The sequence below is a fragment of the Molothrus aeneus genome, chromosome 11 (assembly GCF_037042795.1).
Source record: "Molothrus aeneus isolate 106 chromosome 11, BPBGC_Maene_1.0, whole genome shotgun sequence".
In the NCBI taxonomy this organism is placed as follows: domain Eukaryota; kingdom Metazoa; phylum Chordata; class Aves; order Passeriformes; family Icteridae; genus Molothrus; species Molothrus aeneus.
In genome coordinates, this window is record NC_089656.1 from 12469792 (window position 1) to 12613396 (window position 143605).

The window sequence follows — 143605 nt, forward strand, 5'->3', positions numbered from 1 at the left end:
CCTCTCCTCCACATTTGCCGATGAAGTTTTTAATAGCCACAGCAAACTCAGACTTTTAACCAAATTTGTCTTGTGTCCACAATAAGCACATAAGAAGGTCTTCATGCTGCAGCCACTTCATTACAGGTGTTCCTGAAACTCTGTGCCACTTTTGAACCCACAGTGCTTACCTGGTGAGATCTTTTTGCTCACAGCTGACCTTGAGTGTCCTCTCACCTCACTGCAGAAACCTCATCATGCTGCAGCTCTGTTCCAAAGCCAGAGCAAATTAGAAGCTGTAAATGCAGCATTTATTATACACTGGCAGAAAGAAACACTGGGTCTGTCAAGGGCTGGGCAGTGGCTCCACACCCAGTATAACAGGTCCTTGTCCAGGCCTGGATGCCTGGGCTGACAATTAGAAAGTTTCTGACCACAAGACCAGGAAAGTTCAAAACTAGCTTCCAAATGACCACAATGGAATGCAAAATAAACCAAAAAAATTCCTCTCTGAAACCCCAATGCTTTTAAAACAGAGCTGAATGTATATTTACAGAGAGTCTGTGCTTGAGGCAAGCTGCAGGAAAGGATGATACAGAACAACCCAAAGGTCCCACTCAGTCCCAGCTTTGGTTTGAGGACAGGGGAAAGTACAGAATTTCTTCTGCTTCTGGGTTATGCTTATTTATAAGGGAAGCATAATTATCTGTTTGGGACTGTCAGTTTATTATTTTAAAAACCCCAACACTGCTATTTTTACTCATGTTTTAAACGTGGACAGAACTGGAGCTTACAAGCAGAAACTCTTGAAGTATGAATAGGTGCCTGTCAAGGCTCTGTGTGAGAAGACTGTACTGAAAGCACAGGGAGCAGGGGGAATGGAAGGAAATGGAATGGGAGGTGATACTGGATCTGCAGACATACTGCAAAGATAGGAGAACATCTAAAAATATTTTTAAAATGCAACAAATAAAGTTAAATACATTAAGAAAGATTAAATGGCCCTTAATTGCTTGGGAAACATTCCCCAGAACACACACTGCAGACTAGTTCTGTTGGTGACAAGCATGACTACACCTTGCCTTTATTTTTAGACATCCTTTTTTTTGTTAAATCTTATTTTAAATGTAATTATTTGATTAGCTGTTGCCCAGCCAACCCAGGGAATGCAAATACAGACTGTCTCATAAAGAGAGTCACAGCTCTCAGCTTCTAGGGAGGTAAACAATGGAGCAGTGTATCTCATTCCCAGCCAGAGGCAGGGACACAAGTGGAATATTCTCCCTGCAAGCAAAAGGATATGGGCAGCAGCATCCAAGAAAGCAGCAGGAAGCTGGCACTGGATGTAAGGCACTGCATCAATCTGAACAGATGATCTCCTGTGAGAAAATCCCAGTGTTCATTCAGGGCCTGCCTGGCTGGCACAGGGACACAACAGAAATGGCACCAACCTAAATGGGGACACATCTGCCATCGAGGGTGCCCTCAAAGAGAGTGGGATAAACAGCACCTGAAAGGGCCACCTCACATCCTCACCAAAACCTCCCACTGCCACTCTGGAACAAGGAACACACTGCCAGCCATTTCTGCACATGAACACACCCACCCCTGGTGGGGCACCAGGAGCCCAGCCTGGGCACTCACCTGCTTTGGGAAGCCCTGCTCAGGTGGCCTGAGGTGCTGGTGTCCCTCTTGGGACAGAAATGCTGCTTATGCCTGCACCCTGCTGCTACATTCCTGTCAGCTGTGAGCATGAAACAACCCCCTCAGCCTGGCAGCACCACACATGGATGAGACTGGTCTTGAAGTGCCTTGGGTCTGTAACAAGCACAAAAGAAAACACAAAAATTAAATGTTTTGACAGCACAGACCCATCAAACCTGTGGAGCACAGCACCCTGCTACAACAGACATAAAGACTGTTTTGTATTGAAATATGAATACATAGTTTTTCCTAGATATTTATCTTCCTTCTTCCCTTTTTGAAGACTTTTTTTCATGTATATTGCAGGGTATGTGTCAAGATAATGCAAGAAAAGATAAAAACTTAACATTTAACACAGAAGTTGACTTCATAGTTAATTTATTCTGCTGTGCAATACAGAAGGAACTGCTAGTTTTTGTTGAGCACCAGTCAGTATTAGCAAAAAATGAAGAGCCATGGCAAGGCAGGAATCTAAGCCCCTGAAATCTATAAAGAAATTTATTTAATGCATGAAGGAGAGAGATGCAGCTTCCCTAACAGTTTCATACAAAACAGAAACACATTCTAAGCCATCATAATGCAATATGGCAGCACAGTTTTCAGCACAGGGCCATCAGGTATTAACCCATTGCCTCCAGCAAACCCTCCCTCCTCTGGCATGCAGTCCTGGCCACTCAGCATTAGTGCATCCAGTACACATGAGAGAACTGCTGTAACTGCTGTACCACACCTTCCCACAGCTAAGGCCTCTTCAGGGCATTCAGATAAAGCTTTCAGTTTCTCCATCAATTCCAGAAGCATAAACTTTAGATGAAATGTACTTCTAGGAAGAAAGAGCTTTTGCTCAAGAGAGGTTCAACTCCCTCATCCTGAGAGACTTCCTGGCTTGCTTTCCATTGGCCTCTGAGCTCTGCTCTCAGGACCAGCCTGGCCAACAGGGACACAGGAGCTGCAGGAAGGAGAGGTGGGCACTGATTTCAAGCAAGGCCAAGGCTCAAGAAGAAGCAATGCCAATGGGGTCATTAAGGGCCCATCACCTAAACTCCACTGACAGAATGAAACTACTTCAGCTGGAGTCCAAAGATGATGGCTACTCAATAGAACCAGGCAATGAGAAGCACTATGGAAAACCCTTAAACAGCATCAACTGAGGAGGTCAGAGACACAAACACCAGTGCTGATTTAAAACAGCAGGATCATGAGCAGCCAATATTAAAGCCACTGCCTTGGCCCTCAGTACCATGTCCCAGCATGCCAGGACACACACGTGGCAGAACAGCCAGCAAAATTATATGGTCTGAATATTCTCTTCACACCAGTTCATTACCCCTGTGTGTTCTTGGTTCCCTCAGGCTGGCAGTCACACAGATACAAACTCAACACATGAACTCTGGTTTCTCAAGTCCCACAGTTGCTCACAGAACACAGCAAACCTCCTGGCAGCAGGAGCTGACCATCTTATTTTGGGCAGGACACAGCCCAGGGCCCTTGGATGCACAGGGAGGGGTAAGGAGAGTGTGTCCATCCCCCCCTGCAGCTCAGCCCCTCAGAGCCCAGCAGGAAGGGGCACCATGGCAGCTCGGGGACATCCCTGGCCCTGGTGCCACTCCTGCAGAGCGGCCAGTTCAGTCCCAGGCTGGATGCACTCCCAGCCTTTCCACCTCTGTGAGGGAGCCTCATCCTCTATCAGCAGCCCCTGGGCACAAGTGACTTCGTGCTGCCTGTCAGGCAGGCAGGAGATGAGACATGCAGGACATGTACAGTCCCTCCAGCATTCCTAGAAACACCCAGCAGCAGGGACAGGGCATTTTGGAGTGCTGCAGTGAAGGCTCTCCCTCCCACCTCATTCATCTCCACAGCTTGATTTATTTGCTGATTGTCAGGAATGTGAGTAATTGGTTTCTTAGATACCCTGACAGGAAGCCAGAAGGCACCTTAAGTGAGGACAGATCCAGCAGGATCCATCACCCTGCAGAAGCAGCAGCACACTCAGCAACCTGCAGCACCCACTCCTTCTCCCAAAGCACAAGTACATCACTTCCCCAAGGGAAGTGTGCAAGGCAAGAGGGAGCAGAGGAAATGGAAAATGACAGGAGTGAGAGGCACATCCACAGCAAAGGGGCTGCTGCAGCTCATCATGCAAAACCCTGAGGAAGAACCAGAGGGTACACAGCCAATCTTGTGTAACTTAAGGCCAAGACACCCTGGGACTGTGCCCACACCTCTGTGAAGAGCAGCCAGACCTGCAACTGCAGGGCCTTCCCTTGGCACACAGGAAGATCATCAGCTCTCATTCATTCATTCATTCATTCATTAGTGCCCTTGGCCACAAAAGAGGCATCTTCAGGGCTCTCAGATCCTAGACAGAATCCTGCTGGGGGGAAAAAAAGTGGGTCATCTTCATGACAGCTTTTGAAAGCAAAACCAATGCTCTGCAGCTTTGTAAATATATATATATATTTCTATTAAATATGTAACTTCTATACAATATAAATATATTTTACATGTGCATTAAAACCCAGGTGGCTTTAATTACTGAGCTATCCAAGGATTTACTGCCTCTGAGTCTTTATCTGCTGCATTTCAGTCAAACCTCATAAGGCTGCATCTGAAATCACACTGTGCTAAGAAAACAAATGATTAAAGCAGAGCTAGCGAGTCAGGGGATTAGTCTATTCTGCATGGCCTTGAGCAAGTCATTTTTAGCTCTGAGGCTCTAATCTTATAGTGAGCCTGGGGCAGATGAAACACTCACACACCCACACAAACCACACTTAGTTTTTTTTCTCATCCAAAACATAGAGATGACAACACATACCTCTCTGAGAAGCATCTTAATCACTAATCTGCATAAAATGCTTGGAAATGTGAAGTATTACAATGATTAAGTACCAAGCCAAATTAACATTTTGCAATGCTATCAGAGTCAATAAGGTAGAATGACAACACAAGCACCCATTGTATTCAGCTCACAATCATCACTGGAAAAATCCAACTCTAGGAAGCTCTAATAGTCTCTCCCCCCCCTAACAACGAGCTGTAACTACAAATAGAATACAAAAGATGAGTGACTAAATGAATTAGTCCTGAACTGCATCCTCTATCTTGTTAAATGCAGGAAGCCCACACAGAGCAGTTTCAAAGGGACTAATGAAGGAGAAAAGCAAGCTCCAGGATCTCAGTCCTTGAAGTGCCCAGCTTTCAGACAAAAGGTACCAGTTGTGCAAATAAAGGAGCAAATCTTGCACCTGCCATGATTTAGAAAACACCCTTTAAAATGCAAGACTTGTCCTTCATTAGGGCCATGACAACCTCACTGTCCAAGGAGCACTATTCACTCTGTATTCACCATGAAACACTTTGTTGCCTGCCTGCTTTAACAGCAGGTGCAGGTCTGGGTTAGATTTACTAGCAGTTGCCACTTTTTGCACTAGTTTTCCACTTCCATGCATGAATGTACAGTGTATCTCATAACACAAGTGTGATTTGCATCAGACAGCTGCATTGCAAGTCTCTGCATTTTCCTGATTTATAATGTGCTAGAAATTCAGAAGTGGGTTCTCAGCACCCTCTTGTGGAGCTGTGCTGTGGTAACCACCACACCTTAGTAAAATCTCATTGCAATTCAGAACTACAGAACACTTACTTCTGCAGTAAAGCCAAAATTGGGAAGTTAAATGTGAATGGCAACACTTGGTAGTTTATTGACTTTTAATACCTGACTAAAACCTGTGTCTTGCATTAAAAAAGCTGCCCAGCTATACACTAGCTCTATTGCAATATCTGAACTGTAATGCTGTTAGTTCAGTGCTGGCAGAAGATCCTGTTTCTATCAGAACGTGCATCTGTGCCTGCAGGCTTAGTCAGGATCAAAGCCATTGTCATTTAGAAAAAAAATTGCCTGTGCTGGCAGCACCAAATAAGTTCCTTCCAAGAGAAAATAGGATTCTTGCTCTGCTTATTAGGATGCCCATAGCCAGCAGCTCTTCCAACTCAGAACATCACTGCAATGCTTCTGTCAGGTCTGGGAACAAATGGAGGCTGACTGCTGCTCTGGGTAATGTGTTTGTTTGATGAAGTGCCTTTCCTCCCCCAAGTGTGTGCCTGCAGTAAAATGCCCTGTGGAACAGGACAGAGATAGAAACAGTCCCTTATTTTGTTCTTGCACACATATGTAAGAAATGGCCAGTGTCCCTCTGTAAGCAGCTGTTTTCCACACAGTTGACAGATCACATCAGGTTTTTAAGCCCAACCTGAAGAATTCACATACGTCAAGAAAGACTGTTACATGTAATAAATAGTCCTAATTACACACACTTGTGGTAGGGGCTTGCCTCAACTTAACAGCTCCCAGAAATTTTAACAACTTTAACTTTAAATCCTTAAAGCACCTGTCTAAATGCACAAGCCAAATCAGCAAGCGTTAGAAATGCTGGTAACACTCACAGTGAATTAGAACACACACAAGGTTTCTTGAGCATATCCATCAGATTTTGCTCTTCTAAGGAACCCACAGGTGCTAAAATATGCTCACCATTCGCTCCTTCCAGGTTTTTTTGGGGTTTTTTTTTGGATAGCAGCAAAGCAATTTCTGCTCCAGGTGCACCAAAATTTAAGATGTTCTTCCTTACATGCACACAGCTCAGCCCTGGGAACACAGTTCTGCAGGTGGTTGCTACTGCATCCAGCCTCTTCCCTTCCCTTTCACTGCACCCACCCTGAGCATCTTAAAAGTACAGTTTTGAGAAGTGAAATTCACACACATCAGCAGGAGCTGCAAGGTTTCTGTTCATTAGGAAAATGGATCTAAAATTTTGGGAATATTGCAGATGGCTTGTGGGTCTACAAATATGATCACAGCATCAGGGAAAAAAAAGGAAGAATTTTTACTCACAAGAATGATGTATCATGGTGACCAGGAAAGCAGAGTAGGGGAGGCTCCTGCTGCCTCGTGGCTTCTTTATGTTATTCCTTTCACTTTGCTAAAGCTGCTGCTCAGAGAAATAGGAGTAGCTTTGTAACTGTCATCCTTCTGGATGGCTGACATAATTTGGGACTGGCAGGACATTGATTTTCTATCAAAACTTTAATAGGTCACACATACAAAACAGCTATCAATTGATTCTTCATCTAAAGCAGAACTCACTTCACACAATGCCACTGCAGCCAATGTGATCTGGAGAGCAACTAAGAAAACCTCAGCAGTGGACATGTGCTTCTGCAGAGCAGCTCACAACTTAGCCAAACTGGCAGGTTTTATTTACACCTCTGATGGAATGAGTAATTTTTAATCATATATTGAATATTACATATCTCATAAAGATTTGCTTTTTGCCCATGACTCTTTTTATTTTCTGGTCAGACTACCATCAGTTTTGTCACTGGAAATTAGAAAGTACATATTCAAATTATATATACTTTCTAATTTCCAGTCACAGCTTTCCAGATTTGGGTCACTTTTTGGCACAGGACTCTTCAGAAATGCAGCATCTCAGATCATCAGCTGCAGCAGAACATCAGTGCACCACAGTTCAATTCCCTGGCCATTTCAGCTTAGAACCAGCCACAACTTAGACAAGTCTGAGAGCAGCTAAGCTGTTTCCTTCTCCCTGTTAAATGTACTAATGTACATATGTAGCTTGACTTGGGATTTCTTTTTGTGCAGTCTGGAGATTATTTCCCATTTTACAGTGACAAGAGCGCAGCCTAGAAATAGAAGTGTTTAACTCACTTTTCCCTAATGTCAGTGTAAGGCCTGGTGTCCTCATCCAATGATATGCCATGCAATAACCAGCTGCTATTGTCAAATCAACTGTTCTGTACCTCCTTAACACTATGTAAAACCCTGAAAGAGATGATGAAAAGCATGTGTGTATATATGTATATAAACCCTGACAAGAATACCTGCCCCTAAGAAACGGTTCCTCCTTACCTCACTAACTGTATTTTGAAAACAAATCCAAAAAGGTTAGAAGTATGCTTAAGAAAAGTTTGCTCTCTGAACACCACAAAAGAAATCTGCTGTACAAAAAGGAAATACTGTATATTTATTATAATTTAGGAATATGAGCAGGAGGAAAGAATTTTTATAATAGCTTAAAATCCATGGCAATCTCTCCTGTCTTTGTGTCAAACTTTATATCATATGTGACAGCAGTAGGGTCTGACAGAATTTCTGATTCAATAACAGAGCTGAAGAAATAAACAGCTTGCTTGCAGTGGGGATTCCATTCACAGTTTCCCTAAAGGAGAGAGTTAAAAGTGAAAGAAGTCAAAATCTACAATATTATTATTATTATTATTCAGTAACAATGCAGTAAGAGTTCTTGTTCCCAGCTGAGCACACAGTGATCAACAGTTATCATTTACACTGCCATCCACTCCACTACGGAACACATAACTTGAAACCCCATCTGCTACACCACACACTGAAGTCACAGACCTAAAAATGGATTTGGTCAAAGAATACTGAGAGAGTATACTAAAAATACTTACTCCTTCCTCTCCAAACTTTTGCTTTTGTTAAACTGAGGTTATTTGCAGAGAAAAAACCCTGCTTTGACCTAGCATCCCATTTAAGTTCTGAATTTGATTCCAAACTAGGGAGCATTTGAATGCAAATCAGACTCTCCCATTTTAAGGTACATCCCCTGCTCCCCATAAAAACATGAAGAGATATTTTTAGTAATTCTGATGACACAGTGTTCAACCAGTGTGAGAAGGGGTACTACACAACCCAAGCATGGCCAGCAGAGACCCTGTGCAATCCTACAGACTTTGATATACTGAATTAAAATGAAGATATACCTTTTCATTGGACAGTTGCATCAGTCCTGTACTAACAGAGATATCAGCAGTAAGATGATATTCCATCCACAGAACTGCTCCATGGCTCTTGCCTTTCCTGGGGAGAGATGCAGGATGGAAACTGTCACTCTCCACAATCCTGGCAGCTTAAACACTGCACTAGTGCTTAAGTGAGAGCTGCAAAAGCATGAACAACTTCCTTCCTTGAAAGAAAGCTGAACAGCTGACTGAGTTGGTAATTGGGGGCAGAAACTTTAAAGTATTTGCAGATATGAAATCCAAAAAAAGGCAAAGAAGAGAACATGTCATAACTACATCTGCTCAGCAGCACAGCCACTTAACCAGCACTGAGTAACATGGCATGAATTACACAGCATAAGCTGAGAACTTCCTTTAGAGACCCCAGCTTCTACTGACTCTGAATTCAGAGGAAATATTTACCACACACACGGTGTCACTTCAAATGCCTGCTCCACAAGAAGCAGAGGTCATGTCCCTGTGCTGCCTGAAAACAACTGCTGCAAAGGCACAGAGACCCCACAGATGGCTCTGCAGTCTATGAAAGCTTCAATTTTGTTTAATGAGAAACACAGCAGTGTTTGAGCTACGTAAGCTCTAGATAGTTAAAAAAGAAAGCTTTCTCATTTTAAAATTCTTTACAGAATTAAGTACAATCCACAGTTATAGTGGAAAGTATCTCAAAAGATGTGGCAAAATATAAAGACTGCCAGCATTACAGTTACAAGGATAACATATACATTAAAAGGATAATATATACATTAAAAGCTATTAACATATATACAACAATTATATGCTACTAGCATATAATTTTAAAGCTATTAAACATAATAAGTTATTAATTATTAAACACAATAATTTGACAAGCTATTTAGAAGCTTTTTGTGCAAGAACTCAGCAGTAGGCAACAACAGAAACACTAAAAAACATCCAGGTAATATTTTATTTTCTCTAAACTATAAATTAATCTATTTAAATTTTAAATCATGGTGAGAGCTATTAAAATGTTGTTTTTTAAAACAGAGGCATATTATCTAATGATATTATCTAATCTAATAATATCAAACATTATTGTATTATTGTTATAGCCTACTGTGAATACCCACAGGAAGCTTGTGTCAGAGCAACTTCCACAATCTTAGGTCACATTATTAAAAACTGCCAAGTACATTTGCACCAGGTTAAGTGTAATACACTTAAAGGAGCTCTAAACTCAGCTCCTCTAAAGAGCTTGACAGGGAGGAAAAGAAATGGATGATGACAAAAATATTTATTGCTGTGAGGAAACTGACCTTAAGAGCTTCACAGAGCCCTCTGTGCTGAGACAGTGCTGTGGCACAGTCTTTGTGAAGTCAAATGTCAAAACTTCCTGGGGCTCTGAGAGTGACTTGCAGGGATATTCCCACAGCGGGTGAGGTTCTGCTTCCTTGGATTCCCTAAAATTCAGAGAATCCTGAAAAAAGGAAGGAATAAAATTAACTGAAAACAGAACTGCAAGAGGGCAGGACTGCACTTAGTCACAATGGAGAAAATGTCCTACATGCATGAAACAAATGCTGTGACTGGGGCCCTCGGCCCTGAAACAGAAATAGGCACTTTCAAAATACAATGCACTGAAATTTTCTCTTCCCTCAATATGAATCCCACTCTACAACTGCCTATACTCCTCCAAATTAATCTAGAGCAAAGCTCTAGAAACTGATACAAATGAATCTCAAACAATGGTGTTCTGCCTAACACACAAGTTTTTCAACAGTTACTAAATGCTTGATTAAACCAAACTGAATTTTTATTTTGCTAAGACTTGTGGTGAAACTGATTTTCTTACTTTAATCATATCATCCATAGTCCGGACATCAAAACCTTCACAGATGCCACAGGGACTCCGGATTCTCCACAAGTCCTGGAAGAAACAAGAGCATTTTGTTTGGCTTTATCAAGGAAATGGGAAATCTTGCAATAATTTTAGCTGTAGCTTAAATTCAATAGCAAACTACATACTATGTATATATTGCTAAAACATTACAACTACTGCAAGAATCAGAAGATAATTCAAGGAAAAGGTTTTATTAAGTTGGTTAATTCTTTAATCACTATTTTCAACTCCTCTAAAGAACATTTCTTACCATTTCTGTGTGTGGTTTACTTTAGAGCAGCTATGGATTTGCCAAGATCTAACCCTCACAGCCCCTCCACTTTCACTATCCAGCACAGCTAAGTGCTCCCAGTAGTATCAAACATCTCACAGCCTACCAGAGAACCACATTCTCTATAGCCCCACAAAGTGGAGTGAGATCATCACTCACCTGGAACTGCACAATCATCATGTGCAAAGAAGCAGACTGAGGTAGGACAGTGACATTGCTGGCAAGGTGAGAGCTCACAGCTGTCCTGGCATACCAGAAATACAGGTTATGCCATGGCAACAAACTTGTCGTGAAAAACGGCTCTCCCACAAGGACAGAAATCTTGGCAAAGGAGGGAAGAGATAAAAAGCATTGTAATAAAGAAAAACAACTCACAACACAGGCTGTTTAGATCTTCCAGTAGCTGCCAGTGCAATATATTATGTGAAATCATCTAAATTGCTCCATAGGGATTTAATTATTGTACACTGCACGTACAGCACACTGGACATTGTTCTGTGGGTTTAGCTACCACATTTTAAATTCAATTTTCATGCAACAAAGTTTGTGAGAAAATATTGCAGTTTGAGTTTGGAAGCTTTGTAATGAGTCACAGAATTCTGAAGTTTTGAAGTATGTTATTACTTTCAAATAGATTGCAATCTTCTTGAGTGGCCTGTGGAAGAGTTACAGCCTTGTAGAACCAGTTAAACTGCCTTAACTACTGGGGCAATTATGCAGCAGGGAAAGTCAGACCCTTCAAAAACAAAGCAACAACCCTCCCACATTCTTTAGCCTTCTTTAATTTTAGTGGCACATGGTGTGAACCATTTACTCATTACATTTTAGATTAATTGGGATATAACAGAATTCATTGTGGGTACAATTCATTTTTATCTTCTGCTCCCTACCAACTCCTGTGTAATGGACAACTCTAACATACCTTTTTATCTTCCAAATGAGAAGGCTTCAGCAACTCTGGACGGGCTTCTATTATTTTAATTTTATCTTCAAGATTATTTGCTTTAAAAAACTAAAATCAAACAGTAACACACTGTCTTTATCAAAAGCCACAATTGAGTCCAAAATAACAATTTTACTGAAAAGAAGTTTGGAAAAAAAACCCAGCAGCTGAAAGAAATTTTAACAAAACTGCCTGCCATAACTCATGAGGATGATACAAGTCTATTCTTGAAGACTGCATGCACCCAGAGCCAGCATGTCTAGGGAACTAGAGCATGTGCCCTTATCTATCCAAAAAGGCAGATAACACAAAAGTTGCTCCACCTTCATTCATTTGTACTTTGAAGCATATGAGAAGGATAATCCAGCAAAGTAAGAATCACTTCACCTAAGAATAACTGCATATTTGGCTTTTCTTTGAGATCAGGTTCCAGCCCTCCCTCGCCCACCATTCTTGGTTTTGCATTTCTGAGCCACAGGCTGAGCCAGATCTCTTTCAAATACACAGTGCCAACTAAAGGAACCACAGCCCAGGGATGACTCCAGGAAGCTGCTTCCAGTCATTCCTCAGGCAGCAGCTGCCTCTCCTGAACAGCTTCCACTGCTCTGGCAGAGCCTTCCCCAAGGCACAGCAAACATTCCCACTTGTCCCAGCTGGAGACAGAAGTGCGGGATGCTGCTTGCCAGCTGAGACTGGTGCAAGCTTTGGGATGCTCTCACTAACCCTCAGAAACAAACAGCCTGGCTTTCATCACCAAGGCAATGGCAGCAGCAGAGCAGCAGCTCAAGCAGACAAGCCAAGAGGCATCAGCAAGGAGAGATCCAGCTTTAACAGAAAATGGAATACTCACTTTTTCCATGACAGAACAGGACACCCCAGAGTTTTCTAAGGTAAACACCTAATGAAAAAACACAGTTAGTCAAACTACCTTTATAGTTTTTAATTAAAAGTATTGTAACCGAAGAATGAAGCAACATTTTGATGCCCTAGTGAGCACAGTTCATAAGAACTATGCATCTATTCCAGAGCCCACTATAATGAACTTTTTATAACAACAAAACACCCCCCAAAACTACAGGTTAAATACTTCTGTTTTCACGGCTATACAGGAAAAAAAAAAAAAAAACTCAACAGAATGCCAATACTTATTTTCCACTTTTAAGCTACACACAGCATATTAACATTTGTCCTAAGCATGTATTTATTCATGAACAAATGAAGGCATATCACCACTGTGCCAAATTGTAAATGCTGCTTAGTATAACCTGACTGTATCAGCTGGAAAGTGCTCAGAAGCCTTTTGAAGTAAGAAAAAAATTAGTTTTTATCCAAAATTGATGAATTGTTAGGAAATATGCTACATTCCTCAGGATTATATTACATTACACATTCCCAGCTACTCAGTTCAGCTCTAACAAATTTTAGTTTAAAGAGCCCCCCATCAAGTAGGGCATTTATGTGTCTGAGACAGCCAGGCAGTTCTCAGTACTCTTACTGCTTCCTTACAGATCTTCCACTCCAGACTAGGTAATAAATGTAATTATGGAATTGCAAGCATAAAAGAAAAATACCCTCCCAGACATTTAGGTCCATAGAGTTTCTTCAAAGAAACAAGATGGCAAACAGGAAGCAGTGGGGAATAAGGAACTTTCCCTCAAAACTACAAATTGGTAAATGTCAAATCTGTTAATTATTATCTTCCTAAACTTCAGCTTGATCAGAGATGAATTTAACCTCCCCTTCAACACAATGTGAGCCTATTCCTCACTTGTCCCTGAAGAGGCACTGCAAATAGTTAAATAATGAGCTGGAAATGAACTCCATGAGAGAAAAATACCAAGCTAAAATGCAAAGATCTGAAAAACAGGACAAAGTAGTGTACCTGCTTTGCTCCAAGATAATGAGCCAGCACAGGCAGCAGACTGCCATCACTGATACAAAGGCAAACACTATCTGTTTTCAGAACCTACAGAAAACAAATAGTCATTGTTATTCTTATTGCAGAGGGAAAAGTTTTCCACACTTTATACACTTTCATATTGAATGACTGTAAAAAAATTCTCATGTAATGCCTTTGGCTTAGGTCTGAAAAAGTTTGCTCAAAAATGTAATGGATGTCTTTATTCAACTGCCAATACCATGTCTAACAAACACCCAGAGCTACTACAAATCCTATGCACAAATGGCTGCTTACCATTTATAAATTTAATACTGAAGTTTTCAAGACAAAACTATAACTTCCATCTTCTGATGGAAGAAAAATACACTTTGTGAGCAAACTGCAGGGGACAAACAAATTCCATAAATAATTCCATAAATAAACCAGTGTGTGCATCCCTCAGAGAAGGCAATAGAACCTGCAGGCTGCAAGCACTCACTTTCCTCAAGGACTTGATGTACTGGCGTGTTCGGCTCGGATCATTCAGCTCCCCAAAGCGGGGCCTGTTCCACAGCAGATGGGCACGACACCTACAGACAGGACTCTCCACACAGACATCTGCTTTGTGCTCCTCTTCCTCTGCTCTGCTCTCCCCTTCTCTGGAAAATATTTCAGTCTAGTATCAACCACAGCATCAGTAAGACATTTTTGTAAACAACACATTGATGCATTCTGGCTGATATACACAGTAATGAATTTGAACTCTGCTGTCACTTTTTTGAAGCTACTGGTTCTCCGGAGACATTTGTGTAACTCTGCATTTCCAAATGAAGAGGGGTCAAAAAGAATTTTCACCTTCTTTAAAAGACAAAACCAAGAATCATCCCCCACTTTACCACTAACTATGATTGTTAGGTACATTAGGCTTTGCCCTTTCAACAGTTACTTGTTTGGATTTTGGATTCCTAAGTAAAAAAGGCACAGCAGATTCAGACATTTTAAAGCTAGCACTGGTTTTAAAAATGTTTGCTGCAATTGCCATGACAACCAACATGACTAAACTCTTTTTAATCTGAGCAAAAAGCAGCAACCTCAAAAAGACAATGCTGACTAGGAAAATAGAAAATGGAATGGCAATTATTTCACTTCTTTACCTGTATGCCACTTCAGCTGTGCTGTATTTTAGGATTCCTAAGAATCAACCATGATTGTTTTATGCTTCTTTGTCAGAGAATGCAAGCAGGTATGAGGCAGGAGTTTGCAGTCCAACTGAGGTTTTAAGCATAATGTGTATTTTCCACCTGTGCCCATATTAGCCTTTAATATTTTTCTACTCTTTAGGCTCTAATCTTGCTCTTCTAGAAAAGGAGCTGCTCTAAGAGCAGCAAATACTGCTTTTTCCTTTTTCCCACAGATTGTTACCTGGCTTTCTGCAGGTTGTACCACACAGAGTACTCATCACGACAGGCAGTCAGGGACAACTTCTCACCCTGCAGAACTGGCTCCTCACGTGGAAGAAAATAAACACACTGCATCCAGTGATCTCTCCACTGAAAAAGTTGATATAGAAAACCTGAGAAACTCACTCATAAATAGCAAATGGAAAGTAAACAAATAGTAGGAAATCAATTAGGAAAAATAGGCACAACTTTGAAAACGCATGATTAATTTAAAGAACCTTGTTCAATTTAGCAAGGCTGAATAAAGACCAATATCACATATTGAATAATACTGATTTCTTGCAACAGAATAAACCCAAGACCATTGGCTTGCTCACTAGCCAAGCTTCTACTGCAACCAAATTAAAAAGAACCAAAAATTGCTTTTCATTTATTAATGCTGCTTACCCTCCACAGTTAACTTGTGTTAGAAACCTGTATTGAACTGCTGACAGCCTCATGCACCCAGAGTTATGTCATTTAGTGTCACTCTGATCACAGCACAATTATTTTGTGTTTCAAAAAGCTGGTTTTTGCACTGCAAATATCCTATGCTGATCAGTCACTCTAAGCTGATTGAACACCTCCAATTTGATAATTTCAAATTTTATTCTCAAACATGCTAAGTGTAGACAATAATTTTGTAACTTCCTTTTGACTAAGTTCATCCTATTGGTAAATTCACTCACAAAAAACCACAGGAATCTGACTTAATAGTATTTCTGTAATTATCTGTATCAATCCAGCACTTTCCTACACCAGCCTCTTTTTTTTAATGAGAGTATAAATATATTACCACAAACATAACACTTACTTGGAAATTTAATAGAAGAACTACAAGGAAGCAAAACACAGACTAATATTTAATCAGGGATAGAGACTATTTAGGAAAAAGATACAGAAATCTTTATTTCTTGAACATAAAAGAAATAATATGTGCAAGGACAGCTTCAGTCTTTAAGTTTTATGTAAAAGATGATCCTTAATGTTTAACATAAAGAAAACCTCAAATGGGCATATACCATAGCTAAAATTTCTACAATTTGCTTATTTAGTATCTTCCAATACATAAAATATTAGCAAAGTTCCTAAACAATTTAAGGCAGAGCTGCTAAACCCCCCAGTACTCCAAAGAGTTGCTCAGTCATCTGACAATGGTATCTGAAGGCTCAGTATTTTACCTGCAAAGCAGAAGTGGGTTTTACCCAGTAGGGAGCCATTGAGCAATTTATCATCCCAGAGGGGTCCATGTCAATGTCCCACCAGGAAAGTACAATTTGTGCCTTGCCAGATTTCACAGGCTCCAGCTGCACTCTATAGCAGGTAGAAGCACTCTGTACTGGTTTACTGAAATCCACACTGCAGGAAAGCATGAAAATTGTAAAAAGAAATATTAGAAAGGAAATTGTAAAATGAATTCTTCAGAAATTCTCATCAGTTTCTTAAGCTCAATACACAGCTTATATGAAAGGCATAACAGGATAACTTTGTTTTGAACAAAACAATGTCTCCCTTACCTGAACATTTTCACCACATCACTAAGGGTACTGAAGTCACTTGAAGGCATCTGGTTCAGCTGGATATCACAAACAGAAGCAAGACCTGGACAGTTCTCCATTTCTGAAGGTGGAACAAGTATTTTTTCACCATCCTCTGCTTCAACATGAACAGGAAAGAGTTTCTTCCAGGACCACATTCTTCTGGATTCCACTAACTGGACATAGACTGTTGCCCTGTGAGGCACTGCCTCACACCCTTCCTGAATGTTCAAAACAAAGGGTAAACACATTCAATAAGTTTCACTTATTAACGTAAGTAAGATTAAATCAACTGAAATGCAAACCCATTTAAAGAAAATTTGGACTGGGAGCTTTGAAATCTAAAACACAAGTTATTGTAGAGACTTTTGTAACATTAGAGCAATTTGTCTCTCTGTGAAACAGAATACACATATCTATCCTGTTCAGTGTGGTTCAGCAAGGCCAGATTACTTCATTAACCATGCAACATTATCTGTTTACTAGCCTCAGTTAAACTTGAATTTCCATTCTTGTTCTGAAATAAGAGATAAGCTTGAGCTTCTCAGGGCAGAAAACTACTAAGCTATCAAAAATACAAGACAGGTGCTAATTGCAATGAGGAAACAAGAAAAATAATGGCTCAAATATTTATGCAAGGATAACTTTGTATCCATGTTAAAGAGTGAAAAACATACAAGTTGTCCTAAAAATCCCACTAAGAACTAAGAGCCAACCATGAAGTCATAAAACAATGCTTTTACAGAAAAAAGACTAATTGCAATTAAGAGTTCTAAATAGAGATCACTACAAAGTTATGGAGCGCTGTTGTCTTTATGTGGTGTCTTTTAAACTCATGAATGGAAACCTGGAAACCTAAACAAAGTTCTGCCATCCACATTTTAATGAAGGGAAAATATTAGAAAATGTAAAAGAGAAAGCCCCAAAATTATACCCATAGATTGTAAGTCAAAAAAAGGATGTTATTTAAATACACTGTTTAAAATATTTTCACATGCAAAATGCATATGGAGTAGAAAGAACACAATAGAAAAGTATATCCAACCAAAAATGTATTAATGCCTGGGAGGTGAAGCTCATCAAATTTAGGAGAATTTTTTAAAATATCTTGGGACAAAGTTATTATTAAGGAGAGCTTCAAATCAGAACTGGATGCCTTTCTGAAAGACATTTGTTAACCAGCAAGTTATTGGTTTCAACACAAAGCAACTAGGTGTATTTTCAGAGCCTGTGATTTACAATATGAATTCAAATAGCTTTATTCTAGGAATGAATCTAATAAATTATTGACTGAATAAGAAACTAGCAGAGCTGATGGTGTATTTATCAAGGGATACAGAAGCCTAAGTTCTGTATAATCTTTATCCTACTTTAAAAAGAAGCAGAAGAATTTCTCTAGTGATAGATGTGACACACTCCCTCTATTTTCTTACCTGTACAAGATATTTGTGTGCATGCTCATAGGTTGGTAAAGCTCCTTCTCCAATCAGCTCTGTATCAAATAATTCTGTTACCAGGATGTTTGCCCGACACTGCATATCTTCATCTGAAAGACACAAATTAACATTGTAATGTTAAATCTTTTACCTGAATACACAAGTAATTAAAAAACTTACTCCTGTTAAAGAGTCTGCTGAAGACTGGAAATTATTTCCTACTTGAGATACAAATGGCTACTGAGATGTTACCAGAACACTTTCTTCTGTAGTAGATTTCCAGTGTTACTTTCTAGAATGTAAAGTCTCACTGAACCCTTAAGGTTGGAGAAGACCTTTAAGATCAAGTCTAACCACTAACCCAGCACCATCACCATGTTCACCACTAACCCATGTCCTCATGTTTTTCAACACTTCCAGGGATGTTGACTCTACCCTTTCCCTAGGAAGTCTTTTCAATGCTTTACAACCCTTCCTGTGAAAAGAAATTTTCCTAATCTCCAGTCTAAACCTTCCCTGGCACAACTTGAGGCTATTTCCTGTCATCCTGTCACCTGGGAGAAGAGGCAACCCTCACCTTTCTCACCCAATAACTCCTTTCAGGCAGTTGTAGAGATGAAGTCTCCCCTAAGCCTCCTCTTCCCCAAGTTGAACCCATACCAGCTCCCTCAGTGTACTCAACGCACTTGTTTTAACCAAAAAAATGTGTAAGAAATAAGAGTAAGACCTATTCCTTCATGGTTTTCAGGTACTTGCTAATTTTTTCAAGCCTAGCCTATTCTTCTCACCTGGGCCAACTGTGACTTCAGTAGAATGCTTGTTGATTACTTTGATCTTGTCAGAAAAACCATTTTTCTCCACTATCTTCACAGCAGCATTAGCCATGGGCTTAAACACCTGTGAAGAGCGAGAGTGTAACAAAATGGTACCCTTCAAGTCAGCTTTCAAAAATGGAAGGGCACTAACACAAAATGTAATACATTTAGTTCTCAAAAAAGATTAACATCGTCTTATCTTTTCCTATGTTTGAAGTTCACTATCATGAACCAAGGCAATGAGCCTCACTTGAAAAATTCAGAGCTTCACTGTTAGAGAGTTATCAGCTGCCTCCAAAAGCTACTCCAATTTAACTTTTGAAACACAAGAATACACATTAATATTGTAGCATTTACATTAAACAAATTCATTTCTTTGTAAAAATAAAGATACCTATACATGCATCAACAGAAGGCCCTAAAGACTTACATGTCCTCAAGACACTATGTCAATGAAACCAAAACAGCCAGCACTGAAATACTCACTGAAGGATGCCAAAAACCTGCTTATATTAACAGTGTAACTGTGAAGAGAATTTCTGTTTCATTCAGAACAAAAATAACAGAGATAGTACACAACCTGAAAATAAGAGCATCACAAAGAACATGTTGACTGTGTGCAATCCCTAACAAACACTCACCTCAATGGCATAGCAGAAATCTGCCCCAGCTGAAGCTGCCATCATGGACAGGAGTCCTGTGCCAGTCCCTATGTCCAGCACAATTGCTTCCTCACCTCTCTCCTTTACTCTGCTCACTGCAGCACGAATACCTTGGTAGTATTTCACATTCTGTGGAAAAGGAAAAAAAAATCAGCAACCTTTTATCCATTTCTGGTTTTAATTTTTGCACAGAAATCTTGCACTCTTTGACTGTGAGTTTATAATCAGAAAAAGTCCTACAGACACTCCTCATGGCAAGCAGTCACACCAAAGCCATCTTCAGCAATATCAAGTGTACCTGGCAGAATCAGCCCATTTAAAGTATATCAATATTTATCATAATGTTCATATTACCATTGGTCAATCAGCTATTCATAACATATGTATGATTTCCAAATGTCATATATTTTCCCAAGTAAATAATAATCAGACCCATGGGAGATACTACAGGTTTTCTGATTAATCTTCCCCTGCAGGACCACTCAAATAGTCATATTCTCCCTATGGCAGTACAAGAGCTGAAATATCTTGGTTTAGATTCCTCTCTTCATTTACTCAAAAAGGTTCATACATGAGAATTAAAAGTGTAAATCCTGGGTTTTAGTTACAGGCCATTAAATGGAGCTGTAAGCACACCAGCACCAACAACAGGAAGAAAATAAATGCTGTCAGTCACAAGATACAGATTGATATATATGGTTATATTTTCTTTATAACAACCTACTGTAAGACATTCCTTTCCAAATGATTTATCAAGCCTTTCCAAGGAATAGACAACCTTTGAACATTATACATTTGGAAGGTCTGCTGGACCCCCTTCTGAACAATTCTAGTCAACAACTTTGATATATATAATTCCAGTAGCTGTTTTTATCACTCAGACACAACCTGCTGCCTCTACAAAGTTTATTAAATGCCTTATCCCACTGACAAGTTTTATTTCAATATGAATTCAATATTCATTATGGAGGCACCAAAAAATCTTTCAAAATGTTATTGATGGAAAGCTGACTTAATGGCTAGAGGAAAATGAACATTTGAACTATTCACTTCAGGCAGACTTCATCATGCCTGTACATATGGTAGAAATACCACAGAAGAACAGACTTTACATATACTCCTAGAAAAACTAAGAAGCCCAGCTTCACTTTTACAACCTTTGAAATTTCATCTAACGAGCGCTCTGTCAAAAATGTCAAACACAGAGCAGCAAAATTGGCTACTGAACATAAAAATGTTCTGCAGTAAACAACAGAACAGTAAAGTTCAGATGTAAGAAGGCATCTTCTTACATCTGATTTAAGTGCAGGTCTGGTACCTTAGACAGTACAAAAATGTGATCATTTAATCTTTCAGAGAAACCCATATAATCACACAGTGAAGCTATTCAAGAGAAATGCAATGGCTCTTTTCCCACCATTCAAAAGGGTTTTGGTTCTGTACTTACTCTGTCCTTATCATGAAGCATATCTGCATAGCGTGACCTGCAATAAAAGATATTCCAGTTTAAATACTCCATTCTGCAAAGCAACTGGTCCCTGTGCCCCACAAATGTACAAACTGACACACTCTGAAGACCTGAGGTGTTTCTCTAATCTAAGGGATAATGTAATTTCAGTGATCTGGCCATCAGCATATAAATCAACTCATGAACCACTGGAACAAATCCTCTCCACAGCAATGGACCCAGGGCACAGACAGACCTAGGGACAAACAGCTGTGAAGTAGCACCTAGGACACACATAGAGTCATACAGAGCAATGAAAGACAGACTACTAATGACCTATTTCTTACTAAGACTTAAATTTCTTTGGTTCCCATTTCTTCATGGGTTGCACTACTCAAAAATACCCCAAAATAAATCTTCTCACCTTCTCTGGCTATTACACTAAGCTCTTAAAAAGCTACAACAAGAACAGACAACTGGCAGTTACATGTTGCACTGCCATTTAAAAGCAATTTGGTAAATGCATTTTACCAGCTCAGGATTTACAGATCCTGATACACTGTCAGTATCAGGATCAGCTCCACAGAAAAGAATTTTAGAAAGTTAGAAGGAAACTACTTGGAGAATGGTTTACAACATTTTACATTGACAGCTCTGCTCCATACACCACTGGGCACATTTACTGCCGTTTAGACGATTCTACAGCCTGTTCACCTCATGCCCTTGGAATTTCTACAAAGACAGACCCCCAAACTGCCCTTAAAAAAAGTTGGATTTGCTCATTTTTCGGTGTCCTTTAACAGAACAGGCTACTTTTCCAAGCATACCTTGCAATCTCCTGGTGGTAGTCATAGTCCTCACCCTCTTCCAGCCACTCCATCGAGCCAGTGGTTGGATTGGCTCTTCCACAAAAGGTTTTCATGATCAATCTCAAGCCGTATTGTATTATTTATGTATTGTGTGCAGCTTTGCTTTCGCTTCAATAGAATACACCAAATGCTGGCTATTAAAAAAAAAACAAAAATAAAACCAACCATACAACTTTTAGTAAACACAACAAATATCACTTTAGCTCTTGTACATTTCCCCCACTACATCTGTCTTGGCCAGAAGCACTGGTGACCGCTTTATGCTTTTTTCACAAGGACGTTTTAACCTAAAATCTGTCACCTAGCCCTACACTGAAAGGGAACCCTGAAGATGATCGAGGTGAAACCCCTGAGAACACCACGGAGGAAAGAAACCAACACAGCAGTAAATCCCCATGGAAGAGCATCCATGTGGATCAGGCCGGCGGCGGCCCCTCTCCCGGAGTCCCCACAGGGGGGAACCGGCACAGGCCCGGCCCTTCCCCGCCTCAGGAACGAGCTGCGATGGGGCAAGGCCGGAGCGTTCCCCGCCATTCCCAGCCCGGAACCAGCGCAGCGGGCCCGACAAGCCGCGGGCTCGTCCCTCCTCAGAGCCCCAGGCCGACAGCTCCCACATGCCGCGTGTGCCCACCTTGAGCCCGGTGGGTGTGCCCGCCCCGGATGCCGCGTGTGCCTGTCCCGGACACCGCGTGTGCCCGTTCCGGCCCCGCGTGTGCCCGCCCCGGCCCCGCGTGTCCCTGTCCCGCACACGGCGGTTGCTCCCCGCTGCCGCCGCTGAGCCCGAGCCGCGGGGCCGGCGCTGTGCAGCCGCTCCGCCCTCTCTCGCAGTCACCATGGCGGGCGCGGCCGTGCTGCGCGTGCGGCGGAAGCGCGGCGGCTCCGAGCCGGCCGAGGCGCTGCTCCTGGCCTGCAAGCGGCGCCGGGCCGAGCCCGTAGAGAACAACCTCTTCAAGCTCGTAGCGACCGTGTCCTCCAAGGTATCGGGGTCGGGCCGGGCCGGGCCGGGCCGGGCGGAGTGGGCCGGTGCTCCTGGACGGGTTTGGAAAGCAGCGGCCCTCTCTGGCTGCTCTTCGCCGTCTTGCGGGGCTCCGCCGTGGGTGCGCTGCTCTGCAGAGTAGCCCGGCCCCGGGCAGCGCCGTCCGGTGCCGCTAACCGAGGGCACGGCGGCTCCTCCCGCGCTGTGACAGCCGCGGGCACGGCAGCAGCACAGCTCCGGCCCACAGCACGCACTGACCCCCTGACACTGTGCGCAGCACTCCCTTCCTGCACTTCTCTACGCTCTTCCTCACTTGGAAACTACACAACAGTCAATAAGTGAAGCTTGAATTTCTGCTCTGAGAGATGCTGAAGCTTCGCCCTACAAAGATAACAGCCTCCATCCAGCCTTTTATATTGAGTAAGACTTGTCCCTCTTGGGAAATGGTCTTCTTAGCATAAAGGATATTATACCCTAAATTTAGGTCCATTGCAGTCTTCCAAAGGCATGTGTTTTTCTTTGGAGAGCTATTCTGTACCACAAAGTTGTGTAAAAATCAAATTGAAATAGTCTTAGGACTTCTATATCTTGTGCTTTTTTCCCCTCATAACAAGAGAATATTATAATTATGTTGCTTAAAGTCATAGTAGAAGTCACTTGAATGTTGTTAGGATTATTGGTATTGCACTTCTTCATCCCTTCCAGGAAGGAGTATGACTTGATATGTTGATGTTATCATCAGATTCCTCCTGCTCTTTGTTCCTTTTCCCCAGAATGAACCAGTTCAGAAATATGTTAAAGATGCCATCACGCGGGACAAGGCAGCTCAGAGCCTGCGGCCCCCTTTGGGAAGCACCCAGCAAATCCTTCAGGAGCTGCGCTGTGCCAAGCAGGCAGAAAGGAAGGAGAAGCGGTACCGGGTCATTTCCAGCCACCGGCCCCACTGTGCCCACACAGCTGCACCTGCCACAGACGGACAGGCCGTGCCTCACGGGGACAGGTCGGGGTCTGAAGCACTGCAGGATGCTTCACCAGAGGAGAGTGGTGCTGTGGATAAAAGTTCAGACTGCTGTGGAAAATTCCAGCTGTTTGATATTATACAGGAAGAGGAGACAGTGGGAGATTCCAGTGTAACCACTGCAAACTCACAGGTCAGCTATGAACTTGGGGTACTTGAAGTACACTTTGGGATGGCTGTTGAGTAGCACATGTGGGCAGACTGAAAGTATTCCACTATTTCATAGGAGCTTTAACTAGATTGCAAGCTGGAATGTTTCATGAGGATCCTGAGTGCACTAATGTTCAAACTGTGCGGAGCTGCTGCTTAAGGAAGGGCTTGTACCACCCTATTTTTCTTTGCCCTGGTCTCATGGATAAGTTTTCTTTTCATCTGAAAACTGTTGGCTGTAAATGAGACTTTGCATGAATTTATTGGAAATATTTTTCATTTTTTCTCAGCAGAAGACCAATCCAGATGCAATCCTCTGCAATACAGTAGAGATGATCCGTGAGCGTTTAAACATTTCTGAAGATGGTAAAGAACAACACGGTCACAAAGAAGATGAGTATGTTTATGACATCTACTATAAGGAAACATCAGCCCCTGACTGGATTGAAAATATCCTTTCTGTACAGCCCTATAGAGAAGAATATGAATGGGTAAGAGTGCGGAAAAAACAATCTTTCTCAATTAGAAAGACCACAAATAAAAGATGTTTAAAATTCTGCTCTTGGAAGTTGCCATGCCAAGAAAGGTCCTTTAGGGTAGACACTACATGTATGCTCAGTGACTTCTGTGTTAGGCCTTTTGTAACTGCCAGTCCCACGTTCCTGCAGGTTACTCTTATATGATCCCAGGACATCATATAACAAAATGGAAGCGATGCTGCTCATGTCATGTGAAGAATCTGTCTGGTTTCAAACTGACAATTCCATTTTGGCACAGGAAACTTGACTCATTTATGTCTTGCTTGCAATTAGGAGACAGCCAGTAAAATGGCATTGTAAATAGGACTGAATGAAAAGAAGAGCAAGGGGGAACACAACTTTTACACTATTTGAGGACTTGACTTTAATCTTCATGAGAGATATTTTTTCTTAATAAATTCTTCTTCAGTGACTGTGGAGTTAGGAAGTTTAATGTAGGGTTTAGTCTTGTGTTGTATAGTTCCTGTAGTCAACAGATTTGTATATTGAGAGCCTGAAATGATTTTCTGCCTTCCCTGATCTATTACACTACTGTTGAAGTGAGTAGGATTAAGCTAGACATTAACAGTGAAATGCTGGACTGGAACACATACATGTGGGACTTCACTGATTTTTCACCTCAAGCACATTTGAAGTGGTGTGGTGAATGCAGTGACAACTCCAAATTCTCCTGCAGTGTGCCCTGTTTCACTGCACAATTCCTTCTGCCTGCCATCAATAAGTATTTCCTGGCTCTTTCTGATCTGTATAGTATTGCACAGCTGGATGAAAATTTACTTAACATTCACTATAAACACAGACACTCATCATTGTGTTTTATGCTGACATGCAGGTAAATGATGATCCTGGTCCAGAGGAAGTGTATGATGATGAAGATGATGAAAATGATGAAAATAACTGGCGTAATGATTATCCTGAGGAAGATGAATTCTTGCCAGAGGAAGATGGAGAAAAAGGTACACCTGTCATAAATGCTGTTTGCTTTCCTGCATGTATACATCCCCTCTTTTTTACATGCTATCCCTAGAAAAGCAACTTAACTGTGCACTGCTGGGGTAGCATTTTGCTCTTAAAATGGTGAAATGCGTGTAGAGGAGGATTATCTTTCTTGGAACTAGAAGAGAAATTAATGTTTGTGAAAAGACAAAATTGAGAAGTCAAATTGAGGCTGCTGGAATTGCAAAGGTTTGCTTGCTTACATAAGGAATCTATGACTTGGGTCCACATGATTGTGAAACACTGCCTCTGCCTTCTGAAGTCCGTACCTGAGTCCTTCAAGCACAGTTCAAACCTCAGCTCATACAGAAGTTGTTCAGACTTTGTTAGTTTCTCAAGAAGCTTAAACTAGTCTAACTTAATTTTTAAGTAAAAAGAAGGGATAATCTAGAAGTGTTGATGCTTTCTCTGCAGATTCTGAAGAGAGCTTCAGTGATGAGGACCAGTGTTACAGAAGAAGAACATGGGACAAATATCGAGAGGAGGTTTTGAAGGAATTTGGATATGATCAGATTGAAGATTTGGGTTCTGACTAACAGCCTGGTTTTGGAGATAAAATGCACACTGAAGGTGAACATTTGCTGCTGTAGGAGAATGTACTATCTGAGCAGCCAGCTTCAGCTGGTGGACATTAAACAGATGGGTGTGATTTAGGTAAAAGTTAAGTTATGTTAGATTAGTGTATAGTTCAATTATATTGTATATATTATGTAATATTAATTGTATTATGTTATGAGTTTGGAGGGTTGTTAGAATGTTCTAGGAGAAGGGTCCAGGGTTTGGTGGAAAGGCGGTCTGGTGGGGCAAGGTGAGGTCGAAGAGGGTTTGGAAGGAAGATCTGACCGATCGTTTGAAACCCTGCAGAAACGATTGGTCCAGAATGAACAGTGGTAAAGACCAATGAGGAGCCTGGAAACGAACCAATCACCATGAGGATCCATAATGGACTCGAAGGGGGCTATAAATGGGGGAAGTTCATTTGGGTCGGGGTTCTTCTTTTTGGAAACTTGTGTTCTGGGGAGAGCCCGGTGCACTTGGGGGTAGCTTTTTTGGCTCACTGTGTGGGTGCTCAGGCTTATCCTAGGTATTCAGTTCCTTTTAGCTATGTTAATAAATGACACCTCTTTTTCCAGAGAAAGTTTAACCTCGTTCATATTCATAAATAGATGTGTTATAAATGATCAATCAAAAAGCCAAATTATCAAAACGCAAAAGATTTTCTTTTCTACGATCAAAAACAGTCCTCAAAAACCACAGCCAAACAGACAGCATCGAGCCCAGGGTCGGCGCTGGGTGAACCTGGATCTGACCTCTATCGCATCAGACCTCCCTCTGTTCACGAGTGCTGCTTCCAGCAAGGCTGTTTTATACAGTTTTTTATGCCTGAGCCAGAAGCACCCTGATCTCTTTTGTAATCCTGCATATGCGTAAGAGTTTCTTTCACTGTGCAGGCTGGACATCTACCCTCCACCTCCAAGAATCTCCTACAAAGAGAAGGACTTACTTAAACTCTCTGCATGCCCTGCTCTCCTTGAGGGATTTCTTGATAGCCATTTTAACTATTCTCATTACTTTTGACTTGTTTTTCAAATTTTGCAAGGACCTCAGCGGCATTGCTGGTACATCCACCCTCCCCCAGGCTCATGATTTTGAATATGTTGTTTCCAGAAGCCAACTCCAGGTCCATGGGCACAACTGCTATTTGCATACCCTGTACTTGTGTCACTGCAGAATTCCTTCTGCCTGCCATCAATAAGTATTTCCTGGAGTGTGTATCAATCTAATAAAACACAGTTTTAGACATGGAAGGAATACGACCCCAGCTACTGAACACATTACAAAAAATACCATTTTGTTCCACCAGGCTCCATCGAATAGTCTGTCCCATCAGGTTGACTGCAAGATATAATTCCATTTCTGGACTGGTACATGAGCCACCTTTTTCATCTCCACTGCCAAACCCCTTATGGTTTCCCCATAATCATCAGTCTCAATGCAGCATTCTGACTCGTTGAACTTTCCACACCATCCCCCTTGCTCGGCCAACAAATAGTCACACTATTCGATTTTGGTACACAAAAGCCCACACCTGAGTGTGCTGCCGGCTTAACAATCAAGGGTCTCCGAGGGGTGATTCGAAACAATTTCTACCACTGCCTGCAGCCTGGTAAGTCACTTCAGTAGATAAATTGGGGTCCTATATCCCCAGCTTCCGTCCTGAGCCCAAGTAGCCGGCCCATAATATTCAATTATTCTCGCTGCCAGCCATTCTTCCTCTCTCCAAGTCTGCCTGCCACTTAGGACAGGGACTATCTTCTCCAGACTCCTCTTTCCCCTGTTCAGGGTCTCATACAATGGGGCCCTTAACAGGTTACTTTTCGTTTGGGGGAGAGTGAAGAACATGGGTCAGACCATGCCCAAAGTGCATGATCCTTTCCATTTTGGAAGTAACTTGCTGTACTCCTTTTTCCTGCAAATCCAAAAAAATCCAGCTGGGGCTTTCCACCTTACATTTGTTTTTCCTGGTTCTGTCCAGTATTCTCTCAGTTCCCCCAATGATTGGTAAGGGTTAGCTTCGGAGCTCTTGACCCAACAGAGTTCAGTTTGACCATTCCACTCGCAATTTAATTCATTTTGACTCCAAAATGATTCATTTTGATTTCATTTTTGACTCCAGCATCCTGTAGGAGGCTCTGGTTGCCAGACTTTGCTCCCACTACTTCAATTTACCACTAGAGTGGATATAAACTGGGTATATCCCACCACTTTGGTATATTCCCTTCCCTCTCGGCTGATGCAAACAGTTCCAGTCACTCATTGTTCCAACACCCATCCCTCAGGTCTCTGTGCCAATTTTGAGACCCGTGGATTCAAAAGTTGTTCCCCTTCACAGTGGGGACCCAGCACAGGCCCAGCCCTTGCCCGCCTCAGGAACGAGCTGCGATGGGGCACAGCCAGAGCATTCCCCGCCATCCTGTCCTAGGGTGGGTGGCGTTATGATGCTTGTATCCCCATTAGTGTGTTCTGTTTATGCTGGATATTATGTTCTGTGCCTTCAAGACTGGCTCTGAAGAGTGAATGTTTTGTTTTGGTTTTGCTATCAGCCGCTCCCCCACAGCTGGGGGGACACAGAGACAGAGCAGTACATAGTGCTGCTTTTGCTTTTTGCTTGGCTTTTCGCTTTGCTCTTGCTCTTGTTTCTGCTTGCTTCTGCTTTGCTCTCGCTTTTTGCTTCTGCTCATTAGTTCGTAGCTAAGCAGTCCAAATTTTTTCCTGGACTGTTTCTCCTTTCCCTTTTTTTTGGACCTACACAAACCTGCTCCGGACTGGGACCTGGGAAACACCGAGAGTTTGCACCTTGTGGCTGCAGCAGCCACCCCAGCGCCGGAGGGACTGATAACAGAGCGACGACCATCCCCCAGAGAGATTTCCGAATTTGTCATCTTTTTCAGAGCAGTGAAAGAGTGGTGCCATCTGGTATTGTTCATTTTGTATGCTGGGGGTGCTGTGCCTGTTAAATAAACAGGTTCTTTCCACTTCTCTCCGAGGAATCCTTCCCGAACCCGTTGGGGGAAGGGGCCATGTGGGTTTGCTTTCTGGACAGGCCCCCTTTTGGAGGTTTTGTCCCAGATTTGCCCTAAACCAGGACACGTCCCCAGCCGGGAACCAGCGCAGCGGGCCGGACAAGCCGCGGGCTCGTCCCTCCTCAGAGCCCCAGGCCGACAGCTCCGCAAGCCGTGTGTACCTTCCCCAGGCGGCGCGTGTGCCCGCCTTGAGCCCCGTGGCTGTGCCCGCCCCGGCCCCGCGTGTCCCTGTCCCGCACACGGCGGTTGCTCCCCGCTGCCGCCGCTGAGCCCGAGCCGCGGGGCCGGCGCTGTGCGGCCGCTCCGCCCTCTCTCGCAGTCACCATGGCGGGCGCGGCCGTGCTGCGCGTGCGGCGGAAGCGCGGCGGCTCCGAGCCGGCCGAGGCGCTGCTCCTGGCCTGCAAGCGGCGCCGGGCCGAGCCCGTGCAGAACAACGCTTTCAAACTGGTGGCGACCGTGTCCTCCAAGATGCCGGGCCGGGCGGAGTGGGCCGGTGCTCCTGGATGGGTTTGGAAAGCAGCGGCCCTCTCTGGCTGCTCTTCGCGGTCTTGCGGGGCTCCGCCGTGGGTGCGCTGCTCTGCAGAGTAGCCCGGCCCCGGGCAGCGCCGTCCGGTGCCGCTAACCGAGGGCACGGCGGCTCCTCCCGCGCTGTGACAGCCGCGGGCACGGCAGCAGCACAGCTCCGGCCCACAGCACGCACTGACCCCCTGACACTGTGCGCAGCACTCCCTTCCTGCACTTCTCTACGCTCTTCCTCACTTGGAAACTACACAACAGTCAATAAGTGAAGCTTCAATTTCTGCCGTGAGAGATGCTGAAGCTCCGCCCTACAAGGATAACAGCCTCCATCCAGCCTTTTATATTGAGTAAGACTTGTCCCTCTTGGGAAATGGTCTTCTTAGCATAAAGTAAAGGATATTATGCCCTAAATTTAGGTCCGTTGCAGTCTTCCAAAGGCATGTGTTTTTCTTTGGAGAGCTATTCTGTACCACAAAGTTGTTGTTGGTTTTTTTTTTTTTTTACCAAGTTTTCTTTACTCATTTAAAAATCACAGAAGTTGGCAGAGCTGAACCCAGGTCACCATTTTAGTTTGCATTTGTAGATCTTTAAACAATTCCATTGAACCTGTTTGGACACATGAAGTATTTCAGCACTCTCCGACTTGAGTCTGTACAAACCAGCTGATAAGATTAGCTCTTAGCTGATCAATGTCACTCATGAACTGGAGGCTGCAGCAGTACTGAGGCCAATCAGTCTTGACTGGTAATAACAAAAAGGAGTGGAGACAAGGTATTTTTGTTTGCCTCAGAAAAAAGTTAACAAGGCAGGGCAAAAATCCAAATCATCCTCACTATTATTCAGGTCATTGATGCAACTGTGGTGCACCCTTTGAGGTGTGTATTGCTTTAGCCATAATCTTGTAATTTCAGGATTTAGTTCAACTTAACTGCACAAAACCATACATATGGCCAAACTCAGGTCAACTGAGACAGGCATTCTGAACTAAGGTAAAAATCTTAGGTTTGTTTTTGAAATACATACCTCACTTTGCCAGAAAAACAGGCTTCTTGTTGCCTTTTGCTGCACCAGAATTCAGTATCAAAACAGTCCTGATTCTAGGCTTACAGCTTTGGAATTACATAGACTATGAATCAGCATGTATATGCTGCAGTAGTACCCTTTACTTCTGTTTTTATTTCTAGTTTTTCTCACTGCTACTTAGCTGTCAAGATCTACTATCTGCCAGAGAAATTCTGCTACAGAGTGACAAAATGGTTTCTAGGTTTTAGGTGGTCACTTTCTAGTGGAACAGCACTGAAATTTATGAAGGGAATTTTCTCTCAGCTGAGGTATCTCAGCTAGTGTGTCTTCACTGAAGCAATTAACAAACAAACCCTCGCAGGCTTCAAACGGAACATTTTGATTTCGGAAGTTTCATAAAACCTGGAGGAGATTTACAAAGCTGCAGCAGTGCCTCTCTGAGTGGGCGCTCGGAGCCACCCTGGCTTGCTCTGGCACAGCGAGCTGCAGGGGACACTCCCCTGTTCCTCGGGAGGTTGGGAGAGCAGCTGAGGCTTTTACCTTTGGGATGAGACAACAGCATGACTTAGGCAGAAGGAGGAGACTGGACCCCAATCGGGGTCAAAGCCCAGGTTTATTGTAGAGCTCAAAGCTGACCCCAGATCCAGCAGCTGCAGCCAACTGAAAATGGCGACTTGGGGTGTGCAGGGTCTTATAAAGGGAGGGGAGTAAACCGGGGGGGGGGGTTTGCCTGCCTGTCAATGGGGATCCAGGAGGGCGTGGAGACCAGGGAAACAGGCAGGTAGGGGGACCAATAAAGGCCACCCGAGGGAGGGGCCCCGGTGCCTGAACCTATCACTCGACACCCTTGGTGGAAGTTTCTAGAGGGAGGGGATGGGCCGTCGAGTGATGGACAGGGCACCAGGGAGGGGTTAAGGGAAGGATTCAGCCACTTTTGGGGAAGACGGGGAGGAGGTAGGGAGATTGACATTAAAAAGGAGGGAGGAGGCAGCAGGGGCAGAACCATTATAACAGGGGGAAACTGGTATAAACCAAAGTACAACTTTACGCAACTAAAACATATGAGAACACAGTACAACACAAAGTACCAACGAGTTAAGAAGAAAAAAAATCAACCATTAATCAAATCTTCAGTGGCAAGGTGCTTAGTTGATTAAATCCTTGCCACACTCAGATACATTTCCATGTAGCATGGTTCAGTCTATAAATAATGGAGCAGAACTTAATTTATCATTAGGGGCAGAAAAACAAATGAAGTAGTTTGTTGTCACCAGTTTTCTTCTGAGAAAATAACTGAGACAGTACAACAAATCATTTCATGCAAGCATCCATCAGAATTAAGCTGGAAATTACTTAGTCTTTGGAGTCAAAGTGGGTTTTAGTCTGATGTAATAATGCATTACTTCACCACCTGTTTCTGCTGAAATCTAATTTGATCCATTAGCTCTTACCATTTTCATACCAATTCTGAAGAAGAAACAGTATTGACACACAGCTTGTGTGAGTAGGTAATGAGTAGGTAATCATTATCCAATGAAAACCTGCCCAGAAAACATGCCACAGTTTAGGAGGATGACACAAGGGCATGACCCACGTTGGAATCCATCTGCAAGTAAGAATATTTTCAGCATTTCTGAAAGACCACCAAAAACAGTTTTTCTGTGTCTTCCAGTTCCAGCTCTTCCCTTTCGTTTGTGTAATTGCTTTATCCTCCCTCCTGCTTCTTGTAATGGCTTTAAACTTTACTTGGATTTGATTTCTGGTTTCTTTTCTTCATTTGGGTCCATCTCTGTTAAAACACAGTAACAGAGCAGCTGCATGTTTCGTGTGACTGCACCTGCAGAGAAATTGGAGACAGATTAGAACAACAGCCACCTATCTCAACTCTAAGTACAAAACACATCTGACTCATGAAATCTGTCAGGAATGCTGTCTCACCTCTCTTTAGGGAAACAAACAATAAAAGCTAGTACAATAACTTTGTCCCACTCATTTTTTACAGAATCTTAAACTGTTCTGTTGGTATCCTAGGGTGTTCTCCTTCTTAGGCACCCTGGCAAATAACTGAAGTAAAATCTTTTTTCTCTATAATTAGGAGTGTAAAATTGGTGGAATAAAGAAAATAAAACTAATAGCATACAGGGAAAGTTACAAGATTACTGAGTATTTACATACATTCTACTACTGCAGCACCACATCCTGCTTTCAGGGTCAGGTTATGCTATAAGCCTTCCTTACCACATCCCTCATCATGGCTGTCTCACATAGTGACAATAACAAAAGAGCACCGATGGAGAAAAATTGAAATTTGTGTAATTTAACTGCTGTAATTCAACAGAAGGCAAAATTCTATTCTTTACTGACATAAAATCTATCCATTTTCAAATAACTGATTCAGTGAAGCTGGACGGTTTGTGCTACCAAGATTGTTCACACTTTTTACAATCATCAATCTTGGTTCAAATTAAAGACTTTTTCCTGATGTTTTGGCTAATGCTGAACAGTGTTTGCACAGTAACCAAGGCTTCCTTTCTTTCCTCTTACTCAGCTCTTCCTGCAGCTGGCAGGATGGGAGAGGGCAAGAAGTCTGGCAGGAAGATGTCCAGAACAGCTCACCCAAACTATGCCAAGGGTTATTTCATGCTCTCTGGTGTCATGTCCAGCAATAGAAAAGGGCTGAGCAAGAAGTGTTTCCCCATACAGCTGTTGCTTGGAGACTGGCTGCACACTGGGCTGCCTGTGAGATGTGTGACTGATTGCTCTTGCAGCAGCAGGGCTTTTTCCCCTCTTCACTCACTAAACTTTCTTTGACTTGACCAGCAGGTCTTCCCACCTTTGTTCTTTCTTCCTGTTCGGTCCCTCGTGCTGCTGGGGGTGCTGATGAGCCAGCCCTGGCTACTCAGCTGGGCCCGCCCACCACAACCCTTTCCATGAACAGATCAAGAGTCTACTTACTTTTCCTCTTTCCTAGCAATATCTCCAGCAAACAAAGAAACTTACCCACAATCTTGTTAATAAATTGAGGTCTCCTTGATGCAGGTAAATAGACTCCCAAGAAAAAGAATGGAATTCCAGATAAAGCAATGCCAATTCCAATCACTGAATTTATAAAGTCACTATAGAGTGGCACTACCACCAGAAATATTGTGCATATACAGAATATTATTGGAAAAGCCAGACTCAGCTGTAGACAGAAAAAAGAGAACACAATGTTAATGAAATATTTACTATCTATAGTTACAAACATTATGATACAGACTTTTCTCTCTGAAACCCCCTCTGTAGGATTCTCTGCTCTTCCTCTCATATATCTGGCTATTTAGGACCACAAGCAAATTGCAGAATTATTCTTAACAGAACTGTTGCTAAATATTACAAAAGTAATCAAGTATGGTAAATCTGCTGTGCTGAAAGAAAGTGCATAGTGGCATGAAGTGTTTTTAGACAAAACCAGTAAAACTTGGGAAACAAGAATTACTGACTTTTTTTGAGTAGAGTATCCAAGTATGAGGTTAGAGGATCGGATACCATCGGAGCTAAAGGTGATCCACAGAGTTATTTAACTTGAGCAATTCCAACCAGAGATTTCTGCTGCTAGATAAAAGGCTAACTGCTATGATAGGCTCTTGAGACATTCTCCAGAGGGCAGACAGAAGGGGTACTTATTGAACTAGCATATAATACTGGAGTATACTGACACAACAATCTCTTGTTTTTACCTAGCAGACAAGCTAGCTTTCATGGTACAACATCAAAGGGAAACCACACTTTATGTCCTGACCAATCTGTAACCTTTAGGTCATACTTAAGATGATTTTAGACAGTATGGTCCAGTACTTTTATATTATATGGAAGTCAGGGATTTTTAACAATTGTGTAATCAGTATTACCTTAAGAGGTCTTGGCCGATCTGGTTCTTTCCAACGTAGATATAACTGCCCAGCAATAGACAGACCAACAAAAAACCAGTAACTGAAGCTGAAGTAATTAATCAGCTTGAAGACATCTTCCACAGCCAGGTAAATAAGGGTCATAAAACACTGTCAGAAAAGAACAAGAGTTAGAATCTAAACCCAAAGGTTTGAAACTTACTGTTTATCCTGGTTTTTGCCTTTAAGTAACACCTTATACTCCTTAGTGTCTGGCACAATTTTGTGCCTCAAAAAATTACTCTCTCAGCAATCACCTTGATGATAGTATATTTTATCTCTTGTGAATTTTTTAAAGTTTTCCTTTCAATAATTCATATTCTTGTTCTGAAAAAGTTGTCTTAATTCATTGACTGTATCACAATAAATTACATTCTTATTCAGGAGACTGGGTTTCTCAGCTGCGTTTAGATGCAGTAAGGATCTGAGAGAAGCACTTTGGGCTCTAGGAATTATTCAGTCCTGAGCAGCAGAAATCTTTTATATACAATATGTCAATTATTAGTTGCAGTTTCAAATGGCTGAAAATGCAATCCATTGTAAACAGAACACATTTCTTATGGCATGGCTTCTGCTAAATTGATGTTCTGATTTCAGCATGAAATACAACACATACATGGACTAGTTCTTTTATACTTTTCTCATGTTATTTTTTATACATATATATTTTTGTACATTTTTCTAGCCCTGTGTTGAAGCTCCATTTTGAGGGAAGCTGTGCTGTGTGTCCCATCTAATTAGTTGAAAAGAAAAGCAATAACTTGCATTGAAGAGCAGAGCTGGCACAGGTGTGAACCTCTTTATGTGGATCATAGACAACAGATCAGGAAGGTGACCTTCCCGAGATCCTACAAAAAATAGCCTGAAAAAAAGCAGTAAAACACATGTTGAGACCACAGACAAGACAGAATATATTACAGAAAATCAAAGAACAACACCAGTGAAAATAAATGTTTACAACACTGAATTTCTGTCCTTTAAACTGGAACCTTCTTATAAAGATGTACTGGACAATAACCATTGAAAGGTAGGTAAGCTTTTAGAAACAAGCTGTTAACAACCATTTTTTAAAAATCATCCTACAGGTAAAATAGGCAATATCTACAGTAACTGAAACAAATTTCTATTGTTTCACAAAATTCTAAAAGCTAGCACTGAAATCATTCCAGCTTAGGGAAGAATAGTTTTCAATGCCAACCAGAAGAGATTGCCAGGTCCCTAAAATGATGTCACTCAACCACATGCTCAAAAAACAAACACACAATTTTATTACCAACTGCTCTATATTGACTGCTTCACCAAATGATCATATTTCTTCTCAGTAGAGACATTGCAAATTCATTCAATGGATAGGCAGAATATTAAAATGCCTGAATAAATCTATTTAAAACTTTTGCTAGTTACATCCACAATCAGTGCTCAAAGAAAAGGTTCAAGACAGTATCCTAAGCTTTCTGATTGCAGCTTCATAGCAGTAGCAAGCTTTTTAGGGTTTTTCCAAGTACAAAGTTTTAAAATACTGATATTAAAAGATCAGTAAGTTTTAGATAAATACATTTGAAAACAAAAACTTGCTAGAATTACTCTATCAATTAAAATGGAAGGTAATGCAAACAATCAGAAGGCCTGAGGACTCACCACACAAAATTCATTTTATTCATTTTCACCAGACAAAATTCATTTGATCTTATAATTATGCTCTGCATACACTCAGGAATGCTTTGGGGAAACAAGGCAGTGTTAAGGGTGTATGTACACACACACACACAGGTTTATTTAGATCCGTGGTTTCATTGTGGCTATTCATTATAGGTTGAGTTTTAGAAGTATTTTTGCCTCTTTCATAATAGATCAGCATAACAGTCACATGTAAAAAGATTTATGAACATTTGTCAAACTGAAAGAGGTATGCACTACCTTGATGATGCTAGAATTGAAGCATTAAGTCCTCCAAAGCAAGAAAAGGCTACAGCAATGGGAATCGTCCAGCTGAATATACCAAATATCCTGTCAGCAAATGTCTGATGAAAGGGAAAAGAAAAGGAAACATGAAAATATCTGCAAAAAAGAATATGTAAAAATATGATATCAGAGCTTTTGTAATACACTTGTATGGAAAAAATAGTAACACAGTAAGGACAGTTCATAATGCAGCACAAGGAATCACACAGCTCTCTTATTTATTTATGGATTCTAAATAAACACAAACTTCTTTAGCCAAGCATCTGAAGTCATATTTTCTGCTCACAAGGGAAAAGAAAATGTTTTGAGCATTTTCTTCCCAATCCTAATATATTTTATTATCTAACTGACCTACAGAACACAAGTGAACATTCTTTGGATTACTAAAAATATTACCTAACCAAACAGGGAAGTACCAAATTGCAGTGAATAACCACTGCCAACATCACAGCTACTGTTGATAGATTCTATTGTAGGAAACTACTTTAATTTCCTTTTTTTTTTCAGTTTCCTAAGTAGCACCTTTTTCTTTAGCTCCACTGGCAGGGCCTCTGGACTCTACTCTCACAATTTGTCAAATAACAGAGCAAGTGATCTTATCAATTGCTCAATACTTGATGTTGCTAGATAATACTGCAAGAAACTGTGGTGAGTGTCCATGGTAGAGCTCTGAAACCAAGAAGTCAGGAGCATCAAAGTTTAACAGCAAGTGGTAAGAGCCACTGATTGCCAGCAATCTTGGATCTAAACAAAAAATGAGTAATAATTTGCAATATACTGTCCTGGTCTATTCTGTTCAACTTCCTGGATGGAGAAAAAAGTCAGAGAGACTTAAAGTATCAGACAACACATTTGAAACATGAAGAAATTTAATTAATGCAGACTGACAGGTATTCCACCTCCCATCCTGGTGTGAGCATTGTACATATCTGGACAGTAGCATGAAGCGAGGCAGAAATGCCCTCAGGCTGTGTTCAGAGGACATGGCTGGAAGCCTTCCTATCCATCCCAAGCCTACCTACACAAAACTAAATCACTTCCATCATTTCTTTTACAGAAGCAAACTAATAGCAAAAGAATCATATCTACATTAGACAGCATGAAGTCACTATTTAAGGAAACAGTATTCACGTATAAGTATTCAAACAAAGATTTGAACATTTTACATCTTAGCAAGCAGCAGTCCCCTGAAGCAGAATGTAATTTGTTATGATCCAGTCAATGAATTAAGACAACTCCTCCGGAAACAAGAATGAGAACAAGAAGAAAACTCTAGTAAGCAATTGTTGTAATATTTTAAAGGAATATTTAAACCTGAACTGCTGATTTCTGAACCCAAACAATAAGGGAAATTACCAGACACAAAACTCCTGGAGGATTTTTTGTTTTAATATATTAAGTTAAGCTACAGAACAAGATGTTAGAGAATTAAGATGTTTAGTAAAACTGCCTAAAGGATAAGCATTTAGATAAGTAATATTAACAGCTAAAGCTAAAGAAGAGAGAAAAAAAAATCTATTAATGCAATCTTATGCTGAAGGATGCAAATTAGCTAATATAACATTTGGAGAAATTTTTTTCGTCCAAAGATGTTCTTTGCAATGATGTTGTTTTCTATTTCCTTTTGAAACATCTGGAAATGAGCCAGTGTGAATGATGGGTGCAGGACTAACTCAAAGGCTATTTCCATCCTGTAACGTGTATCCCATTGTTCTAGGAGATGCTAATACTGTTCCACACATCTTGGAAAACAACATTTAATTCATATAAACAGTAAAACCCACAAACTATATACAGACCAAAATGCTACAGATTCAATGTATTCTGGATGCAGGCTATGTTCTACATCAGCTGTTGATCCAGCTCAAAGCCTAAATAAGTGACTTCCCTAGAGCTGTACAAGTCAGACTCTTCAAAAAAAAGAGTAATGTAGTGACAACCTCTACCAAACACTGTCATTTCCAATCTACTTTCTAATGCTGTAGTTGGGATTCATCACAGAGCAAAAGGTAGAGAAACTTCAAGAGCTAAACTTTAAGTGAGGCAATACAAAAGACTATTTCAATTGAGAATCATCTAAAAAAAGTTCAGCTTGGTTTGCCAAGTAGATCTATCTGCCTGCAAAATGATCTTTCAGCAAAACAAAGTTGAAAGGTACCTGAAGTTTGCCTAATCTATCTATTGATATTAACCAGCTTTACATGAACATAAAGACCCACCTGCCTGTAGGCAGGTGTTTTCTGACAGGGTTTCACCTTTATTTATAACAAAAATCAGCCAAGTTCATTACTACTACTCAGACACTTGAGTACAAATTTATAAATCCTTCAATACCCTCCTTCTAACAGATGCCAAGAAATGTCTTCTTCCAAGCTCAGCTATAGTCTCTTGTGAACAAAGATAAACCCAAAGATCTCCACAGCATTTCTTGCTAAAAGAGTTACTGAAGTCTAAGTAAAAGCAGCCACGAGAAATATTCACTGCATGCATATCAGAGGATTATTTTGCATAAGAAGGCAGGGTAGAGGAAAGTACAACACAAAATCAAATTATCAAGCATGCACACTGAGTGCACTGCACCAAGAAGGGAAAGGGGGAGGGAAAAGTAGAAGAGTTAGTGGTTGCTTTCTGCTAAAACCACAACTGTACAATCATGGATCCTCCAGAAATAAGCCAGACCTGGGCTTTGAGCAGAGCTTCTCACCAATTCTACTTTAACTACCACTACTTCTGGGAGTTGTAAAGTGCATGTATAAAAACAAATGAGCTGGCAATGGAGGAAAGAATAGAGCATTCACAAAGGCATGTGGAGGATGACAGGGGAGCCTACCTGGAGGTAGCTATAAGCAGAAACATTTAGTCCACCATAACAGGAGAAAACCACCACTATGAGGAAGGATATCATCTCAGGATTCTTCTGAGAAAGTCTAAAGAGCAAGAAGGATTAAGAGATTAAATTGTCATCTCTGCTATAGTCTGACAAATCCTGTAGTCCAGACTTGAATTATAACTGCTTCTAACAGCTTGGAAACAGAGAATTCAGAGAAGTGCTGATGTAACCCTTGTAATTACAGATACAGTTCTTTTATGCCCTCCCATCCATTGAATATGTAAGGTATACATGGATACATGCACACTGTAGGACATGCAGCTGGAAGTGTCCCCTTTAGTTTTGATTTTTTTTTCAAATATCAGGGAATAATAATGAGGGAAGAGGCTTTCCAGCCATGCACTTCTCAGCTGAGCTGCCCTTATTTAATCATAACTAAAATGTTACATTACTCCCAGAAGAATGGACAAAAACTGAATTACAGCTTTGTTTCAAGGCATGAATGACTGAATAAACTACATTTTATTTTTGTCCTGGGTTAGCTTGATCTCATGATCATCAGCTGGTAAGTTGTGAATGGTTTGCAAGAACACTTTTTTGTCCTTTTAAAGGTCCAAACAACAGTTCTGTACAAACAGGTTGAACTAAAAGCAGCAGAAATTCCAGCATCAAGAGCTGCCACAGCAAAATACACAGGATATTGCCTCACACTCAGTAATTCAGGCACACAGATGAGTAGCAAGACCCACATACATATTACAAATCACAAGATGAGAACTGTTTCATCACACTTAGCTGCACATTAGAAGTGCACTTAGAGGCACACAAGAAATGTCGGATTACACTGAGAGCATATGGAGCCACAAGCACATGTGAGGCTGGCAAAGCAGCACACAGTATTGATTGGAGGGACAAATGGAGAAATGCAAAGAGAATGTAGCCTAACAGGAATAAGAAACTTATACCAAAAAAATACCCAAGGATTATCAGGTGTTTCTGTTAGGAAAGTTTAAAAGGCATCTACAGAGCCTCTTCATGTTAACTCATTTCAAGATCCTATTGCCCAGGAGCTTTTCCAGACCAAGTTCTATTAACATTCAGAGCAGTAAGGGGATATATATGTGTGTGTATATATATATATATATATATATATATATGAGCAATCTGACTGGTATTTTGGAAACACAATTAATTCTGCTTTGAAATTTCTCTTGAGGTGAAGTATAAATACATTCCCACATTACAGGAAGATCTGGCAATCAGAACTACAGTATGTTTTCTTAATTTTGAGCTTCTGAGGACTCTAAGGTGCTACTGCTTAACAAAAACAAACTCTTAATTAATGGCAATTAGGAAGCTGCACATGCAAAAAAAAAAAGCACCTCAGCAGAAGTTTTCTCCCACTGCCATAGATTACATTGTCAGGATACTGTATGACATGTCTCCCCACTGACCAAATTAGATTTATTGTCACATATATTAAAAGGAAGAGTGCCCATCAACCAAACCCAGAAAATTGTAAAGGTGCAAAAGAAAACAATTTAAATGTGTCTCTTGTAATTATCATTTCAATTACCATGCTGTTGATCAATTCTACTCAAACAGACATAATTCTCTCAAATAATTGGCAATACCTTTACTGGGAGAAAAAGGTACCAGTGCAGTAAGAAGTCCAGCATAAAATTCCCACTTCATTTTTAGGTCACTGAATACAATCTTATGGCCAGAGAACCAGCACTACTCTGCTGCATTAATACACTGCATTCCTACTTGCCTGTAAGTTATCTCTTCTGTACAGCCCACATTAAAATTTCCAATATCAGCTCCAACAGTAAAACAGTTCCATTTATATTTTCATGGAGGTGCTGAAGATATTTGATCTAAATCTTCTCAGGTGTTTATCCTCTTCTTAGAGGATCTAAGGATCTTAAATCATCTCTCATAGCTAGCTGTAGAACAAGGGTTCAGTGTTTCCCAAGTCTCTTACCTATCTCATACTGAAAATATAATATATCATTCTCAAGTTCAGCTCAGCTTTTCAGCTTGGACTCCAAAGCCAGAGAACTTCCATGCAGCTGCCATCAGGAGTGTTACATTGGCAGTGAATTACAGCTAGCTCCAAGAAAGAAGGCAAATAACTTACTGAACAACTCTCCCTCTAAAAGCAACTGCCTACCCTCAGTTTGAAGGTATGGAATGTGCTCTTCATCCAAAGAAACCTTACTGGGAAGTGCCTGTGCAAGCAAAGAAGAGGAACATGACACTGATGGCTAAGGACAAGCGGATTTTCCTTTTCAGAAAAGAAGCCAGTGAAGCCAATGAAGGAAGAGAAGTAATACCCAAAAGGTCTAAGAAGAACTTCAAAATTTCTGTCTGAATTCAGTTAGAAAAAAGAAGAGCTCCAGGTTGGCCTAGTTCTGCTGGGATGAGGAGGCTTAGGGGGGTACCCACTATTCCGGCTCATGCACCAAAAATGAGGTATAGGGTCCCGATATCTTTGTGGTTAGTTGAGAATAGTCAATATTTATTAAATACACCAAAGAAGAATAAAACAGCTAAAACTCACAGCCTCCCACGTTTCAGTTCATTGAGGGAGCATGGCAAAGCAAAGCAAGCCTGTTCTAGCATATGAGAGCACCAGGGTGAACTGATGGATTTACACTGCACTCACAGGATGATATTCAAAGATGCAACTGAAGTCATCCTCTTTATCTCCAGTTTGCTGACAAAGCTGTACAGCTCCAAGAAAGAGACAGCTGGCTATGCAGGACAACTGTTTGCTTCAACCAGTTTTAGCTCTTCCAAAGGAAGAGCTAAAAGAAGTAAGTTGCCAAACACCACCTACTATAGGAACTCAATCAAGGCCCACAGACATGACCAAACACGGGAAGCAGGTGTCAAACTGTGCACTGGCAGCCAGTATGCTTCCAGTCAGGAGACAAAACAGCCCAGAAAGTGCTTGTGGAGCCAGCTGCCTCTTTCACTGACAAAAGCACAATAGTAGTCTCAAAAAACATAAAAAAGGTTGTTCAGTAATAGTGAAAGATGAGGTAAAATGTCTGCTCTTCTTTATTTGTGTTTGTGCTACAGAGTAATTTTCATCTCCATCAAAGTTAATAGCAAAGGTTGTAATGGTTTCCATAAGGAGGTAAAACAGAAGTCAACTGTGAGACTCTGACAGGAATCACTGAAAAAGTGAGTGATTTGACACTATCAGCAACCATCTGAAGAGCATTTGCAGAACTTTTAAGCTCGCTGTTGCTGTATCACTTAAATTTCTTCAACAAAAATGCTTCAAAAAATCCATTTCTTAGCCCCAACACTGGGGCTATATCACATGAAGCCAATTGTGTTGTAAAAGGAGGGCATTTTATAATTTCTTTTCCCATATAGCCTCTTGGTAGGATTTTTTTTGCCCCGTCACCAAGAAAAACAGCACAGAATGTGATCTGGAAAGATCCTTTCATACTTCTTTTACTCAGAACTTTCAGTCCATTCAGAAACTGGAAATAGCTTCACTCCATTCTTTCCAGCTCAAAGCCTCTTCACTGAAAAGGAGAAAGCCACTTCACTTCTTCCCAAAATAGCAACAAGGAGGCTGAAATGTAACTGATGCTTGATTACACCAGAGACTTGAAACTGAAGCAATATTACTACCATGTTTCTTTAAAAATTCATCAATGTAATTAACCTACGCCAACTTGCACCAACTACATAAAGGGCAACAAGCAATCTGTAGCTTGTGTCACAGGTAGAATATCTGAGCAGATCTAAGGGCCTCAATTTCATCAGATTTCTTTCAATAGCTTAATTCTCACCTCCTTTCTTCATTCATCCACTGAATACAATGCTCTAAGCCTTCCTAAAGATTCCACTGAGGATAGAACTCTCTTCCACCACCCAGACAATCTGGTTTTTGCTCATACCCTTACAATGATTTTTTAAGCATCTCAAACACTCACTTGTAACACTTGGTCAACTTACCACTGCCACAGCATCACTAGAGAGAACAGCATGAGAATCCAGCACTGTATAGTAAGCTATATTGGTCATAATATAGATAATAGTCACAATTGGCATAGACACTGCAATAGCCAGGGGCAAGTTCCTGTAAGACAAAAAAAATGCCAAAACTCCAAAACTCACAACTGCAGAAAAAGAAAACTTACATTAGTAACAGATTAAAGTTATTTATTTGTATCATTTACAATACAGAGAAAATTAATGAAACCAACATAAAGATTTCAAAGAAGGTATCTCTGGAATCAGAGTTTGGTTTTTTTATAACTAGAAATTCTAATATAGAAGACTGGAAAAAAAATCAGATTTTTATAGTAACTGAGAACCTAAATTATGTGTAAAAAGGGATTCTCTGCACCTGCTCTTCAAACACTCTAGCTTCAAGGTTTCCACATCTGTAGTAACAGCCTTCAAACTTACATGCTTTAAATGACTTCCTAATGTCCATGTTAATTTACCACATTTAGAACCCAAAGAGGCAAAGCTCTGAGGTTCTGCCCTCCTCCTCCCTGGGGAATGGGGTTGTCCTTTCAGCACTTCCTTCTGGAAATGATGCAGGGAGATTTATTAAACCAAACCCCTGTTCTCATCTGCACTCATCACAGCAGAGAACAAGCTAACTGGGCTGCACAACAGAGATGCAGATCTAAAATTGCTGAACAGCTATGAGCCCCTGCATGTGGTGTATCCTACTAGCAAACACAGGTCTAGAAAGCTACACAAAAACAAGTCAAGAGTAACAGGAAACTGCTAACCTTTAGATGTGAGCAGGCTAGAGTTAACTGTGAGATAAACTCACAGGCCTGAGTGTGCAGCTCCAGGGAAACACATTTTTAATGTGTGGCTTTGGCTTTTCTCAGTCTTATTCTTCCCTCAAACCTCACAGAAATATTCAAATGTTTCAAAAAGGGAAGCAGAATTGAGAGTGTTACTCTCACATTTGCCCAGTTTGAAATCAAACACAGCAGGGTGATATTGATGTGCATTTGCCATGAACATTGTTTTCAGTAACAACAATAAAAAACCTCCAAAAAACAAAACCCCAAAGCATAAAAATTCTCAGTCTGACTGAAACTTTGCAAGTTTCCTCAAAAACTTCCTGAGGCCCAGAAGTCCAGCTGTTTCTGTCTGCTGCCATGGAAGCAGAAAAACAAACAGAGCTCACAATCCTCCATATAAATCAGTAAATTAGTAACTGGGAGTTCTGACTCTTCTATAAGGTTGCACACTCATAGTAAGAGACCCATGAATCCCAGCACAGAGAAGAAAAAGAAGCAGAAAACTGTGAATTTAATTCAGAAATATTACACAATGTAACAAAAATCTGAAATAGCATTTTAAGGACTTTGTATCATCCAAGATTAATGCCAAGGGACGATGTCAAATGTAATTTGTGCATTGCAACTTTTGGGTGGACAAGCATGAAGGCACTACCAATCAAGTGAACATGAAAAATATGTAATTCTTGTAGTAATTTTGTAGAAGTCTGAAATAGCTCATTATTCCCAATAACTGTCAATGCAGAAAGCTGAAATTTGAAGTTCACTTTACCAGCTACCATTCTACCAAGAATGAAGCTTGTATTAGGCACTGATGCCTATCTAGAGCAAATGATGATGAAGAAATTTTCATCAGCTAAATATCTTGTGAGAAAAACTGTTTTTCAAAACAATGCATCTAATAGAAGAGCTATCAAACTGATAACAGAGAACACTATCTAACTTAAAAAGAAAAGGCAGTGCAACAATACTCAAAAAAGAAGCTTTTCAGCAGAAAAAGCCATGATTTGAGGGACCAAATGACTGATGAAAATACACAATGTGTGTCTTCTGAATATGTGTATCAAATCTTTGCAAGAGGATTAAAGAAACAAACTGTCAATCTGGAATTCAATCTAACTAAAAATAGCTAGGTTTTCTTTAAAGTACTTATCCACTATTTTAATAGATAGCTTTCCTGGTTAGATAAATGCCCAGCATAAAACTCAACATCCAACATAGAAGGGAATAAACTGCAAAACTAAAAATCAGTCAGGAGAACTAAAAAAAAAATCACATTCTTCTTTATCGTTCAACTATAGCAATCTGGATGCAAAAATTATCAAAGGGAATCTATTCTAACATAAAGGTGTCTGCTTACAGACTCACAACTGGGCAAAATTAGCCAGTCATACTTTTAGAGTATAAATTAATGGAAAATATTAATATTCCTTAATATGAAATCAGAATGATTGCACAGGTAAACACAGAAAACATTTAGATACCACTGAAACAATAACACCTATTATAATAAATTGTAACAACATCTTGAACTGAAAGTTTATCTAGCACTGAATACAGCATCCTGCAATCATCTACATTTAATTGTTCTTGTGTTTTAATTTCTTTTTCACTTTTAATGGAGTTTAGTAAATATTTGCTCTTGGCCATCCCCAGCCTCACCAGTAGAGCAGTTCCACTCATTTCTGTATAAGCTCAGAATTTATTAGTGAATAACAGCCACAAGCCCACCAACCTGGGACTATCCCCATTTAGAAAGCTCAAATCATTTACCTTTCTGGGTTTTTGATTTCTTCTGTTACATAATTGAGCGTATCCCAACCAGAGTAAGAAAACAAGGCAGAATATAATGCAAGGGAGATTTCTCCAATATCAATAGATGATCCCTCAAAAGAGTTCTTAAAGTGCCCTGTGTGTCCTGTGTGGAAAAGATGCAATGAAAAACAGAATAACAAAATACAGTAAGTAATATTTTTCCATAGGGTTTCCACCTCACCTAATTCCTTCAAATCTGCTTATTAAGAACTTTTTTCCAATTCTACTCCAAGTTTTAGCCATGAGAATGGCATGGCATTTAAAACTACTATGAATTATTCTCTGTGTATGATACTGTTCTACAATTAAACACCTGGTTTGTCCACAGTAGTGCAAGAAGTTCAGGAACATAAAGTTCAGACTAAGATATAAACAATTGGCAATGGCAGTACTCAGGTTAAGTGTGGGGGTCTATAACATATATATATTTAGAAAATAACCCACTCAATTCTTCTATATCCTTTTAAATTTTCAAATATTTAGCCTATGCATAAAACGAAGATTACAAGTGACTTAGATAACTATGGCAAGAGAACCCCACACAAACACCTACAGGGATGTTTGAGGTTTTGCTACTAATAATAGAAAACTAAGAAAAATTAACAGAGAATAAAGTATTCCTGTTAAGATAAAATTTTCCTAAGCTAAAGTGTATGTGTGGTTTTTGGACCAGTATTTGTGAAAACTTGTGCCATCTTTTGACTGTAAGCAAGCCAAGACAAGTTGATCAACCATAGTTTAATATTAAGACTCTATATATATATATATAAACATACACAAAACCACCAGAAACAGAAAGGCAAGTTATTGTGCAACTCCAAAACGTGCCCTATACTATGCATCCTGAAGTGTTGAGACTCCATTAAAACTGTAATATTTGAAGCCTCTAAAATATCTTATTTTTCTTTCCTACTTTTTATCCCAATCAGACATTGCTACTCCCTTGGAACAGACACAGGTGGAGTAACTGCTGAGTTAGGAATAGAAAATGGAGACAATGTCAAAGAAATCAGATGTGAACAAGCTTGGTATCTACGAAACTAGGGATGGGCAGATGTGCTAAGGACTATGGTGCTCATATATGCATATTCTTGATTGGTTCACAGTAATTATCTTGCTCATGAACTTTCAATAATAACCAGTTAGAGCAAAGGACATAAATTGTTAGATTGCCAGGGAAAGACAGCCCTTTATGGCAGCTTTGAACACATGGTAATTTTCTTAAGCTAACACACCAACAAATTGTTCCCAAAGGAAGGGCTAAGAACAAAACTAAGTTCAGAATTTCTCTTAACTTTAAGGCACAATGCCCAACACACACACTTTCTAATTCTCAACAGCTATAACAGAACTCAGGCTTTGAACAAAAACAGAGCTGTAGCTTCACAAATCTACCGACATATTCTTAGCACATTTGTGCCTTAAGTTCAGACACTTTCAGGCCACCAATTCATTTTGTAAAAAAAAAATATTCAGTTGATCTCACTATAAAGTAGGGATGTTCCTTAGAGAAATTTGTAACTTTCACCACTCCCACTGGATTTTGCTGTCTCTGTGTATTGCTGTTTTCACTTCCTTTTTAATTCTGTATTGCAGGCTGTAAATAACACAACATTGCTGAGCAGTCAATTACCTTCTTTTACCAAGTTCAAAGTCAGCTGAGATAAGATGGGTATCTCATGACACCGTATCATGATAATGCCTAACATTGCTATTATGGGTCTCTTCAAGGTGGCTGTATTACACTGTTTTTACTGAGGCATTTCATAAAACATACAGGGGTAGTTCACAGTCCTTAGATCAGTCACTCAGCTTAATTGATAAGCACAAACCTTTGCTACAATTCTACAAGCTTACCCTGGCAGATTTGAACAAGTCCAGCGATGATGATGGCGATAAGAGCAGCGACTTTAGCATAAGTAAATATATCCTGCACACGTGTGCCCCACTTAACATAGGCACAATTTATAAATGTTAAAAGACCTAGGGAAGGAAGAAAAAGGAAAAATTAGAAGACTATTTGATCAATGCTCAGTTTAACTCACTTTTCAAAGCTTTTAATTGTCATCTAAATATGCACTGACTTGTTATACTATTACTTAGGTTAAACTAAGCCAAATACACTGGGTACTGAAAACACACTGGTTCCAACAGTTGGAAACAGTTTTAAACACTGTTTCAATAGACAGAAGGAAGTACCTTCCTGTTCTCTGCCCATTTTCCTAATGTTACCCCTCATCAGCTGTAGTCTGCAACTACCCTGAAACTAAAGAAACTGCTACATGAAATAATTAATTTCAATGTACCAATATTGTTGTAATAAATGAAAGATTATCTAGAAATTCCTTTGGGCAAACATTAAAAGAGTGTTTGAAAAGGTTTCTTTATGCTTCATTGTTAGGTTGAGTTCAACATCCATGGAGTAGCTGCAATGCTAAATATGCTTACAGGTGATTCAATACTCTTTTACAGTTCTACTGAACTATATTATGGAGAGAGAACATATTGATTTTACAAGGGCATGTACTGGGAGGACAAGGGGTAATGGCTTTAACCAGGAAGAAGGTAGATTACATTAGATTGGATTGGATTAGACTAGGTGTCGTCAGGAAATTGTTCCATGTGAGGGTCATGAAGCACTGGCACAGGTTGCCCAGAGAGGCTGGGGGTGCCCCATTCCTGCAAGTGTTCAAGGCCAGATTAGATGGGGCTTGGAGGAACCTGTGAGAGTGGGAGGTGTCCCTGCCCATGGCAGGGAGGTGGCACGAGATGATCTTCAAGGTCCTTTCCAACCTAAACCATTCTGTGGCTCTAAAGGGCGTGTGCCTTACAGCTAATACAACAGTAGTCTGCATTTTTACAAACTGGTAGGAAGTAATGAGTATTCTGAATGCCTTTAGTCCTCTATCCCAAAATAAATTAGTCAGACCTATTTCACAAGATTGCAATGAAACTTGAAATGAGACTTTCAGATCTCACAAATATTTTGTAGTTGCTGACTAAACTTACTCACATGATCAACTTCCCCAAGACAGTTCTCATGACTCCCAACATTTTGCTTATGCATTCATTACCTTTCTCTGGAGTGGAGAGCCAGACAACCTTTGCCTGAACTCCTACTAAATAGGATTCAGTATCTTCAGTATTCTTTATTTAACAAAATCCTAATTTGGTACATATTTTTCTTAGCTAAATGATTACTACATAATTGAAACTTCTGTATTGGAAACAGTGTTTCTCCCAAATCTCAGTTTTCTCTCTAGCTAGTGAAAAAATGTTTATATACTACGGTACTTTTTATCTCCATAGAATCTTCTTGTACTGTGTATTTTAAATATGCAGGAGTAAGGTAGCAGTAAATAAAAATTATATAAAAAGATGTGATATATTATTTCCTTTCCCATAATCCAAGAATACCATGATACCATTGAGATAAAAATGACCTTAGCACAGCTACCAAATTGAAAACAGTAACTTTTAGAAGCTACAAAAAGACAGGTAATGATCAGATAAGTACAGCACTAGTATGTTACACAGTCTGGACAAGCTGGATGAGCTTCAACTGAGTGTGGCAAGATGATGGGGAAAAACAACCCAGTCGTATCAAATTTCAAAAGTCAGGACTGCTGCAGCTCCCAAAGAGCCTTCAGGAAAAAAAAAGCAACTCTGCTCAGTCTCTGCTCTTCAGTATTAGGGACGGGAGTATTTGCTTGCTGGATTTATTTCTGCCATATTTTTTAAAGCAACTTTCATTTGGATTAATTATTGAGTTAGGGCTTGGTCTCTACTTCAGTTGAAATGATACTCTGATACCTTATAAGGGAAAAAAAAGAAAGGTTATCAATATTCTGAATAAGCAACACCTCTCTTTTGCTAAAAATACTGTTTTCTTCAATTTAATTATTGTTTAGCCACTTAAAGTTTCTGAGAACCATCAAGTTTAGTTCTGTAGCACCAGATGACACCCCACTGCCAAAATGATTGTCAAAGTGAAGCTGTATAACACAAAGACTGTTCTCACACTAGCTCCAGTATTGCTATTACTAAAATTTAAAAAACCCAACAAACAAAACTAAAAGTAAACCCCACAACAAACCCATCCAGTCTCACATACAATCTGTACCTAACCTAACTTCCACTCCCAGCAGCTTCATTATAAAGGGATTAATCATATCCAGAGCTAGCGATGTGACAAACACCCTCAGCAGTGCCAAGACAGGGAGAAGTCTAAGCTTTAACAGCTAAATGAAGCCGTAGAGCAGGGGTGAGTCTTAGCACTGACACTCAGAGCAGGGCAGAACAAGCATTTAAACCATAAAACAGACTGTTAAAGTAAATTGTTCCACCTGCCTGAGAGTGATCCTGCTGTCATGTGTCTCCACTAAAAAAAGAGGTGTTAAATCCTCTTGATTAGCAGCATATGTAGAGGACATCAAAGTGTTTGTCCATACCTACTATATAATAATTTTAATTTAATCACTTTGTCTTAATTTATTGCTTTTTAACCAACTCCTTTTTATAAGGGCTAACAGCCCTCAGAGTGAGGGGATACCTTAAATGGAAGAGGAGATTCTCCCACACTCCTTCATTTGTGCCAAGACACCTTGGGACAATACCTGCTTAAGGAATGTGAACATGACACGACAGGCCCTTCACTCATTTGGAAGAAGGAGGGAACAGAACTGATTAAACTGACAGATTTCCTGGAAAAAGTTTGTGATTATTTCCCCCCCCCACCTGGTTCTCAATTAATGCTTCCACAGCAGTAAAAAATAACAAAAATGGAAGGGGAAGCTGCAATCATCACAACCAATTACAAAGGTCAAATATCCAAAGTACAAATGCTCTGTCATTTCCCTTTCCTTATCCTTTATAGACAATTTGAACATTAGAACTCTTCCATAGGAAGCCTCAAACAGGAACCAGCTAGAAGCAGCACATATCCTTGCAGCATATTGTTGGCAGTAAGAGAGTCCAAGTTCTGGGTTAGCATTTTGATACAAAATCGTGTCAAAAGCCTCCAGAGCACACAGCAATGGATCAGTACATCACAAAGCATTGTCCTAGAGACTTGCTGAAATACACTTTTCACTGTTTACTGGAAATGTAAAATATGTACATAAACACTTTTAATAGGAAACACCTAAAATTAAATAAGACACACAATTCAAACATACAGTTTCATTATTTCGATACAGCAGAACAGTGTGGGCAGCTTTTCCTCTATATTGACTAACTATTTGAATACAAATATTTCAATTTTATGTACATACAAAATTTCCACTTTTCAAAACAGCTTTACCACACATACTGCTCTACTGATCATACAGTTAAACCCAAGTATAAAGAATAATCTTGAATGAACAATTTTTTTGAAACCAGAGTAGTAACTGAACCATGTAACCATTGAGAAATTATTGCAAACCAAAGTACATCAGAATTTATAGCATAAGAGCCATTCTACAATAGCTCTTAAGACCACACCAAGAGTACCCCAAGGTCTGATTTAAAATATCTCTCTCAAGGGAAAACAATTTTTACCCCCATTTTTGCCAGGTAAGTAAGCTTGGAAGAGTTCAACACCTTGTTCTGCTTCCAAATGAGAAAATGGTCCATCACTGACTGAACACCTGCAAGTTTCTCAGGCTGGAATTGTTCTTTTCCCCACTGTAACTCAAACAATTGCACATCCATTATGTACCAACTCTGAGTGTGGGTAAGATGTTTTAATAAAACACCTTTAACAAAACACGGATAAAAACTTACCATAGTAAATTTCAATAAATACTTACATTCACAAGCAGCTGCTATGAGACGACAAGCCACATATGGAGGGTCACAAGAAGGGAAGAAAGGCTGGACTATGTAGTTAGCAAAGGTGATGGCAATGATTGCCTGACTAGTTGGTTCAACAATCAGGAGTGAGGTCCACAAACGAATAAAAGCAATGAAGCTCCCAAAAGACTCCAAGATATATGCATAGCTGGCTCCTGACTTAGTAATAGTGGTTCCAAGCTCAGCATAGCAGAGAGCTCCAAAGACTGAAAATATCCCTCCAACTGCCCAAATTATTAAAGACAATCCATAAGATTTGCTGTAGATGAGAACTCCTTTGGGCGAGACAAAGATACCTGAACCAATCATGTTGCCTACTATGAGGCTTATCCCATTTATTAAAGATATTTCTTTCTTCAGTTGCATTGTATTTTGGTCTCCGTCCTGTTTTCGACTTCGATCTGTCCTTTTTGATTTATTGACGGGGCTGTATTCAGCCAGTGAAGTTTGTGATTTTGTATAATCTGTCCTTTCTGCCATTGTGGTAAGACTGTGAATTCTCCACGACTCCAAATCACAATCTAAAACAAAATATAGACAGCTGAAATAATCTTTTTTTTATCCCAGGACTTTCTTGCAAAATCTTCTTTCCACCTTTTTACCCTATGACTTACAAATATAAATTAAGATATTTCCTTTTGTTGCTTCATGTTTGGTTCTTTTTACACAAAGTCGAATTCATGCACAGTTAAACAGCAGAACCAACCCAGACAAACCAAGAGACAAATTCCTATATAACTTAGAATGAAAGAGGAACTGCTACCAAAACTGCTACAAACAAACAAAACTGCAGGAAGGACAGAATTAAAGGTCTCCTATCTTGAGAAGATCAGAAGAAAGACCAGGAAGAACAAGAGTGAGATGTTACAGAACAGGAAGCACCACAAGACCAAAATGGAAGTTGTAAGCACGAGCACAGATGTATTGCAATACCAAAACTACCAATCCAAGCACTGTGCTTACACAGGTAATTTATGAATGATCTAGCAACATGTTATCAATTGCTGAGGGCCACAGGCACAGCTACTCACTCCACTGTGCCCTTGCTGCAAGCCTTGACCTCTGACTGACACCAAGCTCTTCCCTCCCTCTGCAAACTCTTTATCCAGATCTCAGTGCCTCATCACTCACTTATCTAAAAGTACAGACTGTGCATAAAAACACACAATCCAAATTCCTCCATTAGCAGTTGCATTTAACAGTATCTAAGGACACAGAAATTAGCTTTTTTCCTCTGCTTCAGCACTGACTGACTGGAAAAGAGCCCCCTTCTTCTGAAGTCTCCAGAAAATGCTCCCATGCCTTCCAAAAGCAAGTTACTGCTAATAAAATCTCTCAACTCAAGAAGACATTGATAATTCTAAATAAGACCCATTTTACACAAGATCACTAGCTTATTAGTTGCATAAAAAAACAGGCCCTACATATCTACCAGAATTATTTTCATAACTATTCATTTGTCCTGTCCCTGATTAAACCTTTAGTGTATACTTCAGCTATTTATGATAGAATAGGAAAAAAATTAAAATCTGGGTCAATTAGAATAAATCTGGGTCAATTAGCAGCTAATCTAGTGTGGTGTGAATTTTATGCTTCTTTGGGGGTAACACTAATTTTACAAAAGGTTTTCTAAATGCAACAATAAACTTGTCAACTGTGACAACAAAAAAACCTGAATATGGGAATTTTTAAAGGTCAACATGCAGTCACCCAAACTACATGTGCATCTAGTAACATATGAACATACAAGCTCTTGCAGGCACACCTTTTTTGAGAGAATACTCCTTCTCTATCATAAAGCCAATACCTGTATACTAAAGCACAGAGAATCTGACCAGACATCCCTGAACTAGAATGAAGATGTGAAAATTACAAAGGTTCTTTTCAATCAATTAAAGAAGTAACTTCTATTGAAATGGAGTACAAATTTTTTATTGAGAAATATTACATCATTCATCTCCAACTCATCAATCTTTAGAGACTGTGTTCTTTTAAATAATGCAGATTGAGACCCTCAATCTGTTTAGTTGGATGCCTTCTGGTTTATTTTCCCCTCAATACTCCACATAAACACTTTAAAGATGTTTAATTACTAAATACAGATTTTATCATTAATATGAGTCAACATCAAATATCACAGATACATCAGAAGACATCAAATTTCACACTTATAATCAAACAAATTTTTTCAAACTTCTAGAACTGCCATTTCAGAACTTAAAAGCTTGAGTATTATAATGAGGCATCCCCAGCAAAATTAACTAGAAGAGAGGCATCCCCACAGTTTCTACGGATAAGTGTCAGCAAGACTGCAAAGGAAAAGCAAAGTAAATTGTTCACAGCAGTTGTTACCTGTTTCTCTTGTTATTTATTCTTCCATCTACCTTGTGCCAAATTCAACTGCAACCACTTGCAGCCTGACTTTGCGTTAGTGGTGTAGTAGAGCAAAGTTTTCAAAAATATATGTGCTCTATAAATTCACAAGATTATTTGTTTGCTTTACAAGAGGAAGTTATTATCTGTAAATGCATATAATCATTAAGCAATTATAGATATCATGCAGTCATCAGAAAGTTCTGCAAAACAGCAGAACAAGTAATCAAAGCAGATGTTTTCATGACTAATTTGGCTGTAAGAAGTGGATTTAAAAAAGCACTTGTGACCCATACAAATATAATTCAACTCCAAACTGAGTCTTTTAATTTCCATGAAAAGAACAGGACAGGACACTAGTTGCAAATGTTTTTTAGAAGGCAATTCACCCTGAACAAATGTCAGCAGAAGAAACAAGAATACTACAGCTATTATTATGACATCCAGCTGCCATTTGAAAACATGCCATGTTCATTTTCAGCCCTTATAGCCAAAGGGCAAAACTGCATAAATATGTTAAGATCTGATCATGAATGTAAAACACCGTTTTGGGGGTAACTACACAGCTTTAGGATTTCTTGCTCACTTATTGCAATCATCATTTCCGTTTCCTCCTAAACACCTTCCAAAGTACAAATTCATCAGCAGCATACACATTACTTGGAATACTCAGGCATTTTGATGATTTAAGTCAATTGAATAATTCAAATCCCATCAAACCTGGTGTGTTAATTTATAGCCAGTTTTGCACAAAGAGTAACCATGATTGATTTACCTCATGGTCTGGAGTTCAGAGGTGCATTTAATTACCTGCAACTGCAGATTCAGTCACCCTTCAAATGCATCCACCTCAACCAGCAGCACGTGACTGCAGCTCTATACAGTTTTGCTACCCATGACTTTGACTGTTTCTTGCCCTACTATTTCCATCTGGAAAGAACAATCACAGTATCTCAACCAAGACTCTTTTCTCCCAATTTTGTCTCTTTTGTTATTCCCAATTTCGGGAATCTGCTAACAACTAGGATTTGCCTGAAGGTGTGTACAACAGCTCAACAGAGATTTGATACTTCATTCTCCTCTCTAGTCTTGTTTGTTTACTATGCCTTTTAAAGCCTTCAGGGCAGAATTGCTTGTTTGCCTTACCACCACCTCGGACAAAATCAAAACTGTTGGCAGGTTTTTTCTCTCAAGTACTTCACTTAATTTTAAGTGGAATTAGAATCTGCAACTTTGACTACTTGGAAAAAACTTACCAAGAAAGAGGGAAAGCAGAGACTAGAGAAAACTGAAGCTATGTCAGAGAAAAAACACATGTATCAAAATCCATTATTCTGTCCCAAGATCATTATTTCAGTGGAAACAGAAAAGAGGCTTGGAGGAGGAGAGCCAGAGACAAATAGTATACATTTTCTAACATACAATCATCCTAATATACAGCAGCTAAAAATACTTTCAGAACAATCTCCAACAGGAGACCACAGGAGTGCTATGGCTAATGCAGGGCTCTGCCTCCACACAAGCTAACCCACACGGATTTCCTCATCGCTCACCCTTGTGCAACACAGTGTCTCCAACTCTTTTTTTTTTTTTTTTTTTGCTGATCACTGCAGCTGTGAGGAATCTTTTTGCTGATATATGTAGATTTTATTTTTTTTTTTTTACTGAAATGACTGCTGTTGGTATAGAAAGCTATGGTATGAAACCAGGGCAGAGTGACCTGAAACTAGGATGGCTTCACTGTTTCACCAAAAATGTATCTTCTGGTGAGGCCTATCACACTGCAGCCAGGTACCAGAGGAGCTGATGAAGGTTAACATGCAATTAGCAATGTACTAACACTGCATTACAGGGTGGGCCTCCTTTAAGGGGAGGGAAAGAGGAACCATCTGCCAAGATCCCCTTTCTCCCACCGAGCAGAATACCCATCAGTTGTTTTACCTGGGATGAACCTGCAAGTGATTTCATGACCAAGGTGAAGTACCAAACTGCTAAAAGCTTACTGTGTTTGCTGTGCTTTTATACAATACCTGCTCATTAGCAAAGACTTCTGGTGCTCTTGCTTCTGTCTTCCTCAGCTCTTGATTGCATAAAACAACTCCCATAGTAACACAGCTTTACATTGGCTGTTCACATATACCAGATGTAAGACTACTATTTCTGAACACAGTGACTGGCCCCATGAGCAATATTCAAGATTGCTCTCTATACAGGGAAACAGCATCAAAGCCTTCAGGGAGTTAAGCTCCAACAGAGCAAACGCTTATTCATTGCACTGTATATATTTAGGCACCTCACAGTCTGAACATTTACATGGGAAAGGCTTAGAGTTTGTCTAGGACATGCTTTTCTTTTTCTGCTGAGAGAAGAATCACTGCCCTGCCATATATACACTTAGCAGACAGGAAGCCCATGCAACAAAAACAATTCCCACTGTAAAGATTTGTTCAACCAAGTATTTTGTGCTTGCATATACAAACACACCATCTTTAGCACAATAAAAAAGAAATCCTACCAATAAACTTTTGATCAAATAGAATTGGTTGGAACATCCTTTAAAAAAAAAAAAAGACAAGGTATGTTTATCATGTAAAAAAGTATGAAAGAGAAGTTACTATGACAGTCTTTTCACTTGATAGTTTATCAGTATGGTAATTAGGTAATATTTTCGTATTTTTAATTATTTTCATATTTCCAAGGAAAAAAACACAGGTAAGCTCACAACAGGGACTTTGATCAGTCTTGATTTAGGCTGGGAGTGCACGAGGCTGGTGCAGTGAGAGGAAGATCTGGTGACATTTATACGATAAGCCACAGGTAAAGACAGAAGGAAGGAACAATCGTAGAGTTTGTTAAAGTAATTCACCTTATTTTTCATGCTGGGGCAGAAAAGTGGATACCTCTTCAAAGGAGGAAAAATAACGCCAAAAGGCACACGCTACACCCATGTGTACTCTTTAGGTGGCACCTGATCAGATTGTAGTTTATATCCTCCGTTTAAAAACACATAAAACAACCAAAATCACTACTAAACGTCAGCAAGAAAAGGTGTGCTAGCTCTCTGCACCCACCACCAAAGGCACTAAAGGAACACGTGGCTTGACAAAGCCACCCTCGAGTCGCCATAAGCGTGACCCCAGGGCTGTGGCCGCCGGCCCGAGGGCTCCCGCAGGAGCGGGGGCATTTCCCGAGGTGTCATCGCCACTCTCGGAGGCAGCTCCGCTCCCCACAAGCAGTGGTGACCCTCTTTCTCCTCATGGAATAAGCGAGGTTCACACAGCCCCGGGAAGGAAGTAGCTGCAGGCACCCGCCTCAGGCGGGGGCTGTCAGAGTCGGGGCGCCCTTTAAGGACAATAGAGAAACACACACGGCATTCATCTGGCTACCACCGCACACTTCGGCAGCCCGGACCGCCAAAGCCGCCACCCCAGATGCTCCGCAGGGCAGGCGCTGCCGCCGCAGCCCCTGCACTGAGGCCGCTCCCTGCCCGCTTTCCCTCAAGGTCAAGGGAGATGAAGGAAAGGGGAAAGCTAAAACCTCGCCCGGAGCGTGCCGGCCGGAACCGCGTTACCTCCGCTCCCGCGGAGCTGTCTCGGGATGCTCCCCGCCCGTTGCCACCGACACGCGATGGCGGCCCCTCAACCCCGCCCCCCCACGCCGGCATCGCCGCCGCGCCGCCCCGGCCCCGCCGCCTCCGTCACCGCCTTCGTCGCCTGCTCGCCCTTCCCCGGCCGAAATCCGCCCACCGGCCCCGCGGGGGTTGCGCGGCACCCTCCGGCACCCGCTGGTGCGCAGGGAAGTGTTTGCCGGGCCGGAGCTCCCCCCCGCCCCGCGGAGTTCGCGTCGGCCCCTCCGCTACCGGTGGGTGAGGGGAGCCGCGACCGCCTCCCCCGCCGCAGCCGGAGCGGGGGACCAGGCTCCCCCTTCCCCGCGGGGGCAGGATGGAGAGGAGCCCTAGCGCTGACGGTACGGCACTGCCAGCCGGGCCGGGGGCCCTGCCCTCGCACCGCGCTCCCTGAGGGCCCCGGGGCCGCACAAAGTTACATCCACATGAGTTACACCTCCTGGAAGACCCTCAGGCTCGAGACTGAGGGGCCTGAGAGGCTGGGAACCCTAAAATCTGGTGATATTTTGGGTTTCTACCCATAGGTCCTATGCACCAGTCATAGAGGATATGGAAATGAAAATAGAACGGTAGCATTGGTGTGTTCCAGCCTCCAAGAGAGGCATAGCTACTACACCCAAAATTTGGCTTTGTTAAAGTAGTAATGGACTGCCCAGAATCGTGATTCAAAGTGACCCGTGGTCCCTGATTATAATAGTAAGGAATTGGCCATTCAGCAGATTTATCTGGGATGTAATGAAAGCTTTCTTGTCTTCCGCTAGCAGATTAATAGTTTTACCCTAAGCCAGTGAACCCCAGGCCGCAGCCCCCTCCTAATGTTCTTTCATTGCCTTTTTACTGCTCCCTGCAAGGCAAAGGGATGGATGGTTCAGTGCCTGGAAGGACAACAGGGTTCAGGAGCCAGGGTAGTTTCACTCTAAATAATTTAATTACTGCTCCCTTCCCTGGGCCACGGTTATTATCTGTCATCTGACACAGATAAGTAAGACATGACGTTTTTCAAGAGGGTAAAAAATCTTAGGGGCAAATAAAAATTAAAAGGCTGTAAAAGAAAAGGGAAAGGTGAACCATGCACTCACTGTCATACCCATAAATGTGCTAGTAAATGCAATAGTGGAGCCCAATTTTATTGCCACAAGGCTTACATTTCTGATTTCCATTCTGCTTCTTCTCTCAAAGTTTGTGTGTTTTATCAAGGAGTTGTTTTCCTTCGTTGTCACAATCAAGCTACCAAGCAACTGCTGCACTCATCTAGATCTCCAGATATTCATTACAGTGTGTTTGGATAAAAATTAATTAAGAAAGTTGTTTATGGTTTTTTTTTTTTTGTTAAAAGTTTGCTTTTTAAGTGCACACAAAGAAGATAATTAGACTTTATTTCTAAACTATATATAGCACCATAGCAAAACAAACTCTCATTTGCAGGAGCCTGATCTTCTCAGCTCTTTAATTATGTCTGTCTCAACTCTTTGTTTGGCTTTTGTCAAATACAAGCTATTCTAAATCTATTACCTGCTGAGGCTACTGACAGTGTTGCAAAGCAACAAACAAAACCAGTCTGCTGCCTTCTGGGAGCTTAACAGCCCTGATAGACGACTTCTTTGTTTTTAAGCCACTTATACAGCACTGATAGAAGATAAAAACATAGATGACATCCCCAGAATATAATCAAATCCTTACAATATGAAACTGATTGTTGTTACAAAGATAACATGTACCAGAAAGCAGACATTAGATGGTAATAGTGCTTAGTGATTCTACAAACATGCTGGTGCCCTGTGTTCTGTAGTGCAGGATTTTCAGGTAGATGGGTGTTTGCAACAGTCTCACACGTTAATCAAAAGGTGGGTTGAGTGTGAATGTAAAAGTGCAGCTGATTTCAGTTGTTGGTAGGCTGCATTTTAAGCTCTCCCATGATTGAATCTACTGTAGACAGCATTGACTCCTCGAAAAAATGGACTCATAAAATGAAAATGCGAGCTAACTATAAAATTGCCTTTAGAAACAAGAAATATATGAGAACAGACAAGGCATAGGAAACAAATTATTAAGCATATGCTGGAAGTATAGAGAATGACATTTTACCTTAGAACTTTGAAAAATATTTATTAGAAAAAGTGCCCATTTGAGGGTTTCAAAATAGAAGTTCACTACCTGGATTATGAGAACTTAAAACACCAGAGATTGGTATGAGAGATCCAAGTTAGGACAGCACCATAAGGCTAGACAATGCTTCTGAAATGTTTGCATGTGAGCAGAAGCAAACCTCAGAATAATCATGCAGGTAGATATTTTTGTTCATTTTGGTAAGGTTCATATTTTATAAATTACTTTTTCCATTCTACTATGGAAGCAAAATGTAAGTCTGGACTCCTTTATTTCTTCTCTTGTTACAGATTACATAAATTGTGTGGCTCTTCCCTGATGCTCCATAAATGGCCACTGGTAAGTTATGTTTATACAGGAGTGTGTATTGTCTAAGTGCTAGACAAAAAACCCTTTTGTTTCCACTAGGGTTTTATCTGATACTAATTTAATGAAGTTAAGATCTTATCTCCTTCAGTTAATGAGAAAAAAGTCAGACTTAGTTTGGTTAAGTCCGTGAGTTTTGCCCTATCTGCTTTTTTGTGTCTGACTAATATTGCCACTAGATACATCTTAGAAAATGTAATTCAATTCAAAAAGCTTGAAGAATAAACCAATTAAATACCCCTGAACAAACCAAATTGAAATAGCATCAGATTATGGGAAACCAAATCCACGCGATATTCATTAAATGGGTTTAGAACATGAAACAAAACCAAGGTAAAAATTGCTATTAAATCTGAGTGAATTTGAAACCTTATACATCAGCTTTGTGCTTGTTCACATGGTCATTCTGGTGAGTTTAAGCATATCCTCACAGCATAAGTCCCCCAAGAATGTGTTGCTCATGCACTTAATTAATGGAAGAATGAGCATGCACTGAGCTCCTTAAGGGTCAGCACTGAAGGGGTGCTGTGTAAATATAAGCAGTACTCATTGCAGCTTGGAGCTTATGATGGAAATATTGCTTCCAGCCATGTGTTTGATGGTTTGAGCTGGTTCCCTTAGAAATTCTACCATACAGAGTGAGTCCTGGGACCACTTTGATGTTTGTTTTGAAATGTACATTCTGTTGACACGGGAGTTATTCACAGGCGTCATAAAATTATTCAGGACAGTAAATCTGGGAGTTTAGCCAGATCCCAGCAAATGACAATTTTTATAAGCACTTAAAAGCAGACATGATTTTTTGTTAGTTTTTCAACCTTAATGATTTCAAACAACAAAGAGTATCAACCATGTATTTCAGGAAACAGAATCAGTTCAAACACAAATGTAAGTGCACCTGTTTCTTTTCTTTGGCTAAAGCTGAGTGACTTTGTTTACAAAAACAAATTCACTGATTGTTTGCCCTTTGTTTTTACCTTCATCTTTCTATCACACAAATTTCTGCAGGAAGTGGTTTAAGCAGGTTTGAGAGCGACTATAAGCACCAAAGTGCTATGCAATTAAAGAAAAAGGTCTAAATTTAGCTTTCTATATTTACCTTCCCCTGCTCCTAGCTCCATGTCTCCTCCTACTCCAGCAGCCTTCAGCATTTGACTGGTGCTGGCACTTGCCCAGCCCCCTCTGTAAGGCAGTTCTGCTCACTAAGCTGGCAGAAAACAATACTTTTATGAAGGTTAGTTTTTTACTATCAAAATCACATGAGTACAAACATGGAGTAAGCTAGGAGCAGAGGAGGAGGTAGTAGAAAATATCCTTTTAAGGAACAGAAACGGTGGGATGTCTCTGTCTTTTCCAACTGCATTTATTTAATACTCTGAAGATTAACATTAGTCCTTCTTTTATGGAAAACTTAGCTTCTATATACTAAAGTTTTTAAAAACAGATTGTAAAATGAGCTTTGACATCCCATCTTTTAATTTTATTTGTCCTATCTGGTTCTGTTGCCTTTCAGGTGCCTTTTTCTTTTCACTGCCTTATCTACTCTCACCAAGTTTATTATTTGTTTACACATATCTTTGTTGCACATTATTGCAAGCTGGTTTTGTTCAGTGCTGTCCATGCTGCAATGCAGAAGTGGGAATAGATGTCTTCTAAAACATGGACAAGTTTTCAAATGTTAACTTTGCTAGGAGGGCAAAAAAACACCAGCAAAAATATGTCCATCTTCAGGTAAACTTCAAAGGTCTCTAGGACTTTTTTATCACTATTTTGATTAATGCCATAAACTTTGTATTTTAATTTTACATTTCTCTTGATCATGTAATCTTCTCTATTAAAAGGGGAATGAGCAGTACATAAAATTTTTCCCAGTCAATTTTGGGAGTTTATTTGGAAAAAATAGTCCCTTGAATATAATACTTGTTTTAAAACAGATGGTTTGTGTTTAATGTTTTAGACAATTAAATCATTCAGCTTTGAGACCCTATCCTTTGATTATCTATGTTGAATTACTTCAGGAGCATCTGGATATTTATTAATGAGAATGAATGAATCACAGTTCTTTGTTTTCCTGGAAAACGACATGGGAGTCAGAATCATTGTTTCACAAGTCTTATAGCACTGCAGGGATTTTTTAATATTATGCTCTTTGTCCATGTCTAATTTGAAGGCTATTAAAAGTAATTATGTATAAAAACAAACTAAGGAGGGTTTGTAGCTGTAAAAAATAGCATCTTAAGGATAAGTATTTTTTTCTTGTTTCAGGTCCCAAATTAGCATGTGGGTACTATGATTGAAGAATATGAAGCCCTTAGTTATGATGTTTGTAACTGAGTTCAACAGCATTTAAATAAATTTCTTCTGGATGAGACAGTTTAAAGACATCTGTTGGGTTGGGTTGTTCTTTTATCTTAAGTAACTCTGGCCTTCTAATGCAACTGCTCAGACTTTCTTCAAAACAGTAAAGTTCCTCTCTGTTATAGATTCCCCTGTATTATTGTCAGTCCTTTGTTGATATACTTGTGGTACCTGTCTCTCTCTCTCTCTCTGATTAAAAGCAGGAGTATTCTGAGATTCTGATTCTACTCAGCAGTAGTTGCATTGACACTCTGTTTGCAAGCAGCTGGTTACTAGAGGCTGAAGCCAATGTCATCATTTTGTTTGTATTATCATGCTGAGTCCAAACTTTGCCATTTAAATACAACCAGATGTTCCTTAGCAGAGCCATTTTGAATGCAGAATATTACAGTCCAACCCCATCAGTGCTGATCCCACTCTTCCATCGTTGCTTGTAGTGCACTCCTGTTACTTTTCTCTTAATTACTGAATTACCTTGAAACGTTTGTACAATACAAATAAATTTGGACCTTTAATAAAAGTTCTCTGCTATTTTATTTAGAGACCTTATAATAACACAATAGTTTACAGTGTAGGAACAGTTGTTGGATGAACAGAAGTAAGGACAGCCTTTATTCCCTAAACTTTCAGACTTCTGGGGGATTCTGTAGTTGTACTTGATCCAAAAGTAAAGTTTTCCAAAAAATAATCTCAAAGACCTCTCTGTATAGATTCTGCACAGTGTGTGCTAATCAAATATGCCAATGCATGTTGGTCTCATACATTTTGCCTCTAAGGGGAACGGTCTAGTGTGTGCATGTGGTAAGAGTGACAAATAAGTTCTAATTAGCAAGCTTTGTAAAAGAAAGAAAACCATGTTGTTTCACAAAATAAGATCAGAATACCTTTGAAGTTTTCACTCAAGTTCTTGCCCAAAGAACTCCATGTTCCATGAGCAAGATTTTCAGAATGTCTCACTATTTAAAAGTACACCTTAAGAACTGCGAGGTGTAATATCTTAATGCTAAAAGAACCTTTAGGAATAGGGATTTATTGCCAGTCCATTTGCCTTTGCAGTAAATAGGATAGCCCTATTAATGGGTTTATTAGTCTTTTGTCTGCCAGCATAGTTGTTCCAATTTCAAATCCATTCTTTGCTATTCTTAGAAGGCATCCAGCCCTAAAATTAAAATTCTGGTTGACTTTGCTAACTTTTCAGAAATGATTTCTCAGCAGGCTATTTGTGAGTGTTTTGCACTTTGCTCCTTTGTTCCACACTTGGCTCTTGATTACTTGGTGTGTACAGTGTCCCATGGAGCAAATAATAGTGGACTAATTAAGAACTACCAAGAGTTTCTCAAGTTATGCAAGATCCCCAGAACTATGAAAAGCCTTTTCAGATTCCCAGTCACATACTGTGAAGTGCCATAAATCAAACTTTTGAAAACACTGAAAGCTGTGCTTTGGACACTTACAGGTATACTTTAGTTCCAGAAGAAAGTGCTTTTGTTAAAGTTTACTGCTAGATTTTTTAGTACTTTTTTTTCTCAGCTGAAATCCCACAGGCTATGAACATTCTGAATACCAGAAACGTTGATTTAATGACACATGATCACTTATTGGTGACATTGGTGAAATTTTAGTCTTTATTTTTACATGAGTCTGGAAGACTAAGTGTGGTGAGAGCAAACACTTGTGCTTTACTCTTAGAGCTTAGGCAGGAGGATAAAGGAAATTAAACCTCGTGTGTCATATTACACTCTGGAGGTCAGGGAGTTATTTTTACCTCAGTGTCACTACTATGGGAAAATGTGGAACACCTCAGCTTAAGTGGAAACTATAGGAGATGGCCTGTAGGGTGCTCAGGCTAAACATAAACAACTCTGTATTTGTCCTTACTACAAAGGACAAATTTTATGGCTGAAGTGTTGTATCATTGGGGAAATTGTTATTTGTATTATTCTATGCTAGAATGACATGCATTGTAGATAACCATGAGGCTGTGTCATTAAAACAAAACCCAAATATTTAGATTAGGTGGTTGTACTGAAACAATTGGGAGGCTGCTAAATTGCATGCTGATGGAGTTAAATCCAATGTATAGCATACAGTAAAATTACAGCTGTGAAATCCTGATAATTGCCTTTTATTTTGTTCTTTAAAAAGGCCTTCCTTTGTCCAATAAAAACACCTGTGATTAAATAGCCAGCTGCAAAAACAAACAAGAATAAGCCTGTCTACATGCCCAAGCATATCTTGAAGTCTCAAATGCTGAGTGCACCTTTCCCTCTGCAGCTGTGTCTGTGCACAGTGACTGGGACAGTTCCTTGGCACTGGTACAAGCAGGAGAGGCCTGGCCACAGGCCAGGTGCTCCTTCTCTTGCTACTGAAGATGGACATAAAGAACACTGAACAAGAAATGACAGCTTTCACTGATGGGGTCTAATTTGGATGAAGAAGCTGACAGTTACCATAAGATTTAAACCAAATTAAATAGTCTCAGACCACCTAAGAATGCAGTGGACTTGGCAGTGTTAGGTTTATACTTAGACTCAGTGATCTTAAAGGTCTTTTCAATCTAAATGCTTCTCTGATTTTAAGAATTAATTAAATTGCTATATTGATGTGCTAGTAAATGGAAAACAGGAAAACATTCTTGCTAAACACATCAAAATGCAACAGCTGAGGAGTTAAAATGCTATTATGTATCTTACAGAAAATTAAATGTAACTTGACATAATATAAAGACATAATATAAAACAGCATCCAAATCTCTCCTCTCTTGTCCATGTCATGAATTCTCTATGTAAGGGAGAGTTTTCTGTAAACAAATAAATCTGCAGGTTTGAATACCAGTACATGATCGATGCAGTGGAGAGAAAAGGTTTTAGCCAGAGTTGCCAGACTGCATTTGAACCAGCCCTGCTGGAGTCAGAGCAGAAGGGAGGAGAGCAGAGCAATGCCTTGTTTTGCAGAAAGCCTCCCTGAGTTGAAATATTTCCTTGGCTGTAAATCTTTTAGTCTCATACAGTGTTTAATAAAACCTGTCCAAGACATGCAGTCTATCAGAAAAACAACTCAATTTCTCTGTGAGGTCATACCCCTTCAGCACAAGTAACACCCTATTTTTTTTTTCTGTTACTTTGTTTGCATTTTGATATTGTGTGTCATAAGGGGTTCTTTTTTAATTTCCTGTGGTTTCATGTGAAAAGAGGGAAGAAAATACATGAATGTGAAGTAGCTCTCTCAGCAAACATTTAATGGACTGGACAGAAATCTTGCTGGATAAAGATTGCATTTTAATAAAAATGGAAGCATTTTCATTGTATTTGAGAGAAGATGACCAACCATGACCTGCTGCAAAGCAAAAAATGTAGAAGAGCCTTCTTTTCTTTTAAGAATTCATAACAACACTGTAAAGGGTGGAAATAATCTCCAGGGCTCCTTAATTCAAGTTATCTCTATTCCATTGTCCCAACAGCTGACCTGATGACAGACCCACGCCTTCACAGGTGGGTGTTCGTGGAGTGAATAGTGATTGAGTATAAATAATCCATGTTATAAATATCCATGTTATTTAGCTCCAAGCAAAAACAAGTTAATCTTTCCCTTAAATCACTTCAGATGTTTATAGCTTGCATAAATAAACTGAACAGGCTGAGGGGAAAGGTTTAGTAAATCTCTGTTGTTTGCATTAATTTTGTCAACTAAAGAACTCTTGATCAGGTAAGAGAAAGTTCCATGAATATTGCTAATTTCTCTGGGTATGGGGAAGGAGCCTGTCTTCATGGTGGCCTTTAAATCCTTTTTAAGCCCCTGCTTGAAAGCCAGTCTACAAAGACAAAGCCCAAGAACAGACCAGGTACTCTATTTCCTCACTGCTTGTTCAGTGCCTTTGCTCCAGACTCTTTTGTGTGCCCTTCATCTCCTGTTTGCTAGACCAAACACACACAATTTTATCAGCTTGTCCCTAACAATAGGTGTTGAGATACTTTGGCATGTTACCACATTTTAAGGGCTAAGTTCTTATTCTAAATTACTGCCATTTAATTCATCCTGGTTGAAGGAGTCCAAAAGTTCTTTAACTGATGCATGTCTTCTCTGAAAGAAGAAAGGTCTTTCTTAAAGCCCAGGGAAAATGGCAGTTTGAGGCTACAGATTTCTATAATATTACTTGGCATGTATTCTTGGCAAAGAGAAATAAAGGCAGGAAATAAAATACTGATCACAAACCATATCAGCAGAAGAGCTGGAAATACTGTCTAAGCTTCTGATCTACCATTTTTGCTGGGGTTAAGCAAAATGCTTGCAATTAATTGTTCTTGCAGCTGTGCTGTGCTGAATTTAATGTTGCCCAATTAAGTCATTAAGTAAGTTCTTTCCAGACCTTGTCAGGTAGTTTACTTTATGGTGGATTTACCTTCAAAATCCAGAAAGTTTTTTTAACTCAGCTGACATACCATCTGTCAAGTCAACCATGTGCTCAGCTAAGGGAATGTAGTTCCAGGCAGGCAATGAAGGAATTGCTTCTCTAAAAAGGAACAAAATCAACTGTGCTAGGGCCTTTTGTGCAGCAGTAAAGTATTTTGCAAAGGGAGAGGGGGCAGGCCTGGCTGTGTGCAGGAAAAGAATGAAAGGGAATATAGTGCAAGGCAAGATTTCCTGAGGCATAAAAGACCCCAGCAATCCTTGAGACAATATGTATTACTGGAGGAAAGCATAGTTAATAGCTGTATAGCTCTGAAATCAATAAATAGCAATAAAGAAATCTAAATTTCCTATGCCTGTCTTAATGATGTTTGGGTCCTTCCCTAACATACCAGGCCCACAAGTATTTGTTTAAGTACTTAACCTTCCTTAAAAATCTTCACATGTGATGCTCAAGTGACTAAGCCTGGGCAAGCACAAGAATTTTACAAGGTTATGTAGGACTCAGACTTGAAACAATAAAATAAGAACCCTTGAGCTTTAGCATGTTTTCATTAGTGGTTTAGGTTTTGTGCATTTTAGAATACTTATGTGGTGTAAAATTCTTCTGTACATGTTAGCAGTCCATTAATGAATTTTTTTAAATTTTGTAGATTAGTATTTTATGAATATGCACTTGTTATCTTCCTCTGATGTTCTCTGGAACTGTTTTTAACAGGCACTGGTAGGAACATTTGAGTGGTATTTATAGCTTTGTTTGCCTTGCTCTCTACTGGAAGGACTAATCTCTTAAACATTTCATTCCAGTACCTCTGATTAATTTTCCACAAATCAACTTCAAACAAGTTCTAGTGCAGACATTCTTACACTGCAGAAACTATCTCATTTCAGATAAAAGTATGGTATAGTTAGGACAAAGGGCAAGGGACAGTCATCTTTTTGCAAATCAGCAAAAGATAGCTACCAAAAGATTGCAACCAGTTGCAATCAAGTATAAAATTTCATTTCAATACATCAGAAAAGTAAACATCTGCCTACTCTACACACCATTCCTTTAATAAATTTAAATAGCTTCACAAAATTTGTACAGCTTGTCATTTTTAATGACTATTAATTCTTTTCTGAGTAACTGCAACAGAATTTTACTAATCAGTTTATATGATCAGTCCTGAAGTGACTTGGTTTTATTATTCTCCTTGCTGTTTTCTAGAGATATCCAGGTTTCATATTTCCTTCCTGCAACTCCAGTTGCTCTTCACATTCAAGTCTTGTTTCTTCCCATAGATACTAAAGAACAGTTTGATTCTTCTATCTTTACTCCTGCTCAGTGCCATTTATTCTACATTGTTTTGTAGTATCAAGGTAACTGCAGAAAACCCAGAAATCTCAGCTAATGAACAAGCTTGGGCAGGAGCAAAATACCATAAGCTTTCAGCAGTTTGATATTTCATACCAGTGATCAACATGAGACATTTGGAACAGCTCACACTACAGGCCTTATGAGAGTATGCTTTCTTGGTGAGAAAAAATGCTGCTAGTTTCAGGTCACTGCATTTACTTTGGTAGCAAAAATTTTTGTATCAACAACAGTTTCATTTCAACAAATGTGTACCATCCCTTGAAAAATACCACACTGGAAAAGCAGACAGCTTGTGCTCCCACTGTTTTGATGCCAGTTCTTCTATTTAACAGTTAAGACTGGGCTTAGGTTTGGCATCAGATTTTATTCTCAAGTAGGCAGCTGGTTCTAGAAAAGAGCCAAAACTGTTTCTGTGTCAAAACCACAATGACAAAAATTCAGCATAGCCTGCCAGCCAGCATATCTTTCACAGGAGTGTAAAGTGTCCAGTAGAACAACTAAATGGAATGATTTTGAAAGCTGCTATCAAGTTTCAACAGTATTGCTAGTTTCTCTTTTAAAGGTCTGTAACTATTTCCTGCAGGTGAATGTTTATCTGTTTTACTGAGCATCTTATGCCTTCTAATGAGGCAAAACACAATGACAGCAGTTCCTTTCCTCACAAGCAAGACATCCTTTTTTAGCAGACTGTTGAAATTTCCCATTTAAAGTGTAGATTTTAAAGTGAAAAAAATTCAACTGTGAAAAAGATATTTAGCTCCTTTAATAAGCAAAACTATTGTCAATATATTCTGATAGAGATTGCTTTTAATTGTAACAGTATTTTAATTCAAGGCAGTCTCAAATTTCAATGAAGTAATGTATAAAAAAAAAAGTTTATGGTTCCAGCAGCATCATAGCTGGAAACTTTGATGTAACACATTTCTTATTTCTTAACTGTGCCCAGACAACACATCATTACTGCATTTGCAACCAGCCAAATGTCTGAATTCAATGGGAAATTTGAAACTGCAGAGAGAACAAAAGCAAATAGGGAAACAAATAACATGGTTTTGCTTTTGAAATGCCTGTAGATGGTATAACAAATTCTCATGTTAATCTGGTGCCATGAAGCTTGAAGAAACCTCACTGGGCCTTTAACAATATATCATTATTTTCATTATAAAGAAAGTAATCCTATTATTTCTCTTTCAAATTATGCTGGTTTTTGCTGGGATGGAGTTAATTTTCTCCATAGGAGCTAGTATGGGGCTGTATTTTGAATTTGTACTGAAAACAGTGTTGACAATTCAGGGAAGTTTTGTTATCACTGGGCAGAGCTCACACAGAGCCAAGGCCTCTCTGCCCCTCACCCCACCAGGGAGGAGGCTGGGGGTGCACAAGGAGCTGGGGGGGGACAAGCTGGGACAACTGACCACAGCTGGCCAGAGGGATGCTCCAGACCATGTGGCATCAAGCTCAGCTAGGGAAGGAGGATGGGGAGGATGTTTGGAGTGATGATATTTGTCTTCTTAAGGAACCATTTCATGGGATGGAGTCCTGCTTTCCTGGAGATGACTGGACACCTGCCTGCCCTTGGCAAGTGGTGAATTAATCCCACATTTTCCTTTGCTTGTGTGCAGATTTTGCTTTATCTGATAAATTGTCTGGCTCTCAATGAACACGTTTTCTCACTTTACTGTTGTGTAGCATAGTTGTCTGCTGGGACAAATGTTCTTTCCAGCATCCAATGTGAGGCTTGAAGGGCTCAAGGTAACAATGGATTTTACTGGAATGTGCTGGATCACATTTGTAGCTGCTGTTGCAGTTGATCTGTTGACAGACTCCTGTGCTTGCCATGGCACTTGTTTGCCTTCTGTACACGAGTCTGGTGCTTGTTAGTAGCTGGGCTGTTGTTTTCACTGCCTGTTGTACCATTTATCTGCCTGTGCCTGGGAACATTCTGATAACAGCAGTGTTTCTGTGCTGCTGCACTGCACAGACTGGAACTCCATGTGAACTCAAGTCAAAGGGTCCATGACCTGAGGATGAGTTCAAGCAGCAGCAGGACACTCCAAAGCGTCTGTGACCCTGGGGGCCAGAGCTACAAAACCTCCCAGTGCTCCCAGGCTGTCCCCATTAGAGCACAACCATGACAACAGTTCAGCAGAACAACCATTCAGAATGACCAGCTTTTGATTAAACCAGGCACCTCTTCTGCCTGGTTAATTTTACATTTGAGCTGCAGACATGATTAGAGAGATACAGGGATGTAAAGTGTTAACATTTCTCCATTTAATGAATACTCCAAGTCCCACATCTCTGAAGTACAGATGTAAGTACTGCTACATTTTCATATGACCATTTGTGAGGAAAATTAAGTAATTTATATGCATAATATAAAACTTCCAAGTCTTACTTAAGGCCCTACTGGAGAAATATTTCTTGATTCTCTGAAGCCTTTCTCTGTAACAGCTGGCTCAGATATGAGTGCAGTGAAAGGCAGTCAATTTTTTTCTCCTCATGCAGTATTCTGTTATTCATTATCTTTATTTGGAAGTATTTATAAATAATCATTCTTCCATACTGTGACCTCCGAAAAGTCATGTTTCATTTTCCTCGCTTCTAAAGAAAAAAATCAAGGAAATAAGGTGCCACCTCACTTGAACTCTGTTTGCTCTGGCACATATTGCACTTTTCCCATCTCTGAGATCCAAATCAGCATTTGTTATACCACTCTTGGTAATTTCTGTTGGCAGCAGTTGACTCGACCTTTTAATCCAGTTAGCTTTTTCCACTACAGTACTCAAATAATGAGCTGTAGGAAGAATTGCCTTTGGTCCATGGGTTGTGAGACACCAACGCGAATCTTTGCCACCACAAATTACTAGAGCTCAAATACATATATCAGACCATGAAAAAAAATCAGTCACAACAGCAGCCTGTTTACCTTGGCAGGACAGCCTGGGCATGAATGACTTGTCCCAGAGGACTGGATTTGTTCACTGAGAGCGCAGTGAGCGCAGCTTGTGCTGCCCTCTCCCCGAGGCAGAGGCAGGTGTCCAGCAGGGCCCGGGCGCGGGCGGTCACCGTGGGGCGGGCGCTGATGCTCTCGTAGTCGCTGCGGGACAGGGCCTGCTGCGAGCGCAGCACGTCCAGCACGTGGTTCAGGAGCCCTTCTGTCATGCAGCTCAGGATGCTCTGCCTCTGGCAGGCAAGGACTTGACAGCAGTTGCCTTTGCTGCAAGGACCTTGAGTGAAAAGGAAAACAAAATGAGATAAACCAAGAGCTTTTTTCATACAGAAATTGTTAGCAAGTGATAGCATCGATACCAGAAATACAAACTCAGCAGAGGAAGAAGAAGAGGAGGGAGTAGAAGAAGGAAGGAGGAGGAGTTAGTTTGTTTGCAGTCAATGTTTGCAACTAGTCAAAAAGTATTTTCATCTCATGTTTGAAGCTCACAAAGACCAGATTACAGCAAATAAGTGTTTCTAAACCTCTGGGTGCTCAGATTGTGTGAGGGGAGAATATTTTCAGGTCATGCCCTAGTCATCTGTATTTAACTTTATGCAAAGCACCTTGGCTGGACACAGATGAGAAAACTTTCTCCTATAAAGGTGGAAGTACAGGTAACAGGTACTTCAGAGTAGCAGGAGAGTTTGAAACATGTAATGCAAAACTAGGAAAAAGCCAAACTAATACCAAAAGCAATACTCTGGATAAAATGGTTGAGAGCTTTGGGTTCTGCCTCTTTTCATGGGGTGATTAGAATATCTAGTGCTGAAATTAGGGTTTTCAGAGTACTGTAAATACCATACACCAAGAGAAAATTAATAACCAAAAGTTGTGTTGCTTTGGAGAGCATGCTTCTGTCATTCTGATTTCTGAGTGTTGCTAGGAGAGTTCTGTGATGAACTTTTCCTGCATGGTCTAGTCTGTTGATTTATCCAGAAATTATGTTATCACTCAAGTAAATTGCCATGGAGAAGGACAGCCAGCTAGGCTGAGAATTGTTATAGGCCAGTTTGCAAAAAGTTAGCATAAAAACCTCACAAAGCTTCACCCACAGGCAAAGAGTCTTCACAAATTAAAAGCTGACCCTTTTCTGCCTCTGTTCTGCAGGAAGACCTGAGATGATGTGAGGGGATGAAGGGTCCCCTATCACCTGTTTCTGTAATCAATAGCTGCTTTTGCAGAGGTAGGCAATACACAGCTTATGATTGCAAAAGAATATTTCAGACCTAAACAACTAATGTATTTCACATTAATGTGTGCTGTGTTTTTTGTATTTTTATCATGGTCTTTTCAGAACCATTCTCAGCCTCACTGTTGTCCTAAAATAAAATAAGCCAATGTTCTCAGTGGCCAGTGCCTGAACTTCTGAGAACAGAGGAGCAGCTGTACACAGAGAGACATTTATATCAAGTTAGAATCAGGTATTACTCTGAATACCTGAAAATGTGCACAAAATTTAGAAATATCTAAATGTTTCTCCAATGTTTCCTCCAAGTTTTAAACAATTTAATCACTGAGACGGGGCCAAGGTGAGTACTGCCAGCTCAAAGTGACAATGGTGCCTTACTTGTCACTGCTTGTCCCTGGTGCATTGGTTGTGGTCTGTGCTGAAGAGCCAGTGCTGGGGAGTTATGCTGACTGCTCTCTTTGCCTGAAGTTGAACCAGATGAAGGATTTGTGCAAAAGGAGCTTGGTTTTCTTCTCTCAGAGCCTGGGTGATCTAGAAAAAGGTGAAGATGAGCAAGATTAGACCTTTGAATTGAACAACAAGAAAACATTACACATGTTTTACAGTCAGCCACTACAGGAGACAGGAACTGAAGACTAACTTGAGATTACTTTGGCTCTTGTTAATACATCATTATTCCTAGGAAAACTTTGGCATTTATTGCTACACACATCTGGCTTTTCTGTCTGTGGGAACTTGTTATTGAAGTTATGGAACATTTCATTCTGTCCATAAGTCTGTCCATGAAGTGCTTGGAAATGCAGATGTTGCTACAGGTGAATTCACTTCTGATGTCTCAGTTTTTGTACCTGAAGGCATGAGAAATACAGGCTCTCTCTTCTTGACACAAATTTAAACAGGAGAAATCCACATTGGAAAGGTAAATAAAGTTATCCATATTGGAACAGTGATTATCAGGAATTATTCATATGTTCCTGGCAACATTGCCTTTTTAAAAATATCTCCAGATAAGATAAAGGTTTTAAAGATATCTAAATTTCTTAGCAGATTACAAAAAAGCAGTTATTCCTGGTGGCACAAAGCAGCCTGATTCCCAGAAAGGACTTGTTCTCTCAAAAGCAACAGGCAATATTTGATGTGTGAGAGAAAGGCAGCTCTACATTTACAGCTCAGTATTCTAAAAAAATTAGTACTTTTTTTTTTTTTTTTTTTTTTTTTTTGATCTATACATCTAAGTGGAAAGCTTTGTGGTCTCTGGAGTTCCTGCAGTGAACTCATGCTTCAGATGATACCAGTAGAGAGCACAGCTTTACTCTGAGAAGCAACAATTTTACATGAACAATTACATTTCTATATGAAACAACTAGGAATATTTGTCTTTTTCTTGTAACAGCTGCAGCTGAATATAATTCAAGACAGTGACCTTTGGTTGCATTCTGTGGGGTAGTATTTGACACACCCATCTCAATATTATCTCTTCCTGCTGTATTTGCACTGCTATCAGGTAGAACAGTTGACAAGCTTGGCACTGCAAGAGGAATTTTCTTGCTGATTAAGCGGTTGCCTTTTTGTGGACAGATGATCTGAAAGACATCAAAATAGAGAAGAGTTATCTTCTTGGCAACTTTTGTTCCAAAACCTTTTCTAAACAGGAGAGGTTCAAAACAAACCCTCAGAGGAGGAGGCTGTTTTTGCAAGAGCAATGTCAGAGTGAGCTGCCTGGAACAAGGTAAAGCAGTGGGGTTTGTTGGATGGAGTCGCCCTGGCCAGGAACATTTTGCCCAAGTGTTTGCATTGCACAGTGTCAGGGCTGTTAGGAGGAATAAGCAGCTGATGAAATACTCTGGAGACTCCTGTGCCACGAACTCACCTGTGAATTGCAGGTGCCTCTTGGCAGGGTGAAGGTCTCAGAGCCTTTGCACGCGTTAAGCGCTCTCTCCTGGAAGAAGAAAGCCACAGTAACTGCAGCAAGTGCAGATGTGGTTTGTGCCATTCACAGCTGTCAGGAGCAACAGCTCATAGTAACATAACTTCTACTGGCAACATGTATTATACTGCTAGGTACACTCATTGAACAGCACAGAGTGAATGGGCATGGAATCTGACAAAATTCTATCCTGTCACTCTTTCCAGTGTTTCACATTTATTTAAAATCCAGTGTTGAATCATAAGCTTGTATTGAGACAGACTGGGCTGGCTAGAACATGTTTGTTTGTCTTTAAGTAGCCAAACAGCATGGCCATCCTGTGTTCAGTATGCCAAACTGTCTGCAGTAAGGATGTGTCAATACTTGTAACTTTTTTTCCAATTTGTACATCCACAGTAGATCTGTTAAACTATTTTTTTAGATTTTATACTTCAACAGTTGTGAATCAATTTCCCAGAAACTTCAGTATCATTTTTAGAGTAATTTTTGACTTATTAGTTCAGTTGTTTCAACAAGAAATGATGCCCGCTAATAAAATAAATCTTCACAATCTAAAAAATTAAAAAATAAAACCTTGCTCAAGGGAGATTGAAACATTAAACTATGGAATATTTGGCAGTAAAATTTTAAATAAACTTCAACGGTAGTAAAAATTACTTTGACTCTAACTATGCTACCTATTAAAACAGTGATCAAGGCTGTTCTATAAGCCCAGAATCTGATTGCAACAATCCTGCATGCATCAACATACACAACACACAGTAATGAAACCAACAACACAGCATGGGTTGTGTAACTCCAGCTAGAGTCAGAGTCCTTGTCCAAGAGCCAAAACACATGTCAGTGTTTTCCCCCAGTGCCTATGTTACCCAGCTAGGATGCAGCTCTGCTTGTGGCAGTCCCATTTGTGCCAGAGCTCCCATGGCAGTGTAAGCAGATATGGAGTTACCTCCATCCCTCGGTCCTTGGCTGTTCTCCATCCCCTCCTGTGGAATTGCAGAGCCCTGAGACCCTGGGATGAGCAGTGCCTTGGCCTGAAAGCCTGGCGTTGAGAAGCACTGAAGGGTGCAGAGCAGTGCTGTTACTGATATTGCTCCAGGTACCAATGCTGTTCAGGTTTTGAACTAAATGCTTTCTAACCAGTAATACAAAAATCTGTCCTTGGTTTTAGTCCTAATCTGCAGTACTTGAGCTGATGTTTGTTCTCACTCACATGGGTTTGCCAGTCTGACTCCAGGTGGTGACTAGAAAGAATTGTATTTTTCAAATAGCAAGAAGCAATTGACTAATATTCTAAAGAACCTCACAATATATATTCTACAATTTCTGAATGAACCTGAAGTGCCAAAGGGCACTCTCCAGCTCTCTGGCATGACCAGTAAAACAAGACAAAACCTTAAGTGGTTTTGGGTCAGAAAGATTGGAATTGAATGAATCAAGTAATGTTGTAGGAGAACAAGAAATTCTGCACTGACCTTTGCATCCATCAAATTGTAGATTGCTGCAGAAATTACCTCCTTATTTATACTAGCCAAAACTCCATTTAGAAGGTGTACACATTCTGCAGGGGTAATAAATCATTTTAAATACCACATTGTGTATGAAAGCATGTATACATTTAGGCATCATCATATTGCAACTAACTTAATTATTATATTGAGAAAATTGATTAAATAGAGGAAATTAGTTTCCTCTAATACAACTACCACCTCATATTTTACTTTACAGTAAACAAAATTTAGGAGACAAATAAGTCAACTTCTGGTAGGAAGCTTCAGTTAGAGGAAACATAAAGATGATCTAAAGACCACTTTCACTTCAGCTGTTCAGAGTGCTAAAGCAATGTTCCTATAAAGACTGTCTCCTGCACAGAAGGAAATCCTGAATGTTACCTGCAGGATGTGGTCTATAATCTGGTTCTTGATGCCAGCACAGAGCAATGAGGTGCAGCAGTCTGTTCCTCTCAGGCAAATTGCTTGGTATGAACTTTTCTGAAACGCCAGGTCGCAAACTGCTGCAGATTCCTCTCAAAACATCAAGCAGGGTTCCTTGACCTGCAATTGAAAAGAAAATGTAACTGCCAAAAAATATTAAAGACCTCTTAAAATGACATCCAATGTAAGTCATATTGTATATTTTAAAACAAAGACTGCTTTTTTAAAAGGAAAAATATATTAATGCTCTTGTAAGTAGATATGCTAGCCTTTAGCATCAGCTATAGCTGCTTATTGCAACAGGACTTCATCTTTCAGGATGAAGAACTCTGTCCAATACTGAGTCACAAATGGTTATGTAAACTTGTACTGTAAACTACATGTACAGATTCCTCAGGAATACATGCTATTATTTTAAGCAGAGTTTTATGTAAAGCCTTACACTTGCATTACAAGAATAGAACAAAATAACTGTTAAAAAAAGAAATCTACTTTGAGCAGCCTCAAGATGGCAGCCATAAGCTGTATGGGTATTTAGATGTTATTCCATGCAGTATTTTTTAAAGGTCCTCAGTAAAATGCAGGAGTCCTTCAATCAGTTTTGCCATGCAGAACGAAGCCCATAGCAAAGTAGCCCTTACTGATCTCCACTTCCATGAAACAGGGATTGATCCTAGACACTGTGCTTTGCCAAACTAAGTTCTCTAAAACTGCTCACACTTTCATCTAAGAAAGTAAGATTCCCTGCTTCCTTGAGATAATTCATCATGAACTGACATTTCTGCATTGGTATTTGAAACTCACAGCAACTGTAAAAATGAGTACTATGCTCATTCAATTAGCAACTTGTCACTGATTTTAAAATTCCAGCTGACAAATATGAAGTGATATTCCTTCTCACTGATGGTCCATGGAAAACCCAACTCAGTGGCAGTGCTTCAGAAAGCACAGGTTGATGATACTAGTGGGGGAGGAAGCTCTGCCTTTTCCCCTCAGAAAGAGCAGCTTCTTTGGAAACATATAGGATTTAGTGAGGAATTGTAATATTTACATCCTCTAATGTGGAGCTTTGTGCTGTAACAGTAAGAGAAGGCAAAGGGACATCTGAAAAGATGGTGTTTTTGTCAAAATTTCACTACAATAAGGGAATTTGTGGACAGCACAAAGTCTGACGTGAAAAATAAATACCTTCAAAGGGTTTCTGTCTGCTGAGGCTCTCCCAGCACAGGATTCCAAAACTGAAAAAAACCAACAAAACAGTGAAAGACCATTCATTAGTTTGCAATCTGTATCTACATTCTCAGTTTCAAAAGCAAGTTTATTGCTTTAAGAGAAAGGAGTTTTTCAAGACAAAGTCTATCCAAGTCTTTTCTAATTCAATGAGACCTTTTTCAGTTCTCAATTGAGTTGCTCTTATAAAATCATCAAGTTAAGGGGTTTTTTCTTAAATATAGGTTCAATTAGAATTACATTTCAGGTTACTGCCTTATCTCCATTTGATCTTGTAAATTTTGGAAGCTTCTGTTCTCCCTTCTCTATCATGATTGGTTTGTTTTCAAGTAATTTCAATATCAACTGGACTTTTCAGCAGGTACCAACAAGCACATCAGTTAATGTACAAAAACTTGGTTCTGATGCACTATGTTTCTATTTTCTTCAGCAAATTTTGATGGGGCTCCAAATACCTTTTTCCATTTCAAACATCCTAGGAGTAATTGCATTGGGGTCATAGATCTATGCATATAACCCACAACTCAGACGCTATAAAATACAGTGGTTTAACAAAAAGATCAAAGATCAGAGGCAGAAAAGAGGAGGCTGCTGGATGAGAAAAAACAGTCTACAGGTAAGTCAGAAGCAAAGCAATCAAAAGGGGAAGAGGCAGTTCTAGGATAAACATATCTATTTATTTATATATCTTGCTGTAGTGATTGCAGTAGTTAAAAGAGCCTCCTCTTTTGCCTTACTTTCACATAAAAATCTGTAAAGTATTCACGTAATGTGGACATATATGTAAATTAAATGTACTTTGTATTTCATGTATGACAGATTTCTGCTTTCTCTATTGCATCACTGTTTAGATGCACACAAATCTCATGCATCTGAGTCACATCTCAGCATATTATTATATAATGTATTATATAATACATGTATACATTAAATTATATATATGAATGCAATTTTGGAAAATTAATTATGCTACCTGAAAGTAAACCTCCACTCTTCCTGTGCAGAACTTGTGTTTGTGAACATGAGGTTAGTCACATCATTTATAGGACTCCTCAAGTGTATGCATTATTTGACTTATCTTAGAGCCTGCCTCTATGACAATAAAGCAGGAGTTTAAATTTATAGGTTTCACAAAAGCTCAGAAATCAGAAGAGTGGTCTCCTTAAAAGTTATTTAAAATATTAATCTACAGCTCAGTGTGCTGGTCATGATGATGTGTGTCCATCCAGACCATCCAGACCAGTGGCACCTGGAGGTTCTCTCATTTATTGAGGCAGCCACAATGGATGTAACATACCCAAAAGTGGCAGTGAGTAATCTTTCTCCTTGGTAAAAATCACTTTGTTTAAAAGTGCAGGTTCTTCAGTGGCTCAGTAACTTATCCCAGGAGAGATTCCACAGAATCTTAAATGGGACACTATTGAGGTAAAGGTCTTATTTTTACCTGGGCCTGATCTAGGCATAAACAATTCTTTCTGAAACTAAAGCCAGCAACAGATCACACTTATAAACTATATGAAGCAGTTATGAGGCTTCTAAATATATCTGAAAGTTTTGGCAGCTTTGCACTTTTAAAACATTTAGGTCCATTATATAAATATTTATATGACTGACTTTGGGAACAGTTGTTAACCTTGATATCTGATTTACCAAATATGGGAATTTAAAATCTAATTCACTGCTGTAATTGGCCTCATGCCATACTATCCTACTGCATATGTCTGGCATTTTTACTGTCATGTCTTTGAAGAGTTTTGGCAGCATTGTAGAGTGCAGCATGGACTAGGTATGACATGCCCTTAGAGACTCCATTCACCTGTAAATATCACCTTCCTGGGAAGGGAGGCCTCCTTCAAGTATTTCAGGAGGAAGATACACTAAATCCTGGCAGTTTCTCTGCTGGCAATTCTGCAGGTCTGACCTCAGCTGCTGTTTCCTCCAGTTGGTTAGGCCATAATCTGATATCTACGGAAATGCAAGCAAAAGTAATTTTAGTAACAATAAAACAAGTCTTGATATCAAGTGTTGACTATTAACATCAAGATATGCAATAATAGGACAATCACTGGATTTTATGTTAATGGACTAAAAGTAGAAGCTCCTACCTTGGCTCTGTACTGCACATCCAAAAGCACATTGGAAGGTTTCAGGCTGCAGTGGCAGAGGGCAGGTTCGAGGCTGTGAAGATGCTGCAGCCCTTCAGCCACATCTGACAGGATCCTTATGAGTAAGGGAGAGGGGACATCTGGGTACAGTTGATGCTAAGTAACACAAAATACAGGTTTTGGTACTGTGAAGTTGTTGCTATTCCCATTGTCTTTTGACAACAAACAGAACCACAATACAGAAGCATAACACAGAAACTGAAGAACAGATTGTGACTACTGTCCGTAATTCACATGCTGATTGTTCTTTGATCTTGTAATTAATTTTATCACCTCAAAGATGATATCTTTTATCTACCTCATGGACGAGGGAGTGGAGGGATCCATTGTTCATCCATTCAGTCACTATCCCCACAAGTCCATGGCACTGGTAAATCCCAAGGAAAGGCAGGAGACGTTCAGACTCATAGTGTCTGACACTTGCTATGTCCTGAAGTAGCAACTTCCACTCCCTGTAAAAAAAATCAAGTCAGAGGCAGGTTAGAGTGAAGGGAACTTCAGCAGGAGATGAGAGTGTAGGATGTGGGAATGAGAGAGAACCCTATGGTTGAGCAGGAGCTAGTATTATTTTACCAATAAACCCAATATCATATAATCTTCCAAACAACTGTAAGAACATGAAGCAGTCATAGTGTAGTGTATTTTTTCTAATATAGAATGAAGAACCTCTGAATGCTTTAATGTGAACATAAGAGCCCAGCTTGAAGCAGGATTGAAGTGTGAAGTCAGGAGAAAGCTGGAGAATATGAAATGCTAGGAATAAAACAAAGATTTACCTTTATTGTTCCAAATAACTTGTATTCTTTTGCTATTAGTGACATCCCCTTTTGCAAGGAGATGATGTGTTTCCATAATGTGTTTCCATCATGTGTTTCCATGCACATCTCACTGCTTTGTAACCCTGGCCATTCTTCCCTCCTCCCATTTCCCCTGCTCTCATCTGTGCATGCTGGTTTAGATTAAATTCAACTGAGGTCTCTTCAGGGACCTCTAGAAAAATAGCACCTTATCATCCTGGTATTACTGATCCAGGGTTGTAGACATTGTTCCAGTAGATTAATTATTGACTTCAGGATTAAGCTCTACTTCACAAAAAATTGTAAAAAACAATAGAGCTTGTTTCTCAGTAAAATTGCCTCCAAGTTGCCTCTTGGCTGGTGGGGATTTCTAGGGATGGAGATGTGCTCAGGGATCAGGTGATGCTGGATATGCCAGGATTTGTTCTGGTGCCAGCCCTGCAGGTCTGTGCTGCCCACCTGTGTGGTGGGTTGGGCAGATAAGAGCCATACCTGTCTGTGGTGTCCTGGCTGGTCAGCAGCTTCACAGAGATGGGAGAGTTCCAGGAAATATGAAAGGCTTTGAGTGCAAAGCCTGAGCCTGTCCTGGTCAAGGTAAAGCTTTCCAAATCCTCCTGGGCTACCACAGGTAATGGATTGGCCATTTCTTGATGGCTGGCTTGGGGGGAAAACGTGGCAGAAAAGAAAAAAGTTTTAAGAGGTTTTTTTTGTCACAATTACCAAAGCACAGTAAAGTTGCACCACCCCTTACTTCCCAAATAACAAATCCAACAGCCTTCCTTTCACCACTCTGTGTCAGACTTTCCTTACAAAGAGAGGAAAAAATGCATTAATTGCAAAGGAGTGTCTGGACCATAATTTGCCATCTGAAGCTGCAAGGTGCTAATTATTTGCTCATCATTATTTCTATCTGATGCTTTTAAAATAGCAGACCAGTATTTATAATATGAAATGTGATTTTAGCTTGATACTGAATTATGTAGACAACAAACTAGCATCTTACAGTTGCATATCAGGCAAATAATTTTTCCACTTCTCATAAAAAAGGCAATTATTCAATAACTGATGTCAGCATGTTCTGCATAATTTTTGCATATCATCTTTAATACATCATATGTAAATGCAAAAGCAAAGAAAAAGGAACATTTCCTGCTGTTGTGAGCTGTCAGAATTCTGCTAAATGGAGTTGTGTCTTTGTAGCTGCCAGTAATTTGGGCAGTGCAGTGTCTATGCAGGACCTCTCCAGGGCCAGCTGCACTTCTCAGACCCTTGGCATGGCAACACACAGAGATTAGAGACACCTTCTGCAAAGCCTCACTGTGTTACTGCATGAGCAACCCTTCTAATTACATCTGTGAAGCTCCATTAGACTGGAGATAGCCAAAAAGTGAGGGGTAAAGGAGGAAACCAGGCAATCTAAGACAACAGATGGCATAAACCAGCTGGCACTGGTAAGGATTACTGCAGACCAGTGGTCAGTGAGTCAGAACTCCTCAGGCTGGAATACTCCCTTTGGGGTCCAGTAGACCAGGGCTAGAAAAGGAAACAATGAGGGAACTGAATTGACTGTGGAGGATTGTTGAATGAGAATTGTGTCCTTTGAGGTGTGCTCTACAAAAAGAGCTCCTGGGATGTGGAAGGCCTCAAAGCCCAGATAACTTTTTCTCCACAAGTAAAATAAAAACAAAAACCTGAAGATAAATTTGCCTGTGATTCTGCTTCTAGTTAATGAACATTTTATTGTTGGTTTATCTCAGTCTTGTCCTGCAGGAACATTCACAATATAAGCTCAGTTTTGCCTCTAACCACAATCAAAATGCAAAAAGCAGCAGCTGATTTACCAGTTGAGCTTTAACCACATTTGATTCTGGTAGGGAAGCACAGTTGAACTTTTTGCTTTTTTGTTAGATTATTGTAGTTTGAAAGCAATAACTTAGGTGCCTTAGGTGCTTCTCTGAACTTTCCTTAAAGAAGAGATAAGGCTGACAGTTTCATACAATTTGAAAAGTTCCCTCTGAAGGAAGATAATTTTCTAAATGAGCGATTTATTCCTTAAAGTGGCAAACAGACCACACAAATCTACCAATCCTGAATGTAAAGGAGTTTATAAAAATGCTGGCAGAAGCAAAATTATGTCTCATTTTTATTCTATACAGCAATAAATAATAATTTAAATAGCCAAAATAATTTACTCAACTCCAACCATAGTGCAAGGAATACCAAATAATGGTTTTACCACCTAAACCATTCCTGAAAGTATTTATTTTTATTTAAAATTGAATCAAGTAACAATATAAGCATTTTTAAGCTCTTGCTAACTGGCTACTTAGATAAAAATTAAAACTAATCATCAGCTCCTATTTTGGATTTGCAAAATCTAATAAAACTGGCAATTTTTTAAAGTTGAAACAAAAACCACTTCAATCTTTATTGCTACAAACCATGTCATGACATGCTAAGCACCATTCTCCCTGTGTCTGAGTTTCTACATCTTTGTATTGCAAGGTACCAAGACATTCTTTCAATAATTCTGCTCTTTTGAATGCTTTTTCTCCCATATCTATTAAAAATCTCATTATCAACCCCCAAAATCAATATTCCAGAGGTCACCTATGCAAGGAAACAGTTTGCATTATTTTTTAGTAAGACACTGACAGTCTCAGATAACTTTGCCATCCTTGCCCAGCTGTGCAGGCAGAGGCATGAAGAAGACTGCTATAAAGCCATTTTATTTCAAGTTTCTAATTATAAGGTAATTTTAAAAAATTAATTCATAGCAAAGACATTTCCTTACTATGGAGAAAATACATTAATATACAGATGTCTCAGGGAAAAAAAAACTGGAAATAAAAATCAACTTACCTCTGGAAATACAAACATAAAACTACAGAATGATGGAGTGAAACTGCGGTGACACCAAGTGTAAGCCGGCTTTGAGCTGCATTCAAAAGCAGCTCGGGATTTCCTGCCGGTGAGTCAGCTGGGCTGTTGATCTCTGCTTTATTGGCTGCCTGCAAACACTTCACATTTCCTGGTCAGATACACAAACTGTAACTCCTTAGTGACTGCAGATAAGAGCGATTACAGAAACAGAGGTTGGACAGCTGCTTCTTCCACATCAAGGAAGAAGGAAAGGAGGGAAAGGTATATAAAAATGTAAAATACCATATTGAATACAGCCCAGATACAGAATTATGTGGAACTATGCTCAGACTGTGCAGCTGATACTGATCTCTGCAGTGGGTCAAGCTGACAGCACAGGGTTAAAAACCCTGTAAACTTTTTAAGCCAAGTTGATCTTCAAACAGGAGATAGATGCTGGGTTTCTGGTAGGAGGCTGGGCAGGCACAGGGTGATGTTGTGTTACACAGAAGTCAGGTTCAGTGGGCTGACAAACAGCCCTCCCAAAGAGGATGTAGGGGTTAGGGTGAAAGTCAAGCTGGTCATGAGCCAGGAGTGTGCTCTTATTACAAAAGGAGAAAATTACATGCTGGGCTGCATTAGAAATGCAGTCAGGAAAGTGAGATTAAGTCATGGTCCCTCAGTGCCCAGAAATGGTGAGGCTGCTGCTGAAATACTGGAATCAGCTTTAGGGCCCTCAATTTAAAGAAAATGTTGACAAACTGGGGAGGACACAATGCACAGCTCCCAGGATGGGGCCCTGGAGCACATTCCTCACCACAGAGGCTCAGAGCCTTGCTGAGGAGGTGTCACTTAGAGTCCTACAGCTTTTCAAAGCCAGCTATTTATGAGGACAAATTCTTGCCCATAGTGGCAGATAAGCACCAGTGGCATAGGCAGGTGTTTTAACTTCAGAGGTTCAAGCCAGATGCTAGAAAAAAATTCACCAGGTGAGTAATGCAGTTCTTTATGGGCCACTCAGGTTTCAGAGCCTCCATCCTTCAAAGGTCCTGTAGGCTTAGCTAAACAAAACCATGGCTGAGCTGACCCAGCACTGCCAGCACTCCTACCTTTAGCAGGAGGCTGGGCTAGGAAATTACAAAAGTTACCAAAGTTCTGTGTACTTTTAATTGTGTGAAAACCTTAGAGGGCCTAATTGTATTCCTGCTAGGTCCCTAGTATACACATTCCTACTGAAGGTTGATGGTTCTGCTGGATGCAAGGTGGAAACTTGGAGAGAGAGCAGTTGTTTCAGCTGATCACATTTCATGCAAATTTCTCTATTTATAGAGTCTGACTTAAAACCAGTGTCAGTCAATGAGATTCTGTCCACAGACTTCTGTTGGTTTTGGATCAAATCCCAACCTCCCTCTCCCCCAGGGAGGGAAGGAGCAGTTAGCTCATCCTCCTGTGATCACAGGAAAGTCCCTTATGGCATTAAATCATGTGGCCAGGGCTGTGTGGCTGAGAGGAAGCACACCAAGAGGGGGAAGTTCAGAGTGTCCTTCTGCTGTGGAAGGACAGTGGAACTCTGCCCAGCACACCCCTCCTGAAGGGAAATTTAGCATGAGGGAGCAGAAGCAGCAGAGGTGAGAAAAGTGGCCTGTAACAATCTTAGAGAAGGCTGGAAGCATGTTAGGCTGTGTTGCTGGCACCACAGCATCCTCCTCCCCTTGGCCTTGATTTATCAACATCACATTAATTTTTGTCCATATTCGATACTTCTGTGGAAATTGCATTAAAAATGTTTTCCTCTTTATAAGGTGTTGGCCTACCTGGCTCAGACTGTGCTGCAGGAGAATCACAAACTCTTCAAACTCCATGCAGCTAATTAAAACAAGTTCTTCAGAGGAGCTTTGTAGATAAATTTGAAAGACTTAATTTTACAGAAATTCTTTGACACCTAAAGTAGTTTTAGGTACTTCTGTATTTTTAGAATATCATGTGATGGGGAAACAGAGTACTGGAACAATCCCACATTTGTCTACTCCTTTTGATTATTGTTTTCAGCTTAAAAAAACTCTTAGAATAAAACCAGAAAGCTTAATTTTAATCCATATGTGAAGAAAGCAGAAATTTACAGGCCAATTTGCAGTGCAGGTCTGAGCTAATTAAACATCATTATTAACTCAATGTGTTAATTAAAAAAAAAAAATCAGTATTTTACCTAAATATAATTTATCCAGAGAAATTTAAAGCTTGTTCAATAAGATGAACACTTGTAAACAATAGGCAAGGAAATCCTCCATAGGCTCCCACAAGGCAGAAATGTCTTGTGCAGAAATCAGACAGTTAGGAAAACCAAAGTTTAGTTTGACTGTAAATTGTTGCCTTTGTTTAGATTTTGGTTTTCCTTGTAATAATGTAAAATACTTGGAATAAGACCTTGCAGCAGAGGATAATGGGTAAGACAGACATTGAATCATTCTCATCTCCCATGCCCAGCACTCATTCACTGCCATACAGGCAGCTCAGTACACAGAGGCTGGAGAGGGGGGACACTCCTGCCAAAAGCAGCAGCTCTGGGTGCCCAGGGGCTGTGTGCTGTTCCCAAGGACAGGGGGAGACTGAGTTCCACTGGAAATGCCACTGAGTGCACTTCCAGCCACAGGGAAGGGGAAACAACAATGAGCAGAAAGGTAATCTGCAGAGCAGCACTGGCAATGATCAGTATGGGAGTGCCTGCAGGATTCCTTCTAGTGAGTGAATCCAGCCACCACAGAGGGCTTGGCAGAGAGCATCTGACTATGACTGCAGGAGGAATTCCAGGTTACTTCTTACGTGTTACATGTACATTCCTGCTAAATGACAGCACAAGTCTTTCAGCAGAGTCGTTGATCTAAAAAAAACCAAGACCATTTTTATTCTGTTCAGAAGAAAAACAAAACTGACCCTCAGATTGTCAAAGAATGAGCAGTTAAAAAAACATCATATTTATCCAAATAAGGTCTTTTAAAGCCTAACCATAACAATGCAAGAAGAACTAGAATTTTTGCTTTTTTAATGCAAACTTATTTTTGTGACTCACTCACAAGCTAAGACAGTTCATAGGGAACGTAAATGTGTGCTTAACAGCACCTTAGCATCCTGAAACCAGGAATAATAATATACCTAAAGAGTAACAGCTTAAGACACAAGTGGTTTATAAGTCTTCCCCTCATAAAAGTCACAAAAAGTGGACCCAGTTACAATCAAATTTAGAACAAAATGAGGGTTTTACAAGCAGCAGCATTAAAGGGCCATGGCATAAGACAAAGCACAAATAGAGTGAGTGTGTACAGTGAAAGAATGACACAGGACCAGAAGACTGAGGCACTGAGATGACCCAAATACCAAAGCCTCTGATGCATATTCAGTAAACACTACACTTGGATATTTCAGAAGAGTTCCCAGCATCATTTGTCAATCTGGCTATTCCAGTTGAGCATCTGGGCAGGACAATTTGTGGCAAAGAGGCAGGTTCTAAGGTGCTATTTTCTTTGGCATCTTATCTATTTCAGGAGGACTTACAAGAAGACAATGTTAAAATGCTGTAGGTTTTAGATGTGCAGGATTCAAATGCTATGTAGTTCAGTTTTGTAAAAGCTGGGCTGTTGTGCATGAGTGCAGCCAATGATTTAATCATCTTGCTCTGGAAGACAGAACTCCAAACAGGCACAATACTCACTCACTGTAATGGGATACTTTAAGATACAAAAAATATGGTGTCCCTTTTCCATTTCATGGATTTGCAGTTGAACTGAGCCTTACTTTTCTCTTTTGTTTGTTTGTTTTAATTTGTTTTGTTTTGTTAAAAAAATTGTTTCTCCAAATGCCCATACCATGGTATTTTGGGAAATATTCACAACATTCATTATGCCATTAATGAGATGACTAAACAAAAGTTAGCACAGCTTCTGGCCTTGGGCAAATTCCATAAAGTGAGTAGTGCCAAGCACCTCTGCTAGTTAAATTCTACCAAAGACATTTATTGATTCATTACCCAATTATTTATACAGTGAAATCCTAAACAGGGATGATGCAGTAATTCATGTAATTTGGAACAAGATGAAGAGCTCCCAGGCTGCAGAGAGCTTAGGGGACCATACTTGTTACAGGTGCCCTGGTCCTCATCCCAAGCAGTTGTGATCTGTTTTGGAACACAGTGTCCTAAACAGTGTTAAGACAGGGTGGAGGAATGCTAAACCTCCAGGTCTGTCAATTATGCACCTTATCTGCAGATAAGTAGTTCTAGTAAGCTAACGATGAAATGTCAGAGGCCTGCATTGTGTGACCTTGCTGTGAATGTGTGGCAGAGGTGAGGCTTTAATAAGCACCTTTCAAAGCCTTCACACACACCAAGCAAAACCCAAGCTCTTCTAGGCAAAGACTTGGTGAACACTCCCTTATGCTTGCTCCCCTAAGGATACCTGTCCCAGGGTGAGGAATACTGCAGCCATATTCACCAATCCCCAGAAGAAGTCTTTCCTCTAGGACAACACAACAGGAATATATTTTCTAGTGCCATGCCTATCTCCTGGATTTTTCCAGTAGAAAGTGGGCAACATTTTAATTGGCTTGATTCTGAGTGTTGTCTTTTCTCTACCTGGCAATTCTGGAGTGTGAAAATATACATCTGGGCACAAATTGTCAGCAACAATTTTTTTAAAAGTCTGACCTTAACCAAATGATTTTTTTTAGTTGCAGGGCTGATTTGGGTTCACTTGGAGATTTTTTTGTTAGTTTGGGTTTTTTTTAAAAGTTGCAACAACATGTAAATTAAAAGCATCTGAAACATACAGACTGCTACTGATTTCCTGTAATCAAGCCTGCTTGGAGGCCACTCGAATGGAGTGCCATGGAAGAAAGACTTCTGAATGGCTGCAGTAAACATCAGTGGGCTTTCAGTCATCTAGGAAAACACTCTGCTCATGGTGAAATAAATTCTTTGAATTTGGTCATTGGCATACTGAACTGGAATTAAGTCCAACCAGAGAAGAGAACTTCCTTCTCTTCTGCGGAAAGCAGCCAACTAAAACAGAGGATAGAAAAAGTGGAAAATTTACCTTGATTTCTCAACAGTTCTACCACCACCAGTTGTATAACCCTTTGCATACCAAAAGAGCCTTTGTCAACCTTAAAAATTTTACCTGGGCTAGAATCCAGCATGAGTGATGTGAAGAGACAGCAACTAAAAAAGTGAAAGGAGGAATTTTTACGCAAAAAACAATCTGCTTATGGAACTTCAATACAGTTCAAAATTATTAAAAGTATTTTTAACAGATCTTGCAGTACTCAAGAGGCTAAGATTCAGCTTTCATTTGGAGGTTGCCAAATCAAAACCATCTGAAGCTTTATTCATTACAGACCCAAAACTTTGGAAGACAACGAAAACAACACAAGACATTGTTTATTACACAAAGTTTCATCAACTGCATATTAGTTTAAATGGCTGAGTTTTTGAATGTTTGTAACTTTGCAAACAAGCTCCTCAGAGGAGGGTGGACATTGCAGTTCTTTGACTCCTGCTTGGTGCTTACTTCCAGTAAATTTTTTCATAGTGATCTTTTTCATAGATCACTATCACTTCTCCTGTGAAAGTGTTGAGAGAACAGGGACACACAGCAAGAGAGACACACAGGCAGTGTCCACACAGGCTAGAGAGAGCCCCAGTGCTGTGTTGCCCTGTGCTGCCTGTGTGCCAGCTTTTTTTGGAAGTCAGCATTTCATCTACAGCAAAGACACTGGAGCAAAAATATAGTAATAGTCCTGTAGTTTAAGAAAAGGGTTGCAGTCATGCAGCATTATCTTTTGGGATTGATATTTTGACTCTTTTAACTTGTCAATGATCAATCCATTTTAATACAGGCAAACAAACTTCACTGAAAAGTAAACAGTTCTAATAATATAGCTGGAAGTGCTTTTTTTTGACTTTGGCGTTTTAAAGCTGAAAATAGCAGTGTGGCATGAGTCAGAATAGCCTCTTCTGGGTGGACTTTGTTCTGTTGTGTTCTTTCAGGAAGTGGCAACAAAGAGAAATGACCTGTTGCAAATTTCCCGATTGTACTGCGAGAGACAAAAAAACCCCGAGGCTTATCCTGTCCTCAAGTAACATTTATTCTCAGTTTCAGTGTCACAGGAAAGCAAAGGAATCAAAATAGACAGCTCCATGGCAGGCATTGAAGATGAAACATTTTTGATTTGTGCAAAAGCTGATAACCCCTAACACTGGCAAGCTTGGAGAAAAGCCCGTGGTTTTCCCAGCTTACACAAATGTGGGCTCAGGTCCTTGATTGTGAAAAACAGCTGGCATTAAGTGAATTTGCACATCTCCAGGATGTGTTTTCCTCTTAAAGCAAAATATAGCAGCAGAGATTTGGCAGTGTGCACACCAAACTCAGAGGCTCTCTGGGTCAATAGTCAGGGTGTGCTGCCCCTCAGAAGCAGCTCAGGAGGATGATGAAGGCACAAACAGAAGTCACATGAAGGTCAGAAGGGAATGTCCCAGAAGGTGTGGGAATAACTCCAGGCACCAGGACATGCTGGCAACAAGCAGATGGAAAGCAGCTCCGCAGGAGAGAACTCTGGGGTGGTAAGCAGCTGAATGTGAGCAGCAAGGAGCCTTTGTGGCAGATGATGACAACCATCCTGGGCTGTGTTAAGAAACACTGCCAGTAAGTCAAGAGAGATCTTGCTCAGCACTGGTCAGACCACATCTGGGGTGGCATCCCCTGCTCTGGGCTTCCCTGTGCAGGACAGACATGGAGGAAGTCTAGCAAAGGGTCAGGAAATTGATCAGATAATCGGATTATCTGACATGGAGGAAAGGCTGAGAGAATAAAGATTGCTTAGCTTCATGATAAAGATCAAAGGGATCTTTCTGATGTACATAAACACCTGATGGGAGGAAGCAAAGATGTTGCTCAGTGAATGCACAAAAACCAGAAGAAATTAAATTGGAAGTACAGGAAACTGTTTAAACATAGGAAAACACCATAAAGGTGATTGAACAGTTAAACAGGCTGTGCAGAGAGGTGGAAGTCTTTAGAGGTGTTTAAAACTCAGCTGGACGTGGTCCTGTAAGCACAGATTGATTGAATTCTTTGGGTTTTTTTAAAAACAACTTCTGCAAAATAAATGCGAAGTGTTGCTCTAAGAAATGATGTGACATCAAAGACTTTCTTGTGCAATCTCCAAGATTGCTTTTAGCATTGCACAATTAGGAAAAACCTCCACTGGACCTGTTAACCCCATTTGACTTGAGTTCTTACATATGGCTCCATCATATAACCAAAATAAGCTTATCTAACAGCTTTAAAAATATTTTTATCTGCCCCATGGCATTATGAGGAAATTGGGGTCAGAGGCTCATGGGTTTCATGACTACTTTTTCTTGCTTGCCTGTAGAAAACAATTGCTTAATTTTCCTGTCCTATATCTCTAATAGGGTCAAAAATTCCTTGTGCTATACCTGGTCTTACTTAGCAATGGAACTGGTGACTTGGCTGTGCTACTGTAACTGTAAAAACTCCGTTCCTGACACTTTCAAAGAGAATCAGTTGATTCTCTCTGCAGTGTAGTAAAAAAGAATAAAGCTATCAGAAGTGGTGACAATAAGAATTGACAGAAATATGAAGTCCTGACTCACCAAGAGAGCAGCTGAGGGTTTGAGCTCAAATGCAGTTCCTGAGCCAGTGGTCAGAGCCCATGGGTGAGGGTCCCAGATGAGGCTGATGAGGACTGGGGGATTCTTGGTGCTCTCAGGCCCTGACAGAAGATAAATCCCAGTAGTCACAGCTTATCTTCCCTTAAAGGTAGGCTCTTTGAAAGTGCTGTGTTTGTATTAAAAGGTTCAATGTGGATTTACTAGGCTGTAATGAATTTTTAATCTGTAATTGTTTAGTAGGCTTTGGTGGGATCTGTTTCTGAATGTCTAACACTGATCTTGAAAAGAATAATTTAAATAGCATTGTAAGCCATAATGCTGCTTTCTTGCAGTTCTCATTAGATGTTGGCCAAAGCTACAGAATTGAATACTGTTTTCTCTTCTGAAAAAGTCTCTGATTTTAGTGCTCTGGCTTCTCCCTTCTCTTTTTGGTGATAAGCCTAAGAATGCATATTTTGACACACTAGTGAATAAGTTTTGTTCCTTTTAGCACAGGGAGTGTTTCACTGGCATTGGAAGTTTTGTGTCTGTAATTTCCTTCTAGAGAAAACACTTATGATTTATTTAGAGGAACTTCATCAGCTGGTAGGAAGCCACGAGGAAAGTATCAGAGAAAACAAGTTTCTCTAAATAGTTTCTAATAGGCTTTGTATGATTATAATGAAATAAAAATAAATAATTAAAGGTGAATAAAGATGCTAAAAAATAAACTAATCTTGTCATGTGAATATACTCTATTGACATTTAAACACATTATATCCATTTGCTGCTCTGTTTTGTCTTCAAGAAAATACTTTGAAAAATCAGTGTACATGCTGGATCTCAAAGACAACAGTGCTTTAGTTTCATGAGGCCACGTGTCAGTTTGAGAATTTAAAAACTGCTTATTTTTCAAGCCACTGAGTTCACAATGCTCTATTCCCCAAGAATAAAAAGTGTTGAATGAAATTTATTTTACCTCCTTGCAACTTGATATAATTTAGTTTTGTCCAGCTGCCACATTACTACTACTTCTCTCTCATTCTTTGAGTACTGGGAAAAATGTGGTTGTGTTTCTTTTCTGCTATTTCATAAGTGGGTCTTTTGGGTGCATTTTTGTAGCCTAACTGGCAAACATCCCCTTTCGCTGTGAGCATGTGGGAGCTAATTTCAGTTTCACTTTAGAGGAAAAGTTCTCCCTTTCAGTGCAGGAGAGCATAACTGCTCTTCCTTTTTACCACTTCCACTTACCAGTTGCATCTCAGCGTTGCCCATGTAAGGAGGAAAACAAGGACTACAGCAGTTTAAAAAAAAACAGGTTGGGAAATTGTTGGTTTGTGTTAGGCCCTGGAGCAGTTCACATGTTGAGAACATGAGAACAGTGAGAACAGTGAGAACAGTGTCTCCCTTTCTGGGCTGTATTGAGTAGCTGCTGTTTTCTCTTGCTTTACACAAATTTGCTTTCTCTTCCCTGTTTTTACCTCATAGCTTGGGAAGATTATAAGCTGTACCTGAAGCAAGGCTGATCTGCATTTACAGTGCTGAGCACAGAGAGGTTCTGGTAGAGATCAGAGAGTCCCTGTGGCAGTGCTGGTTGAAAATGACGTGACAGAGATACACCAAGGGGAAGGCACTGCCAGTAATGGTAAAAACAGACTTGTAGGGGACTGGGGGTGGCATGGTAAACAAGAAAATGGTATGTTCTAACATTATCTAAGGAGATATTTAAGCAGGGAGGCACATGTGAACTGGATTTGGAGCTCACAGTAGAGTTGATCAGTAAGGAAGGAGGCAGAAATTGTCACTTCTGAGGTCAGAAGAGATAATTTTTGTAAGGCTGTAGGAGGCAGAAGGGTTCCAGGGTTCCAGCAGGCATCAGGGAGGGTTTTGGGTGTGGGCAAAGGGCTGCACAACTGCAGGAGCCTTAGGGGACAGCAAACTGCAGGATGAGTGTGGGCATGAAGGATTCTGAAGAGAACGTGTCCCTCCCTTGTCTGAGTGCTAGAACAGCTCCCAGGGCTCTCCCCAGCTTTGTCAGACACAGCCTCTGCCTGTGGCACACACATTCCCAGGGTAAGGATGGAAATGATCAATTATCCCCCTGTGCCCCAGAGGTGCTGGTTGTGCTGAGCACTGTGCTGTGCCTCAGACTGAAAGGATGGATTCATTCAGGCTGCCTAAAACCCTCTCCATGTGCTGGAGGTTGGACAGCACTGCTGGGGCAGGCAGTTCAACCTCCCTGGCTGTGATGGGCACTGAGGATGGAAATGCTGCACTGCTTTGTGTGATCCAGAGTGTAAAACCAAAAAAGAAAAAAAATATTGGGAGGAAAAGAGCAGGCCTGTCTGATTTTAGTCATGGCAATGGCTGATTCTTAGGTGGTGGTAGTAAACTTATTTGTAATTCAGAAATCTAAAGCCTATGTATAAATCAATTATTGTATATTGATGGTAAAAGCAGGAATCTGATTGCCTGTACAATCTGAGGATGAAAAACCACATTAATCCTGAAGTAACCATAGAGACTAATAAATGTTAGCTGTAAGTAACATTTCATTTGGCTATGAATCATTTGCAACCAAAAGTTCTCAAAAGCTGCTGAAGAGATCCTGAATCTCCAGATACTTCATTTTGCCAAATCTTATAGTGATAATGCATTTGTTGTCTAAGAAAGATTTTGTATATTTTTTTTGTTGTTTCCAAAAGTCAAGCAGCTATTTACTGAGTTCCTAGATGAAAGATACAAGCTGAAAAGCCACCACTTTACCTATTACTCCTGGAAGAGGGATGGTATCACAATTGCTGCTATGAGCACCAGGCTGGCACTAGCGTGGAGGAGACCATGGACCCAGCAAGCTTAGCAGGCACATTTGGAACTCATTTAGAGGACAGCACTCAGGAATGCTGTGTGAATATACTTACTGGTACAGAGTATATGCTTGGTATTCTTAAAATAATATATTCATCCCAGATTTCTGAGTTATTTTTACACTTAGCCCCAAGGAATATTACAAACACAGTGCCAGTATGGCAGAAGTACAAAGCATTCTAAACATATAAATCCAGATTATTATTTGGCTCAACCATGAAATATGTTGTAAGCATTAAATATTTTGTAAAACTTCCAGAATTTTGTGAAACCACAAAAGTCTTGGTGCCAGGATTTACAGAAGGTGAATCCTGACTGACAGGATTAAAGGGAAAATGTGACTACAAAGGAGTTTGGTTGATGCAAGTCTTGAAAAAAATCACAGGAAAGTGAGTAAAGGATTCTGTGAGAAGCAATCAGGATATAAATTCACGGAGTAGCTGCATAGATAAACATTGTTAAAGTTTCACTATACCATAACATTTCCAATAAAAGGTTTTACAAAAGTAAAGAGGCCCTTTACAAACATTAGGCAGACATGAAGGGGAGGATGAGCTAGTTTGCAGGACAAGCTAAGAAAGCAGGTGCTGGGGAGAGCTGCCATTTATTGCATTTGTCACTAGTAGGGCTTCACAGTGGTTTGTAGAAGCCTTAATATCCCTGTTCTCTAATCTGAAAGTGAATGTGAAAGCTGATAAAATTTTATGACTGATACAAAAAAAAGTGGTGAAATATTAAAAAGCAATACAGAAGAGAACTAGATTGTTTGCTTGATGGGCTCATTCTGGCAAAAGGCATTTGTCCTAAATGTAGGGCTGAAGCTACTCCATCCATCATGCAGAAAAAAAAAAAAAAAAAAAAAAAAGTGAGCTTGCCTGGACAATAAGACTTATCCTGGAAGTCAGCACCTCCAAAACTGAAATGAAGGCAAGGGAGATAGAAACAGGGTGCTGGTGTTTGTGTAGAGAGTAACAGCAAGGTGGAAGTTCCATACACAGCTCCAGCACATCTCTGAAAAGAGTGCCAAAAAAAACCTGAATAAAGCAAAGAATGTTTTGCCAGAAATGTTCAGGTTCAGCAAAAACACTTCACAACAAGACACTGGAGAATGTTACCTTTCATTTATCAAAAAGAGAACAAGAAATAGCTTGTTTAGGGGGATTAAACTCTTCCATGAGAAAGGGAAATGGGACTTTCACAGAAAAAGTAAGAATACAATGATGAATAAATGTCTGAGACAGAACCACATTGTGAAATAGGGACACACCATTTTAACACTGTGATTGATTATAGCAATCTGCTTTGTTTTGTTGCTTGTGGCTGGGGGGTTTGAGTGCAATTTGGCTCTTGCTGCAGCCTGGTCTCACCCCCCAGGGTCAGAGTGAGACCACCCAGCTCTGCTCTGAGCCAGCTCTGGGCTTTTGAACAGGGGGCAGCAATGCTGGGCCAGACTCAAATTCCTCATCATGAAACACCCAGTGCCTTGGAGGACTGAGTGGAAAGAGAAGATTTAGTCATGGGAGAGAAGGAGAAGGAACATTTCCTTGTTTCCTCTGCTGACTTAGCAGAATTTGTGGTTGCTCAGGACTTTGTGAAGATGCTTTAGGACATTTGTATTCTTACATGATCAAGTAGAGGCACAACCTGAAAACAAGCCTCCTGTTTTTCCAGTTTGTGTTGCTTTTCCTTGCCACATGGATGGCGTGGAGCATAATGTACAGGCATTCTGCTTTTTACAGGTGGTTGATATTCTTCTGATCTGGTACAGGAAAGTGTCATCCAGTGGTTAAAGAATGGGGTTTGAAATCATTATGTCCCCTGAAACCGATGCCTCTGCCATAGACTTTGGGTGTGACTGTGGGCACAGCACCCAGTGGTTTGTGCCTCAGGTTCTTTCCCAGTAAAATTAACAGAAATGTTTTTATGAGGGTAGTTCAGGGTTCATTTAATGCTGATACTATCCTTGATAACCAGTGAAAACATTCAAAATAAGTTGTGTTATCTTTATGCCAGTAACTTCAAAAACAATCTTCTGGGGTTTGAAGCCCTCCTATTTGTTAGGAAAAAGAGGGATGTTCTTAACTTGAGGTAAATATACTTGGTTTTGAAACAAGTTATATATTCACTTATCTGAAAGAGTACTAACAGCAGGTTTAATTTAGCCATGAACTAGCATCAGCTGTGCAGCAGGGGTCACTGCTGCATTACTTGAATAAATTCTACCATGTGCCTGATAGTCCTGATCAGAAGGATTTCTAGTTTGCAAGAAATATTTGGATTTAAATTAAATTAATATCTCCCTGAAATTTTTATTTCTTTGAAACAGAGAATAAGCACCAGGTGAGCTATTTATACCCAACTTGTACTGCCAGGATTCTGCAGCTATTTGAAAAACCCTGGCTAGTTCACAGATGTATAAGGAAATCTCACAGACATTTATAATGCAGACAGATATTTTCACATCATGTCTTTTACTGTTAACACACAGAAAATTGACATGCTGAGCCAGGTTAGTATTAAAGTCAATTTCTAGGCTTCATTACACAGGTCTGTACATTCTGGCTCCAATCTGGGAGGTTATAATTGTGTCCCCAGTCTCCTGAGGAGGGTGGTAGAATTCAGGAGGTGCATGGTGAGATCAGGAGTTGAGCTCTCCAGAGAGGCATGACCAAATCTGCACTCTGCCTTTCTGCATCCCATGCTCAGTTCTCCAAGCAAGAATTTCTTCCTGTGGCTGATTCTGCTTAACTACTGGTCAATAGAGTCACATATTTGCGCCTTATTTTCCCACAGGAACTTCTGGCCTTAGCCCTTCAATACAAGTCACAAACTTTCTCTTCTCTTTGAGTTAACAGTTTACAGCTCTGCTTGGTGCTGTGAGTCCTCTGAAAAGCCAGTCCAAGTTATTTATCAAATGAGCCACCAGCACAAACAGAGAAAAGTATAAACATAAAACTCTAATAAATGTGGATCTGCCCATGCCACTGGTAGTTCTGCAATGGATGCAGAGGATAGACCTCCAGTCATTATGGATCTTGCTGGATTCAGTTCTAGCTGCACATTGTTAAAGCAGGATTGAATATGGATTCCATCATCAGTTTATACATGGAGCTTGTATAACTCTTTCCTGGAACTTCACCAGATTTTAGAAAGTAGATTTTTGCAAGCTAGGATCACACATAAGTGTTGGCATGAGATAAAAATTCCTACAGTTAATAAATAAAACCAAAATGTCCCAGGAAACCATAACATAAGCACTGTTCCAGAGTGATTCTGGCACTTGTCCCTGGCCTTGAAAGTCCTTTATACTGTTCCATTATAGTCTGTTCTGTTCCTAATTATTTAAGAAATTAAGCACCTTGGATAAATTCCCACCTGATGCTGTGAGGGCTGTGGAGACCTTTACATAACTGTCCTTCAGCTGTGAAAGACAGCAAACCATTGGCAGCACAGGCTGGAGAGCAGAGTAAGAGCTTGAATCAAGAATGGGAATAAGTGCAAGAATGTGTTGGTGATTCCAGCAAGTTGCACTGGAGCTGTGCTGCAATCACAGTTCCAGTTAGCCAGGAATGTCTGGAGCAGATGAAGTGTTCAGCTGTCTGCAGCACTGACACTGCAGAGCAGCAGAGATGAGCTTTTCTAGAAGCATCCAATGGACTTGTGTGCTTTCCAAAACCTTACCCAGAAAGTTCTGTGTGTAGGAAATGAGCTATAAAAGATAATTAGTGATATAAAAACAAACAAACAAACAAAAACATTGCTTTAATATTTTAGTTAGCTCTTAAGTAAAGCAAAAAATGTGGGATATTTCCTGAGTCAATAGTTGTTCTTGCCAAAGGCTACTATCAGCACTCAGTCAAGAGTGGTACTTCTTCCTCATGATCCCTGACCATGCTGGAATAGTTTTATAACCTCCTGCTCCTTGCCTGTGGTGTTTTCCTGCTTGTTCACCTTCCTTCTGATCATTCCCCTTGGTGTAGTTCTTCCAAATCCTTTCTCCAGTTTTCTGTATGTGGGAGGCCCAAATGCTTTTCTGCTCTATTTTTTGCTATGATTCATATACAAAATTATCCACCATCACCTGTTGAGGACTAAGAAACTTACCTATTAATTTCTGCCTTCTAGCCAGAAGAGAGCCTTAGCTAAAAGTTATGCTTGTGAATAATTTAACCATGTGTGAAATTCAGCATGGCTGAGCAGCATGGTTGAGGTTGGAAAGGCCCTCTGGAGACAACCTGGTCCAACCCCCTGCTTAAAGCAGGCTCAGCTAGAGCAGGGTACACAGGGCCATGGCAGTTAGCCTTTAAATATATGCAAGAATAATCTACAAAACACATTCCAGTGTTCAGCCACCTTTACCATAAAAGCAGGGCTCAACTTTCTCCCACTTTCTGTGAGTCATTTTATTCAGGTCCTTGTGGAGGTTATTGTCCTGCATGTCAAAGAGCTCACTTTGGGTCTAGATTGGTCTCTAGGTTCTCACTCATTCTTGCTGCAGGACAAAGAGAATAGCTAATCTTCACCAAGACTCATTCACCAGGTGAATTCTCTGAGACATTTTCATCCTTTTCCCTGATAAAAGTAGGCTGGGCAATCCAGAAGGGTTTATGGAAATGTGTTTCTTTTAAAGTCTTCCCAGCCTGCTACATTGGCTTAGTCTCACTCTTTTCTGTCAGTTCCCAACCTGTGTCTACTTCACTAAAAGTGCAAATTGCAGAATAAAGAGCCAAACCAAGAAGCTGTGACTTTACAGCATTGTCCTGTCTGGTCTCCACAGAGCTCTGCAACAGCCTTTAGTGATTTTACACTCATTATTGTGCCTCAGCCCCTTCCTCTCTGGAATGAGCAATCCTAATTCTTTCAGTCATTGCCAGTGTCACACCATTCTCAGTTTCCCTTCTCCATGGACTATACTTTATTTTCTGTATATTTATTATGTAGAAACAGCATGTGGCTTGGTTCTGGAAAAGTGGGAATAAATCACTGATTTGTCTCATGTTTTCTGGGTAGACTGGACAGGATCTGAAGGCACCTTTAAGAAACCAAGTGAAAGTATAGAATGGAAGTTCTTAGGGTTAAGTCTGGGAGACCATTTCATTATTCTTTGTTCTGCACTAAGCACACCAACTATTCCAGATTATCACTGATGATATCTAGAGCAGAACTGACCTTTTCATTCCTACTGGAAGTTTGTGGTGTTTTACTTTGAAACCAGCATATACTGAAGTCTTTGTGGTATCCTGTGCATATCATACTGGATGGAAAAAGCTTGCACTAGCATGTGAGTGAGATCATTTGTGTATTTAAATGCCAAATTCATGTCATGAGCTAGAAGCACTAATAACAAAGTACATCCATGGGCAGATTTATTTAAGTTTCTCTGGGGAGGTTTAATGTTGGTTTGCCTGTTGTCTACAAAGTGCTACATACTTTAAATGACTAAAAGGACTTTTTAAACCCAAGCAGTGACTCTATGGCATCTAGAATACACATCCCTAATCTGTTTCTGGACCAAAGTCCCAAGCAGGGAGGAGGAGAGAGCAGGGCAGGAGCAGTGGGGACTGGGCTGTGCACAGCTCAGGCAAGGGCTGACAGCCAGGGTTGGAGCTCCAATGCAGTTCCTGGGCCAGGGGACAGGCAGCCCCTGGATGGACTCCCCAGATGATGTTGATGAGGGAAATTAGGACCTGTTGGTGCTCTCAGGGTCCTGACCCATTCCAGCAGGTAGATAAAAATTGCACAAATAGGTTTTGTTTTTGTAAATGGAAGTCATGTGTTTAGCAGTGGTCTGAAGGAATGTGGGCGCAGCATCAGCTGAGAGAGCAGAACCAAATCTGCTCCATGGTGCCAGAAAAGTTTTGTAAAAGGGGGATTTGTAGTTTGGAATGTTCCAAGGATATCCTTCCACTGACAGGAAGGATACATGGTTTTGGAATGCTTTGGAACAAGAAAAAGAAGTTATTTTTCTGTGTGGTGGTTTTGGGTCTTGCAGGGTTTCTTTCCTTCCCTCCAGTTACCTAATACTATCTTGGGTAGGCAAACTTAAATTACCTTTTTCACTATCTAAATTTCTGCAGGAAGGTTTTTTCATCTACATTTCCCTTTTTGCTATATATCTACAATATTATAAGTATATCTTCAGCTTAACTCCACAATGCTTTTCCTTGGACGCTGGTCTTTGAAAACAAAAAGGATATTGACTGTTATTTAGCACAGCATACTGATCTGGGTGTCTTTGATCTTCCACTGCAGTAACTACTTAATGGATAGCAAATAAGATTTCTAACTAAAAAATCCTTGCAATGAGTAGGACGTAGAAGCATAAGGATCCAATTTGAGCTGAGACAGGAATGTCAGTTATTTAAATGTTTGTGTGTTGTGTTTTATATGTTTGTTCCTCAATCTAACAAATTTTATTTCTCAAAATATCTGTGCATACTCTTGTCTCATTTAGAATGAGTATGAACCTTCTAAAGCATAAAACAATTCATGATTTCACTACTGGAGGGTGCAAACACATCTCCTTGTACTACTGTGCTCAAGTTAGTAGACTAGAAGTTAAAGGAGCTGGTTATCAATTTCCCCAAAACAAAAGGCAGAGATCATTTCAAAACTACTCTGTGAAGAAAGGAAATGATTGGAGGTGCCAGTGAAGGAGTCTTAGGAATTCACAGAGCCAGAAGAGGTTTAGAGAGTCAGACAAGGTGCTGGGGAACAGCTCATGCTCACATGAGGCCTGAGGCATTTTCTGTCTCTTGAGAATAACTGAGATCTTCTTAGTGTTTGGTGCCTTTGTCAGGTGCTCTCTGCTCTGCCCTGAGGACATGTCCCTGGGAAACCCTGGGAATTGAACTCTCTGTGTTTTACTGCGGGAGCTCCACAGCCAAATTCAGCCTCCTCTTGCCCACAGAATGAGACCATGTCCTGCTGTTTTCTGCTTTTCTGTTGTGTGCTTTAGGAGAGTGATGTGCTGAGGAAATGAATGCTAACCTGCACCTCAGGGACCTGTCCTACCTGTCCCAGAATCCACACTTTAGAACTTCAGTGTCAAGTTTATGTTTAAAGTTTTTTAAACCCCAAATTACAGTTATTACATTGTTCAGAGCACTGGCAGGACAGCAGAAAGCACTGACTGGAGATCTTATTTCACACAGAAGAAAATTGACTTTATGTTTGACTTACGTGGGATAAGCTGATCTTTATGCATATTGTTATAACCACATTTTTCTGTAGGATCTAGAACTGCTCTGGAGACAGTTAAAAATCCATTTGAGCTGAAAGAAATATTAAAAATCCTGAGTTGCTCCTGAATCCACCTCCAGCATGCTCTAGTCTCTGCCACAATTATTCCTTCAACAACTTCTGCTGCTCCTGAAAACCATGTTGTCTGTGCTGCTTTCAAGCAATCAATACTCAATTTCACTCTGGTAAACTTCAAATTTTGTATTTATCTCATTTAGAGTTCTGAGGCATGATTCAGACTGAAGTGAATAAAGTGACTGAGAGCTCAAGTCAGATGCCAGTCTTTCCAAATGCACATATGTGTGCATTTATAAAAGCAAAAGCTTAGGCAGTACATTACTAACCATGAAGATGGAAATCATCTGTTTATCCATATACCACACAGCAAAATGAGGACAAGTTAGCCACATTCTCCTGAATGTGGTTATTTTTGGTATGGAAAAATGAGTTTCAGAGTATTAGGGTGATCTTACTGAAGTAATTTATTTCTTTGCCTTCCTGGACAGACTGAGAGGGCTCTTGATGGGGCTTACTCTTATATCTGTGAGGACCTGAGGGCAGGTTTCATGGCCTGGGCAGCCTCACCTGGGATCTCCCCAGCCCCAGGAACCCATTTCAGCTCAGCCCTTGGCCCCTGGGCCCTGCCTGCGCTCTGGATGTGCTATTTCTGTACCTGTCCCTGGTGCTTGCTGCTCCTGACCTGGGCAGTGATTTTTTTACTCTGACCTTGTCCCTGTGGTCCCGTTTATCAGTCACTGACCTGCCCCTGACCTTGGTTATCCTCCCTAGAGCCAAGCTGCATATTGAATTCGGGGCTTGCCCTCGGGCTGGCCCCGTTACCATGAGCCTTTCTCATGATCTGGGCTCTCAGATGGCCCTGCCTGTCCTCCCCTGACCTGCTCAGAGCTGCCTTCAGGCAAAGTTTCAAGACCATTCTTACAACTCACTGCTGATTTTCATGAACAGCCTTGATATTTTACTGTTCCCACTCAGGTAGGAGTCAATGAGGTATTAATCATGAGGTATAAAGCAAAGTAAAAGCCCAGCTTGGGCTGTGGTGACTGATACTGTCATTGCAGCCACAGAACAAAGTTAGTTGCTGTTCACTGTCAGAGAAGATGCAAACAAGGTTTTCTTTCCAAAAAGGTGCTTGCTCCTGATTCTAATTGACTGTCACAAGAAACAGTGTGTTGATATGACTGAAGGCAGAGAGTGGGTTGGGTGCAAAACCACTGACAGGAAAGGTGAATAAAAAGAATGTCTTAGCTTTTTCTGTTGCTGATGGTTTGCGTTATTAAATCGTGTTCTGAGAACCCTTTTCTTAATTTCAGCATGGCTTTGGAGGTCACAGTGGAACACAGTTTATAGAAATGATTTCTGGGTTGAGATTTGAAGGTTGTTCACAGTGGGTATGGACATGTACAATGAGATTAAATTCACTGCAGGAGCACAAGGAAGTTGTTGCTTCCTCTCAGTGCCAAGGCTTCTTCATTTTAACTGCAATGATGACTTGATTTTTAAATATAAACATTAATTGAAAGCAAATTATTTTAATGGCATTTTTTATAGCATTACTGTACATGATCAAATATAGGTCAAATAAATATAGGTCAAATAAATATAGGTCAAATAGTTCTTGAAACTCCCCTGGAATTGTACAGTAGTGACATTATCTGTGACAGAGTAATTGGATCTGAATCTTCTGCTGAGTGATCTTCCCTATAAATAAGTTTTCATTCCAGATCTCAGGAGCTGAAATCAAGCCTTGGATAGCAGTGCTAGGGTTGCAGTAACATCAGCTGCCAGTTGCACTGTTACCATAGGTGAGACAAACTCTCCAGTTAATCTTTAAAGCAATGTTAGGCAGCTGTTGTGAACAAAGTTCTGATTTTCTAATTTCAGTACCATTCTGCCAAAAACCTGGAAGTGTGAAGTGTTAGCAACTTCAAACTCTTGCCTGCGTTTTTGAGAATGCCATATGACAGCACTCAAGTTTGCTTTTGGACTATTTTTAGCAACAATTATTCAGTGATTCTCAAAGCACTGATTACACTGGAATCCATAACATCTGCCAATGTGTAATATCTCAAACCAGCTGAGGATTTTCCCAGTCAGGTGACTTGAAATCACATCTTTATGCACTTAGTAATGACAAAAAGCAAAGGATTTCTGGTAGTTGAGAAGTGAAACATGAGATAATTCAAAGATGCTGTAGTGTAAAACATGCTGATCTTTCTAGTATTGCCTTAGTGTCTGATGTAAACTAGTCAGTTATCTTTGGAGTGATGTGTGTATATTTATATTTGGGAATTGTAACAGCATAACTACTGTGCATAAACAGCTGTGATGTCACCTAGAAATGAACACTCCTGATATTGGGCTGGAATGCTACAAAGTGTTTGTCCTGTAGCACAGAAAAGGAGATGAGGGAAAAAAATCCTGGAACATTACTGTTGTCTCTGTATATTTTTTAAATCATAAATTTAATTGCTTTTCTTGCTTGCACTTATGCTGCATGGACTGGAGGTGAGTTTATCATTTATGCTGTAGTTATGGAGCCAGGTCCTGCATTGGTGCTTTCTTGGGAACATTGTGGGCACAGGATTTGTTCTGTCTGCTGTAGCTGATGCTATATTATTTATATTATTTCAAATGCAAACTCTCCTACATAGTACCTGTGATCCAGACAGTACCCCATAGCAATCTAGAGCTCTCTGGTCACACCATGTATTGTTTTGGGGGGGGGTTAGCTCTTTTGGCTGCTATGGAATGGTTTCTGATTAAGCTGGGCTCAGTAAACTATCTTCACAATATTTATGTATCTGTCATGCAAACAACACTGGAATGAGAGCCAGCATCTTGTTGAATTTGCTAATTCCTCAGGCTGTTCTGACAAAATCTGAATTGGACCATGACACTGTATCTGAGTTTCTCTTGTAACTGGGCTTAAAATGCCTTCTCTGGTTCTTTTGGTTGCCAATGTCTCCCAGGAGCTCAGACTGACCTTCCACAAGATGACCTCCCACCTCAAGAATCCTCATGGATTCTTTTCACTACTTAAAACCAGATGCATTATACAGCTCAATTTATAATGTGCTGCTTCTGATATTTCAGTGTCTTAAACATGGAATCAGGATGGACATCTGCATCCCCAGGTACCAACCCTCTGCATGCAGCCACTCTGTGTAATCTCCTCCTGCTCAGCTTTTCTGCTTGTGATGCTGTTTTTCTTGGAAGTTGCATCTAGATAAGGTTGGTGAGTCCTGTTGAGAAGCTGTATGAGATGAAAGCTTCAGGAGGGATGGCTGCAGGCCACTCAACACACATCAGTCCTCTGAGTGTGCCAGCTGGAGTTCACAAGGACCTCGCTGGGTTAGAGGAATGGCAATGAAATACCTCTGGAAGAGAGGCAGTATTTTTGTGGAGGGTAATGTATCTTATTGATGCAATACTAATGTAACTGTATATAACTTTAAAAGCCCTCAAGAAACCATGAATATATAATTCTGGAATGTGCTCAGTTTCTTTTGTGATGGTAATATATACCAAGTGCTGAGATTTTCAGACTACCCAACCAGAGGCATGAGTAATTTTTGAAAAAGGCCTCTAATTATGTGGTAAAAAAATCAGATGCTCTTCATTATATGTCTGTAGGAAGGATCTGTTTAAACTGTTTGTGTTAGCTCTTGAAGATGTAAAAGGAGTTGTGATCTTGTTTTTCTCAGTGCTGTACAAACACGCTTTGAAAAATATTCCCTGGCCATGCAATAGAACTGCAATCAGAGGACAGGGAATTCAAGTGATTTCTAAAATGTCATTCAATACCCATCTGTAAATAACCATTTGGTGGTTTTTATCTATCAGGTAATGCTTTTGTCAACTAACAATGTAAACTCTTCCTTTCACAGAGATTCAATAGCCTTCTGTTCTTTCTCTGCACCTTTCCACTGGTTGTGACATCAGGAAGTAACTCTTTATGCTGGAGTGATTTTTTCAGGACATAGGACCTCTAAATCTTTCTTCCCATTGCTTCTAAAATCACATTCAGAGTTTAAATTAACACATTTAATATCTAGGTATAGCTGAAAAGTGCTCAGGAAGACAGGACAGACAGAAGCAAAGCTCCTTCTGCAGCTGTGAGGTGGCTGTGGCAGTGTTTGAGTGCTGGACAGTGAGCAGAAAATATCCAGGGAGCTGTAAGGAGCTGTGGAACTGAGCTAACCCCTGACAAGGACAAAAGCCTTTTATCCCTCTCATTGCTTAGTGCTGATCTTGCTGAGGATGCACAGGTCAGTAAGAGAGGAGGTGCCCAAGTTTCTGCTCCAACACTGTTCACTCTCTTGGAAGGCTGGATGCCTTTGCAGAGCAACAGACCCATTCCTTTTATGAATTCTCGGATAGGAGTTTTTCATCTTTGATTATGTAGTGAAACTGAACTTGGAAATGAGGGAAATGTGATTGCAAAACTGTGGATACTGTTGTCTTTATTGAGTTCAGCACTGCTTGCAGCTGAGCTGCAAGCTCAGCAGATCTGAGTTGCCTTATACAAGTTGGTTTATTTTGCACACCTTTTTTTTTTCTTAGCTAATAAAACACCCTGAATGGGGCAGTTAGAATAAGGGTAAAGGTAAATGGAGCTTGCTGGCAGACATTTAATGAGTCAGGGAGGAGGAGGCCAGACAGAACACACCTGATCAGTATGGTCTTACCAGCATGGGTGAGGGCAGCATCCCATTTTGTCAGCATGAATAGAACCCTGGAGATGGAAGGTTAAAAATGTACCTGCCAGTCTCAAACTGCCCTTCTTTTGTAAGGGGCTAAAAATGTGCAGATGCTAGGGTGGAGAAATTAGAGTCCATCTGTGCTGCTCTCAGCAGCAGTTAGGGAATTGAAAGAGCAGCTGAAGATGTTTCCAAAGCAAGAAAGGGATCTCTGAATGTCTGTTTGCACATAAATGGACACAGCATGTGGTGGACTGAAGCAGACTGTTCAGATCAACTCTAAATTATTTGTGCAGGCTGCTGCTGTGAGCCAGAGGAAGAAAAGACTTGCAGCTATAACTTGAAGAAGCTGCTACCATAAATACAGCTGCAAGCACCTTGAGGTTTCTATAATCTATTTGGTTTTGTTTATTAACTCAATGTTTTGCAGAAACATTTAATACTCTTGCATCATGTAGGGCTGTGTGTTTACTGTGTGAGTAATTGTGCACCTTGTTTTAGTTCTCTTGGTTTCTGAGAAGAGTCTGAAGAGGTTATTTCAGGACAGGATAAGAGTACATCCATAAGAAATTGAGGGGGACTGGCAGTCCACAGAGGTGTTAGGTTGTACTTTTTTAACTGTTATTGTGATTGTGTTTTACCTCTGTACATGGGCTTATAAAGTTTCTGGACATTCCTTTGATAAATTTAGGATGGAGAGAAGCTAGTCTAGCTTAAAGCTCTAGAAAAGACCTATGCCCATTTTTAGTATTAATTTGGTTTTTTCCATGCCTAGAAACTCAAGTATGTCATTTAGGAAAACTGTAAAGTCTTACTATAAAAGCAGCAATCTGATCCTAGTTTGATTAATCTTCTCTTTACTGGGTTTCTTCCTAAAACTGTGAGATTACTGCCTTGGTGCATGGAAAAGCATTGTAGCTTTTCCTATATTACAAAACCATCATGACACATAAATTGTACAGCAAGGCTAATCCAAATGCCCTTGAAGCTGGTTGGAACGTTTACCTTTGCTTCAACAGGCCTTTCTGTTTAGGGTGTTTTGATTTGGCTCAGACCCCTTCAAAAGCAAAAACCACAAGATGTTCCAAAGGTAAGGTATTGGTGCTGTTGACAGACACCTTACCCACCACAGCCTCCCTCTTGTTAGTGTTTCAGATGGGGAGATTGGAGTGAGTAATTAACATGTATGAGCTGTATTTACAAGCTAAAAAAATTTATTGTTTTTTGCCTTAAAGACTGACTGCCTTGCTCAACAGTGAATGAAACCAGTAAGAAAATGATCCTAGTTTTTGTGACAAATGTAAGGAACTAACTGGGTAAGGTTGTGTGCAATTCTGGCAGCTACCTTATGGTATCTCAGCTAACAAATTCCCTTTCATCCATCACTGATACTCAGCCAGAATGAACTCCTTTGTGATACCTGACACTAGATTGTTATAATGATACTCTGTAAAGCTGAAATTCAGGCTTGTTTTCATGTATTGCTCAGACACTTCTTGTGTGTTTTGGAGTTCTTTCAAAACAGCCTCATGTTTGTAAGGTTACATAAACCAGCAAGGTTTTGTACAAGTTAGAGGGAGGTGATTTCCTCAGTAGACAGGAAGGCATCTCTGGAGATGTGAGGTGGTGTCACTCAAGTGCAAGACACCCTGATCTGTATTTCCCAGTTTTAGAGTGACTCTCTGGAGAGCAGTGTCCACAGGATGTGCCTTGTGGCACCTCTGTCTGCTGGTGGAAGCTGGTTGCTGCTGAAACCAGCAGGTTTCCTCCAAGGAGTTATTGCACCTAATGAGCTGGAGAGATGGGTTTGTACCCCTCAGGCTCTTTTCTCCCTCTGCCAGCTGTACCCAGTGAAACTGCCTTCCTGTGCAGGCACATTCTCATGATGCACCAAGCACTCCTTCAGCACGTTGCTGAAATATCCGCTCTGCACCAGTGAATGTGCCAGCATTATTCCCAAAGAGGTATTGGGCAACTGATTTCCAAAGACTTTGGCAGAATCTATAGAAAGCTGGAGCTGATATCAGGCTGTGAATGAAGTTTTGCCTGACTCAGTTGTTTCATTTCCCAGCAGAGTCCCAAATGCAAGCTCTCTGCTTCGTGCTGTGTTACTTTGACGAGCTCATACCTGTACCATGGCACAAAGCCGTCTCTTGCAAGTTTTGCAAAAGAATGTTGCCCCTTGGATGAAGAAATAAAGAACAAGAAAAAAAATAATAATTTGGCAAGTTTCAGTGAGGAATTTTTGTAAGGAAAAACCCTTGGAGGCAGCATAGTTGCCATATATGAGTCATCTGAAACACATAACATGAATTGGGTAGTAAAGTAGTCATCCCCATCTCAGAAAATTAAGTTAATTATTATTTCTAGATGATTAGAAAGAGTAGGGGAGAATGGATAGATGTTTAACAAGTTGACCTTCCAAAGTTCATGGGAGTAATTTCTCAGTACAGGCTGAAGATAAGATCAGAAGCTGTGAGACAAGCATGTCTCCAGAATAAATACAGCACATAAAGAGTTTTAACACAGTCCAACAAATAAGCTGAAACAGACTACTTGTTTTAGCCATTCCCATATATCCTAGGAAATAAATGCTTGTATATTGGAAAATATGCAAATTTTCTGCAGAAACTGCGATTCTGTAGGAAATTGCAACACCTTGGAGAGATGTGAAACAGAAACAATGATAAAGATGCAGAATATCTGATCACAGGCTGTGCCTATGGAGGCTCAGGGGTTGGTGGTGGTTTTGGCAAGAACTGAGTGCTCTGAGGTGCACTCTAGCCCAATGGTGCTGGAGGGTTTAGCCACTGCAGCAGAAGAGATGCCCATGTGCAGAACATGCCTGAACAGAGCTTGGGTGTGTTCCAGGCTGCTCCATGGCTGAGGGGACTGACAGATGTCTCAGCCCAAAACAAACCCACTGAGAGCTTGCAAATGTGAATTCATTCCTGGGGAATCATGTGCTACAACTAAAAATGAATCTGTATTGTAAATAACTACTATAAATCACTTAGTCTTTTGACTTAGAAAGATTAGCACTTTCTAATGAGGGGCTCAGTACTTGTGAGCAGGCACAGAAAGGTGTGACACAGGTTGGTCACCTGTAGCACAGCAGGGAATCTGGATAATTTTTGTCCTAGAGAAGCCCTGTGGCTGAAGCACAGGCCGGGGGATATGTGTTCATTTCTTGACTTTCTTCATTATGGCAACTAATAAGCTGACATTTAATTTCTGTATCTTTAAATGATTAAAAGTATCTGTTTGATAACCAGTCACACCTAGATGTGAGTCAGATGGGACAGACAAACACCCTGTTAAGATTAGAGCTGCTCCTTATATTATATAACTTTCTTATTATTTTGTAAGAGGATTTCTGCTATTACATGTTCATTTGTGTGCCACTTAGTTATTTGATTGGATCTTTTTCTTTTTTGCTACACTTCTGTGTGCTTGAGGTGAATGGTGCAAGCTGAGTGCCGTCTCAGGATGCAGCTCAGTAATGACACTCCACCTTTTATTGTGTTCCAAGACTAACAGCAGTTTGGTGACAGCTGGGTAAGTTTGTTTACACTTTCCCAAATGTCAGAACAAGGAGAAAGCCATCAAGGCTTTATACTGAATGCACGTCATTTGCAAAATATGAAAGCACTGCAAAGCTGAGTGGGACTCAAAGTCCTCTAGCAAGGCTTTATGGGAAACTAAAAAAATAAAAGGCATTTTCTAAAATTGTGTTCTACTGTAATAATTTGTATTAATAACACACTCAAAGGTGTAAAATTTCAGAAAAGATGGAGGTATGTATGTCAAGCTTGCATAATTCTGTAAATAAGTACAACTTAAATTACTTTCTAAAGTTACTTTTTTCTCCTTCTGTCTTGAGATCATTGACTAGTATAATAGTTGACCTCATGGTTGATATTTTTATCCACAGGCTGAACTGAAGAGTTGAATGAAGCATCATGTGTACCCAGGTACACCATGGCAGAGCATCAGGAGGGGTTAGCACTGCAGTGTGGGTGGCAGATAGAGAAGCTTTGCTGTCTCAGGCCCAAGAGTCTTGTCTATGTTTCCCAGGCACAACAAGCATAGAGAGTCTTCTAGAAGTCCAGGGCATTACCTTTGTGCTGCTTTATATCCATTGTCCCCATTCCAGGTGAGGGAAAGGTTCATTACACTCCTGCTGGTGCCTGTACTTTGTCTCTTTCAGAGCAACAGCCACTCCTGAGGCAACCCTAGGAGAGACTTTGCATAAGCACCCCACAAATGCTTTATTCAGGTGAGAGGATTAGAGCAGATCAAGATCAGGCCAGGGGATGGAGTGCAATGAGAGCTCTTTGAGCTTCTCTACTGTGTTTACCCAAGGGCTCCTCCCTCCTGAGGGACCAGGTGAGAACATGCTTTTTCCCACACACATGCCTTTAGTTATTTTGTTGAGGTTTCTTTGTGAACCAGGAGTATCCAGAAAGTCTCCAAGGTTTGCCACTTTGCTTTTTATCAGGCATGTGGCTGACTGCATTGGTTTGAAGAAAAATCTGTGCAATGCTCCTGTACTGTCCTATTACTTCACACTTTTGCACAATTCCTTTGTGTTTTCTCATGCTCTGGCACAGGTCCAGGCAAGGAACCTCAGCCAGAGTAGGGACAAGCCTGAACTTGAATCTAAGGTCAAGAGAAATAGTTCTGGGGAACTGTCATTGCTAACTGGTGGTGAAGTGAATTAAGTGCTAGGAAAGGATGGAGGCCAAACCAGACAGCTGATGGATAAACCTATGGTTCATCTGTGCTTAGATTGCTGGATTACATGCTGCTGTTCTCATCTCAGCATATGAGATGAGCATCTGGAGAAGAAAAGACAGGTTGATACAGGGTATGGAACAATTTCTGTATTTGGGATAAGTCAGAAGACTGAGAGAAACATAATAGAAACGTGTAAATAGGATGCTGTGGAGAGAGATCAGTTGTGTAATCTCCCTTTAGCACAAGTACTAGAGGCCACATGTGAAATTACTGGGAACCAGATGAAAACAGATGGAAGGAAGTAGCAAGAGAACAAACCTCATCAGACTTGGGCCAGCTGGCTCAGCTGCACATAGCTGCAGGCAGGGGAAGAGAAAAGACAAGCATCACACACTTGTCCTGTTCCATCCTGTGGGTGACTGCTCCTGGCCACTGCTGAGGGTGGCACAGGAGGCTGGAGGGACCTTTTGGGTCCTTCTGGCCTGCCCTGTGCCTGTCCCAAGGGACAGTGCAGCTCCACTGGGCTCTGGTCGCCCAGAGCAACTGAGGCAGTGTTCAGGCATGGTGAGCTGCAGCAGCAGAGACAAGGGCAGAAGTTCCTGTGCCACAGCTCTGATATCTGCAGCTATTCTGCAGCTCTGATCTGCAGTTATATCTGCAGTTATTTATTGCTGGCAGCCCTGAACGTTCCTTCAGGGTGGCAGGACTATAAAAAAGGGCTGTGGAAAATGCCCTGGCCAGAGCCCCCAGGGGCAGATACCAAAGATAGCCCAGGCTTTGGTCACCTTGGTGCCACATCATTCTGCCCTGGCCAGCACATTTCAGGCTGGGCTGATAAGTAGAGCCACTCAGGTACTTCTCTGCCTTGAGGTAAATGGTCACTTCATGTTACAATCTCCAAGCTCTTTGGCAGAGGTTTTGCCTGATGATTCAAACTTAGCATTTTCACAATCAAAACAAATATTGACCAGGTAAGGATAAACACCTCCTCCTTTTCATCTGTGCTTGGACAACTCCTCTGTGGAAAAAATAAAAAATGCAGCTGGCCTGACAGGTGCCAAAAATGTGACTGGATTAAAAAGAAGTTATTTCTCATGATAAAATTATTATTGACAAGGGTGTAAGATTAATCTAAAGTCTCTCAACTCTACTCTAGAATGAGCTGCTTGAAAGACAAAAAATAAAGCACACTAAAATAAAACAACAGAAAATGCCACCACAAAAACACCCAAACCAACCAACCAACCAAAAACCCAGCAGAATGGTAACAACAGAACATGAAGTAAACTAATTCAAGCAAAAATACACCTGCAACAGAAATGATAAGTTTTTTGTAGAGTAGCTGATGATGAGAAACAAGGAAGATCTCTCTAGTGAAATTTCTTCAAAAAACAGAAGTACAACTCATGCAAGATCTTGGAGAAATTGGATTTTAATCTGGTACTAGCTGAGTATGTCTATTGACAGATGATTCAGCACTGCACACTTGTTTCACTGACCTATGTTCAGCTTTTTTTGTTCATGTGCAAAAAAAGGAGTGTCTATCAGTTAAATGTGGAATTACATAAATTGCAATGTATTTCTAAACCAAATGCTTTGGGGAATTAGTTACTGAATAGCTTTATTCTTCTGCAGAAATCCTGCCTCTTTCTTACCTGTAAATCCACTGTGCAAAATCTTTTCAGACCTCAGAGTAAATATTTTTTGTGTTCCTAAGACACAGAAATTACTCCAGAATATATGCATGCATTTCAAAATAGGACATTCTGTTTTACAGGAAGCAACAGCTCATTTCGTGTTCCAGCCACCTTAAACTGGTCTAGAAACAGCTGTCAATTACAGGTGAGAAACCCTGACCTCTGACATGATTTTGTTACACTTCAATGCATTACTGTTATATTGTGACTAAGTGATAAGGTTGTCTTAGTAGAAGATACTGGCTCATCCAGGTTTATGCAGAATAGTCCCAGGAGACTTTAAATTTCACTCCTGCCAGTCAGTGTTGGAGCTACTGTGAAGGGAAATTGGGGTCTAAGGAAATATCACTCCAATTGACCTTTCAGTGTGCATGAAAGGACTCTTAAGGAGGAAGGACTTGCGTGCAAAAACCACTTTGAACTTAGACCCAAAGTTATGGCAGAAGGGAAATGTTGCAAGTCAGGAATATCAGATTGGCTAACCTGGATCCGAGCAGCTGTTATCTCTGACAGAATCAGGTGCTTAAGAGGAAGATGAAAATAAACCCTGAGGGTAGGAAGCTGCAGGATAACTCTAGTCCAGTCCTTTTCCAAATCTTCACAGCTAAAAACCATTGGGCTGTGCTGCAGAAAATCTTATTTTTCTTTGACAAAATTGAACATGCTGGCTGGGTACCTCTGGGTGCCCTTAGCTTTATGTGTTTCAAAGCCTTTAAGGAATGCTACAAAATCCTTTATCTTGATTAAATGATTCTAGGTAAAGGAGAAAAAACTAAAGTTGGGTTAAAGAGCTGCAGAATGGCTTAAGCTGTGGCAGAGAAATGAATACAAGAAACTCCAAAGGCTTGCTGCAACCCTGTTTATGAAAGTTTGTGTTGTTGAGTTAAACAAGCTCATAGCATCACATGCTCCTTTTCCACCTTTGAATTACTCACTTATATTTGGAAACTACTGTTTTGCCCTAAGGGAAAGTATGTACAGAGAAGATGCTCAGTGCTCACAGTTCAGGCTGTACCTACTACTTCCAGTTTTCTTCTCTGTTAGTTATTCCACTCAAGAAGCTATGAACATTAACTTTTGAAGGATATTTTGTGCTTTGGGACATATGCACACCCCATAGTATTCTACAGCAGTTTATTAAATGAATTAGTAGCTAAATGCCCATGTACACCAAAAGAACATAACTAAACCATGACTATATGACTGAATGACTAAAGGCTGTATCTTCAAATGATGCAGCGCTCCAGAACTCATGTAAATATTTTGAATATATTGACATTTAGATAAGAGGAAAATTCCCAACCAGTTTAATGTGCAGTTTAATCTTTGACTAGGTCATGGATGCTGTTTGTTTGACATGAAAGTGTGTGTGTTTACTTTTCCCCAAAACATCAGTGTTGAGCTCAGGATGGAGCTCTGAGGGCGGAGTACATGAGCTGAGCCTTCCTCTGCCTGTGGCATTTGGGAATGAAGAATCTGCAAAGATCCACTGCTGGGAAACATGCATGGCTCTAGTCCTGAGCCTAAGGACTGCACCTCTTTGCATCCTACTCATTTCTGAAAGGAAGCACTTGTGCTGGGGAGTAGGAAGCACCTAGATTTGGCTATCACCCAGCCATCTGAGGAGGGAAATGGTGATCCTGGCCCGTTCTCTGAGGAAATGCCTGCACAGCCACTTGGCACTCTACTACTTCTCTACATGGGCGTTTCACATGAAAACTATTCTTGTAAAATATCCACTGTTGGCTTCCAGTGTTGTACTGGAATGTCTCTTTCGGAGTGTGTTTCTGGGACTCTCTTGACCACTGTTCTTGCTCCCTAAGCCTGGACAGGCAGGAGGTGGGGAATGTCCCAGGGAGGCAGTGGCACTAGAGCACACATTGAGTGCTGTGCACAGGCCCTCACTGCAGAGGGGCCCAGGGCTTGACTGAATGCAGACAGTAAAGCTCCATAGCCCTCCTGGGCAGTGTGATTGATTGCCACCTCCCCAGGTTTATTTCCTAACAGCTGTTTTCGAGACAAAGTGGTGGAAGTGGCTGATGCCCCTGGCCAGTGAAGGGTGGTGAAATTCCTTGGTTTCATCTCATTGCTTTGGGAAGACAACCTTCTTTGAACAGACAGGGAATGATTTCAAGGTAATGAATTGAAAGCAGGGAAAAGCAAAAATCACCATCTTACAGTAGTTCCAGGAAAATGTAAGGTTTTGCTTTTTTTACTTTCCTCAAACAATTTAGCAAGTTACCAAGACAAAACCATTTCAATCATTTATGTGACTGGGGGGGTCAATGTCCCTGTGAACAACAAAAGGGTGCAGTGAACCTTTACTTCTCTTCCTTTGGACCCAGCTGCCTAAACAGTGCAAAAAGAGGTATGAACACATAACAGACATGGCCTTGGCAGGGACATGGGAAAGTTGGGAAGTGTGGTCTGGGCCAAATCTTTCTTTAGAGGAAGCCATGTGAAAGCACAAACACATGTAGGAAGTCACAAGTTTAACTGAGAGCAGAACTGGGTCTCATACTTCCAGCATTGCCTAAGCTGCTTTTTCTGTCAGACCTAGCAATTGTCTGAGACTTCCCAGCCTTTTTTACCTCTGTCATTCAGCAGAGCAAGTCACATTTCTTAGACATCCAACTGCTCTCTGAAGTGGTATGGCCAGAACTTGCTGCTTCTGACTGGGAGCTGCCACAACATTTGCAAGGAACATCTTGCTGATGTGGTCTGGGTTGTGGTGTTGGTGACAAATGTAGGTTTTCTTAGCTGAAGCAAAAAGAAACCAGGTAAACTGTCACAGTATTAATGTCAAACTATCTATTATCATTACAAATGTGGGTCCTAGTTTTGGTATCTAAGCTAACATATAACTCTAAGTGTAAGCTTTTCTGGGTGATGAAGGTGGAGATGATTTAGGCAGCAACAAAGTGCAGTGTTCTGCACAGAGACCATATGGAACCAAGATACTTGATCAGATTTTCCAACTCTTGATTTTGTATTTTGTCTTAGATTAAATGATATGCATTTAATCTAATGTATTTTGTCTTGGATTAAATGATGTGCATTAATGTGTGAGTGAATGGAACACTTAATATTCTCTTAGGCAGAAAACATGCAGAATTTTAGATTTCTGTTTTACCATAATTGAGAGAAACACCAAAGCATCAAAGCACTACAGTGGCCCATGGAGGATCACACTGGGAGTGTTCCTCTCATTATGGAAAACCAACAGAACATGAAGTTCTAGTGAGTGAAACAATGTAGTTTGTCAGGATAATTTAGCAGTCTGGTACACCTTAAGGCTGGCTAGAGGGAAGGGTGGATGCTGGAGAGGTGCTGTAGGAAAGGTTTTGCCATGAGCTGTCAGCAATGAATTCTGACACCAGAGCTTGAGCTCCCTCAAATCAGGAGACAGCAGAATCAGGGCTACCTGACAGGTTTCATAAGTAGGAGATGAACAGGTAAAACTTACATAACCTGAGGTGAAAAGTCAATAAGTAACAAGGAAATTTCTTTCTAAGGACATAGGGGTTGGTTCAGGTGCAGAGTATTCCCCAGTACAATGTTATGGCTTTGTCCTTATATGTGTGCACCACCAAAATGGCTTTGTCAGTTCAGGAAAAAAATAGAAGTGAATTGCATGAGTTTGTAGGTCAAGGGCTGGCTGCAAGGCCAACTACAGATTGCTCAATTACTTCTTCTGGAAAGTTTATCCAAAGTGTTGGGCTGAATCATTTGTTTGAGGTCAAGGTACACAAGGAGAAACAGTTACTTTGATATATGTCTATTCTGTGTGATGTGTTTCTTGGGATATCAAGATAGGGATATCAAAAGGGATGTCAAAGGGATATCAGAAAAGAAGCCCCCAAATTGCTATGTTCAATGGTCTTATTGTACCAGTAAATAAAGGGCAGTGAGTTATTGTACATGAGCATTTTCCTGTAAAGAACTGTACTGTGCACAAAACTAGGGTAGAGCTTGGTTTTGGAAAGCCATCCTGGCTTTATTTGCAAAGGTAATAAAGATTCTAGTTTTATAAATTCTAGTAGGAAATGGACAGGATCTCTTCTTTTTTACAGAGAGAACAACTTTATTTCTGCAGATTTGCACACACAAGAAGTATTCCTTATTTTCCTTAGTACAAAGCCAGCCAAAGCATCATATATGGTTTTGTCTTGTATCTATGGTAGCAGCAAGTATGGGCTTGAACATCTTTGTTCTACAATGTTTGACATGCAACACTGCAATATATTGAAGACAGATTTGAAAAACCTAGTAACAGGGCAATCTTAAATCACCTAAGCAAACAAATGCCTTATTTTCTCTGAAAGCTTAATTTTTCCATGGCTGACATGGACATATTGGTTACATGCCCATAAATATCTGAATAATGCATATAAAAGCCTTTGCTGTCAAAAAATCAGTATGAGTTATTTAAGAGCTCTGTGCAAATGCTACCTTGGATAAAGGCCCAGGAAACTGGAAAGAGTCCTTACCCCTCTCCCCCCACCTTCTTCAGTCTGGCAGCATTTACTGAGTCAGATTTGTTAAAGCATTGACTGGTAATTAAACTTTGAGTGAAACAATTGCCTCACATTTATTAAAACAACTTATTCTGGTGGAATTAAAACAGAGTTTTATATTAACTATTCTGCTCTGATGGGAGTCATGAAAGCAGAGAAATCTTTCTCAAGAACTGCTTTTATCTTTTAGATCACATGAATGAAAGCATGCACTTTAACTGTGTATCAGCAGTCCTATTTCCTGGAAATTGTAATTTCCAAACAGATGGCCTCAGAGATAAACATGTGCTTCATTTACTACTTGAACTGAACACTTTGGGATAAAGGTATTTAATTTGTGAAGGGCATTTTAAATTTAGCAAGCCAGATCAATTATTCCCTGAATTGAGTAAGATACCTTGGATAAAACCCTTGGTAGGTTCTGAGTTTTATGCAAGCAGTTTGACTCATTTTACTGCTACTGTGCAAAAGGCTTATAACACTTTATCTCACTGAAGAAAAAGAAACACAAACTGACATCAATCTTTTCAGACCCACTATATATCTGTGTTGTCCTGAGGGTTAAAAATGGAAAATTTGTTCAGTGCAGGACTTCTGACAGGCATGGTTCCTGTAATCCTGCTTTTGCTGTAGTCACATTAGTCAGCTGAACATTACTAAGGAAGTTTCTCTACATTCATTCAGGAGCTGGGAAGGGAAATATTCCTGCTGACTCATGCTTATTAGTATTTTCCTTGCTCCACCTCCAGTCCTTTTGGCTCCTCCTCTCCTCCCTTGCTGCTGGTTGCCTACTATATTTAAACAGCTGTCTTAGAGCAGAGAGAGGATTCCAGGCTTGTAGTTTGGTTGGCTCTCCTGACTGTACAATCACTTTCACAAAGATCCCACCTCTCATCAGACCTGCTGCTAAAGGTAAGAAGGCTCCAAATAAGTACAGAGAGCTCTGTCTGCTGTACCCTAACATCAGTTTCTGACTATCACAGGGGTGTTTTTAGAAAGGTGTTATTACATACCCCAAAGCTGAATTTTTTCCACATAGTTTAATTATGTTTGGGGGATAACTGGCTTGACATGTAAGAGTGATGCTGTAAGGAGAGAACAGCTTCTGAAACTTGTAGGGAAGTACAAAATGTAAAAGCTGTCAAGATCTCTGCTTTTTTAAAAAAAAAAAAAAAGTACTAATTAGTTAAATATTAACCTTGTGAAACAATGAGTTCATTAGGGAATTAAGCTGAAGAAAACTATTGTTGCCTCTCTGTTGGAATTGTTCTTTAAAACTGAGTGTTATGGTACCTTTTTAATCTCCCCCAGTGTTTATACCCCAACTGCATTGCTCTCTTGAACTCTCCCCATGTGCTGTTCAGGCCACACTTGGTGATTCTTACTTTAAATCTCATGGCTGTTACAGGGAGAGCTGTCTGCATATGGCTGGTGTGACCTGGCTTTGTATTTCTCCAAGGATCACAGAGTGTCCTTGTCTTGCTAAATGTGCCTTTGCTTTTTCATTTGCTCACTTAAAACCTCTTTCAGGCTTGCAGCCTGGAACCTGGTGAGAGCCACACTGACCGAGTTTGTGAGTTCCAGTTCCTCTGGACATGAGGCTGTGTCAGGAAGGTATGCAGAGTCTGGCCCAGAGTGAGCTGGGAGGTTTTTCAGCCAGAAACAATTATGTAACATCTCACAGACACTGGAATGCTTTGGAAGCAGCAAGAAGCCAAGTTGTGAAACTTGCTGCATCCTCCCAAATGAGGAGAAGGAAAGGGACATTCATTTAAAGTAGGAAGCTCAAAGCAAGAGCCAAACTCAGTGTCACTAAGCTGACTAAGTGTGAGTGCCCAGCAGCCTACACTACATAAAAGGAGGGTGAGAAGAGCAGTCTAAGGTTTCTTGCTGTCTCAGGCTTTTTCCTGGTGCTAACTAGTTCAGTTTAGATTGGCAGTGAACTTCAATGTCCTGTTGCTTTGCAATGGCCTCTGCAAGAACAGGCTTTCCTCTACACTGTATTAGCTGCTCAGGTTTTGAGGTAATGGAGTCTAAGACTGAAAAAAAAAAAAAAAAAAAAAGAAAAAGTATTTAAGTAATTAAAATAATCCACCTTAACATCTAATGGCAGGAAAGGTGAATGTTCGGCCTGAAACCAAAATGCCTGAGATGCTCTGAGTTTTACCCCCAGAAGTCAAACCTTTAGACCTTTAGCCTATAGGATGGGAATAGCTATAAACAGGTTCAGCACCAGATTCACTTTTTACTTAAAAAATAAGAATTAATAACTATGAATTATAGAGATGGTAGCTCTAGGATATGAAAGAGACTAACCCTAATTTCATCAGACTAGCAATTATGCTCCTCCAGCTATTCAAGTTCAGTTTAATTGCAGAAAATGCTCCTCTTTCTTGTGCCAAGAGGTGCAGAAAGGAGGGGGAGGGTGGCAGCAGGGAGTTATCAGTGAGCGGCTGCTGCCTCTGTGCTTTATCAGGGTGGAGAGGGATGGCACGGTGCAGTGGCCAGGAGCCAAGGCAACCTTCCTCTAAAGTAAACAGCACTGCCAGCCTGTCTTCTCCTGGTTTGTGCCTTTTTTGTCCCCTTCAGGCTCCCCCAGAAAGGTGCTGGCAGCCAGCAGGGTGACGCTGTGCTCACGCCTTACAAACAGCCTGGCAGCTCCTCCTCTGTGTGTGCCTCTGCTGCTGCCCTGCAACTGCTGCCACGAGCTCTGCTGGGCTGGTCAGAGTCCTTGCTTCCAGCAAAAATCCCACAGATGGGCGTGCAGCCTTCCCAGGCATGCTGCTGCAGGGAGCTGTGGAGCAGAAAGCTGGAAGATTGCTTCCAGAGATCTTGATTTCCTCTTCCAGGCTCCCAGGAGTTTCACAGAAATATGATGTGTACTCTGTGATAGGAAAACTTAACAAGAACTTCTCTTCTTGTGTAATACAGTGATGGAGAGGGGTTATTTGTTATCATGGAGAAGAAACTTCTGCTGACCTGCAGCTGGATGCTGCAGTTTGCTGGTTTGAGGGGGACACCTGACTGGTCACACCAGTGTCCTGTTCCTTTGGTGTCTCTGGCAGTCTCAGCTGCTGGTGCTGAATTCTACTAATTGCAGCTCTGGAGCTTTGTGGGAAGGAATTATTTGGGGGCAAACTTACACCACAGTCTGCTGAAGGTGGTTCAGGTTTTGGTTAATGTGGCAGAACCTACCCAAAAGGCTGGGGAGATCCTTGGGTGGCTGGGCTGTGCTCCCACAGCATCCAGGGCTATGGGGAGGCCTTAAGGGGAGTTCATCTTCTGTATGAACACAACTACCTTTGAGTCTCAATTAAATTGGGAACATAAGTTTCGTTGGGATCCAGCTCTCTTCAAAGCTTGATGCTTCAAATTACTTAAATTAGAAAGCACATCTATAATGTCTTTTAAATGGTTCATGCCCTGTCAGGCAAAATGCATAAGAGTCTTAGACTAATGCTCAGTTAAGTGGTAACAGGCAACCAGTAAGTGTCACTAAACTGTGATCCAAAAATTTGGCCAAAGCTCGTTCAAAGCTGGTTTTGAATTCCTTTTATGTGATGAACCCAGTTATCTTGGAATGGAGCTGTTGAGCCCAGCCATGGCTGTACACTGGTGTGCATGAGAACTGTCACATCCCTGCAAGCAAATGCACTCACAGCATTCCTGCTGAAGCTGGAATCTGTGAATTGTAGACTCACTGGGGCTTTCCTGGCTGCCCAGTCAGTCACCAGTGTGCTGGAGCTGCTGTGAGGTAAATGTCAGCCCCAGAGAGGGGCATTACACTGCAGAAAGACATTTGCTGCAATACCTGTGTCAAAGGCAGTGATGTGCCAGGCCTTATGGAAGTGTCTGGTGCACTTGCCAAAGATCTCTCTGCACTTGGAAAGGGTATGGACAGTGTGCCCTACTGGACAAAGTCATGCCATTCCATGGATTTTGCTTAGCTTTCCAAAATACCAATAAGGATTTTATAAAAGAAAATATTTTTTGTAGAATAACTTAAAAGCTTATGCTAAAGATCAGAAATCTCATGTTTACTCTGGTAAAAATAACTTCTCTAGGTTAGTGACAGTGGAGTTGAATTCCATGGAAAACTAAAGTCATTGCTAGATGTGGTAGGATTCCTGCAGGAATGGCAGAAACATTCACTGTTCACTAATGTTCACATAATGATTAGATTAGTTTTGTAGATTCCATTCTAATGACACCTTAGTCTCCAAGACAATTATGATGCATATTTTGTTCAAAGACTTGTTATTTACTTGTTCAGACCTAGAACCCTCCACTTGCTGGAAAATTGAGAAAGGAGGTTCCAGAACTAAACTAGCACTTCTCAGAAAACCCAATAGTGATAGAAGGGTACCTATTTGAAAATACAGCCAGGAGATTTCCAGCCTTTGGGCAGAAGTATTGAGTCAGGTTTACTTCATTTATCAGTAAATGCACAAGTTACTTAAAAAAGTGTTTGTGATAATGAAACCATTTTCTACAGAGTATGGTCGGAAGTGAAGTTTTTATTACCATGCTGCAACACTGCATTTAGTGTACTCAGAGGGTTGCTGAAATTGCCAGCTGTCCTGGAGTAACTGGAATTCATGTCTGAAAAAGAAAGATAACTGTTCTGTCCCCCTTTTGTGGTGCATAATCAGAGAATCATCCTTTGATTTTGGGGCCAGGAGGAGAAAAAGATAAGGAGGTAGTGTGGAAGTGTAATGTGACAGTCTGCAATGCAAGGGTAAGAATACTTTAGATTAGCCTCAGTTTGGGGGCTGGAGAAAATCTTGTGGGGTTTTTCTTGTTTGTTTGCTTGTGGCTTTTTGTCAAAAATTGAAAATAATTCAAAACATATTGTTTCAGCAGGTAGATTCCAGAGCATAAATGCTTCCAGATGGGAAGATGTGTCCATTAGTGACCAGACCCTCAAACAGGAGTGGGCTCAAGACAATTCCTGTTGTGATCATAGGTAAGCCTTCTCCTGCCAGCACTGCTGGGTTCTCTTGTGCTGTTGTTGCTTTGGACTTGCTATCTTTAATTCTGTTCCACTTCCACATGTTCTCACTCAAACCAGAAATGCCTGGCTGCTGTTTCTGCATCCTTTCCCAGACAGCCAGACTTCCTATAATACTAAGAGACCTCTCAGAGTTGTGAGAAGTAAGGAACAAGATATTTTACAAATTAAAGCACATACCTATTTTAATGGTGAAATTGGTAACCTTTTCAGCATCAGTTCAACTCAGCCTACTTTTTCTCTGTTGGATATTTAGAAAGGTTTGAAACCTTTTCAGTAGAGATAGGTAATCAGGGATTATCTGTAGTGCTTGAATTGAAGGTAGGTTTGTGTGAGCTTTTCCACCATTATGGCTGTTGAGAAAGTACTCCAGATGCTGTAAAGGTTTCTTGAAATTTTTCACAGATTCCTTTTAAAACGTGAGTGAGCTACACTGATTTTGTACAGATTCAATAGACTGATAAAATGCAGTTTTAAAACCAGTTTAAAACCAGTTAAAAAAAACCAAACAGGTTATATAGTAACTGTCTTCAACTAACTTCAAGAGGGAACTTGCAGTGTGAGGTGATTCTTGAGCAAAGTAATGATGTCAGAGCCTTCCCCTCTGACCAACCATGAGCTGTGAGGTGCTGGACCTTGCTCATCTGAGCAAGTGTTCCATGCCTTGCAGAGCTGGCTTCCCTCCTTATCTGGCATTGAATTCAAAGCACCCCAGGGAGCTGCTCCAAAGTTAGAGCACTGCATCAATCACCCCTAATCCTTGCTAACAGCAGCTTTGACAAGGATACTACTGCCAGCAAGTTCTTATCTGAGAGTGACTTTGTGCTGCTCACTTGTACAAGTCTCCAGGTGGGAAGGAGAATATTTTGGTACCTCCCTAATGCACCTGTACAGGGAGCCAGGGTGGAGATGCCCCTAAAGCCTCAGAAGCAGCCCTGTGAAGAGCTGCACTCTGAGGAGGCTGTTGGATTGAAGCAGCCCAGATGTTTCACTGCAGCTGGACAACACTGCATGAAGGCTCCAGCTACTTCCCCAGGCCCTGCTCCAGGAAGGCAGTGTGCTGCCTCAGCTGTGCTGGCAGCCTCATGGAAGCAGTTGCATTTTGAAATATCTTGAGCCCCAGATGTTCTTGTGATCATCCATATCAAACTTAGACATGGTTCAGAATAAATCCTCTGAGTGTTGTTACTGAGTATTGAGTACTCAGGTGGTGAAGTTTATCTTAGGTACCTCCTTGTACTTCCTAAAGCAAAGAAGTGACCTGAAATTTGTTATATTTTACTATAGCTGCAGTTTAGTTTGTCTTTAGTGTCTGTTGCTGTTGGTTTTGGCTAACTTTCCTGCAAGTGGAATATTCCAAACGCTGACCTGCAGCTGCTGGTTCGTGTCAGCACAGCAGGCTTTGTCCCCAGCTGTGACATGGACTGCCCTTCACATAGCTCACTGTTGGCTTTACAGCCATGACCTCACTTTTTTGGAATCCTCACGGATCAGCCTTTGCTCCAGTCACACTTGAGCACTGGCACTGTGTCAAGAGGCTGCTGTCACTTGGGCTCTCCTCCCCTCTTCATCACTGCATTGTCGTGGCTTTTGGTCACCCAGCAGCAGAGCCTGGGCAGCCAGACAGGCTGGCAGTGACACAGACACTGTGAAATATTAAACATGCTGGAGAACAGCCATGTGCAAACTTTCCAGGCCACTCTCACTGGGCTTTGCAGTCACATTGATCTAGTTTTTCTGCTGGCTGTTGGGTGGTCAGCAAAGGAGTTCAGCCATCCAGCAACCTGTTCAGTGCTGTGCTCTGAGGGCTTGTCTTGGCATGGCAGAGAGACTTTCCTTAATGCACTGCAGTACCACAGTAGGGCTGCTTCACATTTGAAAGTGTCCTCAAGACCCATTAGTCAAAGCTGTATTGCCAAATATCCCTGAAAAGATGGAATTTCCTGCTGAGAACAACTGGTACCCCTTCTCTTCAATAGTCACCATCTTTTCTGGATCTTGTATCCTGTGCACAGTGAACTACTCTGCACTGGTATGAAATGTGCTTCCAGGAGAGCTGAGGCCCCTGGTGAGCCCATGATCAGCTTCTAAACCCCTAATTTTAGAGAAATAACTCCATTCAACACCATGCTAGAGACTTCAAGCTTCAGGCAAGGGCAGCCTCTGACTTATTTAACCCTGTGTCTTTTCAGCAAGTCCTAAGGACCTTGCAATGCAAATAGGAGCAAGTGAGGTGAAGGGTAAATGTCTTCCCCAACTCCATCCACTAAGTGCATGCTGGAACAGGAAATTCCCTGTGTCAATTGCAGTGTCATATCTGTTGGATTGGTCTGCATCTTCGCAAAGAACTGCTCTATCTCCAGAAGTATAAACTCTTCTCAATTGTCTTTTTCAGGGAATGGACCTTCAGGAATCTGTCTCTCATATTTGCTGTCAGGTTACACCCCTTACTTCAAAAGACACTCTCTTCATCCTCATCCTATTCTTCAGAGAAAACTGGAAGAGGCACCAGAAGTCTCTGTTTTGGACCAGGTGTGTGTAAAGATAAACTATGACATCCCAGCAAAGCATCCCAGGGGTGTATCACAAGTGATTACTTCGTTTGGATTTTCAAAGTACACAGACAGAATGAGCCTTAAGCAAATTACAAAACATTTTGCTTTGTAATCCAGACCTCCCTTGTCTGCAATGCCAGCATTGCTGCCAAGATCCTGGAGGCAGCCCTGGGGCAGGAGCAGGTCTGTGTGCCAGTAAATGAGCTGCCCAAGCCCACTGCTCAGAGATGCTGGAGTGACAAGCAGTCTGCTGCCTGGCACTGCATCCCTTTGAGCATCTGGTCCTTCTCTCTCCAGGACCTGGAGTATCTGTCTGAAGGCTTGGAGGGACGATCCCACAGCCCCGTGGCCCTCCTGTTTGACACCCTGCAGCGGCCAGACACAGACTTTGGTGGGACAGCAGAAACTGTGCTCACCTGGTGGCATGAGCCTGACAGAGCCATCCCCCACCTGGTCCTTGGCAGAAACGCTCCTGGAGGGGCCTGGCACGTAAGTGAATTGGAGCCAGCTGGGGTCTGTGTGTTGTGTAATGGCCAAATGTGCTGACTGGAGAGAGAAAAGCTCCTCTAAAATCCCAGTCAGCTGTGTTACATCTTATATATAGAGACAAGTGAAAGTTTAGAAGGAAAACAAGCCTTTATATTCCCCATCTCTTGGTCTTTTTGGAGAGCATGGATGGTTTCATCCATTACAGCAGATCAGAGGAAATTACTGATTTCATCATCTGTGCCATATTGAAACATGGAAAAGCTGCCTTTCAGGTTTTACATTAAAAAATTAAAGTAATTTTGTTTTGCTTCTTGTTCCAGTCTATAGAGGGCTCTATGGTTACCCTGAGCAGAGGGGAATGGATGGGACTCCCAGATCTCCCTTTCAAAGAATGGTTAAAGCAAAAGAAAAGGTGAGACATCCATGTGTCATCATTTGCAAACATCTGGAGATTTTTAGAGAACCTGGAATGGACTTCTTAAATGTAGCTACCCATCTGTTATGGATGATTTTGGTGAGAGAAAGGACACTCTCCTGCACCCCAAAACCAGTCCATTCTGTATTGAGTGATTCAGATAAAGATCCAGTGCTGCTTGGAATGTGTCCTTCTCCACACCCACTGGGGAGGTGAATCTGTGTGACCATGAGTTCTGAGTAAAGCTTGAAATCATGGTCACCTGGCTTCTGCTGCTGCCCCTGATGACAAGTACAATCACTTCTGCTGCTGTGCATTCTCTGAGGTGCTGCTTCTCTTTACATGTGTCACAATTAATCTTAAGAAGTCCAAGTGTTAAAAATTGAATGGAAGCAAGGTATTAAAGGAAGGCTTAAATAACCAACCGTGTTCTTGGGGTTGGAATTAATGCTACAGAAAGCTGCTTCTGTCCAACAGCTTCTGGACCTGACTGTTAGCTCTCTATGTCAGGAATAACTTTGCTGAAGTCAGGGAAACCAGATCAGTCTTCTCTGGTAGTGCCAGGACAGATGGCTCTAGGATGCATTCAGTGCAAGAGGGGACAAATTCCAGTCTCTTACTTAACTGCTGCTTGACCTTTGTTTGTCCTTTATTACAGAGGCCTCAGAAACAATAGAGCCACAGCAGAGGACATTGCTCAATATTACCAACACTATGTGGTGAAGAAAGGACTGCAGAACAATTTCAGATGTGGCACTGTTGTGACCTCTGTGAGGAAAGTGAGTGCAGAGAGCATCTCCAACCACACCCAGAAAGATCTGCAGGAGGACAGTGACTCAATCTGGAGCTCTAATGAAAAAAGTGCAGAGGTCTTTCAGGTGGATGGATTTTTCAAAACTATGGAAGGTGATAAAGAGCCCTTCTCCATCTATGCAGAGAATGTGGTCCTGGCTACAGGAACATATGACAATCCTACCTGGCTTGGGGTCAAGGGAGAAAACCTTTCCTATGTCCACCACCAGCTGTCTGCCCTGGAAGAAGCAGTGAAGAATAACAGTGTTGGCATCATGACAGATCCAGTCTTGATTGTAGGTGCTGGTCTGACAGCTGCTGATGCCATTCTCTTTGCTCACCATTGCAATATTCCAGTAATCCACGTTTTTCGGAGGCGAGTCACTGATCCTGGCCTTATTTTTAACCAGCTCCCCAAAACAATGTACCCTGAATACCACAAGGTCCACCAGATGATGAAAGAACAGACAGCTGCCTGTGCTGGGCCCTATGAGCACTACATCAGCCTCCCTGAACATCACGTGCTCTCCTTTGGCAAGGACAAGAAATGCATCTTTCAAGACAAGAACGGCTGTCAGAAAGCTTATAAAATTTCCATGGCTCTTGTTCTAACTGGCTCAAACCCCAACCTCTCCTTTCTGCCAAACAATGGCACTGACTTGGCCCTGGACAGTGAGCAGCCAGTCAATCCAAAGAGGAATCCCATAGATGTTGATCCCTTCACCTATGAATGCACTCAGGAGAAAGGGCTCTACGCCCTGGGGCCCCTGGCAGGAGATAACTTTGTGCGCTTTGTGCAGGGAGGGGCTCTGGCTGTTGCCAGCTCTCTGCTAAAGAAAGCCAACAAAAATCCCCCCTAACAAAAAACCTCATCCCTGTTCTACCTCTGCTAGGGTGGGTTAGTGCTCCTTCCATCAAATCATCTGATCTGTGTGTCCTCAGTTCTAAAGGCCATTCCTGGTATTCTTCAAGGTTATATGGAGAGTTAGAAGGTTCCTGCTGAGTTATTTGAGAAGATTAAGTGACCAAATACAGGGTGGGTTCCACACACAGCAGTATTTTCAGTTCCTGGGAATTCAGCTCCTTTTCTGCATACCTGTGCATGGTTACTGGGACTGAGGCTTGTGCCTGGAAAAGCAAGGGCAAGACAGGAATTGCTCTTCTATCTAAAACCCTCCAGGTGACCGAAAATTGGATTGAGGAATCAATGTTAATTATTTTCAGATAGGAGGCCCACAACACTGTGTCTGTTGGTGTCTTACAGTGTTTTATCATGAAACAAAGTAAACTGACCTGGTTTTATGTACTCCTGTGGTTTGGCTGTATGTCCTTGCTAGGCCAGAAATCACTGCCAGGTGCTGCAGGTGCCTCTTTGGCACATGGGGAGTACTCTGCCAGTAAAAACTGACATACAAACACTCAAAACTGGATTGTCTCACTGACACCAGCAACAAGGAATATGTGATTCTTTTTAAAAATCCAGAGATTCCTGTGATGGGTTCTTCTCCTTCCTGAGAAGAAATGGTACTGATTTGCAAATACTTGGTTTGCCATCTTGCAGCTTCCTGCTTTCTAAATCCTAAACCTGTGGTAGCCAAATTCCTGGCAGCTGCTGTAGAGACAGGCAGAACTGAAGGGGAGCTACAGCTCCATCTTGGAATGCCCATGTACTGTATGGGGCTCCTGCTGCATAGAGGACTCTGGAAAGGTGCAATATGTTATATACTGGGTGAATTACTAATGTATTATGTTTTTTTAAAAAATAATATTATTTGTATAAGAGGGGAAATGGCACAGTCACTTTTTGGTAGCTTTATGCTATATATATATATATATATATAAAATTTTTATACTGTTTTTCTAAACGATTTCTATTGGCAGAATATTTTGTTACAGTCTTTCAGTCTGTTCTAAATCAGCTGGGGGGGATGGCAATGATGCCATCTATGTTGTAAGCAGCATTCTCAACAGACCTACAGGGCTTTCATTCCTCTCACAGGAAAAATTTCAGTCATAGCTAATTTAATTTGGTGTGAAAACAGACTCTGCTCCCTGTGCTGCACTGAAACTCACTGACAGCAAAAGGCCCTGAAAAACTGACTGGGACAAGAAATCTGTAAATGAATTGGCCTGGAGTTGAGATGTGAGAGGGGCTTGTCTGTGAATTACTGTATCACTTGAATCATTTTTCTGACTGACTACTCTTGTATGAAACTCTCCAATAAAGTGATTTCAGACTTACCTTGTATTTGTTTTAACTCTGAATCTGACTCAGAGAAGACCTAATGAACTGTTCATCACCATCATCTTCCTGGTGAGTACCAGGGCATGGTTTGTGCCTGCTAAATCCTTCATCCCTCTGTTCCTTAGGAGGACCCTACTGTGAGTTTTCTCTCTATTTACCTTTGTCTTTCCAGTAGGATGAAGAACCCTTGTGAGGTGCTGTGCCTGCCTCTTGTGAGGCTAAGAGTGCTAAACCAGGTTATTTGCCAGGCTTGTTCTTGCCTGGGGGATCTTAGATCTCTTTCCTGTTCACCTGCTCTCTCCTCCTGTCTGCAAAATAACCCCAGATCACAGCCTAGACCAGTAAGTCAGCTAAGACTAAGACAGTTTAGATCAGAAGGGACATTTGAAGGTGTCTGGTCCAACCCCACTAAATTTAGAAGTTGCTCAGTGCCTTGTTGGGGAAAGCTTTGGCTATTTCCAGGACACAGATTGCACTATCAACATTTGATTGCCCTGTTGAACATTTTTCCACCTTTGTTGTCCAGAATTGTCCCTATGGCAGGTAATCTACTGCCTCTAGGTTTGGTGGTTTTGGATTTTTTTCACTGCACAGCTCTGAGAGGAGTGGTTCAATGTGTTAAAATATCAAATTCGCTCTTCTCTGCAGGCTGAGACCGAAGTGCCCTCAATATTTTGCGAACACAGAAGAGTGGAGGGAATGAGTTTCCTGGTCTGTGTCCTTGCTCAGTGGCCAGAGGGGTGGCAATGCCCTTAGGGCTCTCTTTGGCAGCATTTCTCTACATGAGCAGGTACTTTCTCCTGACTCTGTTATCCTGGCAATGTGGGCATTCCAAAGGAGGAGCTGTGATCTTCTGCAGCCAACCTTTACTAAAAAAAGTTCAGTGATCAATGCTCACCTCTCTGAAAATGCTGGTTTTGGCTACATATTCCTGTCTAGAAAGCAAATGAGGAGGAGAACAAAAGCCAAAGAGCATTTAAAAAAACCAAGGGGCACTGGCATGTGCTGGAAATGAGGTCACAAGATTGGTGTCAAGTGAAATGCTGCCCTTCCCATCGCTGAGATCAAAGTCACAGTGTTCATGCTGATCATTCCTGCATCCCATATTGCATTACACTGAACTAATTTGCCCTGCACAGGAGAGGTCCTAACTAGGTCAGCAGCCTGAGCCTTGGTTGGGGGAGCTGAGTGTCCGTTTGAAATCACCTCCTTTCCTGCCCAAGAGGGACAAGCTAATTGCCTGCCCCGTGCAGCACTGGAAAGGGAAGTGTTCTTCCACAATTGATGCTCGGAAATATCCTACATTCTGCCCCCAAGGGATGTCAAAGTAGAGAATCTCAATAGCAGAATTGGTGGTTTAGTCATCAACTGCAGGTCCTCAGGGCAAGGCTGTGTGCTTCTAATCCAAGCTGTCATTCAGTTCTCTGTATCCAGGGAGGCAACCAGGAATTATTGTTCCAAAACAATCAGCTGTGAGAGTCAACAGATACCAGCTTTGTTATGAGTGCAATTCACCCAAGCATTATAACCTTGACCTGCAGCATGTGACAGGACTAGGAATAAAACCAGGCTCCTCCTGGGCCCTCTGCACAGCCCTGCTCTGCCTGTGGTGGTGGCACAGCTCTGTCAGGGGACACCCTAAATGCTTCCCCCATCTCCAGTGCTGCTGCTCAGGCCAGCCTGGGGCTTTCCCTGGGGAGCCAGCTGGGGGTTTCACATCTGAGGCCACTCTGCCTCTCTCCTGTCCCCTGCCAGTCATTCAGTGTCCCCTCCCTGCTGCCCACTGGGAGCTCCCACAGCCACAGTGACCAGAGCAGGTCCCTCAGGGAGCCTCAAGCTCCTGCTCAGCTCTGTTTGGGTTGGGTAGATTGGTTTTTTTCATGCAGAGCTCTGGCTGCAGGTAAGAAGTGATGCTCACCCTGCCACAACGAGGGCTCCGTGTCAGGGACTCATTTTCCCTTCTTCAGGGCTCCTCAGCCTCCTTTGGTCCCTTTTTCCATCCTTGCAGAACAAGCTCCTGAGATCTGCTGGTACCTGCCAGGAACAATGGAAATGATGCCTTCAGAACCCAAATGAAGATTTGAAGTTTACCAAGAAGACAAAAAACAGAATTGTGGTTTTTTGATTTTATTGTGTTTGTGAGTCCCTGTGGTCATGGCTGATGTATTTTAATCACCTGTGGGTGTGGCAGAACTGAGTGTACAAGCCTGAACTCAGGTACATTCATTATGCAATTAAAATACAAAGTTACTGCTTCTGCTTTTTGCCTTGCTTGTGAGATGTCAGAGCACATTCAATGAGAGCTTTTGCTTCTTAAATGAAGGGAAGGGTGGCCCCTATTTAAAAGGAGCCATCTTTTATGTATCACCTAAATTGAAATAATTTCAGTAAAATGATCTTGGGAGCTCATTTGTTTGTTCAGCCTTCACTTTTTTGGCAGCACTTGTGTCTTTGAGCACAGGACTAAATCCAGCCACATCTTGGCCAGACCACTCTATTTAAAAGGTCTACAGAGCATTAGGATACATTGCAAGTCCAGTGATTGCCCAGGTCTTAGCTTTAAAAGGGCCCTTAGGGAGCTGTCAGGCTGTTGCAGATGTAGTGGTTTAAATTAACCTGCTTTATTTGTGAAATACAGATATTTGTGGGCAGGCCAGCAGCCAGCACATCCCTGCTGACTGACAGCTCCTGGGGTCAGGCTAAGCTGCTTGTAACACCTGGGGAGTGGATGCTGTGGGAGAATCCTATAGCAGAAGAGGTTTCAAGGTGGAACAAACCCTGGGAAAAATGTCTGACTTCCAGGGCTCTGATGCAAGCCATGAAGGTGGAAGAAAGCTCCTGGCTAGAGAGCAGCTGAGTGGGGAGGAAGAAAGAAGAGCACAAATGTTGTTGCTGTTGTTGGCTGGCTCCTGCCGCCTGCCAGAGCCTGGGAAGCTGCACGGATCCTCTGTCCAGGAAGAGTTTCCTTTGGCATTGCTGGGGACAAGCCCTTGGGGCCAGGACAAAACCTGGGCTGTTTGATTGCAGCTCAGAGAGATCCTGAGAGATTCTGCTCTGGCATGAGAAGGAAAACCCCTCACGGGTCGTCTGGCTCGGTATGAATGTGCCCTTCTGCTCCATATGGGCACCCACATTACACAGCTGGGCTTAGGAAGAAGGACATGCAAATATATTGATTTACAGGAGCACAGCAGGCAGCCCTCATGAACTTTTTGCAAAGAAAGCAGAACGGGTTTTGTTTTCCAGGCCAATTTTTTCTGGTTGCATTCATTTCTTGGAAGCACTGTCAACAGTTCTGCTTTGTTTTACATCTACACCACAGCAAGCTGGAAACAGGGGAAAGGAAGGGAATCCTGAGCCAGGCAGCAACCATGCACAGGCAGCGTGGCCATGCTGCACAGCCAGCATCCCTGCCAGCTGGGAAAACTGCTCTGGAAGGTGACAGGGCTATTTACTTAAGATATCTACACTGCAGGTGAATTTCCATGTCTCAGTCTCACTGGAAGTGAAGGAGCTGGGAAATGAGGGCAGGAGTGAGGTTATTAATTGTTGAGGTGTTGTGAGGGTTTTAGGATGAGGTGAGAGATGAGAATTGACTCTACGTTTTCAGATGGTTGATTTTTAATTATATTATATGATATGATATTATATGAAAATGATTTATTAAAACTATACTAAAGAAAGAGAAAAGAGGCTAGAAAGGAATGATAATAAAAACCCATGATAGCCTTAGGGAGTCTGACACAGCTGGCTGTGATTAGTTATTAATTAAAAACAATTCACATGCTAGATAAACACTTTTCTAAATCACTTTCCAAAAAAAGTAAAACATGGAGAAGCTGAAGCTTCTCAGCTTCCTAAGAAAAAAAATCGTGATGAAAAAATTTTCCATGAAATATAAAAGTAACACAGGAGCCTCCTTTAGGGATGGGGCTGCAGCTGCAGGGCTGTGGTGCCTGGGGCTGGGCTGCTGGGGCACAGCCCTGCTCTCTGTGGGGCACTCTCGGAGCTTTTGCTGCTCAGAGTGACCCTGAGATAAGTTAAAAAGTCTTTTCCCAGCCTGGTGGTCAAGAAGGAGTCAGAACTCTTCTATTCTCATTCTCAAGGTTGTTTATTGTATCTTATCTATAAAATTCTTTCTCCTGTCCTGCTGAGGTCTGTTCAGCAGGTCAGTCAGAGGCACTCTGCCTGCCCATGGGGTGGTGTTATCTTCTTATACTAAAAACTACATGTACAATATTTACAATTACCTCCCAATACCTCTCACCTGTGTTAGACAGTGAGCTTCTACTCTAAACCAATCTAAAAGTGCCAGCATCACAGCAGAAGATGGAGGCCAAGAGGAAGAAGGAGAAAGGCTGGACACACCCAGATTCCTCCTTCTTGCCCCCTGAACCTGCATTCTAAAAAGCCCAAAAATCTATTTTTCACCCCATGATAAATTCACTATCATTCTACTTAAACTGTTGTGGCTTGCAGATCTTCATATAAGGTTGGTAATTTGCTCCATGGGTCATAATCAAAACCACAGGCATCTTGGGCTCTGTGCCAGGGGCTCTGAGCCCCTTGCCAGGGGTCCTGGCCATCCTGGACTGCCAGAGGGATGTTCTGAATTCCAGCAGGGTACAGCAGGGCTGGGCACAGCCTTAGAGCAGGGCTGGGCACAGCCTTAGAGCCAGCCCAGCCCAGGGGCTCTGCTCTGGGACACAGCTGCTAACCCAAACTGGGAGTGAAGCTCACCAGGGGTTGTGGGCAGGGAAAGTTACTGTTGATGATGAAGTGAGGATTTGGGGATTTTGTGTTGGGTAAATTTCCAAATCTGAGTTGTGTTTTTGTAACCCACTGAAGCTTTTGCCAGAGAGGCAAACTTTAACCAGAGGACAAGCAAAGGGCAGGATGGAATCATTCCTGTAATGGCAAATAAATAGAAAAATCAGAGACCAAATCTGTGTTTTGGTTTTTTTTTATGAGACCACAGGCAGTTTTGGATCTAAAACATTCATTCTTTTGGAGAGCCAGCCCAGTGGAGCAAACCTCATTTACAACTTGGCATTAATACCCAAGTTATCCAGCATTACGGTAACTCGGAGTCAGCAGAGGTCTCAGAGGCACAGGGAGCTTTCAAAGCTGATAAACCAGCCAATAGATCTTTCTATTGAAAAAGCCAGGGAATTTCTATGCCAGAAAAAAAAAATCTTTGGTATTTTCCTGGGGTAATAAATGGACTTTTCATTTTAAACATTAAGGTCCAGTAAAACCAAGCAAGTGACAAAGTGGTGGGATGCTGATTGCAGATGCCTCCATGGCTGCAGTGCCCTGGGAGCACCCTGGTCCATGCCAGGTTCATCCCATCCCTCATCCAGGCACCCTGCCTGGGGAGCAGCAGGGACACAGGGCCTGCCAGGCCTTGTGCAGCTGGGAGGAGCAGGAACACACACAGAGTGTGATGAACATGGTGACACAGAGAGGGACGAGATCTCTGTCTTCCCAAGCTGCAATGGTGGCAAAAAAGATGGACAAGATGCACAAAGTCAACGTAGCAGGGTTGTTTCTAAGCAAATCTGAATTGCTGGAAAGTTTATGCCATGTGAATCCATGTGAATCCCTCATGCTGTGCAGCTGAGTTTTCCTTTTTTATTTTTTTTTCCTCTGATCTGGTTGCTGGGATGCCAGGGGTGGATTTGCTGTGTTATCAAACCACAGCCTGGGAAAAGCAGCGGCACTGGCAGATGCTGACGTGTGTGGCTCGGGCTGGAGGGATTTCACAGCTGATGCTGCTGCCCAGCTCTGAGGGTGGCACAAGCTGTGGGGCATCCCACAGGGAGGGGGAGAGTGACAGCCCTGCCTGAGCTGGCAGCCCTCACAGGGCAGGTGTGGGGGGTTTGGCAGGCTCTGACTCTGCAATAGAAAATCCAAGGAAAGGGAAACTGGATCCACGAGGAATCCACTGCTCAGCAGTTTTCCTGGTTGGGAAGGATGGTGTCAGCACAGCCAGGAAGGCAGAGCCAGTCCTGGGCTCTGGGATGAGAGCATGATTTCAAGCTCAGATGTTGCAATTGAAGATTTCCCTGAGCCCTTTCCAGCATCTGTTTGCCAAAGTCCCCTTGAAGTTGCTGGAGAAGCTTTCCTGTAAATGCTGCTCTTGTCACAGGATCTCTGCCCAGGAAATTCCAGTGATAATGAGCAGTAAGACACACGAGCAGTGAGAGGGAAGGGTGGCATTTCATGTGAACGAATTACAGGTGATGGACACTGCCCAAAGTACCCTACTTACAAAAATATCCTTCATGCCCCATATTGCACCTTCATGAAACTTGAGCAAGAGATTTCTCAGGAGGGTGAATAGCATTGTTATTGGCATTGTTTTTGGTGGCTGGAGTATAAGTGAGATGGCTTGGGCCAGCAGGTTAATGCATGCAATATATGGACCTGATCAAACAGGTAATAGTCAGAAGGTTTTCTCCTCTGAAAAGAAAATCTTTAAAATCCTTCTTCTGTTTTGCTTGGAGGGGAAAGCAAGACCTTTGGAAAAGTTTCACTAAAGGCAGAGGCAGAAAGCAGCATTTGATCAGGGACTTACAGCAGAGCCTCAGGCATTGCAGTGAACTCTGTAACCTTTGGCATCTTAGGGTGGATATCTGGGCCCCTTTTGGGCCAATGCTCCATCTCAGCGCTGGGAGAAATTTCAGAATTGTGTTACACCAGAACCGGTTTCTTCCTCTGCATAGTTCTAGGTTTGGTGAACAGATGTTTATAAGAAACAAAAGAGGTTCCCAGGCTCTGTTGTGGGGCTCTGCAGCAACCACTTGTACTGATTTATAGTGAAGATGACTGTCATCCTGAGGCTGATACAATTTCTCATTCCTGAAAATATAAATATTAATTTAAATATTTTTCAGGGAGCTGGAGAAGAGAGTCTGAGAAAAAAATCGAGTTATATAAACAAATATTATCTGTCTGATGTAACACTCCAAATACCTCATCCACTGAGTAATCTGGATATGACATAACAGGGGAGCTGGATGAGAGCAGGCCAAGTGAGTTGTTCTCATCCTGAAACAAAGGAAAAGAAATCAAAGGGAGGTAGAATTGCCCATTCCCAGGCTTCCCTGTGACCTTCCTTGTGCTCTGTTACGTCCATTTCCACCAAAAATTTCCTCTTCCTTTAAACAATGTAGTGGATACCCCTCTGTCCCAAGGGATAAAGGCTCATTGCAGAGGAATTGATGCAGCTCTGCTGGAGCAGATCCCATTTGCAAGTGGAGCATGTGACACTTTCCCAGTGTTAGGTCAGAAAAACGGTGGGAATTTAAAAGCAATCCCACAGCTAAAACAATAAAGTCTGGCTCTGGTCAAATGTCATCAGAGATGAACCATCCCTTGTGTGTGGTTCCAACAGCCTGTGAGTGCTGCACTGGGAAGGGAAGCAGAAATGCACAGGATAAAATGTTCATTCTCCAGGGGCTGAATGACTGATCCCCACACTCTCAGTGAGGATGGAAGGTCCCCATGGGCCCTGCTTGGTGAAAGAACTAATACTAAGCATTTTCAATACAGAAATAGAATTTTCATATTCCTCTGATTCCATAATACTCAGATTTGTCAGGATGATATTTTACTAATTATCTCCTAGTTTGAAGTTTATTTTACATAGGGAAGGCACAGTCCAATTTTATCATGACTTGAAACCCACCTGGATGAGTTGGGTTTTTTCTTTTCTGAAAATTCCTACAATAACAAATAACAATATTCCCAATAAACAGTCCATCCTAGGAAACCTGACTCCCAGCCAAGATTGATTTAGAAATCCTTGCAGTGGCCACAGCACCCCAAGGAGGATTCAGTGTGTCCCAGGGATGAGCAGTGCCTGGTCTAGCAAATAGGGGTGTCCAGAGAGGGAACTGAAGGAAAATCTGCAGCAGGGCAGTGAAGATATAACAGACCAAAAGATGACAAGCCTGAGGAAAATGAACTGTTTGAGGAGACTTCCTTGGATTTGGGCTGGAGCAGCTGAGCAGCCCTGCAGCTGCTGAAGGCTCTTTGGAGGCTGCTTGCATGCACAGCTCTGCTGCTGCTGGGGCAGAAACCTCAGCTGGACATGGACTGTATTTTTCTTGCTCTCCTTTGGATGAGAAATGCAGCACATGGAGGCAGAGGAGTGATATTACTACAGGGAGCTGGGAAATTGTGTTGCTTTTAATTAAAAGTGGACATGTTCTAGGGATGTTTAACTGCCCTCCAGCAACAGCATATGGCCCTTGGGTGAGGCTGATCCCTGGTGTGTGGTTAGTCTGGGAAGGGCAGAGAGTTTGGGAAAGACCTGCTGGAAGGGCAGTGCTTCACTGACATGGGGGGTTCAGAGAGGCCTTTGTGGAAGGCACAGGTGCCTTTATCCTCTCTCTGTTTTCAGCTATTGCAAGCCTTATTTACACCAAGAACCCCTCAGTGCAGGGCACAGATGAGCAGCATCCTTGTGCTGGGTTGGGAAGCACAGGATGGTATTTCTGGCAGCAGGGTGGGACTGCTGAGCTCCAGCTCACCTCCTTACCTGACAGCAAATGTAAAGGTGCCCTGGTGCTTGTATTTCAGTGACTATTAAAGGCAATCCCTGTTTATTTGTGTAAGGGACAGCCCCAAATGCAGCCTCCTGGCAGTACCTAATCCTCTGTTAGAGCTGGGCTCTGCCCATTCTTCTGAGCATTTTGTGGTTGATACTGGGCAAGGCTGTCACCCAAGCACAGGATATTGGGAGGGCTGTTTGTGATGTTGGTATGTGAGTCACCACAGGATTGGGCATGGACAGCCTGCAGTTCAGGAGGAGGATGGATACATGAGAGCATTGCATTGCCAAAAACCCATCCCCAAAAGTTTTTGAGAAAACCTCCCTTGGCAGTGCACTCAGAAACATATGGGACTGTTCTGTTAGCCAAAGCTTTGGTATTTTGCCTTAAAAATGGAGCATCCAATGCTTTTTTTCAGCCTGCCAGGGGAGATGAGCACTGGTGTCTGCTTTGTGGGGTGTAGGAGGCAGCTCTGCTGTGATTGCCAGCACAACAGAATATGTTCTAAAATAGGACTGAGGAAGGGGATGGGTCAATAACCCAGCAGAACCCATATAGCCATTTCACAAAACTACAGAATCACCACAAAATCCTTGAATGGCTTGGATTAGAAGGGATTTCAAAGATCCTCTGGTATCAAAGCCCATCCTTGGGCAGCAACAGCTTCCATTGGCGCAGTTTACTCCAATCCCATCAAACCTGGCCTTAAACACTTCCAGAGATGGGATACCCCAGCTTCTCTGGGCAGCCTGTGCCAGGCCTCACCACCCTCACAGGGAGAGTTTCTTCCTAGAGTCCCCTCTAACCCTTCCCTCTGTCACTCTGAAGCCATTCCCCTATCCTGTCACTCCAGGCCCCTGTCCAAAGTTCTTCTCCAACTCTCTTGTCTCAGGCCCTCTTTAGGAACTGGAAGGGGCTCTGAGGTCTCCCTGGAGCCTTCTCTTCTCCAGGCTGGGCAACCCCAGCTCTCTCAGTCTGTCTCCATGGCAGAGGTGCTCCTCTGTTGCCTCCTCTGCAGCAGCTCCCCGTCCTTCTTGGGGACAGAGGGCCCCAGCTGGCTCCTGCAGGGACTTTGCAACCAAATGTCTGCAGCACCCATTGACAATTTACCTCCCCAAGCCCTGGATTTCCTAGCAACCAGATTAGTCCCAGCAACACTCAGGGACTCATTGCTGGCCAGCCCAGCTTGGCCTCCTCAGGGCCCCACAGGTGCCTGGGTGTTCTCAGCAGCCTTTGTGGCCTCTCCCATCCCATGTACCCCTCTCCAGCCTGCTGCTCCTTTGGGACAAACACCCCTGCTCCTCTCAGAGGGGTTGTTGGGAGACTTTTGTCTCCCTGCTGCAATCAAAATGTTCATGTCCTTGGTGTTTGCAATGGGCCAGTAACGTGTGCCCTGAAATGCTATAAAACAAACAGCTCTGGTTTATTTTTTTACAAGTTTGGTACTAACAGCTGGGAATGCTCCACAGCCATAAAGGATATCTAGCAGGTCAGGAGCACTGACCTGATAGTCTGCTTGCTGGAATGGTTTTCAAATATAGAACAGGCTCCTGGAATCACTTGCTGTAATCCTGGAGGCAAAAGTGAAGCAGTAAATCTGCTGTGACTCAGAGTGTGCACCTGGCAGAGAAACCTTCAGAAACATTACTGGAAGGGGACAGATTTATCCTGGATACAGCAGGTGAGCTGCCTGGTGGGAATCTCTCTAAAATTGCTCAGAAAAAAAGGGGAACCCAAATGAGGAGCCAAAACAGCCAATGGATGCAACCCTAAAGCATTCTTTTCTCTGCCACAAAGAAAACCAGAGAGAGATCCAGATACTTCATCTCATTGCAATTTATGTTTCTTTATTTCTGAAGCCCTGGAAGGAAGCTGCTCTTTAATAGAACCACTCCTCACAAATCTGAAGTGACCCCTGGAGAAACCTGCTGCAGATCTCTCCTCAGGGAGCCTTGTGAGCACCCTGCCCAGTGCTCACACTGCCTGCTCTGTCAGGAGAAACGAGCTTCCACCACATTGAAAACCTTCTACCACCCATTCCTCTTCCTCAGCTGGTGCTGAGGTACCCTGTGAAAAAATCTCTCCTTTTGAAACTGAGATTCTTGCAATGAACTCAGGCAATGTGGGGTGACCTAGGAGTCCTTTGCTAAACTTACAAGTTTAGCATGGCTTCATTTAATATCTCTATTTCTGACATTTTCATGGAGAAAAGTTATAAATAGTTGGCTTCATATTTCTGCTAAATGTCTCATACAGCATCATCTCCTACAAAAAAGAAATATATATAGATGGTTTATTAGGTACACCTGAAATGTACCTAATAGATGGTTTATTAGGTACACCTAATAGATGTACCTAGGTGGTTTATAGGTACACCTAGAGATGTAGGTGTACCTATAAATGGTTTATTAGGTACACCTGGATTGGTACAAGATCTGATAACTTTTGTATCACTTAAATTTGAGATTTGCTTTGGATCTTTTTCCTGTGGTCTTCCAGAAGTTGCAAAGTTGAAGCTACCTGGAGTTTAATTGCCATACTGTGTCTTGCCATGTGAAATCACTAAGGAGCAGACAGAGGAAGGGTAAGCCCCTCCAGATATCTCTCAATTGTGCTGTAAGAGGGTTTTCTGAGCAAATCTGTGCCTGGGAGCCTTGAGAAGCTGCTGCTCTCTGCTGGGCTGAGGGCCTGGCAGGTTGGGCTGGCAGCAGGGGCAGCCCAGGCTTTGCTCAGGGCATGTGCACAGAAATGGAGATGGTCTCCATCAGAGTAACTTGGAGGTGGTGTTATGTAACCATCTGGCCCTGGACTGTACAGACATGTTTGCAGGGAAGGGATTTAGCTGTCATGGCAACCCCAAAACACTGGTCTGGGCTGGCACAGGGTGGTAAAGCTGTTGGGACAGGTTTTGCTGGGAAAAAAAGTTTCAGGCTTCTGAAGGTGTGTTCAAAGCCCAACTAAAAGGATCAAACCTGTGTGTGTGTGATTCGAGATGAAGCTGGAAGTGGGAAGGTCAGAGCTGGGATTTTACATTTTGGTGAAAAGATGACAGGTGGCATGGGGAGAACCAGTGGGTTCTCAGGGATGTTGGGATGTTGCACAGAGGCTTTGTGCAAGGGCAGCACTGAGACAAGGGTAGCAAACTAGTTAAAAATATCATTTTCAGGGGGCCTGAAGTTATTATTAAACTTACACCAATTTTGTGAATAGCCATGGATTTTTAAACTTCCAAAGAGAGAGGGGAAGACAACTTTAAAAAAAAAAAAAAGTGATGCATTAATTAAGATCTCTTTAAAGAAATATTTAAAGAACATTATGCTTCAAGGACTGGCTGGAAACAGGATTGCAACCCTCCCTGAGGTGACCCTGTGTCTGTCCCACAGCAGCACAGCTCCCTCTCCTGACTGCAGAGCTCAGCATCCCCAAGATGAAGGGTTACTGTTCTCACTGAGAACAGGTTCATTTCTGCAGTGTAAATGTCCTTTAAAGCATGAAAAGATCCATCCCTGCCTGTGGGGGTGTGCTAGATACAGACATCTTAAATCTGTAATTATTGCAGGTTCTCTGTTGGAGTATGGCCCAGTGGGACCTACCCTATCTCCAACTGTCTTCTCCAATTCTCATTTAAAGAAAATGTGTTTTCCAGAGTGAGGGCTGCTGCCTAAGGAGGGGATGGTGGGTAGGAGCAGCTGGCAGCACCTCGGTGTGATGAGGTTCTGATCTGGGCCACAGCATGAGGCTGGGCTCAGCTGGTGCCTGCCCTGCCATCCCATGGGATTGCTGCTGCCATCCCATGGGACTACTGCTGCCATCCCATGGGATTGCTGCTGCCATCCCATGGGATTACTGCTGCCATCCCATGGGATTACTGCTGCCATCCCGTGTGCCAGGGCTGTGCAGGGACACCAGCAGGGCAGGGACCATGCAAACACAGTGCCCAAACTGCTGATGCACCCATGTGTCAGTCTGCAATGCTCTGACCTTTTGTCCCGGTGAGATTGTTTTGACATCTTGATTGTCCACCTTCCTCAGCTGTCAGCAGCTCAGATTATCCTCAGATATTTGGTATTTCTGCTTGTACAAGGGCCTGACAAGCCCTGTTTGTGTTGCCCAAGCAGCTTTAATTCCCCAGCTTCTCTGTGGATAGCTTTGGACAGGAGCATGCCCCTTGCAAACAAGGTTGGTTTCTCACACTGCAAACTGTGCTCAGCTCCATCCCCAGGTGCAGCACTCAGGGGGGAGCCTGGGTCTGTGCCAGGCTTTGAGAAGGTCTCAGAGCTGCCAGAGGAATAGAAAGGTGGCACTGAGCAGATGAAGGCACAGCTGTCCCATGCCCATCAGCTGTGCTGTGCTCCCTCAGTGCCATGGGAGCTGTGGGTGTCAGAGCCCAGCATCACCCAGAGCTGCCAGACTGGGGGGGCACAGGAGCTGTGCCAGGCAGGGGCACTGCCAGGCTGCTGTGGAGCTCCAGCTCAGAGACAAAACCCCAGCTGAGACCCATGTCAGAGCCTCTCAGAGACCCTCCTGCGGGGATCCATTCTCCAGAGCACTGCTGGTACTGGCCCATGGGGTCTTTTCATTGCTGTGAGGGGATGAGCCACCAAAAAACCACACTCTGCTGCAGCCCAGAGCCTCCCTGCAGCCTCAGCAGCAGGCACTAGGTGTCCTTGCATGCCATGCTGTGGATGTGCAGCCTCTGGAGCTGCACAGGCTGCTGGTGGGACATTTCCTCGAGGGTGACAACCACTGGATGAAGGTGACCCTTTTCCAGCTCTGGCTTTATGGCACAGAAGGGAAGTTATGGAGGAAAGGCACTTTCTTCACTGCCATCTTTGTGCTCCCCTGGGAGTGCTGGATCAGGGGCTGCCTTGCTTTTGGGCATCATTTTCCATGACATCCCAGCAAGTTCACATCCATAAGCATCCCAGCACCTGCAGCTCAAAGTCACTTCTTGGTGATGCCATTAAATTATTTCAAGAGCAGCTCTTTGTTGTGGGAAATCGATATCTGCCTTGAGGCCTGTTGATGTCTCAGTGAAACCCATTAAATTACATGAGTTTGATCCCAAAGTGGCAAACACAGCAGCATTTTAAAATAGCTCCACAGCCAGGAAATCAAATAACATGCTCATGAAGTGATTTTGTGTGTGTGTGTGTGTGTGTGTCCAGCAGTGTCTCCAAAACTCTTGGTGAATAATTGTGGGAGCAGTCTAAGATATAAATAATTTCCCCAGGTCTGTCACTTTGAGGACAGCAAATAAGGACAAATAAAATGCTGGAGGAAAAATGAATGTGCTTGGGCAGTAAGGAGCAGCATTGAGTGTGCTGCTAAACTGATGCTCTGCACCCAAAGAGCAGCTCACAGCTGGAGCTGCAGTGAGTGTCCTTTGGAGAGCCCCTGGCTGTCACTGGGTTTGTCCTGAGTGCCATTTACCACTCTCAGTGGCAGTGATCCCCTGCCCTGGGGATCCCATCCAGGCTATGGCCACCAGCACTTCTGCTGCTGGGTGTGCCCTGAGGGCACATCACAGCCACCAGCAGCTGCTCCAGCTGTCCCCAGTGCCAGCAGAGCCTTTCCACATCCCAGCAGGGCAGGCCAGGGCAGGGCAGGGCAGGGCAGGGCAGGGGGTCCCACTCCCACTCTGGTTTGTGTGCTGCAAGCCTGGCTGCTGGGTTCAGCCCCTCTCTCCTGCGGTGCCAGCATCACTTGGAGGACAGAGAGCAAAGCCTCAGGCAAGGGAATGCTCCGAAGGGAAGCTCTGTGCCCTTGTGAACCCCCTCCGGGTGTTCACAGCTTTAGCCACAGGCTAAACATGTGAAGAATAAGAAATGTTTGTGTTTTACCTCTCTAAACTGTCCATCCCCCGAGGCAGCTCTTGGCCAGAGTCCTCCAGAATCCTGCCCATGCCCTGGCTGTCCCCTGTGCCTTTCCCTTTGTCACCGTGCCTGCACTGGGAACCCCAGAGGGAGTCCTGCTTTCTTTGAAAGCTGTCAGATTCTACTTCCTGAGCACTAATTAACTGTGTTTATTGTCAGAAATAAACTGGGGAGATCTTCTTTCCTCCCACAAGTGCAGTCAAAGATGATATCTGCCAAGCAAAGGATGAAATTACTTTAGAAATTAATTACAAAGGGTATAAGCAATGGGAAATGTGCCAGTCCCTCCCTCCCCACTCTTGTTATGAAGAAGCTTGATAGTTCTGTTCTCAACACATTCTCAGACACATTTTGACTATTAAGACAGTGCAAATAATCAGTTTTATGTTGTAATTGGGGAGGTCAGTTATGAAGAAGCAAAATTTTATTTAGATGCAGTAAATGAAATGTTTTTTAAATTGGTGGTCGTGCTCACACACAGGCTTAGGAGACCTGGAAGTCTGTAATGCTCCATTTCCATGTTTTTCATACCAATATTTATGATCTGAAATGAGGCATATAGGGCACAAGAAACAAAAGTTAATTTTGAAAGATCATCAGCTTATTCCAGGGTCCTTAATAGTTCTGACATGAGTTGCATATTGAAGGGGAAAATATTTTGGTCTGCTTTACCTGAACACCATTATAAGTAATAAACATGCAAGAAAAATGTTGCTGTAGCTCTTCCCTACAAATCCCCAATCACAAGATGTATTAAATCGGGGGCCTCTAATCAGGGTGTGTTAGTTTGGGTGTTAAATGTTCATTACCTCAATTACCAAAACAACAGAACTAGGTAAACTTAATAGCCAACACCAAAAC

At 41.5% G+C, this 143605-nt stretch overlaps 5 protein-coding genes and 1 long non-coding RNA gene across 9 annotated transcripts; 3 read left to right on the forward strand and 3 right to left on the reverse strand.

Moving 5' to 3' along the window:
• Positions 1-7707: 7707 nt before the first annotated feature.
• Positions 7708-22498, reverse strand: PRMT7 (protein arginine methyltransferase 7). Its single transcript, XM_066557533.1, has 18 exons — positions 22315-22498; positions 21642-21817; positions 20815-20851; positions 19347-19496; positions 18679-18787; positions 17888-18000; positions 16434-16675; positions 16098-16275; positions 14900-15027; positions 13977-14136; positions 13481-13564; positions 12449-12496; positions 11578-11667; positions 10815-10976; positions 10337-10411; positions 9801-9961; positions 8491-8587; positions 7708-7925 (listed from the first exon to the last, which is right to left on the reverse strand). The coding sequence occupies exons 2-18, from the start codon at positions 21734-21736 to the stop codon at positions 7770-7772; spliced, it is 2085 nt and encodes a 694-aa protein (XP_066413630.1). The 5' UTR covers positions 21737-21817; positions 22315-22498; the 3' UTR covers positions 7708-7769.
• SLC7A6OS (solute carrier family 7 member 6 opposite strand) lies at positions 22438-26506 on the forward strand. Of its 2 annotated transcripts, none has more exons than XM_066557535.1 (5): positions 22438-22660; positions 23433-23810; positions 24118-24318; positions 25199-25322; positions 25777-26506. In XM_066557535.1, the coding sequence occupies exons 1-5, from the start codon at positions 22517-22519 to the stop codon at positions 25896-25898; spliced, it is 969 nt and encodes a 322-aa protein (XP_066413632.1). In that variant the 5' UTR covers positions 22438-22516; the 3' UTR covers positions 25899-26506. The 2 variants fall into 2 exon arrangements, with proteins under 2 accessions (XP_066413632.1, XP_066413633.1); XM_066557536.1 differs by having other exon boundaries at positions 22449-22660; positions 24121-24318.
• Positions 26507-31053: 4547 nt separating this feature from the next.
• On the reverse strand, positions 31054-57647 carry SLC7A6 (solute carrier family 7 member 6). Of its 2 annotated transcripts, none has more exons than XM_066557313.1 (10): positions 57603-57647; positions 51616-52179; positions 47681-47806; positions 45782-45926; positions 43194-43317; positions 36335-36438; positions 35183-35279; positions 34379-34528; positions 33489-33672; positions 31054-32325 (listed from the first exon to the last, which is right to left on the reverse strand). In XM_066557313.1, the coding sequence occupies exons 2-10, from the start codon at positions 52136-52138 to the stop codon at positions 32231-32233; spliced, it is 1548 nt and encodes a 515-aa protein (XP_066413410.1). In that variant the 5' UTR covers positions 52139-52179; positions 57603-57647; the 3' UTR covers positions 31054-32230. The 2 variants fall into 2 exon arrangements, with proteins under 2 accessions (XP_066413410.1, XP_066413411.1); XM_066557314.1 differs by lacking the exon at positions 57603-57647 and adding an exon at positions 54011-54100.
• A 92-nt stretch (positions 57648-57739) lies between these two features.
• Positions 57740-62879, forward strand: LOC136561409 (uncharacterized). Its single transcript, XR_010784340.1, has 3 exons — positions 57740-57997; positions 60053-60101; positions 62394-62879. It is a non-coding gene; the product is annotated as an uncharacterized lncRNA (long non-coding RNA).
• An 8282-nt stretch (positions 62880-71161) lies between these two features.
• On the reverse strand, positions 71162-83449 carry LOC136561429 (receptor-interacting serine/threonine-protein kinase 2-like). The gene is given in 13 exon segments (XM_066557724.1): positions 71162-71205; positions 71208-71483; positions 72816-72968; positions 73861-74020; positions 74308-74376; positions 75840-75925; positions 76257-76418; positions 77487-77536; positions 79345-79493; positions 79634-79789; positions 79992-80145; positions 80983-81148; positions 83353-83449. Coding segments are annotated over 12 exon segments (1611 nt in total). The 5' UTR covers positions 81135-81148; positions 83353-83449.
• Positions 83450-117636: 34187 nt separating this feature from the next.
• OSGIN1 (oxidative stress induced growth inhibitor 1) lies at positions 117637-128303 on the forward strand. 2 transcript variants are annotated; one of them, XM_066557425.1, is made up of 6 exons: positions 117637-117712; positions 121661-121766; positions 124207-124343; positions 124664-124855; positions 125176-125267; positions 125929-128303. In XM_066557425.1, exons 2-6 carry the CDS (start codon positions 121682-121684, stop codon positions 126920-126922), a joined length of 1500 nt encoding a protein of 499 aa, XP_066413522.1. In that variant the 5' UTR covers positions 117637-117712; positions 121661-121681; the 3' UTR covers positions 126923-128303. The 2 variants fall into 2 exon arrangements, with proteins under 2 accessions (XP_066413522.1, XP_066413523.1); XM_066557426.1 differs by having other exon boundaries at positions 117641-117712; positions 121664-121766.
• Positions 128304-143605: the final 15302 nt, after the last annotated feature.

Bases quoted from the DNA above. Each gene is read 5' to 3' on its own strand.
- SLC7A6OS (XM_066557535.1), top strand. From the start codon at position 22,517: ATGGCGGGCGCGGCCGTGCTGCGCGTGCGGCGGAAGCGCGGCGGCTCC. The intron at 23,811-24,117 runs GTCAGCTATGAA...ATTTTTTCTCAG, and splicing joins TAACCACTGCAAACTCACAG to CAGAAGACCAATCCAGATGC. The intron at 24,319-25,198 runs GTAAGAGTGCGG...GCTGACATGCAG, and splicing joins ATAGAGAAGAATATGAATGG to GTAAATGATGATCCTGGTCC.
- PRMT7 (XM_066557533.1), bottom strand. From the start codon at position 21,736: ATGAAAACCTTTTGTGGAAGAGCCAATCCAACCACTGGCTCGATGGAG. The intron at 16,676-17,887 runs GTAAGAAAATAG...TTGAACATTCAG, and splicing joins CACACAAATATCTTGTACAG to GAAGGGTGTGAGGCAGTGCC. The intron at 10,412-10,814 runs GTGAGTGATGAT...TGTTTCTTCCAG, and splicing joins TGATGATTGTGCAGTTCCAG to GACTTGTGGAGAATCCGGAG.
- OSGIN1 (XM_066557425.1), top strand. From the start codon at position 121,682: ATGCTTCCAGATGGGAAGATGTGTCCATTAGTGACCAGACCCTCAAAC. The intron at 121,767-124,206 runs GTAAGCCTTCTC...TGTCTTTTTCAG, and splicing joins AATTCCTGTTGTGATCATAG to GGAATGGACCTTCAGGAATC. The intron at 125,268-125,928 runs GTGAGACATCCA...CCTTTATTACAG, and splicing joins TGGTTAAAGCAAAAGAAAAG to AGGCCTCAGAAACAATAGAG.
- SLC7A6 (XM_066557313.1), bottom strand. From the start codon at position 52,138: ATGGCAGAAAGGACAGATTATACAAAATCACAAACTTCACTGGCTGAA. The intron at 47,807-51,615 runs GTAAGTATTTAT...TTCCTTCCCTAG, and splicing joins CATAGCAGCTGCTTGTGAAT to GTCTTTTAACATTTATAAAT. The intron at 45,927-47,680 runs GTAAGCTTGTAG...TTTTCCACACAG, and splicing joins ACTTGTTCAAATCTGCCAGG to GACACACAGGGCACTTTAAG.